Source organism: Ixodes scapularis, unplaced genomic scaffold (assembly GCF_016920785.2).
Source record: "Ixodes scapularis isolate PalLabHiFi unplaced genomic scaffold, ASM1692078v2 PGA_scaffold9__187_contigs__length_104089568, whole genome shotgun sequence".
Lineage (NCBI taxonomy): Eukaryota > Metazoa > Arthropoda > Arachnida > Ixodida > Ixodidae > Ixodes > Ixodes scapularis.
In genome coordinates, this window is record NW_024609884.1 from 89,997,051 (window position 1) to 90,123,281 (window position 126,231).

General features: G+C 44.0%; 2 protein-coding genes across 2 annotated transcripts; one reads left to right on the plus strand and one right to left on the minus strand.

Annotated features, from left to right (window-relative positions):
• Positions 1–3,093: 3,093 nt before the first annotated feature.
• Positions 3,094–93,490, minus strand: LOC8028606 (erythroid differentiation-related factor 1). The gene is made up of 21 exons (XM_029988443.3): positions 92,883–93,490; positions 83,074–83,279; positions 81,772–81,835; positions 81,518–81,643; positions 81,394–81,456; positions 81,211–81,290; positions 77,650–77,800; positions 77,440–77,573; positions 77,264–77,375; positions 63,989–64,136; positions 63,468–63,688; positions 59,386–59,682; positions 47,699–48,101; positions 41,952–42,170; positions 32,817–33,017; positions 31,086–31,306; positions 26,483–26,641; positions 26,245–26,394; positions 18,843–18,993; positions 9,839–10,091; positions 3,094–4,002 (listed from the first exon to the last, which is right to left on the minus strand). The coding sequence occupies exons 1-21, from the start codon at positions 92,952–92,954 to the stop codon at positions 3,870–3,872; spliced, it is 3,564 nt and encodes a 1,187-aa protein (XP_029844303.2). The 5' UTR covers positions 92,955–93,490; the 3' UTR covers positions 3,094–3,869.
• Positions 93,491–94,203: 713 nt separating this feature from the next.
• Positions 94,204–106,015, plus strand: LOC8028605 (protease-associated domain-containing protein 1). Its single transcript, XM_029988442.3, has 5 exons — positions 94,204–94,355; positions 94,642–94,766; positions 99,735–99,844; positions 104,336–104,503; positions 105,272–106,015. The coding sequence occupies exons 1-5, from the start codon at positions 94,247–94,249 to the stop codon at positions 105,390–105,392; spliced, it is 633 nt and encodes a 210-aa protein (XP_029844302.1). The 5' UTR covers positions 94,204–94,246; the 3' UTR covers positions 105,393–106,015.
• The last annotated feature ends 20,216 nt before the right edge of the window (positions 106,016–126,231 follow it).

Here is a 126,231-nt window from a genome sequence, read left to right on the forward strand (position 1 = left end):
ACTTGAATGCAGTCAAAGCCGCGACTTGCGACAACTGTTAAGTGTACGGAGCTGCGCCAGCTGCGCCGTTGCGAGCTCGAAAACTGTAAGCGCTCATCCCAGCGCGCCACTTAGAGGGCAGTTTCTACAGGAACCGTAATATATTTAAACAGAAAAAATAAAGGATAGCGTTTTTTTTTTTTTTTTTTCGATTTTGCCTGTTTTTTTTTTTTTTTTTTACGCTAAACTTCCATTATAAATATACGTACCTTCCGTCATACTTTCGTAGTGTTGTCTTTTCCCCAGAGCGCAATCGCTCTCGGGGACCGACAGTCACATTGGCCACTGTACGATAGGAGCTTACCGTTCAGACCAGCGTTCCAACATGACTATCCACACGTCGATCGACTGCACCTAATCCCTCAAGTGGTTTTAAACTCTTTAATGTAAAGCGGAATGTCATCCTGCGACACCCCGGCCCCTCCGATAACGGCCCGACCAGCGGCATCAATGCCCGACAGTTAACGTCATCTCATCTTGTGGTTACACCACTGATACGCGAACACACGGTCACATCGGCGATAATTCCAGTCTTCTGTTCACAACCCACAACACTGCCATCACGATGTCGCTGACACGAAGAAATACAGAACCACGTTGACGATGTTACTGACACGCAGAAGAATCACGTTGAACGCCGGTTGGCACTCGGCACGGGACAACGGAACCGAACTCAGCACGGGAGGCACCCAGGCAGCCGGCAGGAAAACCACTGATCTCCACTAGGGGGGGCTGGATGGCGCATTAAGCAAACAGGTATGAAGCCACCGGAAGTGAGATGCTTGTCCCGGAAGTGAGCCTTTGGCAGGCTTTGTAACCCTTCCGAGTGCTGGCAGTGCTGGCAGTGCTGGTTCGAAAAGCGTCGAGGGCGCTGGATTTTCGCTTGTTCCCTCAAGAGAGCCTGCTTGTTGCGCAGTAAGAGCGCATGCGGACCCGAGAAGTATCATGGGAAGCCATGCAATGTAAACATTTTGAGATTCTAGTTGATCAAATTGTGAATATGTCCCAAGTTCAAATGCCTGATTCTCGGGATTTAATCTAGAACGGGAGTATTAAAACCCAATCAAAGACACGAAAAAGCATGGTCCAAAATATCGACTGAATGCACTAGGAAGCCCAGCGCACGCCCGACTTCCGGGACAAGAACCGAACTTCCGGTGGCTTCACTTGCGCCGGGCTCCGAGAGCAGCTAAGCGCCATCCAGCCCCCTATAGTAGAGACCAGTGAGGAAAACCTGCCTTCCTTGGACGCAGTTCCCGCGATTTCCATAACGTCGAAAACGTCGAAACAGTTCCTCGTGGTTTCGCTGCTGTAGTTGGTTCCGCGCGTTCCGCGTGTGTCCCGCAAATTGGAGACGGCCGTCTTACCCAGTGTATGTAGCGCTGCTGGCACTGCTCCGGAACTTCGCTGTTTCTAGCGGCTTCGTTAGCTCGTTTGATAAAATTAGTGGTAAAAACGTCAATGCAACCGAAATGTTCTGCACGTTTAGACTAGAAGACGGAATTACAGGCGGCCTTCGCTGCCGCTGAAGCGCAATCAACTCAACATTAATTTATTAAACAACGTGCGCGATGTGCTCGAAAAACGAAACCGAAAGAAGATGGGTCGGGAGGGTGAAAGCTTTCTCCGGTCTGCCTGGAGGAGGAAAACGTCTGGGAGAATAATAAGGACTTTAATTTTCCTTTCATTGGTCTGGGTTTGTTTATGTGTGTTTTGGTAAACAAAAAAAAAAAAAAAAAAAAATAAATAAAAAAAAATAATAATAAACACTGTTTTGGGAATCGAACCGTTGACCACTTGGTCAGTAGCGCGATGTTCTACCCCTGCGCCAACTGAACAAGGAGGAACTCGCCCTCCTCCTTTCATCTGAACTGCCGTTCCTCCCTTCTCTGGGCAACTTGTCCGCAACAAGGAGGAACAGTCGCTTTTGCTACCTTTCTCCTCCCTTTTTTCTTAGAGTGCATCGCCAACCATGCCACGTGCCAGATACTTCGTTTTTTCTTTTTCGAGAACAGCTCCTTTTTGGCGCAGACAGGGCGCAAATTGTGCACAGATACAGCCTTTGGAGCAGCATGCAGCAAGTTGTTCGTTCTGGCGCAGTTTGGCACAAATGGCACAGCAGTTCCATCACTGGGTACAATGTGATGCGCACTAATAGATTTGATGACATCTTTTTAGCTCGGAGGAAAAAAAAACGGCAATTGTTTATTGGCGTTAAGAACTTCGCGCATTGCACAAAACTGAGCGCATAAATTGGTTTCTTGACTCATCATGCTGGGATTTATTACAGAGGTGCCTGAAGTTGGTGGAGGCTTCCGCTAAAATTGTGAAAAGCTTGTCCCACCCGAGTAAACTAAAAAAATGAAAAGCTGTTTTCCCTAGCACATGTAAACTGAAAAAAATATGTGCTACTGTGGCGCTTATTTGGGCCAAATGAAGTGAAGAATATGTAAGCGAATTCAATTTTCTTTCCATTTGACAAATTTTTCAGTGGTCGGCAGCATTAATGACACGCTTCCTGGCACCAGAAAGAGGGGAAAAGGCGTGTGAGAGCGTAGCTTCAACACAGTCTAGATAAGAAAGCCTAAGTGCTGAATTCTCCCGCGCCAGCGAGGCGACCGTAGGGCGCGAATTGAACAGGACTGCCGCGACAGAATTCGGCTGGGACTCGGGTTCTCTCCGATTGGACACGAGTTCCTGCTGAACGCTGACGCAGCAGCACTCGCATTCAATATGCGCCCAACAGTCACTTCTTCGAGTGACGCAGGCAAATTCATCACTTCGGCTTTCTAATCTAGGTAATGATACGATTCTTGCCACCAGAAAAAAGGGGGGAAAGGGCGTGTGAGAGCGTAGCTTCCACTGCGTTAATGATAAGCTTCTGGCCATAAGAAAAGCAGACTGACCCAATCCTCTCCCAACCTGCAAAGAAAAAAAACTAAGAGGAGGACAAAGTTCCACATGACCTCAGCTCAGAAGAGAGGACCAAACTCCTGGGGAAGAAGAGAGGTCCAGATATAAAGAGAAAAAAGAGGAAAATGGCAAAGCATCAAATGTATGTCAGTCCTTTCCGGTTTATTAATCTTTCAAAAATCAAATATAGTATAACAAAGGTAAATAAATAATCTACAGAAGCAAGCCCACAAGACATGCCTCATGCTTCACAAGCACATCTATATACAACTTTTGGCATACGAAGCAAAATTTAAAGCATTAAATTTCTTCAACTCCGTGTCCTACCCCACAGCTAATATAGATAGAAAATGGAAACAACAAAAAATGTTGACGCTGAACAGTTCTCAAAACATAAAATTGGTGCAAAAGAAAATGTTGTAGAGGCAGTTATGCCTTTTCCTGAAGTTCCTCAGTAGATGAAAAAAATATCCAGAGTTAATTGACAGGTACAAAATCACCCGACTAATTGTGTTTGCATGACCACAACAACCCATTTGAAATGTTACGCTGCTTGCTACAAAGCAAACTCAATCATGTGTTTACTACGAACCAAAGGTGAATTATGACCGCAAGAGGGACAAATAGAGCAATCCTCAACATACCACCGAACAGCTAACTTTAGGCAGTAGCTATGCGTTGCTCCAAACTTGCATGATAGCATTTTGTTCCCTAGGGACTGCTCAAATCAAACGAAAATTAAGAGATAAACACACATCACCATAAGAGAATAATACATTTTGAGTTATTGATACAACCTAGCAATTGTGAAGCAAAAATCTTTTCTCTCTACATGACACCGGCATGCGGCTTTCATTCGCTAATGAAAGTTCTTCAACTAGGGCGTTCCGCAGAGCCAGCACTGATCAAGGTTTGGGCTATGTCCCCCTATCCAGGGTGTCCTTGATCTCTGTCAGCAGCTTGTCCAAAAACAGCTCCACAGGTTCATCAGGCCTTCTTCGCAACGATGCTGAGTAGAGCTGCTTCCACAATGTAGTGGCACCTTCGTTTCTGAAATCGAGTTTTGTTTACAATTTATGATAATGTGACTGAAAAGATCTAAAGCAAAAAACAGAAGAGTAAAAAAGTTGTGCAAAAACTTTTCTCGGATAGCACAGTCCAACCCAGTTACAACGGACCCCTGCATCCCCTGACCAATGCTAAATATAACAAACAATAACAAACTGCAGGTGCTTCTTCTGGAGTGGCTTAATGATTTCGAGATACCCCTAATCATCTTTAATTACTTTATGAGCCTAGAAATTCAGTGGGCTATAACAGTGATCTATGAGCTAGGCCCGTCTATGGATGTGCAATTCAGTGAGCCTCGAACAATTCAGTGAGCTACGAGCCATGAGCAATTCAGTGAGCTATGAGCTATGAGCAATTCAGTGAGCTATGAGGTACGCCTGTCAATGGATGTGCAATTTATTCAGACTCCTCCAAAAGATGCAACAACCAATTTGTACTTCAAAAAGGTGCCTCGCCTGCAAAACAACTCATGCAGAGAGACCCTCTATAAGAGCTACCAACTCTGATTCAACACTTTTACAGAAATCTAATAAAACTAAATCTAAAAAAATGCTTATCATTTGCGAGGCTTTTTAGGAATTACTTTTTGAAAAAGCAAAATACATCATGTTTACTGTAGTATCAGCCTTTTTACAATATAGTAATGCCTACAGCAGCATTGCAAGCTTGCCAAAACAGTTTGACTTTCTGTTCAAAAAGTTCTAATAAATATGCAATGCCAATGCAGTACTTCCGAAAATCCCTGCACGCAACACTGCACCTGTTGCATTACAAGACCCGGTTGGCCATGAAATCACAACATCGAAATGTTGCGATTCCACCGCATAATCGCGAGGCAAAAATGATAATATTTCCAGACCTGCAGCTGCGAGCGGCGGCCATGAGAACCACACAGCATGACGTCGATGGGGGACTTGTAAAAAGATAGCAAGCTGTGCAAATACCTGCTCGATAAAAGGTAGTTTTTCTATAAATCTTATCATTCCAACGTAAATATAAATGCGTCAGAAACTTGGAATCATCAACAACTTTTATTATATGTAGTTCTAGTGGTGCCATCTATACGAGGTCAACGAAAACGCTACTGCGAACAGTTGCCAGAAGCAGGAGGGAGACCGGGGCAGAGCCGGACGTGGATGGCCGGACCCGGACGAGACTTTCCTTCTTTCTGCTGTTGATCGCGCTGCACAAGCACGTGGTCATGTGCTCGCAAGCAGGTGAGTTCTCGCTGCTCACTGACGACTCTAGAGAGCTTCACCGGAACCCCACGTGTCCCCCTTTCCCGTCACAGCGCACGTGACTCGGGAGATGGTGAAGGAGTTGAGGTGCCGAAAACCTCAATCTTTGTCAATTTTTAAAATAAAAACTAGGACATGCAGGCAAAAGCGGTTTTTTCTTCTTTACTTCAGAAAGGTCGAGACACCAACTTCCAAATTATTTAAGCAAAGCACTGAAATTGTTGCACAGCTCCTTTAAGATTGTTCATTACAACGAGATGCGACAAATCTGGAAATGACACATTGTGTTAATAATTATTTCTGACTGTACAAGCTTTTTTGTGCACTAATAAAGAAGGCATTTTTTAAAGTGTGCTGGTAGAATTTGTTTTTTTCATGTGTGGAATATGCACTAGGTGTGCACTATCTAAGGAAATACTTTTTCCGCTAAAATTCGAACCCACGGACTCTAGAGTTATTACAATGCACACTAGAGGTTCAGCCGGCACCGGTGTGCGGTTTGAAATTGAAGCATATAGCAACCAGTTTGAAATTGACTTCTAGTAATGCCTTTCTATGGGAATAGGTGGGTGCATTTTCTCTTTGCACTTGATTATAAGAGCAAATATTATGAAGAAGTTTTATGCAACAAATAGCTTAAAACGTTTCTCAGTCGAGTAGATAAAGATAATGGCCAGTTTTACAAAGTTTTTATTCTAAATTTGTGGCAATAAACAGTGTAAAAAAGGGTTTATACATGCATTTCCTGTGTGTACTCGGCATCAACCCTGTCTACACAGCGGAAGCGGTGCGCTGTGGACTGCGTATATGCGACATCTGCTGGCGGACCTTGGGCCCGAGATAGCGCGCCTCTGAGCATGCGCCACCATTGTGCAGCACTGGGCAGATGCCAACGTTTGTGCTGACGTGGCTATGCTCTTCGTGGGTGTAACCCCAAAGGGTATCTCGAAAATCAAGAGAGGCAGCAAGAACTACGCCGTAACGCAGGATGAGTCCGTGCAGAGCAGTGTTGCGGAATGGGCACCCCCATTCCATTCCAATTCCATTCCGGGGAATAAGAGTTTAAGATAGGAATAGGGACACTGGGCCCATTCCCACTCCTGGAATGGCTGAATCGTTCCATTCCATTACACTTAATTTCTAAACATGAAAATTGGCCCTTGACCGCCACATTCTGTTGCCAGCATAAGCAGCATAAAGCTGACATTAACAAACGCATTGAAAATTGCAAACAAATGCTAACTGCCTCAAAAAAGCACTGATTTTACTAAGCGGAGTGCTGGTGGCACAAAGTGTTTGTTTACATTGTACTGCAAACATCAAGAGAGCCCCTTGATATGTCGACGCTGGTTTAAGACATCGGTCTCGGAACCACGTGGCTGGCAACAAACAGCAAAACCTAAATCCACCCATTTTTTTTTTTTTTTGGAAACTTTTTTGCATTTGATTTTTAGAACATATGCAGCCAGCATGTTTGTTTGATAAGACCATAAAAATATGCAGTTTGTGCATAGCGCAGAAATAAGCTATATTACTGTATTCTTCAAATACCTGCTCAGAAATACGGCTAGTACGCTGTTGGAACGACTCCATGCACAGCAGCAAGAACACATCATCTGACAAAGTGCAACCTCTACGGCGCAGTACGAGGGACCATATAGACTATGTCACGAAACCTGTTTTAAAACGCACAAGTTCACGCTTGCTTTGCGAGTCTCGATATTTCTTATCATATTCAATTCAATCCTTTATGTGTTTTCCAGGCGATTAATAGAACGTCTGCTGGGCACAAATATATATTTGTTCATTGAGGTAGGCTGTTCACGTTGCGGCTATGGGTCGCACAGTCAGCGTCAACAAAGCTAGCTTCACACCAAGATACAATTAACAGGGTAAAACCGCACCGTTCGAATTGACGTCTCTCCTCAACACCACCGTCCAACTGACTTCTGACCGCCTCAAACAGCATCCAGGACAAGGAGCACGAATGCAGACTGGACAGCCGAGACGTGCGGAAGCCAAAACCTCAGTAGCAGCTAGCACCCAGCTCTCCTTCTCAGTGGCCCTCACAGCAGTGGTTGTGCCTCGACTGGCGCGGGACTGTCTTTCTGCAGGTCTAGTCAGTTCGGTCACACGACAAGAGCGGTGACGATATATCTACTTCACCTTACGATGGACCGCAACAGACAGCACGGGAGCCATTGAAGCCAATCCAGTGCATGTAGTCCCGCTCACGGTGCTGGATAGCCTGTGGCGACTCATAGCGTCCGCAGCGGTCCATCGCAAGGTAAACCAAAGTATGCAGAGGCTGAAGCCAAAGGACATGAGCAGGAATCCGCTAGCTTGCTTGTAACCCTAACCCACTTGAATGTAAAACATATAACACACAAAACAAGATCGGAACAAAGACCGAGTAAAAGGCGTAGTTACACGTAAAAATGCAGCATAAAAAACAAGTGTCGGAGCAAAGTGCAAGAGGAGTGAATAGGAGTGAATCTCGCTTTGTTTTAATGCCGAACCAAACCCACATTTCGCACTTCAAAGCAGTGTGCATGAATGAATGTGGAAGGCAATAGCATTGGCCACCTGCTAAACAATGCTCCTCCAACTATAAGAAAACAATAACTGATCATCTTTCGGCGGCACACGAGTCAATGATTTATCAGAGCTCTGCGAGTTATGAGCTGCCCCTGCTCCCAGATATCACTCTGTGCGTGCCTACGTTCTCCATGCCGACACAAAAAAACCCCCAAAAAACCAAGAAAAAATCAAGTTAAGAAGGAAAATGACGAGCGAGCCGTGCATGGCGGTTACTCTCTTTGCCGCTCCCTTCGTTTCTTTTGCTTGGTGCTTGGTTTCTAGTTTCGCTCTCGTGTAATGCCAGTGAAGCCCATCGCCTGCGGGTCCTGCGCGTCCATAAAATGCGCGTCCGCCACCGCCAACACCCCCCCCCCCTCCCCCTCCCCCTCTGCTCTTTGCATTGACGCTTGTTTTTTGTATTGCATTTTTTTGCCTATAAGTCTGTTAGGGCTCCACGTGGGCTAGCAGTTTCCTGCTCATTTTATTTCTGAGCAACTGACTCGCTGACTGGCTCAGTTTAGCTGACTATAAACTCTAAAAATGGGTTCATTCCATTCCCATTTTATTCCGGGCAAAAGGCATCTAATTCCATTACCATTCCATTCCCCTTAACGTTGCCGCCCATTCCATTCCCCCCATTCCATCCCGGGGTCGCGAAAATGTGGAATGATTCCAGAATCATTCCAACTCCAGAGTGGCAACTCTACTGGTGCAGAGTACCAAAATAAAGTGAAAGCCAAGTAATTAGTGCAATAGGTAATAAATTATACTCATGATGTAGAAAACCCGAGACTGGTAAAAGCAGAGAAACTTGGTCGAAGAAGAAAGACAGGGGAAAAGTATACGAGAAAATAGAAAAAGAAACATTATGGTCCACATACTTTTGCTGTCCGACATGTTTTTAACTGCTCGTAAAGTTGCAGAATGAAGGTCATTTTACTGACATAAATCTTGCAGATTATCTATTAGCGTTACTGGGATGTTGGCACACCTTGAACAAGCCCTGCCATCCTTTCAACTGTTATTCCTGTTTAGATGAGTCGTTTGTCTTTCCACACCATGCTGTGGAACATAGGACTGTCACTGAAATACTGCAGAGTTAATGCTCACTGATAAAAAAAAAATACTGGAACTAAAGCAAATACATTTTTATAATCTAATAAAGTTACCTACTATTCGCTACGACCCAAGTGACAAAGGTGATTCCTGTTTTTCTCCAGCAAAGAGTCATAATACACGCACATTTTCCCACAGGAATGCACAGGAGCACGTGCAAAAGTGGACTGGTTTCTGCCTGCTTCAATTTGAAACCAGAAGACCCGTAGACACTAGCACCAGCTGATCCTCTAGACTCCATACAGAAAACTCGGTAAATAAAATGCTAAAGCAGACCAAAAAAAAAAATTACAGGACACTCAAAACTGCCTATGTGTAGGAATGGCATTCCCACATGCACGCGCAGCGCATTTCTACAAGCAACGCGCCCCGCTGTCCGCGGTGCGACATGGCCGAAAGCAGAGCGCAGAACACGTCAGGAGTGGGAATTTCCCGCTCCCCCTTCCCCCACCCTCTGGGCCTCCCACCACGCCTGACACATGACCCGCGAGAGGGGGAGAGAGGGATGGCAAAGTGCGAGCCAACCTTTCCCTTTTACCGGCGGGCGGGCCGTAGTGCCATGAGGAGGGCTTCTCAGTGGGGTGGCGTTCCTTGGAACTATGACGCACGGCAGCCAATGGGAATTTATTCCTCAATACAGACAACGCCAGCTTCGCTCCATGGGACACGGGAATTGAGGTGCTTTTTTCTTAGGCCCCATTTTTTCGCGGCTCCAACGCTGATAACGCCGGTTCGCTCCATGAAACAGTTAATGCTTTTGCATTAAAAAAATTCTTACAATAAAGAGGCTTCGGTAGGGTGCTAAAGAATTGTAGAAGTGTTGGGTAAGTCCATGGAGACACTCAAAACTGAAAGAAATGTGAGGCAATGTCATCCCTCACCTGTGTTTGACAGAACTGTGGTGCAGCTTAAGTATGCTCTGCAGCGTCGCCTGGATCCGTTTCTCGAGCAGCATCAGCAGAGCCTTCCTGTCCTCCAGCTCATCGAGGTTCTCGGAATCACTGGCCTGACCGATCGACACAGCATCCAGCTTCTTTGCTTCAGGCCGCAGGCTGCCAATCATCTTGTGCGATGTAAGGAACAGCCGCAAGAGCGACTGCAGCCGACTGACCTTCGAGTTGAAACCCTGAAGACCTAGAAGATGTGACAACACAAGTTTACACATGCTTGCATGCTTGCACTTACACTAAAACCCTGTTGATATGTTTTAGAGGACTGCGATAAAGAAAAGTATAACATGGAAAGATGCAACAACTGTTAGTGGCATTGGGGACCTATAGACGAGACCGGAACACACTTTCACACAGCGAGCCCTTGTCGCACAGTACTTTCACAGCTGTGGAGAACTACAATATTTATTTAAATCGAGATGTACTTTTTTTCCCCCAAAACTCTTCTTTAACCCTTTGACGGTAGAGGTTTTTACCCAAAAATGTTTTGCAGCGGTCGGGTTTTGTTTGCAAAAAAAGCTCGAGCTATACCTAAGCACTTCTTATGAGTTGTGAATGCGAAAGCATGCAAGCCGCTCGTCCGCTCCCTTTTTCGTCTGCTGCATACTTTTCGTCGCCGGTCAGCGCGCGTGCTCCCCTGGTGACCTTGGACGCTGAGTGTTAACGGTGAGCTGATGGACACGCAGCGCCATGGGGTGAGCGGTCGTGGAAACTGACAAGACCAGTGGCCAATGGAAGCCCCGTCGACGCGCACCAGCCAATGGAACCGAAGGCGAAATCGCAGGAACTAGGTGCATTTTCAAGCTTCAAACTGATGACGCCGCCTCGCTCCATGGGACCCCAGTTAATGCTTTCGCATTAAAAATAGTATAAAGAAAGGGTCAATGAACAGCTTTTTTTCGTTATTTAGTGGAAGCACTGCATGCAGTGCTTCCAAGTTATTCAGGTTTAGAAGCATAAGATGGAAATATATTTAAGGCCGAAAGTTGTCACCTTTCTTCCATTCGATTTCATTTTGGCGTGTCCGTTAATGCGACATTCTGGTGGTTTCAGATTTCGAACCAGAGTTGCTTTACAGAGCTTCTTCATAGGATGGTAAGCCCTCATCTTCTTAATTTAATTCTGAGGAGCGTTAAAAGTCTAAGTCAAGGGCTGGCACTCCAATTGTTACATCCACCAGAGCAGCCGACATGCAGAACCACCATCTCATGCGTATCACATGTACAGAGCATCTAATTTTAAAACTATAAATAGCCCCAGCAAAGTAGAACACCGGGCAAATATACCGTAAAATACCGAGCATGGGCCCGTGTCACATTAAGGGCTCACCCCCTAGTTTTGAACAATTTCAAAAACAAACAGAGGACAACCGCCCACCCCTCATTTTAGGCAAATTTAAAAAAATATGCGAAGGACATGGTAAGCGCCCAGTCGCCGCGGACGGCCGTTATCTCCTAAAGTTGAAGCGACCAGCACTAGTTACGAGTCACGACAGTGCAGGCGAAGGGGGCGAAGGGCACCGCGGGAATCGGGTGAATGGCTCCGGCGCAACACGGCAACACTGGCGCCGCGGGAATCGAGGTCAAATGACAGAAATAACAAAAGATACAGGCGAGCTGGTGTACAAAGGAAGAGAGGCAAGGGCACGGTGGCAAGAGTGAAGCAGTGAAGATACACTGCGTTGGAAAGGAGGATCTAGCAAATGAAAAGCCGCACAGAGCTTAGCGTGAGTGCTGCACACGTGCCGTGTGCCATGTGCCTCTGCCCCTCCGCTTCCGCTTGTTGTTCAGTGGTTCGGTTAGTTCCGTGTTAATTGCGCTGCATTGCTTGCGTTCGCTCAGGTCGCTTGTTTGGATGATGCACTCGTATACAGTCGCTAGGAAAGTCAAAGTTGTTGAATGGCATAGGCACCACGCAAAGAATGTAAGCCGGACATCACGTGAATTCAAGATTGACCGTAAAAGAGTGCGCGAGTTGGACTCAAAATACGAGCTGCTCCTGCAACAGAACCACGGAAGATCACGGCTGAAACGCAGGCTAAGTGACAGGGCGCCAGTCTTCAGTGAAGAGGTTGATGATGCCTTATTTGAATTCTTGGAGGATAGACGCAGGGCTGGCCGCGCAGTCAGCAACCGGCTTTTAGACGAAGAAGCAAGAAAGATTGTGGACGGACTGAACCTGGGGAACTTCAAAGCGTCGTCGCAGTATGTGAAACGGTGGAAGAAACGGTTAGGTGTGTCCATGCGGGTGTGCACGAATGACAGCCAGAAGGCGCCATTAGTGCTTCTTTTCTTTCATTTCTCTCAATAAACTGTTCATATCCATGCTTCTTCAAGGTTTCTCTGCTTTTATACGTTTGCATGCTTGGCGAATGACGGCCCTTTTCCAAGTGCATCAAATGGCCGCCATTTTGAATTCGACGGTCGGGCCGAGCAAGGGCCCACCCGACTACGCGATCCTTCTGTGTTTTTGCTCTCGAACCTAACAAGCGCCCATCCCCGAGTTTTCCGCGATTATCCCATAATTTTGAGGGGGCGCTTGCTCGGTATTTTACGGTAATGTTCATAGTTTGCCAAAGACGTAACAAATAGCAACACCTCTCACATCGCAAACGGTTTCGCGTTTATGTGGGCACTTTCACGTGACCGTCAAAGGGTCAAAACTAGGGGCTTATCTATATTCGTATCCACAAAATGTAGACCTATAAGAGCAAGCAAAGTTTCCGAGTGCATTGAGTAACGCAGATACTCCCTCACATCAACCGCTGCTCTTAGCACGCCGGTGTGAAGCGGTGAAGCTTGAGACACGTGCCGGTACAAAATGGTATATATAAAGCTCGAGCAAGTGTAATGCACGTGATGCACGATTACAAACTTCTAAATCAGTGCAAAATTAACCTAGCAAAACCAAGAAAATTGAGCAGAACAGAAGAGCACACACACACTGGAGAAAGATGGCAAGATAAACGGGAGATTGAAAGCCTGAATTTAAGCCTAGTTCAAGGTCATGCCTACCCTGGCAAGAATGGCAAGTACAGTTTAGAGAGGCAGAGGTGAAAAGGAAAAAGGAGGAGTGAAGCAAAATGGAGAGTGTGGCTACGGCCTTATACACCGAGTTGGCCGTGTCAGCTGGCAATTTTTCAACTTCAGAACAAGCAGGGTTTGTACAGGCTTCAAAGGAAAGGATTTTTAAGGGCCTGTAAAGATATATTTATGGACCCCTTTAAATACTCTATGTACTACATAGAGTATTTACATTACATTACTACATAGAGTATTTACATCACTACCATAGAGTTACATTATAAATTTACTACATAGTATGTAGTAAATTTATAATGTAACTAATTTTTAAATAGATACTGCAACAATTTTTTATTGCACAATACCTAGGATAAGGCAGATTTGCCTAAGAGGTGCTAGTCAAGGGTTCAGTAGAGCTACTGCAGCTTCTCCTTGACCTCCTGGTCAGGGATGGAACTGGGCAAAGCATCTTTGGAGCAATCTTGGGAGCAGAAAAAACTGCAGTTTGGAGCAATCTTGGGAGCAGAAAAAACTGCAGTTTGGAGCAAACTTGGGAGCAGAAAAAACGGGAGTTTGGAGCAACCTTGGGAGCAGAAAAAACTGCAGTTTGGAGCAATCTTGGGAGCAGAAAAAACTGCAGTTTGGAGCAATCTTGGGAGCAGAAAAAACTGCAGTTTGGGGCAATCTTGGGAGCAGAAAAAACTGCAGTTTGGAGCAATCTCGGGAGCAGAGAAAACTGCAGTTTGGAGCAATTTCGGGAGCAGAAAAAACTGCAGTTTGGAGCAATCTTGGGAGCAGAAAAAACTGCAGTTTGGAGCAATCTCGGGAGCAGAGAAAACTGCAGTTTGGAGCAATTTCGGGAGCAGAAAAAACTGCAGCTTGGAGCAATCTTGGGAGCAGAAAAAACTGGAGTTTGGAGCAATCTTGGGAGCAGAAAAAACTGGAGTTTGGAGCAATCTTGGGAGCAGAAAAAACTGCAGTTTGGAGCAATCTTGGGAGCAGAAAAACTGCAGTTTGGAGCAATCTTGGGAGCAGAAAAAACTGCAGTTTGGAGCAATCTTGGGAGCAGAAAAAACTGCAGTTTGGAGCAATCTCGGGAGCAGAGAAAACTGCAGTTTGGAGCAATCTCGGGAGCAGAAAAAACTGCAGTTTGGAGCAATCTTGGGAGCAGAAAAAACTGGAGTTTGGAGCAATCTTGGGAGCAGAAAAAACTGGAGTTTGGAGCAATCTTGAGAGCAGAAAAAACTGCAGTTTGGAGCAATCTCGGGAGCAGAAAAAACTGCAGTTTGGAGCAATCTTGGGAGCAGAAAAAACTGCAGTTTGGAGCAATCTTGGGAGCAGAAAAAACTGCAGTTTGGAGCAATCTTAATTGGGAGCAGAAAAAACTGCAGTTTGGAGCAATCTTGGGAGCAGAAAAAACTGCAGTTTGGAGCAATCTTAATTGGGAGCAGAAAAAACTGCAGTTTCGAGCAATCTTGGGAGCAGAAAAAACTGCAGTTTGGAACAATCCTGGGAGCAGCATAAGAGTTTTAGGAATGCTAAAATAGAGGCCAAATGTCACTGGTTTTCAAAACTCAAAGAAATATGGCATGCAGATAACTCAGTGATGTGACTGGCCTAAGCCGTTTTGGAGCACCTTTCGGAGCAGCCAAAACAGAGTTTTGGAGCAGCAAAAGTGGCCTTTGGAGCAGCAACAACAGCGTGTTGGCGAGGAAAAAGTGGCTTTTGGAGCAGCCAAAACGCCTATTCGGAGCTGAAAAAGTGGTTTTTGGAGCAGATATTCTTATAAAAATAAAAATATTTGTTTTCAGTGCTGGACAAACGAAGGATACTTTGTTCACTGCAATCAACAAATTATGGTCAAGTTAGACCACCTGGGAGTCATTCAACATGTAACTGAAATGCCAGTGACATGACACATTTTGCAGTGCTTCAGTTAAATGATACATATATATGTACCTGTTATAGATAAATATGAACCGAACTGCACATATAAACCTTATTTGAAAATGACCAGCTTAGTAGTAAATATCACAGCATTAGGTTGGCCAGTTATATAATATATGGAAGCAGTCTTAGGCTGATGAAACACGTAACTACTGCAGTGCAATGCGAAATTGTACACAAGACAAAGGTGCATTATGACTAGCGGGTGCTTTCGTTTTTGCTTTTCGAAACTTTCTGCAAGGCTGCTGCAAGCCTTACTTTGCCTTCGGCTAGTCATGAATGTCCACTTGCAATGCCTCCAAAGAGACATTGAGACATCCCACAAGTGTACATACATTGCTGTAGGCGTCGCCGAGCAATTCCGAAAAACCGCTTGCCACCGTTTTAATGGATCCCAACGTGCCCGATTTTCGTCAAAAGTAAGGAAACGTAAAGCAATGGATTGCAAGCGTCCCGGCTGGTGCCTCTGTGGTGCATTCATGTTCGCATGCACATCAAGGCAACTTTGGCAGGCTTGCAGTTGCACGTGCTTCGTCGTGCTAGCGGAGATGGCTGTTCGATCGAAATGGAAACCATGCCACTCTGCTCGGTCGCCAACAGTAGGGTGCCTCAATGTCCTTCTGTTTAGGGTGATGCCACTCTTTGTAGTACCCGATGCCGACAGCACGTGCTCACAGGTAAAATACAAAGAAATCGACGAAAACAAAATGTCGCCATAGCACAGTTAGCGCTACAAATGCGTGCAGGGTCACGCTCTTTCACGTGCTTCTGAACAAAAAAGAAAAATAAAAGTGTGGGACAAAATGGCCAAATGTCTCCACCCTAAGCAAAGCACACATAAAGGCAACCTAGCCAACAGGTTCCCAAAATTGTATTCAAAATGTAACTATTCAGTCAAAAAACAGTCCAGCGGCACGTGTTGAAGAAAATTTAAAAAGCCGCAAGACGAGACCCACGAGACGGCAAGAGCGCAAAACGAGAGACAGCCGGAAAAACAAAGCAAGACCGGATGGACGATTGATGTAGGGTACATTCTGTTGGACGGCCGCATGCGCCACCTAGCTCACGCATGCTCAATTACGGCACTCAGTTTAGTTTCGGTTTTGAAAGGCGACCAAAATTAATTCTTTGGCGCAGGCTTGGCGCAGATTACCCATATTTTGGCAAAAAGTAGCAGGATGTAGCACGGTTGGGCCCTCGGCGCAGTTTGGCGCAATTGGGGCAGCAATCACATCACTGGATAGCTTCATGTGAATAGTAGTTTCAATTAACATTTTAATTGAAACATTTTTAAAGAAATTACATAAAAAATTACACGAAATATATAAAGCAAAACTGCATGAAAGTGTGACACGTGATGAAACCAACTTGCAAAAAGGTAAATATAAACAAAGAGGCAGAAATAGTTTTCAGCTCGTACCTCGCTCCGTCACACGCCTCACTGCTCACTTGCCTTTCTTATGTTCCCAACATTTCTGTGCGGGGTTTCAAGGTGGGCAAAAGCAGGCTGCGGGCTTGCAATGCATTTTTCCACAAAAGCATATTAGGGTGCGTTCATTGCTGTGTTTGTGTGTTATGCACGTGCAGTTTCTGGCTGGACGCAATTGCGAGCAAGCGCTGGCTGGACTGATTTTGCACGTGTGGACACTGGGTGGCGCATTAACTTAAATACATTTGAGTTTATCGGAACATGGCGGCGCTGTTTGCTCCACTATTCAGATGAAGTGACTCCAGGACTCCAGAAAAGCACACAGCAACAGCAGTTATTCTTCGTTTCAGCTTATGTCCAGACGCAGCTGATACTACAAGCGCCAGCATGTGGTCTTGAACAGCGCTCGCAGTGCACGAGCGCACAATCTTGGCAGGGATGCTGAAGGCCCGGAGCTCACGCTTGTAGCACTTAGGCGAAGGAGAGCGCAACAATGAATGGCTTCAAAGAGGTCTGGGGCCCTAAACTCGTCAAACACAAAGTCGGGGCCGAAGTTGACAAAGCGGACCGATTGGACAGTCACGATGATGACTTCGCGTTTTTGCCGCCGACGTCCAATCAGCGCGCTTTGCGAACTTTCGGCTCCGGTTTTGTGTTCGATGAGTTTAGGGCCCCTGGTAGCAGAAGCATTGCAATGAGGGATGCTGTAACAACTGTTATAAGCTGAAACGAAGTCTAACTATGGCAGCGACCACTGTGGCAGCGACTTGAGCTTGGGATTCGGATTCGGATCCACTGGCGTTCCCCTTCGGCCAGAAGTTCCGATGTCAAAGTCGCCAAGAGAAACTGTGAAACGGCTAATTTCGACGAGGATTGTTTATAATTTCAGTTTGGGTGCACCTTGGTGCAATTTCGTTCTTATTTATACTTTTGTATCAGTGTGGCGCATGAAAAGTCAATAGGCGCACAATGGCGCAATTGTCGCAGCAGTTCCATCTCTGCCTGGTTGATATTTAGAAGTTCTTAAATCTTGGTTTTCGCCGTTTTCCTTAGGCTGTTCGACTTGACAATGTAGGTGATGTCACCTGTTGCCTCTGCTTTCTCAGCGATGTGATTAGCTGAAGCTGTCAGATCAGCGACCATTGTGGCCAGGCACTTAAAGGGCATCCGCTAAATGTGTCTAAATGTGCCATATAAGAAAACTTCCTCGTTGGAATTTTAAAATTTAAGTTAACATACATGTAAAAATAATAATTATATTTTATTATTGTAACAAAAATTAATTATTGCCAAAACAAAAAACTTACTATATCATGGGGATATTTAAGACTTTTCAAGCACTGCTAAAAATGCCACGGCTTTCAAAGTCTAGAAAATGCTGTTTTCAAATTCCAGGGTTTTCATGGTTTTCAAGGACGTGTGCGAACCCTGACAAGGAAGCAAATGCAACAAATGGCAAATTGATACACTTGTCCTTGACCATCTGCAGCATAATCAAGGTTTTGCTGCAGCTAAATATGCAATGTCGGATGAGAGGCCAAATTAAAGCTTGTCCTTGACGTTTCGTGAAACATTGATAGTTCACAATTTAACTCCTTAGCCTTTTAATGCCCAGTATTGCTCAGGAGCAACAACTCAATAATAATTTAATTTCTCACACGCCATATGCACCTGAATAAATTCAGTGCCCTCTGCCGCAAGGGCGAGCATACCTGCACTTGGCAGTCAAGAATCAAATTGCAGCTTCAAAATGGATCATTTGTTCTTTAAAAACTGAAGTTCACAGTGGCCGCGAGGTATGATGGCATGCCCCACTAAAGTGCACCTGTGCCTTCTCCCAGGTAGTAACTGTTTTCTATCATTGGACATAAAATATTGCTGCAAATGCGTAATGTTGCTTACGAGCGACATTTCAAAAACATAATTACGAAAAAAGGTAATTTTTTTTAGACCAGATTTGTGTATTTTGTGTGTTCTCAAACCACGTCACGGTTTCTATATCTCCAGTATTTCAAGTGACGGGCATAAAGGGTTAAGGATTTGATGTAGACTCATATTTTAGCTTAGATGTAACTCCAACCAAGCTCACGTTTTATGCTATATACTGCAGACTTTGTCCAGTTCAAAGAGGTACAGTAACTCAGAAACCGCGCCACTGCACCAGATGACAAGGAGTGACTGCCATAGGCACCATACAATATAGCAAGAAGGGAAAACTTGTCCTATTCTTTCCTTTCCACTGGTGGCTGTCCCAGGTGGGAGGGAACCCCAGCATGAGAATTAATAAGAGTGCCAATCATGAGCACACACAAATGCATACAAATTTCTCCACTGCTTATGCCCATGCTGAGTTAGTCCCTTAGAGAAATTCAATGTCCCATGAGCCACTAAACGTGTACAGTCAAAAGCTTTTTTAGGTAAGTTACACTAGATGCAGACGTTATGCGGTAGGACAGTTTTTTTTAATTTTTTTTTATTAGAATATTTAAGTTTTAACGTCAACAAGCAAACAGAAAACTTAGAAGGCGATCAGTACCTGCAATTTGTAATTCCAGTAGCCCAGCGTGTTCCAGAAGTACACGCATAAACTCTGTCACATTTTCCATGTTTTCAAACAAGAACTGTGCTCGTTCATAGTAGTGCTCGGCCAGTGCTTTCTGCTGTTTCCGTCTGCTTTCTTCGGACATCTGCACCCATAAAGCACAAACAGTTGGACAAGACACTCTCAATACATGTCCTTGCAGTTCATCAAACCTAAAATAAACCACTTTAATTCCAATTCAAAGATTTAAAAAAAAAAAATTATAACATCAGCTAAGGGCATAATGAGAAACCTGAGACTAGGATGGAATGTTCAAAGTGAAAACAGACAAAGCAATCATTATGTTGTTTAAACCTTTCAATGATGACTTAAAAAAAGCTAAGAGGAATATTTAATCACTATTGAGGAAATATGAATTTCTTGCTGTATCTAGTTCAAAAAGTTGGGAGAAGTAACGGTGTCGACGTTGAGAGTTAAGTTGTTGAAGGATCATAAGGAGGAGCCTCCCCACAAGAGTTGTGATAAATGAAAATGGAGCTTGACAAAGGGTTTTTCCAGTGTTCTTTCAGAAATATTTCGCACGAGTAGAAATTGCTAGTTCTTTGTAACTAAAGAACTTGGAGCAGCTGATTAAGTTACTAGAGCCACATCACCGGAAATCGGAGCGTCCGCCCACGCCCGCGTCTGTCGTTAAAAAAATTGTAAAAAGACGCGAGACGAGACTTTCTAGACGACAAAAGCGCAAAACGAGAGACGACGGGAAAACCCATGCAAGACCGCATGGACTATTGATGCAAGGTACTTTGTGTCGGGCGGCCTGGCCGCTTATGCATGCTCAATTACGGTACTCAGTTCAGTTTCGGTTTTGAAAGGTGACCGAAATCGGTTTTTTGGCGCAGGCTTGGCGCAGATTACCCGTATTTTGGCAAAATGAAGCAGGATGTAGCAGGGTTCGCCCCTTGGCGCAGTTTGGCGCAATTGGCGCAGCAATCACATTACTGCTCTTACAGTCCGGCGCAGTGGCACCCCTCACCTGAAATGGTGTGTCCCCGGAATATCATAGCTAACCTCAACAATTTTAGTATACTATCTTCATTTTGGTGTGTGAAAGTAAAGTTATTTCTTTTACTCTAAGCATTAAATATACCGGAAAGTAAAACTTCACACTGCATCATCTTTTCTCGAATCACTAGTCTCTAATATGATACCTCTTTGTACGCTGTATGTAAAATGCTGTATATAGTTTCTCCTCACTTTTAGTGTGTGGCCGATTGCTCTAGTTGTCAGTGACCTCATCTGAATAAAAATATATGAAAGATGTGTGTTAGTTTCCTGAAACTGGAGCTCAGAGTCACTTCTCGTATGAGGCACTGCTAAGTGTAGCCTTTGAAAAAGGACCCTACTTTGGGGAGTTGTGTCTTCTTTCTCAATAAAATAATGCAACATGTCTTTAATAGAAATGAATGCCGAAATAGAGTACGACAGGGTACCCAAATTGAAAAAAAATCGAAGGTGTTTTTTTTTTATTTGCATCCGAATTTTTGTTGTTTGATTTTTTTCTTATGTTTGCCTAAATATGTCCCGACTATCGTATCACTCAGATACCTTATTTATTTTTTAAATAATAGCTATATATAAGTAAACTACTGCCTGCAAATTATATGATAATGATTGAATTATTTTATGAGATACAGGCCTCCACATTTTGCCATTTGTCATTCGAGCAGGCATGTTTGGCAATTTTTAGAAACATAAATAAAATTTAAATAAATATTATTACTTTATATTACAAGCAAGCTGTAGCCGTACATTGTTTTTAAAAAGTATCAGAATTATTCTAAATTTACCCCTTTAGTTATTCTCTTTCAAACATGCCCTCCTCCATCAGTACGCGTGAATGCAACTGTCCACCTCTTCATGCCTTACGATTTTTCCTGTCCCCAAATATTTTTTCTGGTCAAAACTAAGTATGGATTAGTTTATACCAGACACTAGACAATGGCATATAAAAACATCAGTTGATTTAAAAATGTCGACCAGCCACCCTTTGGTCATCTTATCTGAAATCACCCTGCTTCTGTCTCGCCGTAACTAACAAATCCTATTTCAGCCAAAGTCACCGTTGGCACTGCAATCATTAAAAATTTTGTGATTCGAAAAAATACCAAATTATGTCAAAATAGGGAGCGGGTTATCTTTCAGGGGATATTACCATAATATCTTTCAAGATATTATGGTAATATCAAATGTTGACTTAATTAAAAAAATATAGTACTTACTATAACGAGAACAAGAATTACCTAAAGCTTCTAAGACACTGCAGTTCTGGCTCAAAGTGAATCTAGAAGCTGCAAGAACCTATTTGCAATCAAAACCAATGACCTCTTCAATTGAGTACCAAGAGCATACTGTATCACTGTGGTTATCAGTGGGGCGATCACGTTAAATACTACATCACAAGGCCACTGAGTCTGGTAGCACTGTACCAGCATGATCAACAAAGGTGTTGCACAAGATTTAAAAAGGAGCTCTGCTATGCCTTTCATATTAAATTAACAGATTTTGATCTGTCACCTAACAAGACAATGTATTATAACGAAATTCCACGCCTAGCCATACACATAAAAAATGTCTAACTGCAGCATCCTACCAGCAACAAAAATATTTTATTATTTGAATGTTATCACAAAATATTTCGGTATGCCATCGATCATCTTCAAGTCGATGCAGTTTTTATCGATCTGTCAAATGCGTTCGATCGAGTACCCCATTGTAAATTAATGAATGTACTAAATGATCTTGGAGTTTACTCATAGGCTGGATTAGAGCATACCTCACATATTGGCAGCAGTTTGTAGATGCTAATGGCACTTTTTCAGACTTTTTACATATGCACTATGGAGTTTCACAAGGCTCTGTATTAGGACCTATGCTTTTTTAAATATATGTTAACAGTTTGTTTTGTATAGACAGAAACGAGCACATGAAAATCGCAATGTTTCCAGGTGATCATATAATTAATGCTTGTGCTCCAACCAGATAAACTGAAACAACAAACCATCTTGAATATCATCATGGTGTAATGAAAACATGATGATTAACACCAGAAAAACAATACATGCAATTTACAACAAAGAAAAAGATATGGTCTTTTGATAACAAGCTTGAGGGTATTAAGCTCGCCGAAGTTGATAACGTTGTAAATTGCATGTACTGTAAAATCCTTTATTTTTGTGGCCTCTATTTTTCGCAAATCGGTCACAGAGGACATTATAGTGGCCACTAAATTTCGTGAATTACAGACGCCTGCATTAAAAATCTTAAGGACCGAAATTTTCGTGTGCCCTTAAGTTCCACAAATTTTTCAATTCGCAAAAATTGCGAAAACTAAGGGCTCGCAAACATTCAGGGTTTTACAGTATTGTTTTTCTGTTGTTAATCATCACGTTTAGCCTATATGGGTGTGATTATCTCGAACAATCTTAAAGGGACACTGACAACTACTTATGCATGTCGATGTTTTTATTTGAACATGACCTATGAAAGCCCAACTATCCAGAACACAATTTGTGGCATGAAATTCGTTTTCTTTCCGCCCAAAACCGCCGGTCGAGAATGGGCCGGTTTCAGGCTGGCTCCCTCTCCTTTCCAAAGTCCTATGCCAGGGGTGGCCAAGCTGCGGCTCTTCGCATGTGAAAGTGCGGCTCGCGGCTGCCTCCCCTACCCCTAACCCCTCTCCACCTTCTCACCCCCCCCCCCCCCCCCCCCCCCCCGCACTTCCCTAAAAAGAGAAAGGGAACGCGTTTTAAAGTTTTTAATCGAAAGACAGGTTGCAGTCGGTTGGGTAGTCTTGTGCTACTGCCACTACTGCTACGTTACGTACAGCTGGACTGCTTTTGGCTCGGATAGATTTAAAGTAGTTTGAGTTTCGTTTATTGCTCTGGACAAAAGTTTGACCCGACCCCCCCCCCGCGGCTCTTGAAAGCTTTGTGGTTTTGTTAACGGCTCTTAGGCCGGGTCAGCCTGACCACCCCTGTCATATGCCGTTCAAACATATGTATACCAAATATATTCGAAGTCATGGGTCATCTAAGGCACACATTCAATATTAAAAAAAGAAAAGAAAGAAGACGCAAAAGATGGGGTATCTTTTGTGGCTCCAAAGCAGCTGCAAATACGTCGATAGAAAAAAAAAAGTTGCACAGATCACAGGAAGTGCATGTACAGGTCATTCTCAATTTGGCAACGTACTGCTGGCTGGACAACGCGATGATGGCGAACGGCAGACCAACATTGCGACGAACGTGGGACCGCTTTTTCTAAACTGTGGTTCATGGCACCGGCCAATCAAAATTTGGGGGTTTTTACGTGCCAAAACAACAACGGGCATCTGACAGGCGCCAGCGGAGGACTGAAGATTAATTTGGACCACCAGAGGATCTTTTGACGTGCAACCAAAAGCTCGGTTGCACGGCGCCTTCTCCGCAATAAGCCTCCGTCAGATTGCGGGCACCTCGGCCGGGATTTGAACCCGCCACGTGGGGATCCGTAGGCCGGCGCTCTCGCCTCGAAGCCACCGTCACCGGCCAATCAATCTTCAAGCACAGAACAACGAGGGGAAGGGAAATAAGTATGAAACAATCGCATGACAAATGGTTCAAGCAACGTCCTCGTTGTCGTCATCTACTTCACATGCCCGAGAAGCGGAGGAACGGAAAAAAACTGGGCAGGAAGCGATAGTCATGCGACTTCCGGCAACTCTCTCCTCCGAGCTTCCGTGCACATGTTTTGGTTTCGGCTTCGAGCAGCTGCGTTTTTTTACTTTATTAGAATATTTGTGACTTTTTTGTGACTCTTTAGCAAAACATTGATTGGGTTTCTGACACCATACTAAATCAACATAATTGTAAACCTGAGACTGGGGCAGAAAAGAGAACACAACAGAATAGGGTTGTGCGAATATTCGAAATTTCGAATAGTAGTTCCGAATAATACACTATTCGATATTCGCTTCGAAAAGAACTGCACTATTCGCGTTTTTCGAAGTGTTGATTATGGCGGGTTGGCCCCGTTGAGTGCGCTTCTTACCAAGCACCGGTGCGTTGCGGAGAAGCAAAACCCGCGGATGTGAGCTCCGCGGGTGTTGCTTCTCCGCATTACATTGGTGCTCGCTAAGAAGCGCACTTAACGGGGTAACCCGCCGCGATAAACAATATCGTAATTGCGTGCTCAAAAAAGCATACATTCAAAGCGGGATGGTGCACCCGTGCCGACTGTATTTGAAAATAAATGGAAACTTTGTGAATGTGTATATCTACATTGTAGTAAAAGTTTCAAAATTAAACTTTTATGGAAGAGTATACTATGTTAGATAGAGATGATTTTACAACCTGTGTTCATCATGCGCGACTCATTCTTTTTTAACTTGAGATTAAAGAAAAAATATTTTATATATCAAGATTCGTAAAGTCACTCAATTGCTATAGTTGGCCATCTATATAGGATTCGTTTTATGTCAAATCCGTCGTTTACTTGCCATCCCAAGACACCAGACCTTCTGAGATCACAGTTCATAAATATAGATAGATTAAGCTTAGCTTATGAATAAAAAAGTGGAATAACCTTTACAGGTTTAGCTGGGTTTTCGTCTAAGCATTATGCAATGGTAGTGAAAGGCGTTAAAAAACTATTCGATATTCGAATCGAAAATATTCGGCCAAAACCACTATTCGCTTCGAATTCGCTTCGGACTCAAAATCCACTATTCGCACAAGACTATAACAGAAGGTAGTAAAAGAGGAGGCAACGTCTCAAACTCAGCTGCAAAGTATATTTCATCCACGCTTTATATACCCCATCTCCAACGCCGTCTCTACAAAAAAAACAAAAAAAAAACACACACACATGACAAGAGGACAATGACACTTGGGTAAACCTTCTCTTATCTCCCTTGACCTCGGCTGTGAGACACTCACACAAAGGGTCTCACAGCCGAGGCCAAAACCTAGCCCTTAACAGCGGAGCTGTTAAGGGCTAGGTTCCCCAGGATCGTGTCCGGTATCAAAAGCATGTCGACACAAACCTACCTAGACAGCTACCGCCATCTATAAGCGACAGCGGCAAGCACACAATCACTCTGGTTGTCGCCGTCGCTCGTAGATGGCAGAAACCTTTCCAGCTATCATAGAAGAATGGATAGTTGGGCGCATTGGTGGGAATTCATCGTAGGAAACGGCGCAAAAAAAAGACGAGGACGAAGAAGAAACACGTGTGACGAGCATATAGCACTCATCACGTGTGTTTCTTTGTCCTCGTCTGTTTTGCGCGCTGTTTCCTATGCTCTTATCAGTTTTAGTTTGGACTCAGGATGGGTCGTCCGTGCGCCCTTTCGGGGAAAGAAGACTGGCTGCGGAAGGAGCGGCGACGTACGCAGCAGCGCGAATGGGTCCGCAACCGCCGCAAAGCCGCTGTCGCCTCGACTTCCACTGCGTCCAGCACTTCAGATTCCCTTGCCAAAGAAGAGCACATCGCTCGCCTGGAAAGCCGCCGCCGAGAACAGAACCAGCGATGCAAAGGGCGCCGGCGGGCAAACACCACGGACGACGATCTTGCCACGGAGGCCAAGCGCAAGCGCGAGGCCCGGCGGCGACAGGACGGCACTCCAGCTGAACAGTTCTTGGCTGCGACGGCGAGGTTCCGGAGGGAGTTCGTGGAGAACCCGTTTGGCGTCACGTGCGCCGTGTGCGACCGACTTTGGTTCGCCGGAGACGTATCCACGAATGGCGGTGATTCGGACAAGAAGAAGCGGGAAACGGGAGTGTGCACGTTGCAGCAGTGTATCGAGTACAGCTCCGCTGGTGTTCCTTCTTCACGAGAGTGAAAAGGCTGAACGTTTCTCTTTTGAAGCTAGACAGATTCGCCGGTACCGCGAACGACAGCTCTGAAGTAGAGGTCCCATGCCTGTTGTCTGCCGCCATCGCTTAGTCCGCTTTTTCCAGCCGTCTGGCCCGCTACTCCAGTGATATGACACCATGTTGGCTCTGTGCAACTCTTTTTTTTTTTTTTTCGATCAATGTATTTGCAGTTTTTTGGAAGCAACACAAAATGGGTTTCATACCTATATATTTTTTTTAAAATTGAGTGTGTGCCTTTGATGACCCACGACTTTGATTATATTTAGTGGTTGTGTCTGAACGGAACGTGACAACAAAGAGGGTGAGCGTGGCTCAAATTGGCCTTTGATCAACAATTTTCTGGAGAAAAAAAAATGTGAATTTTGAGCCGCAATTTTTGTTTTGGATAACTAGGCTCTCATATGTCATGTACAAATGAAAACCTTGGCGAGCTTAAATACTTTGTCGATTTAAGGACCTCAAAACAAGGCCTCGTTCCTCACCTGATTCCGGTAAGCATTGTGATGCAGGGATGCCAAGCGATGGTAGATGGTTGCTGCTCGGTACTGATAGAGTGGCTGCCTCGACAGTGATGTTTCCGAGCTGCACAAGTCAAGCGACTTTAGCATGAGCTTCACAACCTCTTTTTCAATCTGTTAGGAGAAAAAGGAAGCCCACAGTCTTTATTGGTTCTTAGCTAGCAGACCTTTTTCGAATTCTAGGTAACGTCGGAAGTCCTACCTCCTCCTGGGCATGCGTAGAAAGCGGTGCATAGTCCTGAAGCAACGTCCCCAGGGTGAACAGGGCAGAGGACAGCTCCCAGTTAACAGAGTCCCAGATATCTGGGTACAACTTCCTATCCCCCAGAACCCTGGAGGCCTTGTTGTAGTAGGAAATTGCCTGCACCATCATCAAAGAAGAAATATAAAGTCCCAGTAATGCACCTGGGCCCTCGGGAAGTAATGAATCAATAAATAAACAGGTCAACAGAGGTTTAGGGGGAACTTAATAACAAAAGCTTATTATAGTAAAAACTTGTTATTTGCACCTCATTCAATTTTTTTAAAAATCCGAATCAACATCTACGGTTTGACTAGGCTCCAGAGATCTACCGGGTGTCCCAAACAGTTTCCAGGCTCTTTTAATCGGCCGCGAAATTCGGTTTCTTAACCTATCGCGTTACGATTTTGTGCAGCGTTGCCCACAGATGGTGCATTTTTTTTTTGGCAAATTTTGAGAGTGAATTTACCTGAGGAAAAAGTAAAGAAAGAAAAAGGCTTAACTCCTATGGAAATGCAGCGAAGCAACCGGTCTTCCAACAATAGGGTGCCCTATGGTTTGAAAACTGGTGGCTTCGCTGCGTTTTCATAAAAGTTAGGCCTTTTTCTTTACTTTTTCCTCTCTCCTTCAAAATTTGACAAAAAAAAATTTACCATCTGTGGGCAACACTGCACAAAATCGTAGCGCGATAGGTTAAGAAACTGAATTTTGCGGTCGATTTAAGGAGCCTGGCCGCTATTTGGGACACCTGGTATATACAAAAAATTCTGTGCTTGTGAATCCGCTTCACCACCGATATTTCAAACTGTGCGCCATTTACCGTGACTACACCGGCCACGGCACTTCTCACTAGGTGGCTCCAATCACTGCCCGACTCAAAGTTCAGCTGTGATCATCCAGCCACCGATTCATAGTTTAGAGCTGCTCATTGTGCTTGCGCCTTTTTGTGCTTAAATCAGTTTATCTTCAACTATCCTCTGCTCCCCATGGTCTCCGGTTCGGCCTTCAAGTTCAAGGCTCCGAATTTATGTCACGGGCAGTCCCAGGTTCCGTGCCGCGCTACACTGCCATTTCACGATATCGACATTGGTTTAAGTACAGCACCAAAACCCTCAGGGAAAAACTAACACTTTTGCATGAAGAAGACACTGGTGTTTTTTTTACTCTCTGAAAATAATGCTTAACTGTAATGAATTACTTTTTGTGAACTGGTAATTTTAATTGCAACTGACTACATATTGAGCAAAGTAGTTGTAATTGTAATTAGATTACATTTCTAAGGTAATTTACCCAAGTATGAAAATGAGAATGTAAAGCAGATGTACCCAAGAAATATTTTTAAAAAACTTCCCAATACTTTACACCGATTTTGTTTTGCTGCAGATACACACCAAACCGCAGAGCACTAATCGATTCTGTGCATCTTTCTAAACTTAAAGCTTTGTCTCACTGAGGGGATGGGATGCCACGCAGCTGAACTACATTTGCCACCGACAAAGTAAAATATGTACCCGCAGACTTCACAAAAACAACTCAACTTGTAACGTGGGCAATGTATGGTATGGAACTTTAGCATTGAGTCATTGCCACTAGCATCAGCACCAGGTATGAGCTCTCTGCAGTGTGTAATTAGTAGCACCGTAAAATACCGAAGGAGTGCATACCACACTTTCACTGAAAATAGGGTTAAGCTAGACATGGGCCAGTCAAATCAGGTGCTTAACGTATAATTTGCAGAATTCCCAAGTTTGGGAAATGTTAATAGCGGGCTCCTGAACGAAGTGGGTGCTTCAGCAGTATTATACATTAGGTGTCAACGAAAGCGTCCTGGATTTTTCACACACCATGACCACATCACGTCAACCGATGTAAGCACGAGTGCTACTTTTTATTTATTTATTAAATTTTTATTTATCGCTTCGATAGGGAGGCTAAGGCAACTACAACCACGCAGTGTGGTCAAACATAAAATATAACGAGGAAATAACAAAAACATACCAACACACAAAAGTACCGGTCAATCAAACTGGCACTGCGCTTCGTGGAAGATCATAGTGTGTGGATGACAGATACAATCTCGTCTAGCTCGTGTCCTCAGTGTGAATGTACGGGGAAGTAAGTAGAATCTCGATGATACAATCACCGTTGACCTGAATACAAATTTCTTAAAAAACCCGATCAAAAACCCTTATTTGTAATGTGTCCCGTTTCGGGACAACGCGAATGCTTTCTTGGGCTGCGGTGGATGATACAAAGAAACTTAAAAGGTCATAAAAGCCACAGTGGACTGCACATTTCTTTTCAGAAAATGCGTGTTAAACAGCGACGCCGCCTGCAAGCAAAATGATATATGTTTGACCGCTACTTTCGATCACTTCGTAGTCCGAACTCTAAAGGTCCAAAGTTATAAGTTTGAGACGTCAAAATAAGGAGAAACAAATATTTTGACGGGGGACGTCAAAACCATTTTGAAAATATTTGACGTCATGAACGCGGATGTCAAAATTGTCACCATACTCCGTTTCACCTTGCGTCCGAGCGCAGGAGATGCTACGAGCCATCGAGCCATCGAAGCCAATCCGAGGCCGTGTGGGTGTCATGTGACTTTGGAGAGGGGACACGGCGACGCGCAGAAAGCGTATCACAGGCTACGTCCACAGAGCAGGATTGGCTAAGACAGATCGTAGCATCCGCTGCGTCTGGACGTAAGGTCAAACAGAGTACTATACCATTTTTTTTTCTCCTTGGCTCAGCTATGGGCATGCAGACCCAAGTATTCAGTAAACATCTTTTCTCTATGTTCAATGTGCATCAAGTACAAAACATTGACTGACCTCCAAAGAGCAAGAAAACTATGTTGCAAAATTTACATGGGACCATATTGTCCGGGTTTGTGCTTGGGACAATATTGTACGCGGCCAATTTGACCGGGACCATTTTGTCCGGATCTTGCGAATTCCAGGTTGAGTTAGAAGCGAGTGTGACACCAAGGTACTTTTATTCAAGATTGAAGAAAGAATAAACATGCGTGACGAGGATGATATGTGAAAGATACCCGGCATAGGAGAGTGTCTCCTATGCCGGCTTCGTCCTACATGTTTTCTTTCTTCAATCCCCGCACCAACACGCTTTTCATCCATTAGTATTTGTGTTCATTGACTGTTTTCAAAGGCATATTATTGATGGCATGGGGGAATGAAAGTGGTGTTTTCTTGTTGGTAACTGTCACGTGAACACACTTGAACCATTTTCCAATTCATACACCATGACAATAGTTCTAATAGGTACCAATGTATAGGTTAATGTGATCAGTAATAGACATGAAATCTGAACAGGATGCAGTCGTCCACAAAAAAACGTCACTGTACAGAAAGATGGCTTACTTCCAAGTTGGTGATGAAAACCAGAAACAAAAGGGCCCAATCACGGACCCTTGCGGTATGCTAGACAAAACGCATTAGAGAGTTTTAGGGAACCGTTTTTGCACATCCGATATGGTACGACGAGCCCTCCGGTGCGGACTGCCCATGCGCCACCACAGAAGACTCTCATACACACAGTGAATACCGCAGGGCCCATGGTACCGCATCGGATGTGCAAACACGGTTCCCTAAAACTCCCTATTCTTTAGTGACTCATGACCATTGACCCTTACGAACTGGGTGCGATTACTAAGATATGAGTGAAACCACAATACTATGTTGTCATTGTTAAGAACACATTTTAACTCGTACAAGAGGTTGGGGTGCAACATAATGTCAAACGCTTTTGGGAGATCTAGAAATATCACATCAGCTTGACCAGAATTATTGATTACTTTCGCCAGCGCATGAACAGTGTGAAGAAGCTGTGTGACTGTAGATAAGCCACTCCCTGAAACCGTGTTGCTCTCTGTGGAAGAAACTTTTTTTTTTTTTTTTTTTCCGAAAAGGTTTTAATGTGCTTACATAAGAAGTGCTCCGGTACTTTTTCGCTTGAGCAATACAATGAAATTGGCCTGTAATTCAGTACATTCGTATGCTACCGGATTTGCGAATCGGAGCAACTTTGGCATTCTTCCAGTCTCTGGCAACTATACCAGTAGCAAAAAATGACAAAAATTCGGAGCACCACTCAGCATATCTGTAGAGGAAGCTGTTTGGTATTTCGTGTGGCCAACCGGACTTCTTGGTACTATCGAGACGAAGAAAGTAATTAATGACACCCTCTTTAGACCCAGTAATATCTGGAATGTCAATATTGATATGTTTCATGCTATAACAATGACAACTGAGAGCCATCATCTGCTTACACGGACAAGAAAAAGTAATTAAAAACGTTTGCTGTATCTTTGCTATTTTTACTACTTGGTCGTTACGCCCGAGCGCCCTTACTGACATTTTTTCTTAGATGAGGCCAAAATTTCTGTGGGTTATCTTTCATAGAAGAGAGCATTATTACATTTAAAAAGCAAAACAACACACTTTTTATTAAGATATGCAAATGATTACGAAACACTCTAAGGGGAAATCTTAGTGCCAAAAACAAAAATATATATATACCAAGGAGAATGAATGGCACCCACCCTATTGTAGAGGGTTCGCTCCTGAGCCGTGAACTCCCCTCGCACTATTCCCTTCTGGCTAGCAGAAGCGGCGTGGGCACGCAGGCGCATGAGGCGCCCCAAGTTGGAATTAACGAGGGCCAGGTTCGCCACATCGTTCAGGGTGTCAAAAGCGTCCACTCCTTTCTCAAGGCACTCCTGACTCTTTGCCCACAGTTGCTCCATTTGCTCACTGGAATGTTCTGAAGCCACAAGTGTTTCATGCCATTCAGCTTTCATCACTTCTTTCAAGTCGAGATACGAGTATAAGAATCACAGGTGTGACATGAAGCATGGGACTACCAAAACATTCTCAAATATGTGCTCCAATGGTAGTACCACCGTGCAAGATTTTATGTATATATTTTTCTACCATCCATTAAAGAAAATACTACCACAGAGATGTGGCACAACTGAAACACATTCACTAGCAATGATGAAAAATATAAAACATCATCTAGGTATCTGCAAATGCTCAGAACTTTTTCAATATAAATTCAAATATTGGTGTACAGAACGTAAGGGACAAGTAAGCTGGTGTATATCAAACCTCATTCTCAGGTTTTTCACAAAAATGTAAAATATTGGTGTATTTGATTTCATGTTGGAATGAAAGTAGTATTAGAGAATATTAAATATTTTAGAATATGTGTGAATATTTTCAAAGATTCGTTGAGTGCACGTCCTCTACAGCCAAATTTATAGAGGGCATATTTTAAAGGCTTTAAAGATTTCTTTAAAGAAAGACATGAAATTTACCCCAACGCAGTTTGTGCAGGCGAGTTATACGGCCAGAGTGACATAATATAGGGGGATAATCGTCACGATAAGTCAGTTAATTAACTAAACTATGTTAATTATCATCGAAAACCACTAAATCAATTAACTTTAAAAGGTCTGGGACACGTGGGAAAGTTACTACTTGTGCAGCTGGAAGAAGGCTACAGGTGCGATAACATATCCGAGCGGTGTTTACGTCCTCTATAATTTGCGTCTTCTGACCGTCAGCCTTGTGCCTGCTGCACAAGTAGTAACCTTAGTGCATAGCTGCACTCCCCACACACTCTAGCCTTTCTAGAAATTACAGATTTAGTGGTTTATGATGACACTACCGTAAAATCCCGAGAGATGCCCCACCCCCGAAAGGTAGCCCACCGCTATTTTTGGCATGATTTTTTTTTTTTTTTAAACACCAAAAGGTAGCCCGCCCCTAGTAATTGTAGTGTTGGGATGAATGATGGCCTCGACTTCAAACATTGCTAGCTGGGAAGTATAGTCATCTTTGCTTCGTTGCCCCTCGTCACCATAACAAGCTTGCAAGGGACACATAACATAAAAATTGAATTTTTTAAACTTTTCTTGAATATACACCGAAAGTTAGCCCACTCCATATTTTCACCTGATCTGCTCTCGATTTTAGGTGGGCTATCTCTCGGGATTTTACGGTAAGTTTTCCCCTTAATATGTAACCGGATGTGTAGTTCTTATGTTTCTCCTTTCTCCCGATCAGTGAACCAATTGGTCCATCTTTCACTAAAGGCACGACGACGCACAAGAAGACAAAAAATAAAGAACTGAGTTTCACGACTAGGTGAGACGACGTTTAACCTGCACAGGAACTGATGGAACTCCAAGACAAACAATCCTATGTGCACCCTACTCCCGTGATAATGTTAATAGTTGGTGACACAACTGAGAATCGAATGAACTTACCCTGCTCATTGAAGATCCTAGCTGCTTGGTTCATGTAAAACACACCGAGTTCGTTGGAGATATTGCCCAGTCTGCGCGTTAATTGCTGGAACTCATTCAGCCTCTCGCTAGAGAGAATTTTCAGCGCACTGGCATAGCAACGTGCACTTAAAATCAGCGTTCTTTCTAGGTCCTGTGGGAATTCTCCAGCCAAGCAGTACTCTACAATTGAAAGAAAAGAGCCAGAGCACAACCAGGTGAGTTCAACAATGTACCACAAATTCATCGGTGTTTTCATCTCAAATCGTGCAAGAAAAAAAATTATGGGTCCTCAAAACGTTCTGGAAAAAATGTATGTCGGTGGAAAACGTGCTACTTGAACAAAACGGTAAATTATAACAACAGAATTTTTTTTGTTCTTGAGTTTTGGGCTTCGAAAGGGCAGAAGGTAGGTCTTACGATTTTTGCAGTTTTCACTGGTGACAGGTTTTGGAGCCTCGCAATGTTTAGATAATCTTTTTCACAACAAGGATAGCTATTTTACTCATTTAATACTTTATATAGAGTTCAATAGAAGTGTGTTTTTTTTATTTTCGAAAATAAAAATTCTTGAATCTTGCACTTTTGACAATAACGTGCCAAGTTTGAATCAAGCTAGCTTTCGATGTACAATTATTTAAGGAATAAATAAGAAACATTTCAAATGAAAGCTTGTATCTAAAACTATCTAAAAATTATATGAATTCAACTATAGTTTATTTAAAAGAAACAACACTGTAAACATGAAAAAAAAAAGCTAAAAGTTCAAAAATCAACGTCATTTTAGGAAAAATTGTTTTTTTTTTTTTTTCAAATTTTCATTTATATGAAAACCTTTCTATGCGCTCTTATAAATGCAACAAAATTTCTTTGAGAAATATGGTTTCGTCCTATTAAGCAGTGCGTTTGAAAAGAAGACATATTTGTACCTCCATTGTACGACGCATATCTCTGTCATTTCGTTTTTCACTTAAATATTAGTGGTTATTTTTGTAACACAATAGTTTTTATTGTTTCTCGAGTCCACACACAGTTTCGCAAAACTTATACATCTATAGGATTTATAGTATAATAATCCACACATTCAGTTTGCTTACTTAGTTAATTACAGAAATCGAAACTCTCTTAAATAATGTTTACGCATTGTCATATTAGATTAACAAATATATATACAGGAAGTTTAAAAGTTTTCTGTGAGTTAATAGAGCATTTGTGGGGAAAAACATTTCAAAGCTACAGCCCACCGAGCACATCAATAAGCGTGCATGAATTTTTTCTTTCTTCAAACTACTTCCTTTACATGATAGCTAAGCTAGGCTTGTTGAAACCTCCTAATCTCCGTCTTTGCAATTGGCACTTCTATGTTTGTGAAGCTAAACATACGTTCCAAATCTCGTAGAATGATACAAAATTAAACTATTAGTTCTGATAGTCTCGCTCCACTTCGGTGCTTGCTTTCACTTTTTTGCAATGTGTGCGTCTTCCCTAATAGTATCACCTGTTTTTTTTTTTTTTTTTTCTTGCTGAGATATAAGTATTTTTAAGGTTCTCGAAAGTTGCATTGGCTATTTTTCTTTGAAGGAGAGTGGGAATGAACGGGCAATCCATGGGCCGAGTGTGGCATAGACATGCCATCTTTTTTAACTCTAGGAATGTCGCATCCCCTTTTTTCATTAGCTGTTGTGATTATTTATTTAGTACAGACAGGGTCACATGAACATTAGAAACGACTGCCATATGACGATCCATGCACATGAAGAAAGGAAGAAGCTATAGACAATGTGCGATTACTAGGAGGCGCTACCAGAGCTAAAGCTCATGTGCCGCCGCCTTCGAGAGTGGCAGCCTTTCCCTTTCATTTTGCTCTGCTGGCAGGTTCTATGCTGTCCGAATATCTGGTATCTCATCTCAGTATGTTACACATTTAACCATAACCGAGAGAGGTTTTGGTTAACCACTCTTTGCCTGGCAGCAATATTAAACATGGGCAACCAAGAATTCAGCCTGGAAGATATGAAGAGACTTTGCCTGTGTGCTAACCCAGCTAAGGAGTGCGTTTTGCTGACCAGTAGGGAGTATCCAAAAAGGGATAGTTTAACCCTGGAATTGTTGCCAATGAAGGAAGATGAATAAATCGAAGTGGCTTTGAGGGAATCAAGCAAACTGCTAAAGGAACAAATGGGAATAACGCATTTTGCAATGAGCTCAGAAAGTGCGTAACAAAGTGCTTCCCCCATTAATTCATCCGACATGCTCAGTGGCTTGCTATAAGCTTAGAAAAGTCACATCTCAAGGCTCGTACCATCGTATTGCATTTCGATTTTGCGGAAAACTGGAGAGTAGTTCTTCCGCGAGCAGTACAATGCTTTCATTGGACAAACTAAATGGTGTCTATCTTCACCTGCGTCGCTACAACGGAACGCAAAATCTATGGCTTCGGAGTCGTCAGCAACGACATTGTGCGCAATACAGCACACACACTGTTTGCTCTGCACACAGTTGAAGAGGGGCTGGAAAAAAACATTCCAATATTTACAAAACTTGTCCACGTCTCAAAAATAAATTTTAACTGTACGAGATGGCGAAGAGACAAGAGGTGACCAAACTGATTTTTCAAGCTAAAAGACATGGAAAAAGTGTGTGTGATGACGTGGGGACAGTACCCAGGCACCAAGCCTCCTTGCACAACCTCAGGTCGTCAGAACTGGAAACCATTGAAAATGCTAATGATTTTTTTTGTGTAAAAGCCCCGAAAGTGCCTGGAATTGTACTCCTCAAAGGTGAAGCAGCATGCCTGGCCCAATACGGTGACACAGTAAAAAAAGACAAATTTTTTGAGTCTTGTGAAAAACATTCAATCCTGCCACTTGTGGATGAAGGCTCAAAATAGAGATGGGTCTTTCAGGGTTATGATAAAAAATAAAAAAGTGAATCCTCAAGAGTAATGTTAACCTCACTTAAAATCACTTTTTTTTTTTATCACCATAAACGTTACTGTGAGCCTATAACACTAAAAATGTGATGTCTTTTTATGCATTCCTCTTGTTTATCTGTCTGATTTGTTATTGCCTCAAATTAAAAGAATTAAACGAGCCTCCGCAGTATGTGTGAAAATGCGACTGCATGAAAGAAGTAAAATTTCGCACCCTGCCTGCTAGGTTTCTAAAAATTATTTATCTCGTCCCTTCATTGACTGACATAGAAGTTTGTAAAACTTGACTTCTATGCTTGTCAAATAAAAAAAAAGATGTTTCAATAAGTTTATTTATAAAAAAGTTGTCAATCTTGAGATTTTATAAGTGAACTGGACATGTACATGAACTTTTATTAAATTATAACATACCAGTCATGCCTCATTTTTACTAAACGGTACATGATGTATATCATAAATACTATAGTCACGTTACAACCATATATCTATATCAGTGTGTCGAACCGAAAAAAATACGGGTTCGGTTACGGTTCAGGTTCAGGTAAATTTATTTTGTTCCGGTTCAGTTCCGGTTCGATTAATTCGGTTCGCAAACCGGTTCGGGGCGCTGAACCGGTTCGTGAACCGGTTCGGAAATTATAAATGACAAATTGCAACATCAAAATAAATTACAAATAAAACATCTGAAATCAGCACATACGAAACGGGATACATCGTAGTGTAAGGCTCAGGGATTTCTACCAAGAATGGTTTCTTTATGTGCACTCAAAGGTACCTCACCGACATTTACGCATTTTCGGACTTCATCTAATTGGGTCCGACGCAGTAGCTGTAAAATCCGCGACCTCCTTACAAACCCACTTACAAGTAGAACTCGCTAACTATCCCGCCACCTCGGCGTGTAAGCAATTGAAGGAACAGTGGGGGGAAAATACAGCTTTCTTTATTTGAATTAGCCTTCGGTAACTCAAATTAGACCCTTAAAAAAGTTGTCGCTAATCAAGATACGGAATATGAAAAACACTTCACCAAACGCAACGCCAGAAGGACGTAGTAGAATGAATATTAAAATAGAAGAGTTCGCTGTCTCACAAATATGTTAGCTTCTAAGTGCCTATACGAAACCGGATGCATTATTATCAAACTCCACAGCCTTTTCTTTTCTCATTCCGATGGAAGCAAGCTTCAAGAACTCGCGCATTCTAGAAACGTGTTATGAAATGAACACACAGCAGCATTTAGGATTTACGAGATTGTAGGAAAATGAAATCCCGTGACGCGATTTTTTTTTTTTTGCACAGCCTTCCAATTTTTTTTTTTCCGTGCAAGCCGCGACCAGCGCATTACTGGTTCCTATGTCAAGATTCATGGATGCAGCGTTTATATTCCTAAGACTGAGTGGAGAAGAAAAATATGTAAGCGAGGTGTGTGTGAGTTGACGGCAGTTAAAAAACAAATGGCATTGATAGCACATTCATTGTCAACAGCGCGTGGTCGAACCGTTTTGACATGAGCCGGTAACCGTTATTTTTTTGTCCGGTTCAGTTCCGGTTCGGGTTCATCGCGATAACAATATAACGGTTCGGGTTCGGGTTCAGTTCCGGAAAAAATACCGGTTCGGTTCCGGTTTTCGGTTCGGTTCGACACCCTGATATATATATATATAATAATTATGTAAAAGATTTGGCAACAGCCCATATCCTTTCACCTTTAAATCGAAGTAAAAATGTCTTTTCAAATGCACTAGTTAATATGAAGAAACATATATACATGCAAATATAAAAAACATAGAAAGCTTCCAACAAAAAAAAAAATAAAAAAAAATGTATTTGTTTTTAAATGATATTGAATTTTTATTTTTAGCATTTCTTCTCAATTTTACAGTATTGTTTTTTCCATATAAACTATAGACCTTTGCAAAAAGAGCTCTCTGGCTGCCGCCATTTTCCGACTCGAGCGACCCCTATCAGCCAGAAATTTCTGCCGCCCGCCTAAGCCGTGGAAACCCGATCAGCGTGACTCCCCACTTGCATTGTGCCTTCGGAGTTTGCCGGCTTTTCTTGAAAGTTTTCACTTTATTTGCCTGTTCAGGATGCTCACTCTTTTTGTGTTTTTTTCCACTTTGACAACCATGGAATATCAGGGGCTCGTAGCCTGCTTCGCCTTCACAGGAAACAAATGAAGAGAGCGAATGTCAAGCAGCCCGCGACGTGGGCCGTTCGATGTTCTTCGAGGATTATTTTCAGTGAGATAATCTCCTGAAAGCCTTCCCGGCTATGTTCCCGGTCTTCGCGAACAATAGCTGATAGGATTGGGTTGGGAACGGAATAGACGCATTCCTTCAATTGCTGTGGTGCTGGGCAAAAAAAGCAGCTCTCTTCACAATGTGCCCCAAAACAAGCCGGATTCTGTCCGATCGTCGTGAAGTGACTGTCGTCAACACTGTATACAGGATATGCTGTGTTATTTGAGACCTTTCTCCGATCCTCTTCGAATAACGTGGCACAGTGGGGTAGGTAAAATATATGTTGTTTGATTGATGTGACTCGCTGAATTTCATGTTGTGAGCGAGGAATACCTAAGCATTTCGGCTATCCTGTGTGGTCTAATATTTTGGACAGTTAAGACCTTTGCAGATTGACACGGCTAAGTGTTTTGGTGCCGTAAAAAGATCAACATAAAATGAAACAAAAATTCAAGTTGCATTTGTTCTGTCGCACACAGACTCACCAAAAATAGCTTTCATTAGTTTGTTTTTCTTCCCAAGAATACTACTACAATGCTTTGTCAAAAACCTCGAGAAATTCTATTCGCCATAGAACACAAAAGAAATAAAACGCAGCAATTTAGCAGCCACCAGCGTCCGGAATTGCGCCTACGCAGGCTGCCACAGCCAACGGACGAGAAAATCCACAGCCCAGCGGAGTCGGGCAACACTGACAGACTCTCTCAAAACCACGGACGGGTGCTGTAAATCACTTCGTTCGAGACTGCCGCTGGAAAGGTCTATACCTAAATTAACAAGATCATAATTTTTACATTGGCTTAGATACAAGCTTTCATTTCACATACATTGAAAGCCAGCTCTTCAAACTTGGCCTATAATTGTCAAAGGCACAAAATTCAAAAATTTTTATTTTATAAAAAATAAAAAAAATAAAACACAAAGTTTTAAAGCAGTTAAAAATGTTATAATTGTTGTGAAAAGAATCATCTGAAAGTTTCGAGACTCCAAATGGTGTCACTCGTGAAAACTGCAAAAATGGCGAGAAGCACCTTATGGCCCTTTTGAAGTCCAAAACTCAAGAACAAAAAATTTTCCGTAGTTCTAATTTGCAGCCTTGTTCTAGTCACACATTTTCCACCAAAATTTATTTCTTTCAAAATTTTTTGAACGCATTATTTTTCTTGCACAATTTGAGATGAAATCACCCTCCTAGGCCACAATTCAGTGTCACCCTTCCACTTTAAACTCGAAAATAGAAGAACTTTTGTGTAAAAAAAGTCAATTATTCCACTCTTTACAAAGCACACAAAGAATCAATTGTTGCCATTAAGAAAGGAAACCAGCAAATGATGAGATAGACATCAGGCTGTGGTTAAAAATATTGTGATTTGATCTGAAATTTGGAGCATGTAAAAGTCAAGCGCCACCAGGAGGTGGAAGTTTCTTGCCACAAAATGAAGTGTTGTCATAACGGGAAATAAGGTGCCGAAGGCAAAAGGACAGGGCACCAGTTTTGTTTCTTGGGAGGTGGTTTCAAAAAGGCCACCGAGAAGAATAAATTAGGGCTGTGTGAAGGACCAGGTGAATGATTGTTCTCTTGTCTTTCTGCACGACTCAGTAGAAAAACTACGGTGAATTGCCACATTTTTTATATAGCTCCGATTGTTCCCTGTGGTTGCCGACAAAAGAAACTTGGATATGCAGTAACCACTTTGTAAAACTCAAAAAACAATAGCCAGGTCCACCCAGCCTACCTGCCAACATTGTTCCCGGATGTTTACAAAAGAAAATTTGTAAGCAGCGAAAGACACAAGAGGTCAAATGAAGCAGAGAATTGTAGTCCACACTGCTCACCAATCTGCATGCTAGTAAAAAAAAAAAAGCTCACTGGTGGTTGTACCTTAGTCTTTTTTTTTTAAATATTAAAAGGGTGCATGTAGTTAGCATACATCAGGCATGACTCCACTGCAAAGATATTTAATAATTATGTAGAGCCTTTCCACCTCACGTGAAGATGGAGGACCAGCGAAGCTGTTATCTTTAAGACATCTCGGACGATGCCTAGAGGATGACGTCTAGGACGACCTCAAGGACGTCTAGAGGACGACGTGTAGACAGACGTCTAGATGACCTCAAGGACGACGTCTAAAACGACCTCAACAACAACTTCGAGGCTGATGCCTAGGGCGACCTCAGGGACGACGCCTAAGGTGACCTCAGGGATGACGTCTAGGACGACCTCAGGAACGACATCTAGGACGACCTCAAGGACAACGTCTAGGACGACATCAAGGACAACCTCTAGGACGTCTGGGACGACCTCGAGGACGACCTCTAGGACGACCTCAAGGACAACCACAAGGACGACTTCTAGGATGACCTCAAGGACAACCACAAGGACGACCTCAAGGACGACTTCTAGGTCAGCCACAAGGATGACTTCTAGGACAACCTCGAAGATGACTTCTAGGAAAACCTCGATGACAACTCTAGGACAACGCCTAGAGAAATTCAGCCTTTCCACTCTGGTGAAAACCAGAGTGGAAAGGCTGGAAAGGTTGGCGCCATCTATGAGCGACGGCGGCAACCAGACAACCAACAAGCCGGTTGCCGCTGTCGCACATAGATGGCGGTAGCTGTCTGGAGTTTTGTGTCGACATTTGTTTGCCCGCAGACATGATACTGGGGAAACTAGCCCTTAACAGCTCCGCTGTAAAAATTATGATTAGTATTTAGACACTATAGAACATTTCAGGGTCACCAAATTTGTAAAGAATTTAAAATTAATGAATGAAATTGGAATTAACAACATTGTTTTGCAGAGGGAGAGAAGTAATATTGAAGTCCTATCCTTGTGCAGAGGTTCTAGATATATCAAGTATAACTCTACCAGGAGAGCAAAGAAAAAGAGCATTTCACATAAAAAATACCCATTTGTCGTCACCTGCAATATATTAAAATTAGAGTTTAGTGGTTTCTTAAGAAAATTAAAACAAAACGACACTGCTGGCAAAAATGAAACTCAATTGGTGACTTGTCATTTTACTTTAAAAGTATGAGAGGGTTACTGCTGCATGTACGTAATTTAAGATTTTACCGTTTTGGTGGCAGCAAGGCATCTGCGCAAGCTTGCGAAAAATTATGTTATTTTAGGAATTGAGCACATGACTGATTTCTGAAAGACACCTTGCAGTGTTGCAGTGTGTGGTAAAAGTTTTCTTTAATTCAACATGCTCAGAAGGGATGGGAAAAGATGAAGAATGGTCAAGCTCTCGTCTCACATTGTGGACAACTTGGCCAACTGCCAAGTCTGGCTGTGCAGGTCTCGCGATTAAGCTCATTCACAGAAACGCAAACAGCCTTGGCACGCTTACAGCAGTCGGTAACTTTGGCTTTGCAAGAGCACTTGCCGGAGTTCAAGGAGTGTGAGCAACTGCACAACTGGATGTGAAGATTTAGACAATCCTCATCTAGGTCTCAATTGCTCCAATTGCCAAGAGCAAGTGAAACAGCACAAAAAAGAGCATTTATCTTGAGGCAGATGCCATGGATGACGTGGTCTTGTGCTTGTGAGATGACATTTGCACTCAACAAATAATCTGGCTCGATAATCTCCTCCATCCCAATGACATGGCACACAAGCAACCTTCCTTTGCGGAGGTGCGCTTCCTTAAAAAATAACCAAGCTTTCAACGGGGAAACAGGAGCAAGAAAATTGCGACATACTGTTTGCCATTGCAACTCAATGCACGCCACATTAGGGCGATTTTGCACTGCTGCGCGGCACCCCTCCTGGTCCAGCCAAACAGGTCTCTAGACCCCAATTCGGTCAATGCAAAACAGACACCAATTTATCCGCTCGATTTGGAAACCAATAAACATACCCTAAAAAAGGAATCTCCACTGTAGCATGGGTCTACCAAAAATACCCGCTTTAGAGAAGAAAATTTGCGCTTACTCAGGTTGATCGGGGATCCTGAGATCTTCTCCAGGAATGCCAGCAGTTGCTGGTCGTGCTTGCTGGGAAGCTCAAAGTCCTCCCTGTGAACTTCCCGGCTGAAGCCACTGTCTCCGTGCACCAGCATCAGATAGACGTCCCCCGCCAGTCCCAGTAGATACACCAGGGACTCCAAAGGGCATTCCTTCCCAACCTTGGCAACCAAAAACCGTAGCTGCTCTGCAAAAAGGCACACCGAAAAAAAAAAAAAAAAGCTTTGACTATACAAGGTAAGAAATTGCAGCCCCAGCACTGGAACAGCAAAGCTCCAATGCAGTTCACACGATGCCCCGCCAATTTCCCAAACGTTTGCTTGCTAGGAGCCGGCAACAATAACGGACCATTCCGAAAATATGCAGTGCCTCCCATTGTCTTTTTGACGCGCTACGTCAATCCAATGTATGGCGCGTGAAGGATCACCCAAAATAGAAGGTACGGCTCATGTTCCTTTTGCACAGTGTTTCTGAACTACTCATGTTTCGGGGACCCCCTTGCGAAGGACAAAACTGAGTGACAGAAGGGTAAATGAAGCCCTACTCACTGATTGTGCATGGTTTGGTCTATTTGGCTTTGTGGGACAGCCAGCATCAACAAAAGAACAGTTTCAGTACTTGGCTTGAATGACAGTCTAAGGCTTTGGGGACCCCAAGAAGGCCTTCGAGGACTCCAAAGGGCAGACCCCCATTGCAGAAACACTGGTTGAGCATTTCGTGATTTCAGGACACAAACAAAGCAGGGCAATAACGAATCAAGGTGTGTATCGGGTTTGTGATGTGTTTGCTCTGATTACGCTGTGTTCTGAACTCACAGTGGTAAGAGAGAAGGAATTAAGCCTCCTACAGGGTGCACGGAGCATTGACCTCTACCCATACGTATACACTCAAACGGTCCCACAATTCCCTGCACGGTGCAATGTGGGAGTGACAAGAGGCCTTGTGGGGTTTTCCGGAAAGGCCTATTGTCTCTTATGCCTAAATCATGACACTTCTAAGAGTCTAAACCAAAAAAGTCTAGAAAGTGACAGTCTTCTTTCCCAAAACAATCATTTTCAGAGTATTTTGAGGTCGTCACCATTTAGTTCCCCTACATTAATTGCCCAGGAAATGATCTTACTTTCTATCAGAGACACATCAACATTGCTTAGTCATTCCATCGTTGCCAAAATAATGCGGCATCCAACCTGTGCTTTCGCTAGATACAAGGCAGAATGTCTGGAGAGTGCAATTGTGAAAAAGATTTTCTAAAAAGTAATTTCGTATTTCTACAACAATATTGTTCTAAAAAAAAATTTAACAGCTTTTCGGCTCTTTGTGCTTTTGACAGTCTTAATATTTATTATTACAAATATCAATAAAAAAGTGAAAGCCGTTTACAACTCCCTGTAACGCCAAATTAGAGCGCAGCTCTTGAGGAGGAGGAGGGAAGGGTACTGGGGGAGGGGTCAACTGACCGGAGGGGGGGGTCACGTGACCTTGGGGGTCACGTGACGATGACAATGCCGATGATGTCATCAGTGATGTCACTGATGACGTCATCAGTGATGTCACTGATGACGTCATCAGTGACGATGACAATGCGGACACCGATGACGTCATTAGTGACGTCACTGATGACGTCACCAGTGATGATGACGATGACGATGCAGATGTCGGTGACGTCATCTGTGATGATGACAGTGACGATGCGGATGCCGGTGACGACATCAGTGACGTCACTGATGACGTCATCAGTGATGATGATGATGACGATGCAGATGCCGGTGACGTCATGAATGATGTCACTGATGACGTTATCAGTGATGATGACGATGACGATGCGGATGCCGGTGACATCATCAGTGACATCACTGATGACGTCAGTGACGAGGACGTCATCGGGGGGGTCACGTGACCTCAGGGGAGTCACGTGACCTCAGGGGAGTCACGTGACCTCAGGGGAGTATGTGACCTCAGGGGAGTCACGTGACCTTGGGGAGGGGGTCACGTGACCTCGTGGGGGGGAGTCACGTAACCTCCGGGGGGTCACGTGATCTTGGGGGGATACGTCACTTTGGGGTGACCTTGGGAGGGGTCACGTGACCTTGGGGATCACATGACCTTGGGAGGGGTCACGTTACCTTGGGGGCTCACATGAACTGGGGGTCACGTGACCTTGGGGGTCATGTGACCTTGGCTTGACTTTGGTTACGCCGACGGCGACGCCGCTCAAGCCGGAAACGGGCGCCTAAGAGCTGCGCTCTAAAAAATTCCCCAGGTGCATTTTTTATGAAATTTCAGTAAGAAAAAACAAAGAATGAGCGTTTTCTTTGGTCCCATTATCAAACGACATATTGATTATTTTAGCTCAGGCAAGCCGCAGCTCCGCAGAAAGGCACGTTGCCCGTACCATGAAGGCTGCGGCGCCATGTCTAATGATGATTGACTAAAATTAAATTTGCACTCAAAGGGTGGAATGGGAGAAAAATTCATCCAGTGTCCAGATCTCTGCCTTTCATTTAGCAGTGGGGCAGCAAAAATAGTTCATAATATGTTAACTTCGCAGAAGAAATTAACTAAACTTTGTAGAAGTACTGTTTGAACACCAGTTGACCTAAATACAACATTTTGCAAAACAAAAACCTTTCTTGCAAAAAAAAAAAAATGATTCTCTAGGCTATGTTCCCTCTTAAAGGACACATGCAAAGGAAAAAAACATTTTTTTTAAACAGCTTAGATAGAAAAATGATGTCATAAAACAATTTTACAACAAAGAAAAAAAATTTTAAAGCTATATTTACGGCGCTATACGAATTTGTAGTTGGCGCCCACGAGTACCGCGGAAAAGTGGCCCTTATTTATCACGTGACTAGCCCTTATTTATCACGTCGTGCTTGCGCTCTTTTGGAAGCTTCCTACGGCCTCTAAAAGTAACTTATTCACCTTTGTTCGAAGTATAACAAAAAAAAACTAAGATTAATAAGTAACTTTTAGAGCCCAAGGGAAACTCCCGAAAAAGCGCAAGCAGACGTGATAGACCTGTGCGCCGAACAGATGATGGCAGCGGCGCCCCGAAGCAGACAAGCATGTGTGGCGGCGGCGACGGCGGCGCGGAGAAACGCATTGAAGCAAAGCCGCACAACGCTCTGCGTGCGGCGGCGGCGTGACTTCGCAGCGGCGGCGACGCAGCATGGCGGCGCATGGGCCTACCACGTCACCAGCGGCGGCTCACGCGGGCGCCAACTACAAATTTGTTTTGCGCCGTAAATATAGCTCTAAATTTTTTCTTTCTTTGTTGTAAATTCGTTTTATATTCTTTTTCCATCTAGCATGTTTAAAAAAAACGTTTTTTTCCTTTGCATTATTCTTTAAAGGCCGACGACCAGTTAGTGCTCTCCCTTTTTCCCTAGCTTCCTCTTGTCCCTCCTTTTACACTTTTCACAGTTGCCCGTTTCCTCCTCCCCTCGTCTCCTACCGCAGAGCTTTACCCCTGCTCCGCTAAGCCCGTGGCGGTTAAGCCATAGACTCCAACTAGAAAACAAAAGGGATTATGATACAAAAAAGCAACCCCAACATGATTTACAGACAGCCTTAAGCCCGTGAGTTACAATGCTGTTGGCGTCAGTGCAAGTTTTAGTCAGCTAGCCGTGCACTGGTATTTGTTGATATGTTCCCCTTCGATGTTTTCTTTTAGGGGCGAAGCTCCTTAGGGGCTAGCCATGTCCGTATGTCCGTCCGATGTCCGGCGTCGGGGGCTTGTGCTCCTGCTCGTGAGCTCACGCGCTCACGAGCACGTGAGCACGTGCTCCCGTGCTCGTGTAGGGCAAAAGGAAAACAACCGCATTTCCACGAGGTGAATGATGTTGATTGGAGCGAAGCTCTGGTGGTGCTTTTCTGCGTAGATGGTGAGCCGCAGCATGCCGAGCCTTTTGTTCGTTTTCATCCATGTCAGAAAGAGAATCTGTGGTATGGAACGTGGTTATATACGCATTTGAGCATTTGACCGCAGCGTGACATGGATGCAAACGAACGAAAGGCTCGGCATGCTGTGGCTCAGCGTCTACGCAGACAAGCACCACCAGAGCTTCGCCCCAATCAACATCATTCACTACGTGGAGATGCGGTTGTTTTCTTTTTTTCGGGGTGGGGAGGGGGAGCGGGAGGGGGGGGGGGGGGGGGGGCGTGTGGCTAAATAGGGCTGGATGCCATTCTCCGTTTTTTAGAGCTTCATTCCGCCTTATTAAGAAGATACCCACGATTTTGGAAAACATAGTCTGTGCTTGCTCAGCCCCACGTATACGCTGGTTTGCAAGTTGCGAGTATGAAAACACGTGATTGCATGTTCCAGCAAAATAAGCCATGGCCTCTTGAGAAAGGGAGTTAGATCCTGCATCCTAGATGCAGTGGCCTGTGAGTGATTGAGCTCCCCCACCATATCCTTTGCACATATTGTGGCTTATCTCCAGCTCAGCTTTCGCCCCTCTAACAAAGAAGCTTCTTCACTTTTCCTTGCTTGGGAGCCTCACATTTTCATACCAATGCATTTCGATCCAGGCTTCCGACAGGGGGCAGCAGTTATTTCAAAATATGTCAATTTACATTGATTAAAATTGCGCTAATCAAAAAAGCACCCAGCAAAGACGTACCGTGCAGTGCGAGAAACAAACCTGGATCTCGTTTCCTGGTCCTGAAAGGTTCCTTCGCTAATCTTCCGGCGCACAGACTGAGAGGTGTCCATTATGGGGGGCACCCTTTTTTCTGGCTCATTTTTATTCGTGCGCTCGAGCAATAAACCACCCCACCATCCGAACAGCACACGTGGACTCACGCCCCACTTTTTTAGTCACCTCTTTCCATCCTTTCCTTCCCTTGCTTTAAGAGATGAGAGGAAGAAATCCTTGCAGAATATTGGAATACTGGTCTTGGGGCTTTTTTTCTTATTTTTTTGACTGAACCCAATGAAACAACATAAGCTTGTTCAGACTTTTGTGCTGATTTCAAATATCTAGTTGTTTTTTTTTAATTGGTGTAAGTTTGTTTTTAGGAGAATTATAATTAACATACCTTTATTTCCAAAAACAAAAGTAAGAAAGCATTTTTAAAAACTCGAGGTTTAACATATGGTCAGATATTACAAATTATAGAGATTGCAATTTTAAGTACTTTTAGATTAAACCATTCTTAGTGACTTTAGATCACATTGAAGTTCAGTGTTAAATGTGTGGCTACCAAGCAGTAAAACAATACGTAGTTCAGTTTAATATGTTCCAACATCTATATTGAAAAATATGCTCACACATTGTATGCTTTGAGCATTTAGCTATATGTTGCTAAGAAAGTTATATTTCCATCTGCCCTAGATGCTGAGATATCCCTCCTAAAACATTTGCAAGGGGTAATTTTTTTTTTTTTTTTTTCTAGAGAGTTGTTTTAATTTTAACTTCAGTGCAATATCAGCTTGCATAGATATTATAAAGTGAGAATATGGCTGAAATATTGTTCTTCAAGATAAGAAATTGGCACATCAGAAGAAATATAGCTGTAAATTTCGAAATCATAATTTTCCAAAAAAACGTTTTCATGGCTTTTCTTTTTTTTTAGCTCCAAAACCCCATGTATCCCCTTAAACACAGAACAAGTAAGTCGTAAATCCAATGCTGCCCATTTATGTTGTGCTTTCTGAGCACCTCCTCTTTTTATCACCCCATTCTTGCTGAGACGGAAACAGCTCACCGTGGCAGTGAAGGCCGTAGCGAATCCAGCGGAGGGCGCGACCATAGCGGTTCGCACAGCACGCAATCTCGGCCATGGTGCAGTAAGTCCTCGCAGCCTTTTGCAGCAAGAACTGCAGGCAGTGGTCTTGCCACGAAGGATCCCTCAGATTGGTCAAAGACTTGGCCACTTCGATCCGACTGTTGAGGAGCTCGGGTGGGGGTGCTTCCTCCTTGGCCACCTCGTCTTGCAGGGGAGGCGCCTCGGCTCCAAGGGGAAAGTATCGAAGAGGAATGGGCACGTACGGCTCCGCAATGTTCACATTCTCCGGCTCCGCCTCCAACTTCTCAGAGGCTGGCTTGTCTTGAGCAAAAGTTCCACCTTCGGGCCTGTCTCGTTCATCTGACAGGATGAGTGCCATCCCCTGGGGAGGGAAAGATACGACAGGATTCCAGCTAGGGCTGTGCGAATGTTCGAGATTTCGAATATGAATCTAATATTTTTTTTAAGCGATTCGTATTCAATTCGAGAGTTCCATATTCGGAAATTTCCGAACATTCAGTTATGACCGAATAATTCGGCAATGTAAGAATATTCGAGCAAATAGCGAATAATCCGCAAACGCGACATGCCCTGATCATTCAGAGCTTCCTTAAAATTTGTGTTTAGTCGCCTAAAATACCGGGTCTTGTAGCCATTTTTTATAAACCCTTGCTGTTTTATGTTACCTATACGTAGAAGTACTGTGTTTGCTCGATCTAACACACCCCCAAAACTAACGCACAGGCAGATTTAGCTCCCAGGTATTCTAAAATAAATTGCTGCCGATATTCTACCGTGCAGGTAAAATCAAGGCGGAACAGATACCTCATAGAACAGATTTTATGAAACGCATGCCAACACAAAAATAAATGGCGTGCACTAGTTGCCGTTGTCGAAGTTCGGCGATGGTTCTTCGCTTTGCTTTCGTTAAAGCATTTTAGGTGCTGCGCTTCTACGAGTGCGCAACCTCCGCCCCTGGGAGGGTCGTCTTCCAAAGCACCAGCAACACTTTGTGAGCTCGTTGGGTTTCTGGGATTGCTAGACCACGCAGTGCTACTCCGTTGTCATCTTTTACCGCCAGCGTGATGGCCTTTTGTTTAAATAAAGCCTCCTAGTACAGTTTCTTCTGTTTTTCCATCTTAACGGAAAACACGAGACCATAGACTCAAGAGAATTCGTGTGATACGGTTACTAAAATGTCAAATGTAAACAAACGGTCACGATGGAAACAGGGTTAGTCACCTTATCCGAGTATTGTGATTTTCATTTGAGTTTCGGTGTTTGGTTTCGATTGTAATGCGAATGTATTTTTGGGCACCGTATTTGGCAAAAAAAAGTATGCGTTATTTGTGCAAACAGGTATGTATTAGCTCACGACAAAGGAGCAGTTTTGGTTTTCATTTTGCCAAGCCTGCATTGTAAGTCACTTTTCTAGCAACCTTATCATTTCTGCTGCAGGAGCGAGGGTATTTTCTGCTGCGGGAGAAGTTGTCACTGCAAAAAGGTAGCACTTATCTACTAAACATCTGGAACAACTAACTTCCTTAGATGATAATTTGCAATAACTGCATTGCAGCTGATATCTAACCTGCAAGCTAGTCAAGGGCAATTTCAATTATGTATTATCTTCAAAAAGGTCACTATTTTGAGCTGTTTGTGTGACAACATTAGAGGTTGCATTTTTACACGCCATCTATACTTGCAGTTCTGTACTCCTAATACTGTCAATTTGTTTAACTTATCAGTTGCACCTTCTGCCTGCTTTCATGTACAGTTGACAGGTGATAACTAGTCAAGGTACAATAGCTGTGTTACCAATGCAGAGCACAAGTTTGTCTGCTTCTTTTGCAGGGGTTGTAGTTACGTCACAACGCCGAGCTTCAATTGGCTCCGATTGAAGTATAGTGGGTAGACCTCTAGGCAGCTTGCTCTGAGGCACTATCCTTTAATCAGAGCCCATCAGAGCTCGGCGTTCTCAGGTCACCACGACCCCTGCAGAGGAAGCACACAAACTTGCGCTCCGCATTGCACTGTTTATATGCTGCCTAGTCGGGAAGCTTCATTTACTTGAATTTGTTATAATTTTCCGTTTGAAAGTATTTACTTTTTTTTGTTTGTTATTTCTTAATGGTACACACATATTCGAAACATTATAAATATCCGAAGCTATTTTTTTTCGAATATTCATAATCGATTCGCATTCGAAAATTTAAATATTTTCACATCCCTAATTCTAGCACCACCTGGTCGTTCAGTTTATTCTAAGTAGCAGCAGGTGACAGAAATATATGTTTAATTCCCTCGGCAGTTGATTAGATGGCATTTAGATGGCAGCAAAACATTTTGTCCGAATATTTCGTCGTTCATGGTACAAGAAAAGTCAGGACTACAGCAGTCCCTCGTTAAAACGTAATCACTCCGTTCAAATTACAGTCGACTCTCAATAATTCAAAATCTCTTAATTCAAACTTGCGGATAATTCAAACTAACATGCAGGTTCCATCCTGTGCGTCTCCATGGGAAGAAACTCCTGGTAATTCAAACATTGCTTTCTTCAAACTAATTTTTGGCCCCCTCGAGTTTGAATTAACGTGATTCGATTGTATTGCTTTATTCAAAGTTCAAAGTGGTCCCCCGCCCAAAATGCGTCCATTTTGAGCCAGATACTTCAACGTCTATCGGCAGCTGATAACGGTTATGACAAAGGCTGAAGCCCTCCCATTCCCCCCTTTTCTTGTTGATGCACCTATGTGGCCAAGGAGCAGTGTCCACATTCCGATGCTACACGCGGCGCCTGGGGCTCAAACGACCCGACTCCCGTCGGAATCGGGTCAAAGAAGCAAAGGATCCTGAAAGGGGCACTGACACCCCAAAGGTCGCCTTTTTTTTTTTTCTTGTTGTCTAAAACGATTCAAGTTGTAGTCATGGACACACACAAAAAAAATACCACAACACGAAAAAAAATTTCCCTAGGCTATTTTTGGAGTTTTCTCCCCCTTCTCACCTCCTCGCTTCTTTTTATGTGTGAAATAATCCATTATGAAATTTAGAAGCTTTGTAAGTGACATTTCTATCATATTTAATAACGGCATTCGTAAAACAGGTTTTTTAACGCAATTGCGAAAGCACTACTGCCCTTCTTTTTGAAATACCGAAAATCGGAATCCGGACTGATGTCGCCTCCCCTGGCTTTTATCCTCCCTCAGAAATCTAAGGCAGCAGCATAAAATAAGCTGATCTCGCCTTTATGGACAACTAAATGAATAACAAAAATAATGCATGTGGAACTTTTTTTTTTTTTTTTTTTTAAATATATTGAACTCACAAAAAAGGCATTTCGAATGGCTGACAAATATTTCTTTAAATTTTCATAATTACAAATATTGCAACAAAACCTAGGTAGTTTATTCTACAGATCCCAAAGCATATGCATGCCAAATTTGGTTGTGATAGGACAAAATTAAGCACAATATTCTTATGCACAAACTATAAAGATACCCAAAAATTACAAAAAAAATTTTTTTTTATTATTTTATGCAAGAAAATTAAAATATTGAAGCATGAGAGAAGTTCAAGACGACTAAGACAATATCTTAAAATAAATACGATGGCAAGCAACAGCACAATTTGAATGACCGAGTGCACGGAGATGGTTCAAATGCGTGACTTTCTGGGTCACCGAGAGTAATACTTGAAATGCGTATCTAATTTTTCACATAAAAGGTGCAGGTTCAAAGATAACACAGCACCCTAAGACCCCAAACTCCATAAAAGTAAAATCTGCTGTTTTTAATTTGCAAACTCATTAAACCTAGAAAAAAAAAATTTTTTTTCTTTTCCTACTTGTTTAGGAGAGGCATGTCTCAAAATAAATGTTTGCCAAAAAAACATTTTTCTGCTTAATATTTATGTTACAATATGAATTTTTCGATTTGCGGGCGAAAGCAAAACAGCACCCCTATGGGATGATGATAGCGTTTGTACCTAATTTTATGCGCTCTTAGTTTGCTGAACCTCAGAGCGCACACTACACTCCGTTCACCCTTAAGATGTGACTAGGAGCTCTGCCTTCAGCGCAAGCTTTCTGCCCTTGCTAACATGAGTGTGAACGCGCATTCACGCACAACCAAAGCACTGCGGAAGCCAGCGAGCTCGCACTGAAGGTGGAGCTTCTAGTCTCAGCTTGAAGGAGCCCTGCAATCCGACTTAAGCATCTACCTTTCTTGCCGTTTCCACACCCCTTGTGGTTTGGGCAACCCAGCGGGCACGGAGATAGTCACTAAATATCAGAGCGTCATATTTCAACCGGACGACACGGAAACCTCCTCCTCCTACGTGAATGCACCGTGATGCAGAACGCAAACGGCATATGACGAATTTGTGACGTCGTCAGTCCCGCTCAGCTCCTGCCTTATGACTGATCAGAGCAGCTAAAAGCTTTTGTTTTCTTTTTTTAGTCGAAATACAAAATATAAGTGCACGAACCGTTTCAATTATTTATGAAGGTAGTTTTTGTTCAGTATTTTAAATGAGAAAAGAAACAAATGCAATTTCGAAAGTATGGAAACAAGAAACAACGCGCGGCGACCCGTCAACATACCCGCCACCAAGCTGTGGAAGAGGTGGCGCAGGCCAGCGCAAGCACCCCCGCAGATCCTGGCATACGACGCACGATACCAGCGGCACACTTTGCAAGAAGCGAAAAGTATAAATTTGTCTCCTGTGATCTTGCACAACAGGAGAACCACTCGGAACTTGCCTAGAACTTGAGCGTTCTCGAGTTGGAGCCGAGAGGCTTCGCCAGCGCGCTCCGGACGCTTACAAGGAGTGTCCTCGTACAGTACTACCTCCAGCTCCGCACTTCTATCGAGGATTCGGAGATACAACTCCTACAGACCCGGAAAATTCATGCCTGCATGCCCGATGGAGGGCTGAAGCAAGCCACGAGCCTTTGATGCGCATGCCGCTGCAGGGGAAGCGGCCATCGGCGTAAGCCGCAGCCGGTTGGCCAGTCATTTCGCTTCTACTATTGGCCACCCAAGCAAGGACCAGGGACGTCACGAAGGAGGTTATATTGCTCGTTTTTGTAATTCGCCTATAACTTTTAAAATAAAGCAAATTTTGAGAAAAGTTTTTTTTAAGTTACTACATTCGGTGAGCTCAGGTTCGGTGCAAATTAAAAACCAGTCGAGTGTTGTTTTAGGGCCCCTCTAAGGGTGAACAGAATATGGTTGTACAAATGCTATCACCATCATCCCACAGGGGCACAATTTCTGTTTCGCCCACAAATCGAAAGATTCTTATTGCAGCATAAATATTGGGCAGAAAAAAACTTTTCTCAACGAACATTTATTTTGAGACATGCCTGTCCTAACAAAATAGGAAAAAAAATTTTTTCTTTTTTATAATACGATAGCATTAATGTGTTTGTGCCGCAGAGAAGCCGGCGTCGGCAGGACGGTAAAATCCCGATTGGTCGATTGGGTCACGACGCCACAGCCACACCACCTTGCATGGGAATTTCAAACAATCCCCGACGCTCACATGAAACGTGACGTCACGCGTGGAATGGAAGTGATTAGAACATGACATGCGATGCGAATTAAAGGTCGCTGCATGTCTCAAATAATTTCACTTTATAATGTAATTCACCGACTTAAAGAAAAAACTCAAAGAAATTTAGGCGGGGGCAGGATTCTAACCGACGACCCTTTGGTTGCGAGCCAGACAAGCTACCGACAAGGCCATGCAGACACGCTTGCACGGCTTGGTAACGAGCGGGGGTTTATATATTTAGCTATCGCATTCCACTCTTAAAGGCGGAGCTTAAGCGTCCTCCCTATAATTTTTCCTAGGTTCCGAGTGGCTTTAAATACGTAGATAGGGCACGTATGTCGCAAAATAAACCCCTCCCTCATAAAAAAAGAAATATTAGCGCAATATTGACGTTGGTGGATGCAGCAGAACAGGCGTCTGCCTTCGTCCACCACCGTTGCTGTCGCACTGCCAGGGGGGTCGTGGCCGGCGACAGCACGACACTTGTGGGACGTCATCGGGCGGAACTCGAGGGACCACTCTTTCGGACGTGGTCAACAGACCAGTCAGAACCGCGTCAGGCCCCATAGTACCGGTATGTGTGAAAGGCGAGTTCGTAGCGGGTTCCCGCAGGTTTGTTACACCCAGACACGCGAATCCGTTGCATCCGCAACCTGCGGCATCAGTTCCTGGTTCACGTGGGTGCCCCAATGTTTATCGCTACATTTTTGTATCAACTTTTTTGTCGTTGCATCATCGAAGGTCTCCCACCCCATATTGTCCACCAATGATCTCTTCATTTTGGGGGGGCATTCTTACGGAGTTTTATGGTAAAAGTATATTTTTTCACATAGTACTCGTTCTATCCAGGCACTTTAAAAAGCAATTTTGTGGGGAGCTGAGTATTTCTCCAAGAGTTGTGCAAGCTTCATAAAGAGCTGTCCACACGGGACACAGCATTCGCTCGACGGAAGCAGAGGTTTTTCTTTGGGACGTTGCTTCCTTGGACAAAGCCTCGGGGCGTGCTCATAACGTAGGGCAGGACGTAGCCACTTCTACTGCTGGCTCCTGTTGTCAGTCCTCAACCTCCCGAAATCAAGAAAGGGGAGGAGGAGAGCCATGCCCTTTCACGCGAGGCAGCGTGGTTTATGTCCTGGCTGAAAACTTGCATGTGCACTGAAACATTCTCCTTTTATAAACAAGCACATTTTTTTGTTGTGCACGGCACAAGCCGTGTACTCTCTCGACAGTCCTTTAGTCATCAGAGGCACAGCAATGCCAAATTTGCAGTTGCGGGATTCTCCCATGGTAACACACACCAAGACATTGACTTCTTAGGCACTTCTATATAACATTAGAAAAATTTGTGCACTTAGATCAATCTAGTTTTCTTGACACGGTGATGGCCAAAGTGTGCAAGAGAGTATAACAAACTATTCTGCAGATAAACAAATCAAACTAATAAAAAAAATAAAGAACCAAAACAATTTAAGAGAACAAGCCGACAGTCAGCTGACCCCAGCCTCTCCCCTAAAAAGAAAAAAACAAACAAAAAGCTGTTTGCTCACAGTCGTGTGCAATGCTACCTGATAAAACAACACAGCTGAGAACTTCTCTTTTAACGAGGCATTCCTCGTCCTCTTTTGCACGTTGCAGGGTCATCATTAGCCAAGGTTGCACGGAAAAGCGAAGTCTATGTTTCGTCGGCCAGTCTGCTAATCTTTCTGGAAGACCACACACACACCACTCCAGCCATGCCCAGCAGCCCAGTATGCCACGCGGCACTGGCACAGCGGTCCAGGTTTATTATTGCTTCCAATTAGACTTGAGGTACGCAAAGGATGAGTGCATCATAGTGGAACCCCGATTATACGACCTTCACGGGATCACGTGAAAACCTCGCATAATCCTCGAGTCGTATAATTTTAACAACCCGAAAAATCATTACAACTTTGGTGCTCGCTCCCGCAGAGCATAAATATGCACAACTTCCCAAATAACTTCTGTGCTTCAGCAGGGCCAGAAAAGGGATAAAGTCCCCAAATAAATAAAGACAAAATCAAAGGGTGGTGCGGTAAATGCGGTGAACATTTTATTTCCACCTTACCCCCTTTTCAAAAAAAAGTGATTGATGATTTCTCTTTGAGGGCCGCTACCTCTAGAAGCAAGCTAGCAACGCCATCGTGGGCGTACGCAGACCGTCAAATGCCATCAAAATGTGACATTTCCTCAAATATCGGCACATGCAGCTTGGCGCCTGCGAGACCGCCACCTTTGCCTCAAGTATCGGCATCGTGTAGTTCCCTTTTTGAACTCTTCTGAGTGGTGCTGCGTCGCAGACATCGACGGTGTCGTCAGCATCCAACGTGATCCACAAATCGCGACAAGTCCTAAACCCCGCCGGCACTGTGGCGATCGTGATGGCACCTCTTCGCTCTCCGCATCAGTGGTGTTCATTTGCGGCATATGCCAGCGTGTGCTGTGGTTGCAGTTGCGTTGACGTGGGCCCGGCACATCGCTCTTCAAGAGCACGTGAACTGCGGAGGACGTGGAAATCATAAACACAATACGCTGAAACCTGCCGCCTTTTTAGAAGCCTGTTGCGATCACAGCCAACAACACCTGGCAGCATGCCAGCATGAGTGGAGCCTGAGGGCGAAGGAAAGCGTGATTGAAGGGAGGAGAAGGGGTGGTAAACAACCAAAAGCAACACTGCCGGCAAAGCAGATTGACTGAAGAGAAGAAGAACGCAAGGAACGTCCTCCCGGAAAAGGAGGGAGAAGACGACCACCAGCGATGGGCACAGTTCCATTGCTTCATTCCGTTTTTCCCCGCGAAGCAACGCACCACATTTACGGTATCGTTCGTGGTATTGTGCGTGATGCGTGTATTCGCCCGTCGTGAAATCCAAACTTCTGATACATTGTTCCTGTGGGGAGTTCGCTGGGCCCGCACCAAATCGTCGTGAAATGGTGAGACATCGCATAAATTGGGGATGCATAATCGCGGTTTTACTGTACTTCTATTCAGTATGCCTTTAGTGCCAAAAAAAACTTTTGGATGAGCCTTATCTCCGAGTTCTCCATGGCTGCAAATGCGTGCGACGAACTACGGCAGACCCCTGCTTCACACAACTTAGTTCCTGTGGTGCCACCAGAGGGTGTCACTGACAGGATACAAATGACAGAAATGGGACTACCTATCTATTTTCTAGTGTCCCTGATGGGGCCTTCACTAAGTGCATCTGCTCCAAGAACATGAAACTGCAGAACATTGCTAAAGATAAATAAATAATGCCAAAATCACTGCTGTTGCTACACTGATTCTGGCTGAAATGCATTAGCATTTAATGCAGGGGTTCCAACTCAGCGGAGGATGGGAATAGACCTTATTCATTATTAGCACCATCTCTCGTCTCCCGCGCAAACTATCGAGCCTGCGTGCCATCTTTGAGGCTTCTCCTCCATCCCAACTGTCTGCATAGCGTTCTCCGCGCTAGTTCTTACGATCTTGTCCTCCGGTATGTGGTGGAGGCGTAAGGTACTTTGAAATGAATTGTATTAGCAAGCATGCTTCAGAAAGATACATTGGTTCCGTTCAGAATAACTGAAACGACACCAAGACTCTAGTCACCGAAAAAACTGTTTGCCTCACACAGCTTGACAAGCAATGTAAGAAGTAGCCCCATAGAAGAATCATGAGCTGCAGATGTCTCGGTGTTTTAATGTGAAAGCATTAACTGTCTCATGGAGTGAACCGACGTCATCAGCTTTGAAATCATGCAAAACGACACCTAAATGAAACCACGCGCAAGGCTAGCTAAAGGCACCTTTTACACTTCGGTCCCATTGGCTGGCGCGCGTTGACGAGGCCCTCATTGGCCGCTGCGCGTCGGTTTGTGCAGTGTCATCCTGACTGTGTTATCACACTGTTGTGTTATCACTGATCACCGCGTTCGCTTGCCTCTTATGGGTTGTACGGCGCATGGCAATATATACGGTGCATGGAATAAACCAAGGGGATTGTTCTGCTGGGAACTACGTTGCTGTCTGTTCCTTCCTCGCGCTGCAAGGCACACAACAGTTTGAACGATCGCTCACCCGATGGTGCTGCGTGTCCGCAAGGCAGCGGCTCCACCGTTCCACGCCCAAGGTCAGCGCGTTGTACGCCGCAGATTAAAGAAGAGAGCGAAGAGCGGCGTGCGTGCTTTCGCATTTACAACTCATAAGAAGTGCTTAGGTGTACCGGACGCTTAATACGATAATAAGGAGCTTCATATATCGAAAGCATTTGACAAAGCCCGCTGAAGAGGCAGGTTGCGCGGGTCCTGCCATTGCGCCACTCGGATAGTCCCAATAAAGCGCTACAATTATTCCAAAATTCGCTGTAAAACCTTCAGATTGAAAAGCAAAACAAACGAAATTCACATATTTTCTTCAGATGGCTTCATGGTTTTCCACTGATTGCACAACGAGACACAGCAGTAGTGCGGCATCACTTTCCCTTAGCAGTGCACCTCATACATGGGTCGCCATGTTTGAGGCTACGCAAGAAGGTTGGCGCAACGTCCGGCAGATGGTGCGCAAATCAGAATAGTGTCAATTCCAACCTTGCAGCGGTCTGCATACCATTGTCTTCGAACAGCCAGTCTGTTCTCCCGGCCGTCGATGGTTTCGGATGCAGCCACCACAGCTTCCCTCGATTGCCCGCCTACGGTTCACATACCGTTCGCCCTGTGTTCGGGATATGTAGATCTCACACTGAAGTACAACGGAGCAGATAGAAAGCTTCTTGAACCTTCGGACATTGTGTGTGCTGCTTAGATACGAGTAGTTGCATTCATTTTATAATGCAAGCCCAGTTTCAAAGTGGCCGTGAGCTAGCAGACGACACGGCAACCACAACGACCAAACCCCCCGCGCGCGTGCGCCTCCGAGTGATTTGGGAGATGCACAACGGCGCATGCGCGGCACCACCGGTGCAGGCGCAGTGAGCCGCACCTTATATTGTTTTGCTTGCCGTGCCCCCAGCAAGAGCGAGGAAAAGTGGACGTAACGAGTGAACGAACGGAGCGAAAGAGCATGGTGGGAACGGCGCCGCGGCCTCACGAAACCAGTCCAGTCCGAACCATGACCGTCCAAATCAAAGACAGCTGCATTCTTTTATGAGCAAGCACTTAAAAAAAGCTAAAAGGGGCACTGACACATCAAAATCATATTTTTTTTATTATCCGAAACGATTGAAAACGATGCCGGGACATTACCCTCAAAATTCGAAACTCGGGAATTCAGTTTTTGTGAATTAAAAAAACAACTTCCAAATGCCGAATTTGAAGTTCCTGCGCACTCCGCGCCAGTGCAGTGAGTCAAATTTTGCGGTCTCCTGCGAGTCGACTTTCTTTCGGACCTCCACTCAACGCTACAAAGCAAAGCACCGTTGCCACTGCGACCCGAAGCGAGGAGGAGGTGAGGAGACGGGATAGAAGGGCGCCGGCGCGGGAAAGAACCCGGTTTCTTCCCCGACTCGCCGATCATCCTCTGCTCGAGCGCCGCCAAGTTTTCCGAGGGAGGATAAATCAGGGAAGCGACATCACACCAGACTCAGATTGTTGGTATTTCAAAAAGAGGGGCCATAGTGCGTTCGCAATTGGGTTAAAAAACATGTTTTATGATAGCCGTTATTAAAAGTTATAGAAATGTCGCCTACAGAGCTTCTAAATTTCCTGATTTTTGACGTCACCGATCAAAAGAAGCAAGGAGGTGAGCAGCGGGGGAGAAAAGTGGCAAAAATAAAAAGGGTCGCGCGCACGCGAGAAAATTTTTTTTCACAATTTTTTTTTTTTACATGTTTATGACTACAATTTGCATCGTTCTAGACAATTAAAAAAATACGACCTTTGGGGTGTCAGTGCAACAGAAAGGCAACCTCTGCTATTCCAAAGTTGCCAATGACCATAATTACAAAGCATCCTGCTCTGTCCTTGAACGCAAACAAAAATAAGAAGCTCCAAGCAGCACAAGCTCGTCAAGTTTGTTTAAAAAAAAAGTATCCCCAATTTTTCTGTAAAAGTACCGGGGCAAGAATTTCGAAGCAAGCTGAGAGAGCTCGAGTGAAAAAGACAGTGGCCATACCTGGAGCACGTGCAAGAGGGCAAGCCGACACCGCTCCTCCCAGTTGGTGCGGTAGGGCAGCACTGCCTTTTCGGCGTCGCTGCGCCCTTCCGACCGGATCCGCTCTGCCACGCACAGGGCTCCCACCGAGACTGACGGGTTCTCCAAGTTCTTGGAGGCCTCCTCTTCCTCCGAGTCCTGCCAGGGGCCCTCGTCGCTGTGCTCGCTGTTCTCGGGGCTCTCGGCCCGAACTGAGCCGGGGTCCAAGTCGCTCGGTACAAAGAGGTCCGACAGCAGTGAGTGGACCGACGACACAATCTGCACGACAAATGGGTTTTCGTACTAAAAATCTGTGCCACACATTTTTTTTTTTTTTTTTTTAGTATGTTCGCAGGGTGGAATTAAACCCAATTGTGGTTCCTTCGGATATCTAGGTTACAAGTTTTTGCACGTTTCCATTAGCAACGTTTCCAGGGACTCTGTACACCACGGTATTCCTTCAGGCAACGGGACTCAGAATAATATTTCATTTTTAAGACAATGATAGCGTCTCCTGCCGCGGCAGTTAATTTGAACATTCAGAGTGAAGGCCCCCCAAGATCTTCTCCATTCATCTCTTACGCGTGGGCATGCACGCCGAATTTAACAGCAGTCGAACATAGTCAAGCGGTGCTGTGGGGATGGGCCCTTAAGCTTGTCTGTTCCTGCATTTTGCACCTGCAGTTCCTGTGAGGTTGTTTCACTTTGCAAAATAAGTGACATTCTTTGCAAGAAACGAAAGTATGCAGGCGAGATGGTTAGGAAACATCATAATCTAAACCTTGAGATATCGAGAAATATAATAAGGGACTAGACAACTTGCCCATTATTTTATTTCCCCATGCCTCAGGGTTTACATTATGATGTGACATTACTTGCTGGCTTTTCCTTCTCGAGATGAGCTTGCATTCCTAGTGGAATTGAAAATGAAATTAGCAACCAACCTTAAAAGAATTGCAACTACAATTGAAGTGCAGAACGCGACACACAAAAGAGGCTTTTTTATTTATTCATTTATATACCTTAAGGACCCCAGTAGGGGGTATTACATAAGGGGTGGGATACAATAAACATCAACAAAAGGGTACAAATGTCACAAAAGCAAATTATGCATATAAAATAAAACAAAATCGTCAAGACAATTAGTATGCAAACAAAACAAAAAAAAATACCTAGAACGCGATTGCACGTATTAATCCTTTAAATTCTAATGAGTCATGAGTAGTTACAATGTTCTGGGAGAGCCCGTTCCAATCAGAGGCTGTACGTGAAAAAAATGAGTTCTGAAATGTGGTGGTTCTTGCCTTTGGACGCTGTACATCAAGATTCTGACCCGTGCGACGGTTGCGGCGTACAGAAAGAACGATGTATGATAATTGGAGGCACGGGCTGTAAAAAAAATTGTGAAAAAGAGATAACCTAGCTAAACGGCGGCGTTCAGAGAGGAGGGGGAGATTGGCACGGGTTCGAAGAGATGCGACGCTAGTAAAAGAAGAATAATCTGAGTAAATAAAACGTAATGCTCGACGCTGAACTGATTCGATGCTATTGATGAGGTAGGCTTGGTGCGGATCCCAGATAGCAGATGCGTATTCCAGTTTAGGGCGGATAAGGGATGAGTAGGCAAGTTGTTTTATGTGAGGAGGGGCCAGTTTCAAATTGCGCCTCAAAAAACCTAGAGAGCGATTAGCAGAAGATATGGTGTGACTGATATGAGTAGCCCAGGAAAGATTGGATGTAAGATGAACTCCGAGATACTTGTAAGAATTAGTTTTTTCCAAAGGAACGCTGTTAAGGGAGTAGGGAAAGATTGAGGGTTTAGAGCGACGTGTAAACGACACAAGCTTGCACTTATTGACGTTGAGACACATCTGCCATGTATTGCACCATGCTTGGATGCGGTTGAGGTCATCTTGGATGAGTTCGTGATCTGATGGGTTAGTCATTTGGCGATAGATGACACAGTCGTCAGCGAAAAGACGAACATGCGATGTTATTGATATAGGCATGTCATTAATGTAAATTAAAAATAGAAGGGGTCCGAGGACCGATCCTTGAGGAACACCGGAAATGACTGGAGCAAAAGAAGATGATGACTGGTTAGCGGTAACAAGTTGCTGTCTGTTAGTTAAAAAGTTAAAGATCCAGTTCAGAATCGAGGAATCTACGTTGAGTTTAGAAAGCTTGTATATGAGTCGTCTATGAGGAATTTTATCAAACGCTTTGGCAAAGTCCAGGAAGATAGCGTCAGTCTGAATGTTTGAATCAAGGTTAACATGTATGTCATGAGTAAACGATGGAAGTTGAGTTTCACATGAAAAATCTTTTCGAAAGCCGTGCTGGGATGGGTTGATGAAACAGTTGTCTGACAGAAATTGAATGATGTTAGTGTAGATGATATGCTCCATTAGTTTGCATGATACGCTTGTTAGGGAGATGGGTCGATAGTTAAATGGGGAGTATTTGTCACCATTTTTGAAAATCGGGACAATCTTTGCCACTTTCCAGTCATCAGGCAGAAGACTACTAGAAAGAGATTGCGAAAATATTTTAGCTAATATCACGCTCACCAAGTCTTTCGTGTTTTTTAGAATTTTTGGATTTACGTTATCCATGCCTCCTGATGAAGAGATTTTAAGGTTGTCAATGAGTTTAGCGATGCCTGCGGGTTCAAACACAATACCTGACATGGGTGTAGGAATAGCGGCTTAATAATACTCCGAGTGAAGCGGCAATTCTTGATGCAATTATCTTGGCCATTACAGGTACACACAGTTGTTTCATTGCATTTTTATGCAAAACTGTGATTTGTAATGCTTTCATATTGCCCAGCTCGAATTCACAGACTATTTGGACAAACGACACGGGTTTGCAGGTACCATGTTTAGTACTCAGTTTGTATCAACACTCATTCCAACTGGCCATTCAGAAAAGAAGTTACTGGTGGAATTGTGTAAATATTCAAACAGTTCTTTCAAATAATACACTATTCGATATTTGCTTCAAGATGAACTGTGACATTCATATTTTTTTTTAAGTGTTGGTCGCGGCAAGTTAATCGTGTTGAGCACGCTTCTTACCGAGCACCAGAGCATTGCGGAGAAGCAACACCTGCAGAGTTCGGTTTTGACAGTGTTGTTTCTCCTTAGTGCACCGATACTCAATAACAAGTACACTCAACAAGGCTAACCCACAGCAATCAACATTTCAAAAAGTACATATATCGGAGTGGCGTGCTAAGGAGAAAAGCACTTTCAAAGAGGAATGGTGCATGTGCACGTCTGATGTATTTAAAAAGAAATGGGAACTTTGTGAATGTAGATATCTATATTGCAGTAAAATTTTCAAAAGTAAACTGTGGCTTCTACGCAAGAGAATATGGTAGGCAAAGATGCCTTTTTTTTTTCAAACTTTAGAATGAAGAAAAGGTGTCAGCATATAGCAAGTAAATTTGTAAATCTAAATTGGGTGTAGCTGGGCATTCCTATAGGCTTAATTTTATGTCAAATGCATCGTTTACCTGCTATCCCTATGTAGTCATTGGTCTTTCTGAGGCCACAGTCCACAAATATAGTTATATTAAAATTAGCTTAGCTTAGAAGGTTGGGAACAGCCTTCATAAGTTCAGCTGGGTTGTCGTTTAAACATGCTGCAGTAGTGAAAGGCTTTAAGAAACTATTCAATATTCAATGACAAAATATTTGGCCAAAACCACTATTCGCTTCTAACTTAAAACCACTATTCGCATACGCCTAGAGTTCAGCGATATATTAAGGCACCGATAAGGTCTCACCCAAAAATGTGGCGTGTACAGGGATACCGAGCACGATGTTCTCAAGCTCAGAATCCTAGCACTGACCCTATTTTCTAAGCCCCAATATATTGGTGTCTTACGATTTCACTGCTTTCCTTTCATAAATAGCAATGATTGGGGCTTCCCATGTTCTCTGCATAGAAGTCGACATGTGGGGTGTTAACAAAAGCATCAACCAACATTAAGCTAAACTCGTCACATAGGCGTGGCGTCGAAACAAGCCAGTGAACGTTCGAAGAGTGATACCTACATGTGGGTGTTTGCTTGAGTCCAGAAGTTGTAGAGAGTTCTTGAGCAGGCGGTAAATGGTGCCCTGCTTGTGTTTGCAGTCCGGGCTCTCTTTCATGTTGGCAGCCACTCGAAAGAGAAGCACAGCCACGGGCAGTGTAAACGGGTTTTGCTGCTTGTCATCCACCAGTTCTGAGCAGAGTACAGTCAGGTCGTATAGCTTCACCACGTCATCATTCTTCCCTGCCGAAAGATCAGAGCGAGATTTCCAAGTTCAAAACTGTGCTTACCAAAAAAACAGCCTGTAAAACCAGCATTTGAAGACAAAAACGAAAAGGGACTTCCTGTATGTTGTTAATGGGATTACTCCAAAACAGATATTTATTTATGTTATTTGCAGATGAAAAATTAGGCAAGTCAACCTCACCACAGCGGTCGAAGGAACCGTGATTGCGCGGTTCAGTCAACCAGTCAACCACATGCCCCCTGCACCAGATTCAGCTGAGTACAGACTCAGCTGATAAAAGCAAAGAAAAAACTAACCTTTGAAAAGCCAGTAGGTGTGTCCACTTTTTGCGGCATTCACCTTCAGGAACGAGAGTATGTTCTGCGCAATATCTTTGACGACTCTCGGTGAAAAGTGTGAGTCTTTCAAGTGAGGGATTTCCTCAGTCTTCAGCAATTCGTATTTCTGCAGTAAAAAAAGGAAAAATTTGTCCAAGCTATTCAGTGACAGAAAATTATGTGCTTACATCAAGAACATTGTCAAAATGATTCATGTAAGCAACATTTTCTAGTGAGTTGATAATGCTATGCAGAAGTGTCTTTACCGCATAAAAAAACAGACAAAGTGCAACTGTTTCCTTTAGCAGCCCTTAGAAAGTCGAGTATTCAGGAGTCAAATTAACAACAAGAAACACTAAACTTTTACAATAAGCTAACTATACAAATTTTAGATAAGCACAATCCTGCTCACGTTTAACCGGACCCCATATATGAAGAGTGCTTTTTTTTTTTAGGCTTTACAGACTATTTATAAAAAAAAAGCCGTTAAAGCTACACAAATGCGGTCTGTGCTGATCGAGTTATACAGCCAGGGGAACATAATATGAGGGGCTAACTGTCACAGTAAGTCGGTTAATTAAATGAAACTTTTTCATTAACTTTTTAATCAGTGAGGCAAAGCATATGGTTCCAATTACAAACTTGCCGAGTGTCATTGAAAACTACTGAATTAGTCAATTTTATAAAGATTTGAAGCACATCGGAAGCCCGGTGGTACATTAAAGTTACAACTTGTGCTAAAGGCACAAAGCTGAGGGCACGACAATGCATCCGCACGGTTTTTCCGTCTATCATCATCTGCGTTTTCATACCACCAGCTTTGCTACTGTTGCACTGAGTAGTAACTTTAGCACACTACTGTGCTTCCTAACTGCTTCAAATTTTTCTAGAGTTTACTTATTTAGTGGTTTTCAATGATGGTCAGCAAGTTTCTAATAAGATCCATATCTTACGTTCACTAGTGTAATATCTAGAGAGACAGCCCACCTAAAATCGAGAGCGAATCGGGCGAAAACAGGGAGTGGGCTAAGTTTCGGTGTATAACCAAGAAAAGTTGGAAACAATAACTTGTAGCAAAAGAATGTAAAGGTGTGTTTATGCTTCGTTCAATCGCCCTCAAAACCTTTAAATGAGCAGTCATTATCATTGTCAAACAAAATGTCAATCACTTATTCACGTAGGTCCTGTGACCTTTCTGTTTAAAGACTACTGTTCTTCTCAGTCAGCATTTATCGCATTCCGAACTGTCCTTGTTTCCACCATGTTCACCACTGACTTGGGAATTGCAGTTACTAGAAGTAAGCTATCTTCCGGTGTTTTGAAAAAAAAAAAAAAAATTATTGTGCCAAAAGTGGTCCCCCTCCATTACCGTAATTTCCCCATCTCTCAGGATACTACAGTAATTAAAAAGTTAATAAACATATGTTAATTAGCCTCCTATATTATGTTCCTGTGGTCGTATAAGTCCACTGCACCAACCACATTAGTGTAGTTTTCACTGCTTATTTAAGACAAATCTGTAAAGACTAAAACACCCTGTATACACATAGAGTATTACATGGCAGCTACCAGGGATGGGCAAAATACATGCAAATATGTATCGAAATACAAATACAAAATACTTCGTCAAAAATGTATTTAATTACAAATCTAATTACATTTCCACAAAGAAGCATTTAAGCACAAGATACAAATACAACCAAATGCATTTGATCTCCTCCAAATACTTTTCCAAATACATTCCTCAAAATTCGCGTCAGCGACTTCAGGGCACCTACAACGGGTTTCTGGGTATCTCATTTTAATTTTGCATCGCACACTCGGGAGTTAGTGTGCGAGGCTCTAGTAACGTAATAGAAATATAATCACAAAAAAAATGTAATCAGCTTGGACGTAATAGGTGAAAAAAGTAAAGAGCTTCAAGCAACTTTTTTTGTCGATTACATTTTGGTAAAGACCAACAAAGAACCGAGACGACCAAGACAAGCAGCACTATACTCCGTGACAACTTTTCTTGGCAATACAGTGGAAGGTACAGGCCTGCATTCCCTCACCCATTTTGAGTGTGTGCGGGCTCTCCTCCTCTTCCCGGAAATGGAAAGAGGAGGAGAGCCCGCGCACAGCTTTGCTGCGCTCAAAATGAAAGAGGGAACGCGTGCCTGTACCTTCCACTGCATTGCCAAGAAAAGTTGTCGAGGAGTATAGCTAGAGAAATTTTTATTGTTGCAACTCGCACCAGTTACGGAAATCTGGACGACCCGCGCATCTAGAATGTTCCAGGCAAAAATATGGGTGGAAATCAGGCTGGAAAGCATCACAAGTCGTCACGGGCACTTATTTTACCAGTTTGCCTGTGAATGTCGATTTCGTCACTATTCTTGCCCACTATTCACTATTCAAGCACAAACGTTTGGCGACTTTCTGATTACAGTGCTAGTCCATAGCACCGTAATCAGAAAGTCACCAAACGTTTGTGCTTGATTGAGAAACACTGCATTCCGTGCAGAACGTAGTTTTCTTCCTGCTCTGGACAGTGACAATAAATTTGAGAGATGTATTTTCGCCCAGAAAATTGTATTTAATTACATTTGTATTTGAAATACCCTCGTTTTGGTATTTAAATACACACGTCAAATACATTACCGAATTTGTAATTAAATATGAATGCAAAATACACAAGTATTTAAAATATGTATTTCAAATACTTGTATCTGAAATACTGCCCATTCCTGGCAGCTACTGTAAAATACCGGGGCAGCGCCCACCCCACTTTCACTGAAAACTGAGTTCATCTAGACATGGGCACTTGTCCGGTCAAATCGGGCACTTAATGTATAGTTTGCAGAATTCCCAAGTGTGCGAAATGTTAACAGTGGGTGCTACAACCATGTGGGCACTTCCGTGGTATTTTACGGTATGTTGCCATTGAGTAAAGAAGTATCAAAGGTGGTCCCACTACGGCGTTCAACCCAAAAAAGCAATACCATAGCTGCACAAGGTATGCACAAGAGACTGGCAGCATGAATCACAATTGCCAGTTTTTTTTACCTTTCTCGCGCAGCCCAAAGACTGTCTACCCTCAAACCTACTACAGACAAAAAACACCTTTAGTATAACAAAGTCCGCGGGATCGGAGAAATTTTCCGTAGTAGAGATAACTTCATTGTAGTAGTTGAGCGCGAAAAATCGATAACACGAAACTGAATTAATGCTAGTGCAAACTGACGTACAGTCGCCGGCCATATGAGCTCCCCCGGCCGAACGCCAACCGGATCGGCGAAAATCCCGCACGCGGCACGTCGAGCGTTGCCGCGTTTTGGGAACCGGGCTATTGGAACCAAACCATTCCGTTATCAAAGGGGTGGACGCAGGACGCATACCTTTTATCGGGATTCCAGCCTTTCAAAGTGTGAATAAAAAAAAAAAAGGCCGGTTAGAATTGTCGTTTTCGGGTGTTGGCCCAAACTGTTCGGAGATTATGTTATAACTGCAGATAAACTGGAGCTTGCTTTAGGCGTGGATAAAGCAGCAGTATTCGATTGATGCTTACAAATGTAAAAACCCTATGTTTGATATGATATGAGGCATGACAACAATGATCCCTCGGCAAGCGAGAAGTGGCCGAACAGGAAGCCACCTGCAAAGTCATTGTGTAGAGAATTACCCTTGGCGAAGCAACACGCTACTGAACGCAGAACAATGGAATCTCCTCGATAAAACGCGTTCATGAAAAGCGCCTAAATCTTTATTCTGCTTCGACACAAAAATTTTATTTTTGTTATCTATAGCATATCCTTATAAATTAAATAAATCATTTCAAAATTGCTTGCCATTGTCTAGTCCATGTTTAAGAAAGATTGTAAGAAAGGGGGGCTCTTGTGCGTAGGATTACTGTTTGGGTAGGAACTATTTAAAATGACAAACCGGTTTTGCAAATAAAAAAAGTACCATATCACACGTCAGAGATATTATGCAGTGAAGAATTTCGATAAGCCGTTTGCGTTTACCTACAACCGGAAGCGGGATTGTAATTGGCCGCGCTTCAGATTCAGATTTCAAAACGCGAATTGCTATCAAACTTCCTACGTCCACCCCTTTGATAACAAAATGGTTTGGTCCCAAAAGCCCGGCTCCCAGAACGCGGCAACGCTCGACGCGCCGCATGCGGGATTTACGCTGCTCCGGTCGGCGTTCGGCCGGGGGAGCTCATATGGCCGGCGACTGTACCTGCGCGACATTCGCGGCATTTTAGGAAACACTATAGCACCAAATATATTCCGAGCGACATCAGAAACGAGGTGTTGTACTTTGACAATTGACTTGTCAAAAGGGGGAAAGGTTGGCCGAGTCTGCTAGAGCAAAGCTCGCGCTATGGAATCCAGGCACCTTGGGCTCGATTACCACTTCTTTGTTGTTTCTAAAATGAAAATTGTACCATTGCACGTTCGTGTACTCAGCCCTGCGTGATACAATTTAAAGACACAAGCTAGTGGTCGTACCACCAGTACTGTCACTGGCCAAGTTTATCATCTACAGCCGAGACACCAGGCACTCTTTGCTACAGACTAGTTTTCCGTTGTCCAAACTTCCACAAAACAAACCTAATTGACTTACCAAAATATGAATCGCGAAAATCCCTAAACCACAGACATCGACCCCAGATCACACAGCGAATGAGGCGTTCGCCGCCACGTGTCATTCAGAGGAGGCTCTCGTAGCAGCTCAGCGGGCGCGGCGCCACTACTAGCAACACGGCAGAATCGGCCAAGCACTTGGCACGTGATAGCTGCAGTGCGCGGCGCAGCGAGTGGCGAGGATGGGGAGAGGCCCACAACGGAGCTAACTGAGCCCCTTTTCCCATCTGTCCAGCACAAAGAGGGACGCGCATTTTTTTTGTGCGATTTTGCTTAGATTTTGGCATCATAGGTAGAGCCACAAATCTTGTTTCCTTGACTGCATGTTATCGCTTCAAGGTGGAACCATTTGGGGCTCGGATCGAGCAGGATTGGGAATCTTGGATCCTGACGAAGATCGGCGCAACAGTTGAAAAAATGCCAAGACAGCACAAAAAAGTTGCTACTGCCCATGAAAGTATTTTTTTCATTTTCTTATGTACTTTTGTTCGTGCAGGCCCTTTCAAAAGTGCTGACTTGCAAGCAAAATAAAAAAACAAGAGTGCGCATTGCCCGAATAGACTGTTGAAAGAAAAAGCTCATTTTGGAGCTGAGTGGCACGTACTCAACCAATGCCATGAGCAAAACAAAAGCATGCACAAGCACGAGTAGCGCGAGGCGGAGGGGGCGCCGCATCTGCCGCGCCACTTCCGTTGCCGCGCCGTGCATTCTTGCTTTCGATTCCAAATAATTTGTTACTAGTTGTGCAACCTTGTGCCTGTATAGATGGCGCTATGCGACTACGTTGCTGTGTACAGTACCATAGTCACAGACTTTCTATGCAGCAACATAGTCACGTCACATAATCTAGACACAAGGTTGCACACTAAGAAATTATTTGGACCCAAAACCAAAATATGCAGCGCGGCGACGGCGGAGGGGCGTGGTGCAGAGACAGTGCAACTGTATTTTGGTTCTCTACGTGCTTCACTTGAGAGAGACAATTTAAGTAAAATCTATTATCTTTCACCCACAAAATATGTAATACTGGTCATTTTTGCTTTCGGAGGCCGCGCAATTGCTTTTTACGAAACCAAAATGAATGACTGACATCGCTTTAGTGGAACGAAACATGATCACAGCCGAAATATTGCATCCAAGTGAAGTCGCGAACTCCACTAAAACCGATTTTAAAGATGCGACCAGCTGCTTTTCAGCAAGTGGCAAGCGGGTAAGCTTTTGTCAAGCAACATTGAGCAACACATACCAAGCAACATTGAGCAACACATACCCCGTGACGTCACGTCGCAGTGATGCTGCGGTTGATTCTGCACGTTGTATCGAGTATCGCAGCACCACGGTGATGTCGCATCACGGCAGTACAGCTGATGATCAGTGTTGCCATCCCTCTCTAGCAGATAGTTTCGGTTTTGCCCTAAATGCCCAAAACCAAACTTTGAACTGCGATATTTATAAAACTACATGCAATATTGAGAAACAAATTCCACCTCGTAATTCAGGGACCCCGACTGAGCTGAAGATAGTCGTGAACCCCAAATTTAAAAAAATTAACCGGAGTTTCCCTTGAAACCCTTGAAGGACATATGCGAAGGGAAAAAACTTTTTTTTTAAACAGGCTATGGATGAAAAAAGAATATTATAAAGTGAATTTACAATGAAGAAAAAAAAATTAGAGCTATATTTACAGCGTAAAACAAATTTGTAGTTGGCGCCTTCGGGAGCTGCCACTGGTCACGTGGTAGGCCTGTGCGCCACCGCGCTGCGCCGCCGCCGCCGCAAAGCCCCACTGCCATCGCACGCAGAGCGTTGTGCGACGCGGCTTCAACGCGTTTCTCCACGCCGCCGTCACCGTCGCCGCTGCCGCACAAGTTCGTCTGCTTCGAGCGCCGCCGCCATCGTCTGACCGGCGCACAGCTCTATCACGTGTGCTTGCACTTTTTCGGGAGTTTCCTTTGGGCTCTAAAAGTTACTTATTCATCTTAGTTTTTTTGCTATACTTCAAACAAAGACGAATAAGTTACTTTTGAAGCCAAAGGAAGCTTCCAAAAGAGCGCAAGCACCACGTGACAAATAAGGGCCAGTCACGTGATATATAAGGGCCACTTTTCAGCGGCACCCCCGGGCCCCAACTACAAATTTGTATAGCGCCGTAAATATAGCTCTAAACATTTTTTTTTTTCGTTGTAAAATCGCTTTATGACATCCTTTTTCCATCTAAGCTGTTTAAAAAAAAATGTTTTTTTTCTTTGCATGTGTCCTTTAAGGAGGGATGCTGAACCGAAACTTGGATTTCACAAAATATGTCTGCAAAAGCGTTGAACGCGACGCTATGTACTCCAAAACAACACTCATGCACTGATATCCGAAACGGACAGCCGTATTTTTGGAAAAGAAGGGCGCGATCAATCCAGGAATGTGACGTCTGGATTCTCTTCTAACAGTGGAGAATGAGGAGAAGTGACGTCGCTTCTCTCCCCCTCGCTTCGGTTCACATGCTCTAGAGGACGAAGCGAAGAGGAAAGGGAATGAGAATTGCGACGTCACACGTTTCGTCAGCCTCGTCAGGCGTGTTCAATCGCGCACTTCTTTCCTGAAAATACGGCCATCCGTTAGAAATATCGCTGTATGAGTGTTGTTTTTGGGTTTTGCAGCGTCCTGCCTATCACTCAAGCCTTGTTTTGCGAGCTCGAAACTTCAGTTGAGCATCCTTTTAAGTGCATTGGATGAGCTGAGCTCGTCGGCGGCTTTCTGGTTAAAAATGCCACGGACCAGCTTAGCTCATCCAGTGGTTTTTCCGGTAGCCCTCAATTCCACGGACAAGCGTAGCTCGTCTGAGTGGTCTGCAATGCTGATCATAGATGTCAACCCTGGCGGCTTTACCCGTTGTGTGCCAAGGTGCTACAATAACAGCACCAGACGAGAAAACATAGGATCTTCACCTATGTTTCCTATGTTTTCAGACAAGAAAACATAGGAAACATAGGAAAGAAAGCAGCCATCGAAAAGAGTGTCTAAAAAAGGTAGAGAGAGCAGGAAAAGAGCGGCAGGAAAAATGTTTGTTTCGAGATTTCCTTAATAATATATATTCCACCCCATTGCACGCTAACTAAAGAGTGTGAGCTTACAGGGCACAAGACATAGTAGGGCGTTCTGAAGCGTTCCATACGTTGGAATCTCCCTGAGCACTCGCTCAGTAGCAATATATATCCATTGGTCTATCACAATCTGGACCTCTGCACTGCCTTGCAGTGGCCGTTTTTAACACAAATATCGCTCGATGTATTTTGGTGGTTACAACTGTTATTGCAACTACATGTTTCGAGCACAACTGTGCTTCGAAAGATCAGGACAATCACTAAAGAGAGAGCAGCGATTCTCGGTATGTATAACTTGAAATGCAACAACGTTTTCTAAATCAGTCTTATTTTTTTTTTTTCTAGCAAAACGTGAAAACACCGCACAATGCAATTTCGAAGTACAACACTTACAGCCAAAAAAGTAGCAAACGAACCTGACCCACATTGTGGTGGGCTATTACGCCACAACCTGATTTTGGCTGGCGTTACTGATCCATTCTGTATTAACACTAATCGAGACAGCAGAAAAAAGGATTCACCGTCGGGCAACTCCTACTGTTCGGAGTTTGCGCAAATAAAATAAAACTGCACAGAAACTGTACACAAAAGCTCATCTCTACCCGAAGTTTTCAGGTATCTTGCATGGTTGGTACATTTTGACAAATGAGAGTTGTTACGGCATGTCAGGCATGGTCTTTTGGTAGATCGTTTCGTCTTTGTGTGAAGGCTTCTCCCCGCAGTTCATCTGTACCCTGTCGCCAAGTCTGTCAACCAGATTCAAACGAGTTTTTGAAAACTATCGCTCCCCGAGAATGTCTACTTAGCTCGTCTTACTTCATTGGCAATTAAAAGTTATGACTAAGCCTCAGCATTACAAAGCTCAGTATTCCACAGACACATTTGACGTTGTTCCACGGTGCTGAACCGAGCCGATGGTCCCTCGAATTTTGTGCTCTTTTCATATTGAGGTATATGTTCACTTGTTTCCAAGTTCATTGAGACGTCTGAACAGCCGGAGAGCTCGAGAGTAGTGGCATCATTGTTCTTCCCGCAGTCGCAGTGGAACCACCGCGTGACCGCAGTGGGTTCACGAGCGAAGACGAAGCCGACGACAACGAAGCAGACGACAAAGCGATTCTAAAGCGATAAGACGACTGGAACCGTTTTTCTGCGCTTGATGACAAACTAAGGCATCACCAACGACACAATCTTATGAAGTACAGACATGCAGGAGAACCCAAGCTAATACCAGGGCTTCCCAAACAAACTGTGATGTACGCCCACATCAGCCCTATTCAGCCGGCAAGCCGGAGAGCGATGACTACAAGTAGCATAGCGGTGGCAATACTTCCGGAATGCGTGCGCCTGCGCAGTTCGCTTGGTGGCATCAGTCTATTTGCACAAGCCTACCATAATGAACCGGCCGTGTAGTGGGGCTTGATTTATTATATTTTCAGTATTAATAAAATAAAAACAAGTTTTGGTGTAACGTTGGTGCAAATTCTTCACATTTTGGCAAAATAATATTTGTTTTGTGAACACAAAATTGTTTCTCGAAATTTTCAGTATTGTGCCGATATTCAGATTTGAAAATAGTAGCTTTGAATACCGTAATACACTATTTGATATTCACTTCGAGATGAGCTGTGATATTCATATTTTCTGAACCACCAGTGCACTGCCGAGAAGCCACACCCACAAAGGCAAGCTCTGCAGGTATTGCTTCTCCATAGTGCACCGCCGCTCGCTAAGAAGCGTGCTCAACAAGGCTAACCCGCCGCAATCAAACACATCGTAAGTACAAATACTATCGCAGTTGTGTGCTTAGGAGAAAAGTACACTTTCAAAGTGGGATAGTGCACACACGCACCTGGTATATTTAGAAAGAAACGGAAACTTTGCATAATATCTACATTTTAAAATTAGACAAAGGAGGAGGATTTGGAGTTGCTTCTAGGACTACATACTTCAAAAAAGCAAGGGAGGCCATTGATAAAACCTTCAATGTATTGGTAGGGTTCAAGACTAAACCAGTAAAAGCCAAGGCCTCTCAATTATGTCACAATCTGGAATTTACATAATTACGGGAACAAATTTCCACCTCCAAAGAAAAACATTTAACCATGTTCTTCACAGCTAAGACACACAAAGAGGCCTGTCCTCTCCGTGTGGTAGTGACAGAAACGAGATCATGGCAGGGGGCCCTCTCACATTCTCATTACATCAATTATAGAATCTCTATCGTGATGACCTTGTACCGAATTCTGAGGCAGTAATTAAGTACATAAAGTATGATGCCTCAACGATAAAATTTGGAGTATCCCTTGATGTGAAAGATCTCTTTTATTTAATTCCACACGCCAAATTACTTTCAGCAGTAGACATCACGGGTGAATCATAACGGACCAAGGCACATCACAGCTGGCATACAATGTAAGAACTTTAGAGAAAAGTCAGTTGATAGCATAAAGGGTGCATTAAGCCTCCTCCCCTCACAATTACTTGGGTTACCAAAAGGGGCTCCTCGCAATCCAAGAGCATTTAGAATTCTATGCCCCACACATACCCACCAAAAAAGCAGAACCCACAGAAATCTTTTCATTAAAACATGCTCTTGACACACTGCACTCCCGAAGAAATTTAAACTTGTCTCTATCATTTTGGTGAATCCGAAGATCACGAGTGTATGTGGTGAGCGGCGCATCGAAAACCACCCAAAGCCAGGGGCGGATCAAGAGCTCCGTGTTGGAGGGGAGGGGAGGGGGGGGGGGGGGGATTTGTAAGGATGCTATTCTCCCACTCTTTTGTGTGCACCAGGGGGTCCACCCATGTCAAATTGCCCTCCGAGAATGGGGGAGGGGGGGGGTCGACTTGGTTTGGGGGGGGGGGGGGGGGGGGCTGCCCCCGTCGCTTCCCCTTGGATCCGCCACTGCCCAAAGCTCCTTGCAACTAAGTGTAGCAAATCATAACGCACGCATAATACATGCATGAGACATTCTGTACTCCCCAGGTTTATCAAAATAATCGAGGCAAGTTTCATTTATTTTAATTTAAATTGAAGATTAAAGGATAGTTGCAAATAGCAAGATTTATAAATCCTCTCAATTAGGTATACACTCCGTGCGACGCGACTGGCGCGCCGCCGCGCGGCCGGTACCGAAGGTGGGCAGTGAGTACCCCAGAGAAAACGAAACCGAAACCACGCCGCGTACGTTGGTACGCGTTGAAGTCGGAGTGGTGCTGTTGCGCTGGGTTCACAGCTTAATGACGCAGCCTGTGCTGCGTCATTAAGTACTTCAATAGTTATGCGTCGTATCTCGTGGAGACAAAGTTTCACAGTTTTTCACCTTGCCGATGTTTTGTGGGACAGCGACAACGATGGAGCCGTGCCATACGACGCGAGAAATTTGGTGTCCCGATCATGTCTGCCACTGTGTCGACACGGCTGACATATATAATCTACACTGCCGCTTTGCGCTCTGCGTTTGTTTTCGTACCAGTAACGCCTACATGTGTCAGCGCCGATGGGACGAACTGAAATGCCATCCCACACTCGTGGGTATGCAGTGCCAATTTCGTTGGAGGAATGCCCTCCAAAGAAGTTTCGTCCCCATCGTACGAGTCGATGATAATTCCGGACAAATATGGCACGCAATCTGTACTTCATGAAGAAAGATTCGAACGATAAAAAAAGTGACAAATATAAATCTAAAGAAAACAACCATGAAACTCGGAATCACTGGAGAATCGGCGTTTGAGTATGGAAGTTTATGTGGTGTGCTTTCTTTCTTGATCAGCCTCCTTTTGGATGTGGAAACACTGACACCCGGAGTTCTGTAGACAACAATTTTTTTTCTCGGCTTTAGAGCCACCTACCGCAAAGTGGTTCGAACTGGAAGTACCGTCCACTGGTCCCTTCCTACCTGTAAAGTGTGCACCTCCCACGACGAGTGGTATTTTCTGACAACATTTGACGGTCAAAGCCAGTTCCCATTTATATACGCCGCCCAAACTAAATTTCCACCTGGTTTCGCTATGCCAACTATTTTTGTTATAATAAGTGTTGTGCCAAGTGACGGTCATGTCAAAGTACCCGTGGGCCGAAAATCAGCACCTCGCACAACAGGTTATTACACAACAGCTGACCGCAAAAGTCCTTGGCGGCCAAACCGTGTGTTGGCCGACAACTTTGTTTTCTCGGCTTTGGAACCACCTTTCGTAAAGTTGTTTCAATGGGAAGTACAGTCCACTAGTCCCTTCCTACCTCTAAAGTCTCCACCTCCCCCGACCAGTGGTATTCTCTTGACAGCCTTTTCATGGTCAAAACCGGTTCCCATTGAGTTACGCCGCCCAAACCAAATTTTCACCTGGTTTCCCTATGCCACCTTTTTCTTGTATAATAAGTGCTGTGTCATGTTACTGTCAAGTCCAAGCACCTGTGTGCCCAAATCTGCACTTTGCACAGCCCGCTATAACACAACATTTTGGGTCTAATATTGGATATACCGTACAGCTTTATTTCTTTATTCGTTAGAAACAACTTTCACACCTGCCGTCTTAATGAAACTTGGCACACTTCGTGCAGAAACTTAGTGTACATCTCACTCGCCTCCAACATCATCGTTCCAGCAGTCCTACGTTTACAGCGACGAGCGAAATAAATTTCCCACTCAAAGCAATTATGGTAGTCCGTCTTGCTTTTCAGAAAATTGCTCCAACTCCTTTTTTGGCCGCAACTAGAGGAATTCCCCCGAATAACGACTAAAACTCAATATATAAGAAGAGGAGAACAGCTAAATGCCCTTCTTAGGTCTGCCCCAGCATTCATGCAACGTCACCCTCAACGTATCGGCTCAAAAAGCAAAAGTTTCGTCCGTGCGCGCTTCCGCCGCCACAGCTTGGCATGCGAAAAGGCGCCGCAGGCTGCTGAACGCGCCTCACAGTCGAACGCCAGCTCCTCCGCTAGCGGCGCTGCGCGCGTTTTTCAAAGCGCCCCCTATAGTTCCCGCACGGAGCGTATAGTAGCTGGGCATCTGTATAGGTTTCATTTTATGTCAAATCCATCATTTACTCGCCATCCCAATGTAGGCATTGGAGTTTCTGAGGTCACAGTCAATAAATATAGCTAGATAAAAATTAGCTTATGAATGGACAAATGGAAGCATGGGAACAGCCTTCCCGAGTTCAGCTGGATTTTCGTTTAAACATGGTGCAACCATAGTGAAAGGCTTGGAGAAACTATTCAATATTTGATTCAGACATGTTTAGCCTAAGCCATTATTGACTTTGCATTCTCTCCAAACTCAAAATCTATTATTTGCACATGACTAAAAATTTTGAAAAGCATCAAATGCAAGCTATGTAAAAAAAAAGAAAAAACTTTCTGGGCATGAGTTAATTGCATTTATACTTTAATAGCATTATAGGGCATTATATGAATATACACCGAGCAATACAGTAAATTGTGCTGTATTGACACTGTCGTCCAGTCTACGCGCATGAATACAACTTTCTCAGAACCCATTTGAGGAACATGGGCTTACCTGGACGATACCGTTCAAGTGGTAGCACATGACCACCTCAGGCACATTACACATCAGATTGTCCAGCCAGTAATCCAAGCCAGTGAGGATGTTGATTGGCTTTTGCATGTCCCTAGAAATGAAAGGTAAACTCGCATGAGCATGAATCCCGCAGGCGCACCCAAATGCCGGTTTACCTTAATTTTAAGCTGACCGCCGGTCGAGTGCCACCTCCAAAGATGGGCATGTTGGAGCCAATGAGCATGCGGATGTCTTCGAAGGTCCACAGGAGATTGCGCAGATGCTCGCTGCTTCCATCCAGTGCGGCATTCTGAATCGAGAATGCAGATTTGCTTACAAACATCTTTTCTGCACATATGGACGCACACAACGGTGAGCGTGCTTACTTCAACTGCATCCTGCCCTTCGGGAAGCATTACAGTCCGGTTTTCGTCCCGTGGTGCACTGTTTCCGTCAGTGCCGTTCCCTTCGTGACTTGCTTCGGAGCCTTCGGGAGCAATGTCAAGCTTCTGCACGGCACTCGGTTCTTGTTCCAAGCTTTACGAGGCCAAAACGAGAGTCAGGAAAGAAAATGCAAATGGGTCATTCAGGCACTTGTCTGTACTGTTCTATCACTGCTTCCCACAGCCAGGTTCACCATGGCGTAAATGTCTCCAAGTGGTTTTAACCAACAAAAAACCCCTATCAAATGAAATGATGCTATCTGCAGAATGCAATTCAGAGCAATTTCTGGAACACTTGAGCGTGGGTTTCGTAGCCATTTCCTAAATGCCTAATGTAAATTATGAAGCCCCTTAAAGCCCCCATTTATAAATTTTCGAGCACCTTATTATAAAACCTAAGGTACTCCGGAATATCCAAATTTAGTTAGGAGAATTTGAAGGTTGGTGCTAGGACATATCATACCCCATAACACAAAGTGTGCAAAGATCCAAAATGTCAAATATCAATAGCAGAATTTGATATAGTATGAGAAAGAAAGCAAGAATAAATACATTTCTAGGGAGTTTGGCAGCCTCAGACCTTTAAAAAAATTGCCTTCTGCACGCTGCCATCTTTGTCTGCTGGGCTGTGGAACATCTTCCGAGCATGCGCTGCTGCTCTGTTGTGCGATACATCAGGCGCTGCACATGCGTCCACAACTCAGTGACTCAGCATTTTTTGCCCGGGTGATAGCGATGGAAAGGCCTATAGGAAGCATTCACAGGACTGTGATTCAGTGCAGCCCTCCTGTCCACCACCACTCTGGGCATACTGCTTAGGAGTGTTCGGAGACATTTCTACACGCTGTTCATGCTATATGCTCTTCCTACCAGTCAGTTTCTTCTTCTCATGCTTTAGTCAAGGTGAGCATTTTGCCCATAATCATTCAGTATGTTTTAATGTGCATACATGCGCTTTTGAGGATGTGCTACCTCAAGAAACTTAAAGTAGTTAAGATTGTTACTTCGTGGCCAGCACCATGTTGATTATCGTAGCGCCTCCTGGCATGCATTTTGTTCTGCGGCCATCCTGGGTTGGGGCGAAAGCTGACCTCGGGGAGCTGCTTTAGGTTCTGCAGATGGTTAGAGGAACCTGTGCTTGGGTCGTCGCTGGTGCTCGACTCGACTCCCCACCCCCAGCTCTCGTGGCCCGCCGCGACACCCCCCTGAGTGCTGCACCCGAGGCGGTCCGCCGCCCCCCCCCCCCCCCCCACCCCCCGCCGCCCCCGCCCGCCCGCCCGCCGCCCGCTGCCGCTCCCCCCCCCCCCCCTTGTGACACCACTGCGCTGGTGCATCTTATGTGTTATCGTGTGCCGCGGTTTGAGTGCTCAAACACCTTTTATCAATGTTTATGGTAACAGGCACTGTAAAGATTTCTTATTGGGACTATGGCCTCTGCCACAGTGTTAATGGTAGGATCAGCAGTGGCAGCAGACAAAAAGCACTTATTACACACTTCACTCAAGTTTTTGTGGTTGCAGATGCAGACGCAGGTGCATCAAAAATGTGTTTGTTCCGCGTGTGCCACGAGAAAATATATTCTGCGTAACAGATGGACGCCGCAAATATACCATTAAATGTCGCGCCACAGCGCTCCACGCCTTCCTGTGCCACGGCGGCTCTTCCGAATCGGAATATTACTACCACTATCACACTGAAGGGAACGAATAAAGACAGCTCAAGTTTGCTCACGCATACAATGGCTGACAATTTTAGCTCTTATGTTTATAAACAATTTATTCAAAGATTGTGTATTGATGAGTGCGTCGTTTGTCAACAAGGGAAAACAAGTGCTTCAAAGTGGACCTGCTGCGAATATGAGTCGATCAGTGGCTCAGTTGTCTGAAGGAATCTGTGCATAAGCTTTCTTTGGTAATGAAATTTTGGGTTCATGTTCTAATTGCAGGTCATTTGGGGGAAATTAACATCTTAACAGCTTTACTACATAGATGCTGTATACTTATTCACATAACAAATTGACTCCATTTGTATAATGAAGGTCAACTTAATTTGCCGGTTCTCTGCAATCCTGCAGGTAATTGCGATCCAGAAAAACCAATGACACTAACTTTCATACAAATTCCACCTGTGCCCAGTGGTGTGAATAATCCTTCAGCTACTGAGTGATGTATAATTATCAGGTAGTATCAAAATTTCCGCAGTCAATATATAAACATCAGTGTCCACTAATGCACAGACCTTTACCTTGCAAATTGTGCAAAGGACAAATTCCTGAATTGCCAAGGGGCGCACTCAATACCTTAATTTTGCTAATTCTAAAAAATTGACGGCTTCAATCGTGTCTTTTAAATTACTTCGAAGAAAGCCGGCCAAACTTCCACTAAAGAGTCATAAGTCAAACATATGTATTGAATTGCCATGGATAGTCAGGGGATACAGAATGTAGACCGTATTTTGAGTCACGCTGAATGATCAGTTATGAGCTTTCCAGAGCTCTGGAGTTGCGCTAAATTTGGCCAGTCCAGTCCTCCGGTAAACTACACATTGTGTGGGTGTGCAGGAGACAAAAAAGAAAAATGGTTTTGCTTAGTGCAGCTGCAGGGTAGAACTCAAGTGTGCATTCCATTGAAAGAATGTTGCAATCACACTCAATATGATAGCGATGGGCAAAAGACTTGGATTACTAATGCAACTTGCTGACCCAGGAGTTTTTGATTATGTAAAAGGCTATAAAGCCTAAACACTTGGCAGCTGCACTCGCCTTGACGACTCCTAAACATGAGAAAGTATTCTTTCGGGCTTTCGGATGTTATTCATACAATACATATTCGAAAAATGGTGCCTCAGTGACTGGGTACTCACTGACATATAGAATCTAAAAAAGAAGCAAAAACAAAATACAAAAAACTTTGGGAAAAGAAAACAAGAGAACGCAAAATCTCGAGCAACACACGCATTCAGCGAGTTTATTTGGGTCTTTCTCCTGTTTGCCCCAACCCAGCGAGGAGGAAAGCGTGCGACAGCTCTCTCCCTACTTCTCTCTCGACCTCTTTCCATAAAACAATCTATATCGGGCTAGATACACTCACACCGAGTACTGGCAAATCGTGCACAAAGAGCAACAATGTGCAAAATGTAGTTAAAAAGCTTGTATCATTAATGACCTTATACATGAAACACTATCTGGCTAGCCATACACACATTGTTGCATCCATCCTGACTTGCATGGAAAGTCTGTTAGGGCATTTCTTGCTCGTCCATTGTCCTGGCTTTAAATTTAATTGCCGAGAGTGCAGGGGTGCATTCTCCCATCATACAGCATGGCACAAATGAGAGCCCTCTAGGGTTATTGAAACAGTGTGTTTCCATTGTGACTAAGTCTGAGTGTTGTGTTACACTTTTTCAGCGTTGCCCAGCATTGTGTTTGTAACACTTTGCTCGAGGTTTAAATTTTTTGTGAATAAGAGAACAAACATGATGACTTAATAGAAAAAGTCACAACACCTGTAATACAGGAACTTGGAGAACATGTTCTTGTTCTGTAGGATGTCCCGACGCTTATTCTTACGCAGTGCCACTTTTTCCTGTGACAGACAATTTCAGACACCAGTTGTAAGTCCAACTCCAGTGACAAGAAGAGAACAATGGGTATTAAAGGGAATCCCTTAAGTGATGTGGCAAACATACCTTCTCTTGGAGGGACGCGAGAACAGTGTCATAAAAGAAATTTCGCAACCACTCCCATTGCTTCTGCATGCAAAAAGAATGACAGTCAATGAGCATAACATAACAACACTGTCACAAGCCTTGCCTGAGATTCTCGGAGGAGATGCCGATGAACATCAAACTCGTCCAAAAGAAGAGTCTTTCCAACTCTGTGTACCATCATGCTAATATGTGAATTACTATAAGGCATTTTCAACAGCTTCTTAATATTCTGGAAAAAAAAAAAGAGACAAAAAAATTGAGAGGGGGGTTCACAGGCAAAGAAAAAACACCTTGAATGTTCAACTCTACTAGCCTATGCAACAACATTTGGAAGAGGAAACCAATGTGGTACAGTACCTCTGCGTCAGATATGACATCAACCTCCCCAATGTATTCTGTGAAATTGTTGGCCATGTGGAAACTGCAAAAAAGGCGGAGAAGACTAAGATAAAGGCAGTTACCCAGACAAATTATGCAAGCACTTCTGTGAAGAATTTGACAGCAGTTGCCAATACCAAACCTCAACTTCTTTTGCCACGCTGTCAAGGCTAGCATGTTTCTGCAGTGCTCCTACGCTGTCAAAGCTACTTGCGTGAGCACGTGGCACCATTCAATGTCTCCTTCGCATAAGAGTGTGTGCATGAGAGGCACATGCTCTCACAGCTATGCAGGGTTGCACCACTGTGAAAGCTGTGCTTGCCCTGACAGCGTAGCGCAAAAGGCTGATGCCACGTATATAGTAATGTTGCCAATACAGGTATTTAAAAGGGCGACACTTCGCAAGCACTTTGTGCGGCAGGGGCATACTCGTAGTAAAGGAACAAATAGGTGTATGCCTACTGAAAGACATTGCAATATCCAGGGTGTTTGATTGTAATTCAAAAAGATTTTTATTAAAGAATCCGTGAAAGGTACACTAATGCGGTCTGTGCAGGTGAGTTATATGACCAGGGGGGCATAATATAAGGGGCTAATCACCACAATAAGTCGAATAAGTAACTAAAATTGGTTCAATACCTTTTTATTTGGTGAAAATAAACATATGGTTTTAGATGACACTCAGCAGGTTTCTGATTAGAACCATATGTTTATTTTCACTAATTAAAAATTAATTGAACAAATTTTAGTTACTTATTCGACTTTTCACGACGATTCTTCCCTTATATTATGTCCCCCTGGCCACAGAACTCACCTGCACAGACCGCATTAGAGTAACGTTCACACTTTTTTTTTTTTTTTAACAAATCTGACTGAATATAATTTAAACACCCTGCACATGCCTGACCCATGCAACATGCTTCTTGAGAACATACTGTACTCATGAAGAAACATGTTCTCAAACAATGCAGCACTTGAAAACAATTCAAGTTACACTAAGCACCAGCAAGTTGTCATTAGCCTTGGAGAATTTCCTGTACCAATTATGGACACCAGGCACACCCAACAGTCGACCGACTAATAAAAATAATATCTGGCATCCATTCAGTCATATACTTGGGTAAATGATAGAAACTGGAAACCCACTGGAAGAAAATATGGAGTGATCCAAAGGAGGCTTCAAAGCTGCAGTAGCTGTCAAGAAATCTACTGGAACAAATGCATCGGGTGACAAGAGGGGCACGTCAAAGACAGTGCTGCTAAATGAAAGATGGGCATTACCTGGAAAATATGGTAGAGCTGCTCTGTGGATATGTCCATTGTGCTCGAAGCCCGTGCCAGCTGATATCGCCTCTGAGCCAGTTGGAAGGCGGTTTGTTGAGGTTTGTGTTACTGCTCAGCTCCAAGTAGCGTATGGCCGGTTCACACAAGGGGTGCTTGAGGACAGCCGACGACTTGACCGGAGAAAGCACCTGAAGAGCGATGTCCTGCAGACAGGATGTCCTAGCTTAGCACCACCCTATTTCTGTCAATTGTGTTGACGGCCAATTGTAACCCTCCAAGACATTATTATTCCATTCTTTGCTACCACTTGGCTAGATGAATACATGGCTTGCAAGTGACATCATTTCATCACGCTGTGTTTGCTTTTCCTTATAATGTTTCAAAATTTAGAAATTGGAGATGAGTGAAGTGAGGACACCATCGTAAAAGGCACCAACCAGTGTTGGGTAAAGTACAAAGTAGCAGCAAGAAGATTTAGAATAGCAACACAGGCTTTACATTTTGGGAAGAGGCTTCCAGTCTTCGAGCGTGAGAAAACTAAGCTGCTAGTTAAAATGGGTGACACGCCTATAACAAAAACAACACCTGGATAAAAGACACACGAAGGATACAAACACAACTGTGGCAATGGCAAAAGAAAAGTTAGAAATGGTAAATAGGAAACATGTTTCTGACTGTATTTAAAAAATGACTAAAAACATGGGGGTAGCCAACAGGGTTGAGACATGTGGTAGAAAGAGGGGGCCACAAAAAAACCATGATACGTGAACACACACGAGTGGTAAGGTATTCAACTGGCATGCACCGTGCCCGTGAGACGCTTTCTCCTGCCTGTGCCTTCCGTCTTCCAGATCTCCCGGCTACTCTGGCCTTCACGGGTTTATGTGGCACAACCAGAAAGTAAGCACTATTCGTGCCCAAGTTCCAAAAGAATATTAACTTCCGAGTCGCACATGTGCACTTGTGCTTCTGCCTTCTTTAGTCACACTCCGACACCATTTTGTGAGACTGATTATTGTTGTGTTCTGCATCAATCCTGTCTAAGTTAATAGAATGACCCAGTGACTCCAGTCTGTGATAAAGAGTTCTGAATGCGAAAAACGTCAAAACATGCAATCGCGAAAAATCAGTCGAGAAATTTGTGAAATTTATAGACTAAATGCAGTGCGCGAAGAAATGGTGCGAGAATTATTACGAATGTTAAATGACAGGCGACAGAACGTTCATAATGCACTGCAGAGCAGTATGCCGTCTCTGGTCACAGAAAATATGGAGCAGGAAGTGTAAAACCAATTTCTGGAGGACCGACATTTCTGATTGTGCAACACATGTCCCTGAAGTTTCGAAGTCATTACGTCACAAAATCATTGCAAAATGTTCAGGCAGTACAAATTGTTTCAAGGCAGATGCCAACAATGTTGCCTCAGGTAACAGACTTCTAGGAGGTTATAGAAAGACTTTTGCCAGAAAATAACAAAATGCCTTTAAGAGACCATGCAATGATATTGGGTAGGAATGTGTCTCACTTTACACAACCTTACTGCCACTAGCAGGACGCAAGTATACTCGCACGCAACGCCACTGACCAGGAAGCTCATTTGTCGCCGCGTAATTTCTTTAAGAATAAAAGTGGACGTTTTTCTCCAATTTGTCATTCACCAAAACTTCATTTCATTTATTCAACCCTTAAAGGCCCAATGGGCATTACATAAGGGGGGCAAGGAATATAAAATAGAAAATACAGGACACTACACGAACCGAAACAAACATCAATTATACATTTGTACACGCCATTAAAAATAGAAGACAAAATCCACACACAAAAAAATGAGGTCAAAAATCACCAACATATCATCTATGTAAGCACTCGCTAAAAAAAATAAAAGTAGCCAACCATAAAAACAATGTGGAAATTGCCTCACGGAACAGGCCAGTGTCACTAATGTCGACTATGGTGTTGGGAAGGTCGTTCCAATGGCAGATGCCTCGCGGGACAGCGGAGTTAATAAACGCATTAGTTTTACCGGTTAGGTGCGTGAAACTTTTGCTGTTAGTGGTTCGATGGGAAGGTCTGTTAGGAGGCTCAAGAAAATATATATTAGTATCATGATAGTAGAGCTTATGGATGAGGCACAGAAGAGCAATTTTACGGCGGTTTTCGAGTAGAGGGAGAGAACACTGACTTTTTAGAGTAGAAACACTTACATTATAGAAATAACTCGATGTTATAAAAAGTGCCGCTCAGTTTTGGATGCCTTCGATACGTTTGGTTAAGTAGACTTGATGAGGGTTCCAGATTGGTGAAGCATAATCAAGTTTTGGGCGAACGCAAGTTTCGTAGGCTAGCTTACAGAGTTGAGGATGTGCTGCCTTGAGGTTACGCTTAATGTATCCGAGGGTTCGAGAAGCATCTGCAATTACGTTGTTAACGTGGGTGATCCATGAAAGGTTAGAAGTGAGGTGAATTCCCAGATATTTGTAAGAAGAAGCAACGCTAACAGGCGTGTTACCAAGAGAATAGGGGAATAAGAAAGGATTTTTTTGCGAGTAAAACCAAGTAATTTACATTTTAACGTGTTTAGGGGCATTAGCCATTTGTCACAACAATTAAGAATGTTGTCAAGATCTCGCTGAAGGATTAGATGGTCATATGGATGATTAATTTTTCGGTATAGTTAGGGTGACCAGACATCCCGTTTTGGCCGGGACAGTCTCGTTTTTGAGGTCCGCTTCTGCCGTCTTGTCCTTTTGTCCCAATAAAGAACCACGTCCCGTTTTCCCAGGAGTGCACAGTTTCAAAATTGGCACCAAGTGAGTTGAAGCAAAATGAAACTATGCCTACTTATTACAAGTATATTTTACAAAAATAACCGTAGGTACTTTAAATTATTTACCCAGAGAGTAAAATTTAGAACTGTTCTTGCCCACAAACACTTTTTCTCTCACGAAGACGCGTAAGTAGAAATATGTTTCTGAGTTACTGGATATAGCATGCATGTAGAATCTCGGTTGGCAGCGTTACACTATTTTTCGGAAATGGCAAAGAAATGCACTTGCCCCCCCCCCCCCCCCTCCTTCCCGCTGAGATGCCCCGTTTTCTAACTTGAGGAATGTGGTCACCCTAGGTATAGTACACAGTCATCTGTAGACAATTGTATGTTAGAGGAAAGCGAATTAGGAAGGTTGTTAATATAGATAAGAAACAGAAGAAGCCCTACGACGATGCCTTGAGGGACTCCCGAAGTTACATTAGAAATGTCAGATTGAAAATCCCCATAGACAGTAAACTGGGAACGGAGCGAGAGACAGTTTCGAATCCACGAGAGAGTTAGAAAATCAAGATTAAGCGAGATTTTAGATGTTAAATGACAATGAGGTACGCGATCAAATGCTTTAAAGAAATCAAGAAATACAGCATCGGTTTGAGTGTTAGTGTTCATATTAACATGAAGGTCATGAGTGAATTCGAGAAGTTGCCTATCACACGAGAAGCCCTTTCGGAAACCATACTGATATTCATAAAAGAAATTGTTAGATTCAAGATGTGATGCAACATGAGAGAATATTACATGTTCCAACAACTTACACACTACACTAGTTAGTGATATGGGACGGTAGTTTTCCGCTGAATGACAATCTCCGCTTTTGAAGATCGGAACGACCCTCCCGATTTACCACTCATGCGGGATGCAGCCGGCGGATAATGACTGTTGAAATAATAAAATGCAGATTTCACTTGCAACTTCCTTCGTATTTTTTAAGATCTTTGAATTAATTGTGTCAATGCCAGCCGAGGTGGAAATTTTAAGTTTATCTATTAAGTCTACAATCCCTTGATGACGAAGTTGTGGGGATCACATCGTTAATTTCCATCCCCAGGATTTCGTCAGAAATTGCGATCTCTGCGTAGACAATATTTTAATGTGGCTAATACAGTGGACACGAGCACCGCACACGAACATTTGATTTGGGCTCGTGACAATCAATGCCTCGACATGCATTGGGGTTGTGGCTCATGCCCAATTGTTGCAATGACGGGAACAGCCGAACCTCCGCAATGTGTGAAACTTGGCGCACGCCCTGCGCCTGTGCCGACCCCGCACGTGGCTATGATGGACATTGGAGGCATATAATCGACTCCAGGTCACGTGGCCGCTCGTTCTGGCTGCGAGTTGAGGGGCGAACGCGGCTCGTTTCTCTCCCATTTTTACTACAACTGCCATTGCGTAACGAAAAAAAGTAATGCGTTTCATAGGTAATGAATGTCAAGAAATAATCCTAAGCGGTGTTTACTGAACTACAAAAATTGTTGCACCACCCCTTTAACATCAAAGCATGATTACATCAAAAGAAAGATTAAGGTATGCAGAATTCACAAACAATGTTGCATCACTCCCTCATTTTCAAACAAAACTTGCTTTCTGAATGTGCCACATTTTTATGTCACTAAAAATTTCCTTACAATGTTGCTTCAGTAGTGGGGAGCCTTTTAGCTTTTCTTGAGAACATAGGATTTTTAAGAGCATACATCAATCGTAATCACCTTTTACTTTCCACAAGGTTGTATTTTAAATGTCCGTAGTTTGGCGCATATGGCCATCGTAGCTTTCGTGGCGCAAAAGGCAAACAACAACAGTTGTAGGGAGGAGGTGAGAGGAATCTTTTCATTTTACTATTTTTGCTTTTTAAATGAATGCCACAACTACATTTGTGTTACTGTTAGCGTCTTTCCAGTTTTACCCCATTTTATTTTTTGTTGTATATGTGTTACTCGCATGAATGTATTTTCTTTTTCTCTTTTATACTATTTCACCACCAAGAGGACTTCGCAAATCCCCTTTTTTCACAGAAGTCTCCTGCCAAAACGTTTGATAATTGAAGCCTCTGCTGCTCTTTTGTCTCTTTCTTGTTGAAAAATAATTATGAGAATATTAATTCCAAGTAAAGAAAGTACACTGGGTGCAATGTACCGGGTGTTTTTGAGAAAAAAGGACAGCTTTTTCGCAGGAAGCTGGAACTCGGTGAGAATGTGACGCTAGCGGTTCAAAATCTAGAATGCGCAAGTTTAAAAACATGACATTACCTGGATCAATAGATGAAAGAGAAAGACGGATTTACCCTATTGAGCCTATTGAGTCAACGTCCACCACTTTCTCATTCTTTACAACCGCTAGCGTCACATTCTCACAAAGTTTCAGCTTCCTGCAATGCATATAGTTTCTTTACGCAGACCGAAAAGCACGGTTTTTTTTTCTGAAAAATGCCGGGTACTTTAGGTAAAGTACAATGAGCATAATGGTCTTTCAAAGTAAGGTACAGGTATGTTTTCAACAGAATTTTTACCGAACTCTTTTGTTATCCCAAAACTACTAAAACGGTTTTTAAACTGGTATATATATATTGTACTATATGCCCAGTCAATAATAAAGACAAGTCATACATGAATACCATCATCAAACTCACGTTTGATCACACTGACTAACCTTGCTGCAACATAAAAAAAAATACCGTGATGGTGTAATACAAAGTCACTAGCGAGAAGCAACTGGTCAAGAAACTGTTACTGCAAAAGCGAGCTGATAATACCCCACCATCCAGAGGAACTCACGCCACTACAACATGCATGCAGTTCTTGCTTTGGCATCTTAACTCTTTCCTGACTATGCCCATCGGCCAGCGATCACCAACAATCAATGGTTTCCAAGTGCCGTCAAGAAAACATTTAGAGCTGAGAATTATGTTCCACAATCTCGTGGATACCTGAAGAGCTCTAGCTTCAGTTTTAACGTAGGTTTAAGCTTTATCATAAGCTGGAGGATGTCCAAAATAGTTGTGGGAACGGGGATGCACTGGTCTAACATGGCTAACTGCTTGCATCCCTCTTTGTAACAAAGATGGCATTATTTACAAAATTCAACTGCACTGTGGCATATTTTTCAGACCACAAGCGCTCTGGGGACACTTCAAATGATGTTATAGGCGTTGCTTAACAGATGGTTGTCGGTAAGCATCACCATAATTTCCCAGGCTGCCCTGAGCCGGCTTGCACGTTTTATGTTCCCAACAAGGCGCACAAAAATTCAGAATTTGAGGGAACGGCAATCGAGGCTATGGCAAAACGAAGGTCGAACACAAGGAAAGCATTCTGCTGGGGATGTGAGATATGCTATCCGTGTTTCACCAATATAAGCACTCCTTTGTTGAAAAGCACACATGCTACGGAGGCTAACTCTCTGACGAACCGAAAATAGACAATGTCAGTTAAAGTATCTAAGTTTCAGAAGTAATAGCCGTGGGTGCAGGGCACATTTTCTATGTTCAGAATTTTTTTTATTTGTTGTTTAATTTCACATAGCTGTAGAAGTTTTGGCGTATGTACGCCTTCCACACACACTGTATTTTGAAGAAATAAAATTTGAAAATCCTTTTCCCCATATTATATTAACCTGTTTCTTCTAAAAGAACTTAATTGGCCACATTTTGATGTGTCATGTTGCTCCATACGCAAATTAGTTAGGGAAATAAAAGTGTTTCCACGGATCCTTTGAAAATTGCTACTTTTCCCATGGTCAGGAAAGAGTTACTTAAAAAAAAATGATGAAGTTCATTTTGGCATGTTTGGCATGCTCAAGCATTTTTTTATAGTGTTTGCAATAAAGCAAGGACCACCTTGTTTAACATGGTAAACCAAAAATTAGCTGAATTTGCAAAGAAAAGATAGTGTGTGTGGTCCTATTTTGACTGGAACACGAGTTGGTATTTTCACTTTTGAATGCTTCCTCACCCTTCATTCATTCATTCATTTAGTTTCAGTGTTGACAAACAGCTTGACGCATCCGTAGTGGTGCATTTCCAACTCGTCTTGAACTAATGCAAAAACATTATAAACATGAAGACAAAAAAATGAAAGCCGTTTACAACTCCCTGTAACGCTGAATTAGAGCGCAGCTCTTGAGGAGGAGGAGGGAAGGGTACTGAGGGTCACGTGTTCTCGGGGGGGGGGGGGGGGGTTACATGACCTGGGGCAGGGGTCACGTGAGGTTGGAGGGTCACGTGACCCCCCCCCCCGAGGTTACGTGACCTGGGGGGTGCCGCGTGACCTCGGGGGGGGTCACGTGACCCCCCAGAGAAATTTTTCCACTAGGCTTAGCGGGGAAACTTTACCTCTAGATTTAGCGGGGAAATTTACCCATAATGCACCGCGCGGTTACGCCGACGGTGACGCTGACGCCGCTCAAGCCGGAAACGGACGCCTAAGAGCTGTGGCATTAATGCGCTGTTGAAACAGTGGCATTAATACGCTGTTGAAAGCTACACATAAAAAATATTAGGTTTCTATGACATGTGTAGCCACTGAACAGGCTTTGACTTCTTGACCTTGCTGGAAACAGATAGTTTCTGCTATCTGAATCAATTCAAGGCATTTCTTTTGGGCACAAACACAAAGGGCATTATTGAGATGACACCAAAGAGTCTCTCCCTGTGACGAAAGCAAGCCAACAGCTTAAATAAAGTTAATTCTACTGTGGATTTCAACACGAAAAGCATTTTTGACCAGTGAGCAGGGACGCTAATTTATAATTTGCTATCTGCTTGGTGAAGTCTAAACTTTAATAAAATGAGAAATTAAATATTTATTAACTTTTTGCCAACTTAAAGTTGTCAGAAAGATTAAAAAGAAAAGGAGTTGGTATGTAGATGTCAAAAACGACAGAGCACTCCCAGCATGCCTGAAAGACAATTTTTCGAGCCATATTTGGAGGCTCGCTTCTGTAGAAAGAGCCTAATCCCCCGCTCACTAAAGAGTTTCATGCAGATTAAACATGGACAGTGATTTAAACATAGTTATTTCCTCACACTGCCAGGAATCGGCCACCTGTGGTCAGTGCACTAGTGTGCAATGGCCCGAGTGAAAGGTAGTGAAAGTTTGAAATGCTGCGGAAAAGTGTTCCCGAGCACAAAGGAAGTCACGTGCCATCAGTTCTCCCCCAAGTATAAACACACCCAGTTCTTGCGAGTTGATGAAGCATCATTCTACAGTACAAATTTTCCAGATAGATTTTAAGACGGCATATTTTGGAGAGAGGCAGCATACTTTCCAAGGAAAGTGCCAGAAAAAATGGTCTAGGACAGATTTGCCTGCTTCTGAAGTGCAAGTCGTCACTTTTAAAGGGACACTGACTTCTCCCAAAAATGTTTTCTTTTTTAATTTTTTCCCATGCGATCCATTATGGTGTCAGAAAACCACCCAATCAATATTTTGCAAAATCATCACATATATTTTTAATAAAGTCAAGAAACGGAACTACTCGAAATTGAAACCAGATTAGGGAAGAAGAAATATAGAGCAGGAGAAAGTTACCAAAAGTCACGTGACTGTGCAACTTTTTTTTTTTTCAATTAACTAATTTGCAGCTTTTTAGAAGCTACAAAAAATGTGTATCATGTCTTGTCTGTTTTTAGTATTGAGAGTGTGCTTTCAATGACCCACTACTTTGATTATCATTGGTGGTTCTGTCTAAACCATGCAAAACGGCACCTGACAACAGAGAACGAGGAGGAGACAACCGGCCAGTTCTTGAACGGCGATTTTCAGGTGGAAAGAAAACGAATTTCGAGCCGCCAAGTGTGTTCTGGATAGATGGGCTCTTATATGTCATGTACAAATAAGAACCTTGGCGAGCATAAATACCCTGTCAGTGTCCCTTAAAGGGATACTGACCCGAAATCTGGATTCCACAAAACATGGCAGCAGAAGCATGCAACGGGATGCTAGGAACACCAAAACATCACTCATACAGCGGTACCTCGAACGGATGACCATATTTTTCTAAAAGAAGGAGGCGCATTTGACAGGTATGTTGACGTCTTGTTTAGTCAAGAAATCACTTCACCCCGCCTCGAGGGGGCGAAGTGAAGAGAGGGGGAAATGAGATATGTTCACGTCACGCACCTGGTCGACCTTGTTCAATCTCGACTTCTTTTTAAAAAATACGGCCGCCCATTGGAGATGTTGCCTTGCAGGTGGTGTTGTCGAGATTGTAGCGTCCCGCCTACCGCTCCTGCATTGTTTTCTGAAGTCCAAATTTCGGTTCACGATCCCTTAAGCACAAAATACTATGTCCAGTGCATCCAAACACTGGCGCCAAACACATAAGCAGTGAATTCCGGAATAAGTTTTCATTCCTGCATAACTGTCGTTCAGTTATGTGGTTGCATACTGGCTATAGTTATGTTCTGAGCTCAAAGTGTTGCTGTGAAAGTACCCAAGTGTTCGGTAGGAGGTAAAGGATGCAGCGAACAGATTGGTCCATCGCCAAGAGATTGGAGAGGATTGAAAGAACAGTCCTTCTTATGTCATATTGTCAAAGTGAGCAAGTCCAATGCTTGAAGCCATCCCAACTACAACTTGCTTACAAAGAGGGACCGTCCGTAACAGATGTGGGTTGTTGGTGACAAAGACGAGTTGGTCAAGGATCAGTTTGATTCTAAAAATGAAGGTTACTGAAGTACTCGAATATCTGTTGTAAAGAAATATTGTAAACATTGTGTCCTGAGACAAGCAGGCACTAACAGTGTAATCATTTGGATGCTTTAAGGTATCCGTTGATGGTTGCGCATAAAGCGTTTTGTGAGGAATAAAAAAAAAATTCTCCATTTTTATTGTTTGTTCTTTGTGGCTTAGCGTCGGCTGAGAGTATCATGGTCCAAATGAAAGGGCGTTTTACACTGCGAGGCGATAACCAACAGTGGGAATGGACGAGCAAATAACGCTGGCGCATAAATCGGCGGCATGAGTTGCTTACGTCTCCGGTCATGTCTTTCACGTCGTCGTCTTCTTTGCGAGAGGCACGCGAAGCAGTCTCTTCAGATGACATCGCGTAAAGGAGTCCGAAAAACTTCACGAACGTCCTACATACTTGTAAGGCCTGTCTTTTTCTTCAGAGAATAGCATTTCGGAACAGCATTTCGACACTTGCCGGAGCTCAAATGTTCTACGACGGGCCGGCACTGTCGGCGTTGGGTAGACCCGTTGGTCGCAGACCCGACTGGACCCGACGCGCCGCAGCGCCGCCGCTTGTTTTGCTTTCGTCGCTCTGCTCCTTGCTCTGCTGGCTCTGCTCTGGCTCCGAAGGCTGACTCATCTCCTCGCAGCAGCAAAACCAAGACAGATATCCGGAACACAGAACAACTTTTGATTTAACAAAAAAAAGCAAAGCTCTTGTCAAGTTTTGGGAGGCGAAGTGAAGCGGTGAAACTCTGAGTGAAACCAGTAAACGTTTTGTTGCAAGTTGAAAGTCTACCTTGTCTGTTTTTCATGTCCCTTTTTCGTTTTCGTAAACCAACAGGAACCTAAGAACCTTCGTCGAATCTCTCAGAAACCGATAATCAACCCTCTCCTTTCAAACCAGGCTTCCACTACTTCCACGCTTGCATGTGTTTTTACTATCGTGACTTTAAAGCTTAACCGCACTAAAGTCACTGGACTTTAGGGCATCGAATTATGCTTTAGGAACCCTTGAAATACTATTTATATAAAAATAATAAGAGATAATTAGTGCAAAATAAATTGAGAAATATTGAGTTTTTTTAATCTAAGTATATTTATAATATTTTTTTTTTTTTACAGCAGTTACTCTAAATGCGTAATTCAACCATTCTGTGCCTTGGATAAAAGTGGCTGTATCCGCTTGATGTGCCATATGATTATGGTGCCTGGAGCGCGTCTTCGACTGGTGTGTTTAGCGTCCTATCCCGCCAATGCATCAAAAGTGGTCCCGATGTGGCAACAAACGACGCGAGTGTCATGCTGTTGCCTGTCGCGATCCTGGCGGTTGGCCGTAGAAATGCTGGCAAAAAGCACGAGCGAACGCGAGTGTCGCTGTCGTCACGGTGTCCCGTTAGGCGTCCCAACTTCCGGCTGCACTAGCTTCCGTGAACTGTCACAGTGGAAAGCGACCTGCAGCAGAACAGGCGTCTGCTACATACACCATAACTGTTGAGACGCCACCAGGGTCGCGACCGGCGACAGCATGACACTTCTATGACGTCATCAGGCGGAAATCGAGGGACCACTTTTTTGGCCGCGGTAAACACACCAGTCAAAGACGCGATCCAGGCACCATAATATGATGGATGTTGAGTTTTTGCGGTGTATGTTTCGGTGGGGATGCGAAAAGAACACGTGTTTTTGAAAAGCACGTCCTGCGTTTTCAGCGTAACTGTCTTGCTCGCCTATGTGTACATCCTCCTGGACTTTACTTTGTTGACAGTACCTGGTACGCAAACAACTTGCTATCCGTACGATCGTTGCGGCTGGTTTATCATATTTGCGTCGGTTGCGTCCAAAACAACCAAAACGACAGCAACGACCGGAACCGCGACTCAGGATCGCTTCACGAAGTTTTTTGCGTTGCTTGGCACGTTGTGTGGCCAACAGTTCTCACCTAGACTTTGTCGTTGCTGTCGTTTCAGTCACTCTGAATGGAAGCAACGCAACTGTCTTAACAGGCTTTAATGATCTGCGTCCCGATTACTTCAAATTGATTTCTTTTCCCTATGCAGTGTCGGCAGAGACTTCAGAGTCCACCAAGTATCTGAAAGATGACATCTTCTTCGAAATAGTCGAGCCAGAGAGTCTTCGATATACGTTCCGACTGAGGCCAGCCCACGAGTTCGGATCGTCGTTCGTGAGTGTCCATCGTGTCACACGTAGCACTCTTGCCACGAACGCTTGCGCGTTCCATTAAAAGGAGCTGTTGGGCTAGTTGGTTTTGCATATTTACAATGTAGCGCAAAGACAACACTCTGTCTCCTTCCTGTGTTGTCTTTGCGCTACATATGCGTTCCAAGTCTGATTAATCCGGGAATTGTCTAATTAAGCATTCGCTTGTTTGGGGTACGCAGCAGGACTGTTGCGTACTCCGTAGTGGGTAATGCGGACGTTCCTGATCACAGTGCATTGTGTGCGTTGCATTTTAATCTTGGAAGCGATCTTACTGTCCCCAATCATTTGAGGACACGCTTCTCCAAACGGTGCACGGACTTCATTGCGCAATGTTCGGCGACACAGGGCGAGTGTAGTACCTTCTACCTGCTGTACAAGGGATGGTTGTGCTGGTGGTGTGAGATCAGTTAGAGTTGACTGTGTCCCTCTATTTGACGTACTTGCCAAGTGCTTCGACGGTGAGGCAGGTTTCTCGATGCTGGCTTTCTTAGCTTCAGTGATGCCTTGTAAAACTCGCAGAAGGCCTTGAAAGGGTCAGCCAACATAGCCGGAGCCACTGCTTGTATTTGTCTGCCTCCATGCAGCAGTCACAAAACCGTTGCCTATAAGGTTTTCTTTTGTCTGCCATCTCCAGTCTTATTACAACTGAAAATAACTAAGAGTATGGCTCGTAATTTACAGGAAGCGTTTGCGCGACATTTTCCTAACAGAAGTGACAGGTGTGCCAGTGTGCTCCGGGAACCGTTTTCCGACATTCAAATGTTGGTCGCCGACAAGGTGGAATGGCCATTGGTGTGTAGCAATGAAGAGGAGGTCGGGGCCCGTAGAACGTAGAAGAATGAGTGAGAGGGAGACGAGAGAGGCACCCACATTGCCGCGCCAGTCTTGTGACGCTATCAAAACGAGCAAAACCAATGAACTGCTCAACCTTTTCCATCTTCATCGCCGCTGCTCACCACCACAGCACCACCTGATCAAAGCGCCACCGTTCTTGCCCGTTGCGACTGCTCTTAGAACTTATATCGCGGAGGTGCATCGCAGTAGGTGGAAGGGTTGGCGCTTGTATCAACTGGTGAAAAGGTTGGGGAGGAAAGGAAGCTAACTCATGAAGCAGTTTGTCCTCTACTGTCCCAACTGTGGTGATGAGGCGGCACTTGCCAATGGTAGAAAAATTACCCAAGTAATAAGCTAAACTTCTCAAATGTAAGTAGATTTAGAGCTAGATTTCTAGAAAAAAACAAAAAAACAAGCCAATTTAGCTACTCATAGCTAAACAACTTTTTTTTGTAGCTAGACGCCCCCGAAAGTAGCTAAACCTAGCTACAAAGTAGCTAAATTGGCAACTCTGCGACTAGACACTATCGCCACTGTGTGGCTCTTAGCAGAAGCATCTCGCATCGGCCATGGCCGAGTTGGTGTAGAAATTCTATGTAATAGCCAAGCTTAGTTTCTAATCAATGTCTGTTGACCTGAGCACAGTGCTATACGAAACGTTTGGGGCTATAGTTGTCAAAACCTGGAAATTGAGAACACAGGTGCACTCCATGCACTGTGAAAGTTGCCCTGATCTTCTCGATAGCAGTACGTCCAGGGGTTTCCCCAGGAATTGAATTGAAATTAGGGTGTGTCTAAATTTTTAGCACGGGGGGGGGGGCATGGAATTGAGAATAGAGGAGTCGTTGCATATTAAGGGGGCGCCTTCAGGAAAACAAGGGGGGGGGGGGGGGGGGTGTAGGGAAATCACTGAGTATGTCTACTCAATCTGCCAGCGAGCAAAGAGCAATTTGATAGTAAGGGGAGCGAAAAATACTTCTCACGTAAATTTCATCTATCACTGGCATTGGTGAATGTCGTGCCGTAAAGATCTACAGACCGTCAAACACACAAGCGCTTCGTAGATGCATACTCCAGCGCAGATAAACGAGAAACATGGCAGTAAGTTGCCTTCATTGCTTCTTGCAACTGCGGGGGACACAATTGAACTCGAGCTCCGAGCAACACTTGCAGGTCAAATTACGTGAAAACGCTCAATGTGGGTACCCGCCTTTGGCCCACGTTCTGTCCTTTAGAATTGAAAAACTCGAAAACTAAAAATATGAGGCAAAAACGATTTTCATTTTCATCCTATTGTTGGTGACAGGTTAAGAGTTATGTAGTAGCTCCTCCCACCTCCTTCCACTTCAGCAGAGACGACCTCCTCTTCAGTGTTCACTCTGCTGAAGTGGAAAGAGGTGGGAGGAGCTTCCACTTCTTTCTTGACCGGTCACCGACTAAGTAAAGAATTCGCCCAGCATATATATTTGTTTCAAAAGCTTTTGAGACATGACCCCTTTTTCCTGCACGACTTGAAATGAAATTGCCCTGGTCTAATATCTTGAGGCTTGAAGAATGCAATTTGTTTTAGCAGTGTCGCCATAGTACATATAATTTCCATTGAGCGAGCGCTTTTATTAGTAGCAGCGAGCAATGCTTGTTTGTCTCTGGAGCCGCAGGACAGCACAAAAGCATTTTGAGGAGCCAATTTCTTATTTGTGGAACTAGTTTGCTCAGGGATTGATCAGTGTAGAGTTATGCAAGTAGCAGTCTCGAATCAAACAGAAAAGTCATTCATAGCCTTGACAGTGTGTGGATGGCCTTCAGCATCTCTTCTCCCATACCATTGCATTGTTAAAGCCAGGTGGCTTTGGTCTGTTTGACTGTGACTTGAATTTGCTTACCTATGAGCAAAATAAATCCTGCAAACTGATATGATGAGGACTGGACTTGTAAAGTTGGGGGAAGGGAGGGGAGGGGGGGGGGTGGCAGCAGCAGATGGGAGTTGGGAATTCAGCTCAACTCAAATTTTCTAATTAAAATCTCCCCCCCCCCCCCACACACAAACACACACAAAAAAAGAAGAAACATCCATTGGCACTGGCATTAGAACAGCAGAGGGCTAGAGGCAGACATTGTTTTCTAATGGGGTGTGGCCACACAACTCTCTCCCTTCCCCCTCTCCACTGCCACTTTCTTTTACCCCTTACTCTTCCAAACACTTCCAACCCACCTCCCCTTTACGTTTTAAGGCTAAATAACCTTGCAGTAAAGCCAACTTTCAAAACTACCCTTTGGTCGATTCGAGTGCATGTATGTTGTGTTTAAGCACTTGTACAGAAAATACAAAAAGAAAATGGGGAACTTTTATTATGCACACAACACATTAACGTAATGGGAACAATATAGGAAAAAAAGAAATAAATGAGAAAAAAAAGGCCTCTTTTAATAACATGGACTCAAATTATGGCTAAATTTACTTTTTGATGAAATCTAAAAATGCATATAAACTATTTTGTGAAAATGATTTAAACTAAAGTGGTACCAGTCGATAGCACATGTATAGGCCTACAGTCATATATTATCTGATAAGCTAAATGTATAATGAATCCTAAGATATAAGGCTCCAAATATGTCACCAAAACGTCAAAGATGCAATGTTTGGCATTTTTATTTCTGGCATAAAATAAGCCAAAGCGGTTTAGTTCAAAGGAAAAAAATAGGACATGCGTCATACCTATAGATTTTATCTCTCTGCATCGCCACAGGCAGCGTTGCCCTTAGGCTATGCTTTCTAGTGACTGACTGTGACAATCGACTTTCTCATGCTGCTCGCACCTGTTGATGGGCATGGCCAATATTGGTTTTATGCTACCATACAGTGCTGCTCTTCCAGAGAAATTCTTGGCATCGGGGCAACTGATGATCCAGTTACGAAAGCTGCACTTTTATTGTGATTCCCCTACGTCATTTGACCAGTATCCTCCTAATTTCATTTAGAAAGGAGCGTTACTCTGAAATAATTCACTGGCACTGTGGTCTATGCGTTATCAGTGTGACCATTATGCTCGATAAAAGACAACCTTTATCTATTAAAACAAGAAACATGTAGCCAGATCATAATGCAGCGTCCAACTAGAATCCTTGAACATTTCCTTGGTACTGTCATTCTCATGCGATTCCCACCAGTCCTTTGTTTATTAAGAGCAGTGATTCAAAAGCATCCACGAAATGAACAAGTGTGACCAGGGGCAGAGATAATGTCACGGTGCGAAACACCCGTAATAACCTCGTTGGAGCAGTACCACCACCAACTTTCGCCGGGAGGTTCTGCAGGCTCCAGATGACGTTTTGTTGTTTGTTTCTTTTAACCATGCCTGCACAGTCTCAAACAATATAAAAGACACATTTGACAAGGGAGTTTTAGGTGGCTGTTGCTTGATTCGCTTTGGCCACATTGATTGTAGTGAAAAAAATGAACAAACTCTTGTTCTCTTACCTCTCTAAAAGTTAAGAACCTCTGGCCAAAGCGTGCTTAGCACCATTATATAAACTGCCCAGGCGAAATGGGTCTTTCATATTGCAGGACACTGTACCTATTTTTTGCATGACCTTTCTTTAGCACTTCCTCATGTTGCTTCAAAGCATATTTTTTTTCTTTTTCTGTATACTGGTATATTATTTAATGCTGCACTAATATTTAGAACTCTAGAAATTGCAGTAAACACTAGTTAACAATTCTGAATTTTAAGAATATTAATAAGTGGGCAGTCCATTGACAACCTTAATGCGATCTGCAGGAAACATAAATACAAGCATATCATATTTATGGAACACTAGTGTCCTGCCCTGACTATACTAATTACAGAATATTTGGTTCGTCCACCGTGTTTAAAAAATGTTGGTAAAAATTTGTGCTTGACCGAAATCGTTTCTTTACCGAGCACTGAATTAGTGGACACGGCTGTAGTATACGTTAACTCGGGACATTTACTCCGTTTTGGATGTTGGAGCAGCAATGCACCTTCGGTAGAGGTTTGTGAGTCGAGGGGCATTTGGTAAATCTCCGTACCAGTGTGTCTTGACTAATCTTGATGTCATCCTACTTTAATTCTAGGTATCGCAGCTGTCCAATGTAGGCCTTGTAATATCAGAGCCATCCCAGGGATGCAGTAGTGCCATCAACAAACTCGAGCTGAGGCACAATGTAGTGCTCATTGCAAGAGGGTAAGTCGTTTGGGAAATGGATAGTTTTACCACACTCAGTAACCTTGTATGTACTCCAGCACAGCTGGGCATGCACTGCAAAGTTTTCTCATCTTGCTTGGTGCCTCTTAGTTAATATTATCGTGGGGATGATGAGTGCACTACAAACAAGCTGATAGTTTAAGAGGTAAAGCGGTGTGGGCGAAGCTTAAAGGGGCACTGACACATCAACTTCATATTTTTTTTATTATATGAAACAATTGAAAACGATGCCGGGACATTACCCTCAAAATTCGAAACTTGGAAATTCAGTATTTCTGAATTTAAAAAAACAATTTCCAAATGCCGAATTTGAAGTTCCCGCATGATCCGCGCCAGTGCAGTGAGTCAAATTTTGCGGTCTCCTGCGACTCTACTTTCTTTGGGACCTCCGCCGTTGCCACGGCGACCCGAAGCGAGGAGGAGGTGACCGGCGCCGGCACGGGAAAAAAAACGGTTTCTTCCCCGACTCGCCAATAAGCCTCTGCTCGAGCGCCGCCAAGTTTTCCGAAGGAGGATACAAATCCAGGAAGCGGCATCACACCGAAATCTGATTTTTGGTATTTCAAAAAGAGGGGCGGTAGTGCTTTCGCAATCGCGTTAAAAAACATGTTTTACGATTGCCGTTATTAAATGGTATAGAAATGTCGCCTACAAAGCTTCTAAATTTCCTGATTTTTGATGCACCGATCAAAAGAAGCAAGGAGGTGAGCGCGGGAAATATAAATGCCAAAAATTAAAAAGGCGCGTGCAAAGAAAATTTTTTTCGCGATGCGTTTTTTTTTTTGCATGTCTATGACTATAACTTGCATTGTTTTAGACAATAAAAAAATAATACGACCTTTGGGGTGTCGGTGCCCCTTTAAGATTCTGCTGATGGATGATTTGTACTATTGACCAGTGCCTACTGTAATATACCGAGGGAATGGCCATCCCACTTTCACTAAAAACTGGGTTAATCTAGACGTAGGTGCTTGTCCGGTCAAATCAGGTGCTTAATATGTGATACGCAGAATTCGCAAGTTTGGGAAATGTTAATAGTGGGCGCTTGGGGGGTACGAAGTGGGCGCTTCCATAGTATTTTACAGTACATGTGCATTAGTCCATATTTTGACGCATTTTGGAATGCTGTAAAAGGGGAAATTTGTTATGCCGGAATATGCGTGGCATTCGTGTGGGCCAAAACAATAAATGTAAGATAATCATAACAAATTTGAATTCTACGGCAGTTAATGCCTGCCTACCCTGTTTTCTCCGGCGCAAATACTACTCTCAAAAGGTGCCAACTGTGGCTATGAACTAGACACAACTCGTGGCACAATCCTATGTAAAGATAATTGTTTGCTGCTGTTTTCAGTAATGTACAATTAATTCTGGCAGCAATTGTGTTTTGTTTATAGTTCATAAGGGCCCATTACAGGCAGATATTGGCGAAAGTTGAGCAGTGCGGGGATGTGATTGCTGTGCTGCTCACCCTGCTACATCCTGCTATGTTTCACCGAAAAGTAGCAGATTTGCAACAGTATCACGCCAGAACATAAATTTTTCTCGGTACTGGAACAAATAGCTTACACCAGGCTTGTATGAGTTCTTAAAACTTTCCGTTACCACATTGAATTATATGCTGTTTGACTTCATCTTTGTGTCGAACATTGAGAGTACTGGGAAGTTCTGCAACTTTTCTCATTGCTCGTGGTCTATTTGGGCAGGCTAGCTGGCTCCGTTGAGTGTCCTTCTTACCGTTCACTGGTGCAGTGTGGAGGAGTGACACCCATGAGCTAAGCATCCTGTGCATCTCGCTTTGCCCATCGCATTTGCGTGCTTAGGGAAAAAGCAGTCCTTCAGAGCAGAATTGGAATTGGATGTTAGATTCAAAGTTATGTACTGTCAATAAAGCTTGCAATTAAAACTAAGTCAGGTCTAGCAGTGGAATAATGGCAGGTAACCTTCACAAGTTCATCTGGATATTTTTTTTAAAGAAGCATGAAAATCTATATGTAAAGTGGCATTGATGTACATAATTAAATCCCACAAGCTCTTTTTTATTTGAATCAAGAATCGCACAGTTTTATTGCCACCTCCAGAACTTGGACAGAACCATAAAATCTTGATCTCAATATTATTCTATCTCAACATTGTTCCAGTAAAATATTATTTGGTTTACCATTAGTTTCGTATGTAAAATAACCATTTGCAGATGCTTTGATAAAGGGTGTGCGAATATTCAAGTTTTGAGTTTGAATCGAATAGTGATTACCGAAATTATTCTGTTTGCTTTTTTAGATTCCTAGAATTTGAGTATCTGAATAATTTGAGACATTGAAAGCTGCTGCACAAATCCCAGGTTTATTTGAGAACACTGTCTATATTGTGACATAATCCTTGCAAGTTTGTGCTGGATCTAAGTGAAGCCTGCATTGAGAAGTTTAGACTAACTAACCGTTTTGATAAAAAGTGGTTCTTTCTTGCATTCCTCGAACGAAGCAGTCTCGCTCGAGCTTCTTCGACATTGTCGTGTTGGCTGTGAAAGAAGGAGCGAGGACTGGAGGTGCTACGAGGGAGGAGGCAGAGGAAGGATAGAATAAAGGTGTATGTCACTGACTGTGACAAGGCTAATCTTCTGTCGGTTCATTTACTTACAATACAATATCATCAGATGGAGTTATTTACATTTTCTTACATCACCATCAGATGGAGCTAGTGGAGGAGAGCAAAGACCTTACAGCGTTTTTAATGCACAAAGGACTTTACCACTACAAGAGGGGTTGCTTTGGCCTAGCTTTGGCAGCAGCAGCCTTTCAAAAGATGCTGTCAACAGTGCTGAAGGGACGCCAAGGCACAGTCCGCTACCTTGATGATATTCTCGTCGCATGGGTATCACAAAAAAGTCAGTGATGAGAACTTGAAGCGAGTCCTATCACTTTTAGAAAAAAAGTAACTTGAGACTCAACAGACAAAAATGCACCTTTTCGGTCACGGAGTTGGGATACCTTAAACATCAATTATCCAAAGAAGGTATCAAACCAGTGGAAGGAACACTGGACGCTATCAGCAAGGCACCATCCCCTACAGATGCCAAGTCCCTACAGGCCTTCCTTGTACTGGTGTCTTTCGTTTCACACTATGACACAGTGGTTGATCTGCTCCGTGCCTTGCTGCTCAAAGGTGTTACTTTTTCGTGGGCTGCTGAGCAAGCACATGCATTCAAAGAGGTCAAGAACCTGACCAAGAACTGTACTAATCTAGCCATTTTCGATGCTGCACTCCAAACGATTGTAACAACAGATGCCTCCAGCTGTAGACTGGGAGCTGCCCTACAACAGAAGGTGTCAGAACGGTGGCGTTCACTTCAAGGACATTGTCTGGGCTGGAGCAAGGATACTCACTCGGAGAGCGAGAAGTGTTGGCTTGGGGGGGCCTTTGGGGTTGTAAATGGTGGACAACATTCCTGCTCGGAAGACACTTTATACTACATACGGATCACCAGGCCCCTGTAACATTACTTTCAACACAAGGATCCGGCAGGCAACCCATGCGCATCGCCCTTCTGGTTCGCAAGGCTACTACAGTTCAACTACGAAGTGCAGTACCAGCGGGGCGAACAGAATGTGATTGCGGATGCACTTTCAAGACTTCCAGTTGACACCAAACATGACGAGTCCAGCGATGCCGAGGACACCGAAATAATATGTGCTGTTCAAGCACACCTGCGAAGCATCACCTTGAATGATCTGCAGAAGGAAATGTTGCAAGGTGCAACACTGGAAAAGGTTGCTTATAGTATCAGTTCTTAAAAACGTTTTGAGTTGCAAGGAGAACCTACCTTGCTTCCCTTCTTTAAACTTTGCATAGGACTTTTAGTTGCTCAAGGCCTGGTTTTACGTAACCATAAGATCATACCACCGACCACACTTCATTGTCGGATCATGGACATAGCTCACGAATCTCATCCTGGGATTGTACAAACAAAACAGACCGGAAGATCACTATTGGTGGCCAAGAATGGATGCTAAGGTCAAAGACTACATCACTAGCTGCATGGTCTGCCAGTAACATGACAAGACTGCAAGAACAGCACCTGCTCCAATGCAACCAGTGCCTTACCCAACGGGAGCATGGAAGCAGATTGGAATCGACTTCATCGGGCCGTTTACAAATTTCCACAGTTACTGCAGACATGCCATCACCACTGTCGCTTAAGTTCAGCGAGTGGCCAGATGTTTAATTTTGCTTACACCCAATGACAGATTCTGTGTTAAGCTTCCTGCAGGGAATCTTTGGCAAGGAAGGTTACCCAGAAGTAGTACTAGTGTCCGACCATTGTTCACAGTTCATGTCTCTACAGCTCAAAAACTTTCTACAAGACAGAGGTATCATACACCTGAAGTCCTCTAGCAATTTCTGACTACTCTAGGTTCCATAAGTGATGAAGCAGTGGTTCCTTATGTTTGAATCCTCTGCATTGTGTTCCAGCGGATGCTCGTTCCTAAGCAAGTGCATCCATGCCTTAAGGGAAGGTGCACTGGCTGTCATCATTATGGACGACAACGCCAACAATGACGACCAGTACATTGACATGATGGACGACAGCACCCACAGAAACTGCAGTATCCCTGCCACCTTCCTGCTTGGAAGGGATGGGTTGGTCATGCTTTAGTCACTTTCTGAAGACGAGGATGGAGAAAAGTTTAAGAAATCAGATTAATTTTATTTGAATCACTTTTCTCAAAATAGTCACTGAAAATTTAGACAATGCATCCAAGCACATAAAACAATATGGAATGAATAATTCACTGTAAATTAAATTATGTCATAAAGTGCAATAATTTTAGAACTCTTCAATCTTGAGATGAACCATGCCATACTTATTGTTGGAACAAGGGCTGCTGAATATTTTTTATTTTGTGAACATTGTTTGCCATAATACGATGAGGATTGAAGCAATAAGTGCTGCATGTGTCATAAAGTAGTGATAGCACCAAACTATTGACATACTGATGCCACTGAGTTGCCCTATGTATTATTTCTTAGAAGCTTCCAGCAGAGTTATTTTTTGTCGGCTTCGTGCACATGGTACCTCTGGTCATTGTGTCAGCAACCGCCTGCAGACTAAGAACGAGCGGTCTGCCGCGCTGAAAGTGCATCACCCTAATACAAATCCATCTTTCTTAATGATTATGTATGCACTTGTAAAAATCAAATTATAGATACTGAGGCAGTACAAAACAAATTTTTGAGATTATCTTGTTTTGGAATGGTTCAACTTAAATCATTGTAAAATCAGTGCTTTAAAATTGTGATTTAAGTGAAAATTTAAGTTGGGATTGAAATTATCGTGATTTTTCTTTTTTCCACCCATGCAAAGGCATTTTTTCTCCCTTTTGTGTGAAACCAACTTCTCTTTTTCAGGTACATGATACGAAGAGGCCTTCAAACCCACGGTTTACAAAGAGCGATAATTAACATTCCTATCAATGTCAGCCAGATTCCAGTTCAAAAGCTGAAGAGGCCACCCTGGGTGGTCTGGTGACATAGTATGCGAGTACTGTGAACAATTTGATACCTTTGCGGGTGTTAGTGACTTTTCCTATAGCTAACTCCTTCTTTTTGGTCTGAGGAAGGGAGAGCTTCTTTCAGCATATTATTTCTCCGTACACCATTTTAGGTGTTTGCTTTTACTGAAAGGGTGATAGATTACACCTGATGTGGTGTTAGCTGTATAGGACCAGCCATTTACACCTCTAAAGGTTTAGAATACCTTAGCAGGACATCCTATGCTCTGTTTCACCTTATAATGCACTACAACAGATGCTACGAGTCGCCTAATTCCTTCTGTAGCTCAGAGCGGGTCATGTGACCTTCCGGTTGGGCAGAGCGAAGCTCGGAGCATGAAGCCACGTGGCATGTGTGGAGCTCTGGACTGGCTACCTTGGCTCATGGTGTTTGTTGCAAACATTGGTGAAGCGGAGTATAGCAAGCCTTCATGCTAATGCGCTGAACCTGCACAGATCACTTCAATAGTTGGCTCTCTACTTTGTGTTAAGTTTTGCTGTGAGCTTGGAATGATTTGCTAGAGGAGGGAAAGGACCTCATGAAAGTGGATGTTGATATGAATGCTTAAAATAAACCAAATGGGGCATGTTGTAAGTTTCACTGGTTTCTTTGCCACGTCATTTAGACCCTTTCGGTGAAAATCCCACTGGGTCATACTTGAGTTTCCCACATGGTGACCGCCAGTTCGGCCACTTTACAGACAATAGTCCCCTTTGACATAAGTTGCTAAGGGTCATTCGACGCCAAACGATCCTGGTCTAAATTCGACCCACACGGATTCGGTTTAAAAAAAAAAAAAATGTATGTGTTATTGGGATGTAAAAGTACCTTTCCAGAATATTTTTTGCTATAACCCTTTTTTTTTTTTCTTTAACGACACTTTGAATTTTGTGATAAAGAGGCCCGAAGGGGTAAAATTGAAAATTTCGTCTCAATAGGTTTCGTCACGCATTGCTGAGCATTTTTATGGGTGCAGATGCGTTAAAAATGTCCAAAAAAGCTTCTATTCACCTTTTCAAAATATCCTGCCATCATGTTAATAGTAAGGGAAATAAGGTACATAAAAATATATATAGGCAAGACTGTTTCCTAAAATAAATGGACAATATTGAACATTTAGCAAAATTCTTAGTTTTCATAGAAATAAAACTCATAAATGTGGTCGGTCTAAAATATATGCACTTGATGTTTATGGATAGTTAAGCCCGAACCACATAGGGCGTATTTGCGACGTATTTGTGGGCGTTTTGGCGGGCGTAATCCCGACGTACAGCGGGCGTCGGGACGAGCGCTTCCTCGATCGGCGTAAATACGCGCGTATTCGGCGATCCGACCAAGACAGATCTCGGCGCATCGGCGTATTTCGGCGTGGCGTATCCGGAAGCGCGCGCGGTGCCGGCCAATCAGCTCCCGAGTTGACAGCCAGAAGTTGCGCGAGAATCGGCTTGCCTAGCTATGCGGCCGGCTGTCTGGCTTGGCTCGGCCGCCGAAATGGGAGCTCACTTGTCGCGTTCGCCGGTTTATCGGCGATAAACAACTGAGAAAGAAGAAAATACTATCGATGTTGGGGGCGATGTGAAAAGAATCACAAAAGGAAGGGTTATGAGTAGGGGTGTCGCGAACCGGCCGCGGTTCGAGTTCGACCAGGTTCGACTTTTTCGAACTTTTAGTGGAAAGTTCCACGAACCTTCTATTGAGGTTCAACTCGTGTGCGCATGCGCGACAGGCTGGCCAGTTGGCTTCGGATTGGATGATAATGGCTAAGAGATGAATTAATTGCAGCGCTGATTGGCTATTTCAGTTAATACAGTACTAAAATTAAGTTATTAACTTCTTCAGTGATTAGAATTAGTTTCTTTTAATTGCAACTGTTCACAATATAAAATAACCCTTTGCATAAAATATTTTTTTTTCCAAACCTAGACATGCTTGTATCAAGGTCTGGCCACACTGTCCACAAAGTCGAACCGGTCGAATCTGGTGAAAAGGTCGAAGGTTCGTCGAACCGGTTCAACCCAGTCGAACCCCGAAAGTTCGACCAAAAAATCTGGTTCGACAAAAGTTCGCGACACCCCTAGTTATGACTCATGAGCAAAGATCGCGGCCGTCCTCCTGCCGGGATAAAGTGAACTAGAGGAGGGGTAGTGAGGTCAGAGCGCGCTGACGGCGGCCGCACTTCGTGTCGACGGCTCGAGAGGGCGCCGCGAATGCATAGGCTGGATGAAGCGGGTGGCCAGGGCGGCTCGCATCGCATTTGCTGCGCGACTAAATACTCTTTGTTGGAGCTTTTCGGCTCAAAATGTTTGCCGTTTTAGGTCCGAACCCCATAAAAGAAATACGCGACACAAAATTGACGCAATTCGTCTGGCCGTGTTCGCTTTAATGCGCGGGGTACGAAGCAGAAATGCGCGACGTGGAAGGCGAACACCGCCAGTTCAATTTCCTGGGTGGCGTTTCAAAACCAACTTGTTCGTGCAATTTTTATTTATTTATTATTTTTTTATGGCGGGTAGGTTTGTTAGGAGTCTCTCATTAGAAACAGGGTGAAGCTATTTAATGGTCAAGAAGTCTTTCACTCGCGCGCATAAATGGCTAGTTGTAATTTTGAATTTGGAATACATTTTAGCGCTCAAAAAACAGGGACAAAGAGGCGAGAAACATACAGCACAGTGCGCACTGTGCTGTATGTTTCTCGCCTCTTTGTCCCTGTTTTTTGAGCGCTAAAATGTATTCCAAATTCCAAAACCAACTAGCCCAGCAATCGACTCTACTGTAATTTTGAGACAGGAGCATAATGATGTTTCCTAGACATTTAAACAATCACAGCTCAAGCCTCAAGAATGGCATGAAATCGTTTTAACAGGGCATTCCTTTTATATCTAGTATTGAAATCGTGCATACCTTCCCCAAGGTTTAACCTCCTTTATTGATTCCCCATTATGTGTCTCGTTAAGCCAACTTCAAAGAAACCTGTTGGGTAAATACTGCTGGACAAAAAGAACTCGTGGGACGGCAAACCCTGTTATTTATACATGAATACACTTTTTATTAGTTCTCAACAAAAACACATGTAATACTGTAAACGACGTATTTTTCGCATGCTCAATATTTCGCGATTTAGGTCGAAGCTAATGTTTCGAAATAATTCACGGGTTCTAATTTTTGCAACGCGGTGGTATCTCACTATAGGCTCCAATGTGTTTACATTTTACCGGAATTATTCGCGGGACCCATTTTTCGTCGGCATGGCACCTCCACAGAGACGATAGGAGTCGACGTCTCGGAGAAGAACCTCCGCTTCCTCGGAGCAGACGACGCGTCCTCCTTCAGCCATGCTGCCACGAAGATGAACAGTGTATACAACACCAGGCATGCTGTCTCGTGAAAAAATCACTACTCTCTGGGATAAAACTTCATTGTCACACATTTTAAGTTTACAATACACGAAACCATTGAGGCTCGGAACTCGGTGACGGCTCCAGTACTCGCAGGGGACACGCAGCGTGGAGCATTTTTCAAGCATACAGGCTTCATCAAATGCCCCGACATTGGCTGCAGCCGGTGTGGTGATGCCAGTGCTGCTGCAGGCAGTTGGAAAGGCAGTGTGTGGCCTTTTTTTACCGTGAACTGCTGAAGCATCGGCGTTTTTTCGCTTTCTCGTGGGCCTTGGCTGCGACGCTTTCTTTGATCGGTAGCTCGGAGCATTCGGAAGCAACGTCGGCACAACGCCCGGCAAGAGCTGCGGCTTTCCACGCGGAATGCGCACCTCTTCATCCTTTATAATGTGAACGAAGTCTCGCGTTATAAACGATGGCTCGAAATGAAGCTCACACACCGAACACGTTTCGTCCAGGAGCTTATCCTGGCGATGCAAGTTCCGTTCCCAAACTTTTCTTTGCTCTTCCTCCTAAGGCACTGAGAACAGCGACGGCTGCTCACCTTTCTGCCACTGATAGCCCCTCTGGCACCCCGGAGCGAAGCAGTGGCGTTGCCGACGTCGATTTGGCATGGCACTTCAGTGGCCATAAACGACAGCACACACGGGTTACACGGGGTAAAGAGCGGTTCAGAATGGGGGCCACTTCGAGCTGCAAAAAACGCAAGCTAACTCTCCTTGCCCAGGGCCTTTGCAATGCTCGGAAGCGGTCGGATCCTACAGCCACTACGTCCGCAGCGCCACCGCGTACATCCGGGTCCTTTCCACGCGCGCCGTTTCACAGCAATGCATGGCGCGCCTCGGCGCCTGATCTCACTACCCCTCCTCTAGTTCACTTTAGCCGGGATAAGGCAACCGACAATGCAGTTGGATGGATGGATAAATTCGGTGAGCCCTTTGGATCGGGCGGTAGCTTACGCCACTTAGCCATTTTGTTTTACCATTTAAAGGGATTGTCCGGTCAAATTTTGTATTCGAGAAAACAATTGAATATGATTGTTATTGCCTCGAGAAGCATCGTACGTGCAATATCCGAATTTTATATGCCCATCTGCGTGAGTAATTGAATTTATACTGCTCATATCGCATTCTAGCGTAAACGCTGCTTTCGTTGGCAACATTGAAGCTCTGACGTCACAAAACACAAAGCGAGCATTTTTGTCTCGTTGTTTGCCTGCGAGTGAACGCTTCAGCGTGCTTCGTTTTTGTTGTTGTGCTCGACTTGTTTCGTGGTTGGGTGAGATTTTTGTTGCGCGGTTGGGTGCCACAACCACCGGGCAGCACATGCGAGCCAAGACATGACGTTCCACACTTTTCCGCGAGACGTGCAGTGACGAGCAAAGTGGATCGTCGTCGTGCGTAGGGACTGGGTTCCCGTCCAGATCGAGATCCTGCTTATGCAGCAATCATCTCACAGAAGAAAGCTACGAGCTGAGCTCTCAGCGGACAGAAGGCTTGTAAGCAGAGGTGTGATGCTGTGCCAACGATATTAAACTACGTCCACCCACTCCTCGCCCAACTCGAATCAGTCAATTTAGGTCTGTTCGATTCGCCTGAACTGGCTGAACTAGTTCGGCAGTGCAGGAACTGGTGCATTCGATTCAACCGTAAGTTGCACGACCGCTGCACTGGCGCGTTCGATTTATTCCAGTTCTGAACGAGTTCAGACCCAGTTCCTCAAAATCTTGCACCGGCTCCGGATTCTGTTCAGCGTCCGTGCAGAAGCAGACGGCGATAGCAGAACTGCTCGTCCGTTTCTGCTCGCGGTGCCATTTTTCGCAGCGCTTGCTCAAATGTCTGCGATGTTTAACAATAACGCCGGAACGGAGGTTGCATTTCCTCTCCTTTATGATAATAACGTACCCGCGGTGGACGCGGAATCGAGATCCTAACCGAGGGTGGGAATTTGCTTGATTATGATATTCTAAAAGCGTTTTAGGCACCTGCTCGCGTAGGTTTGGCTCCCTGTGGTGAGTGTTGAAATATTGGCTCACGTAAATTGTTTCTTTTTGATGCTATGTGGGGATCCACAGTGTTGATATTCTTACTCACAGACACGGGAAAGGTATTGCCCTCTTGATAGTCTCCGCCTTCAGTTGCTCTTGGATGCATATTGACGACTCCGATACATTGCAGAGGTCTGGGATTTAGTGCGTTGGCACTCGCATGTCCCCGTAGCTGAGCATAATACTGCATGCTTTGTCCGCTGGTATCTGTGGACGCCCACTAACGGGCCTGAGAAAAACACCGAGAATCGGCATATTTTTTTTTTTTTGCCGATTCTCGCTTCAACTTGACGCCAAAGTTTCGGTCGATAATTGTCTTGGCCAAGACGCTATCGTCAGGCCTTCGTCTTCGAGGTGACCGGTATACCGACCGCGCGCTGCCGCCAGTGACTCCCGACGCAAAATCATCCTGATGCCGCGAACCTATCGTCGAAATGCAAAGATTCCCTTTGAGGGGCATTTGCCGCTACCTTCTTGACTTGTAACCGACTATAGTTCAGAACTTCCTGGCCGAATCGAACAGACCTTGATTATGCAGCGAAACCGAAACCAAGGCTTGGCCATCTTGAAATGGTACCAGAAGTGGTATTTAGCACGCGTGCAGCCCGATATCTGTTTGACCCGCGTGTGAAAATGGAGTGTAGCTACGATTCACCAGCTCGTCCAAGTCAAGTGACGAGTCCGACATGTATTTGAACGGTTCGCCGTTTGCCTTCGACCCGCGGACGTCGCCTCTGAGGGAATGACCCGCAGCCTCATCACCGATCCAGTGGATTTGCCGAAATGTGTACCCAGATACCGCTTCGTGTACCTAAGTGCCGCTTCAGAGGCGAAATCTGCATCCTTTGCTTTGCAAGCGCCCCTAGTTCGATCGGCGTCCGTCGCAGTTGTGTTTGCGCGAAACGGCATACGTTTGCTCGAAGCTTATGGCTCTCTGCGAGTAATATCCTGCTAAAAGGCGTGACTCTTTTTGCACGTGCTTGGGAACTGCATTAAAAGAACCGTATTTCAGTAGGGTAGGCCTAGGAGACTATATAATTCGAAACAAAATACAATACATCCATCGATCAACGCTTGTTATCCCGACCATCCTAACCATGCGACAAACCTTTGTGTTTTGTGACGTCACGCAGCACCTACGGATGTCAGCCATTGACAATGGCGAAATTCGGGGTGCAGTTTCGTACATAGGATCATGAAAGGTTTAATTAATAACGGGAGATCATATATCAAAATAAAAATGACGTTTGTCTATATGAAGGCTCCCTCGACGTAACGAGCGCAAGAACTCAAGTACTTCCGGTTTCGACCGGACAATCCCTTTAAGCTTAGAATATTTAAATGTGAAAACTATATTCACTCCGCACTGAAAAGAAAGTGAGGCTATGAGACCCCCTTGCCTATAGTGAATAAGAAAATACCTAGTTTTCTCTCGCTTTCTGCCACCATTCACTTAATCTTTGTTTGGTAATCTCTACTGTCTTGAAATCCACTTTTCCTTCGCTGTCTCTAAAACCCAACGACTTTATTAAATCTGTATTGTCTTCGGTAGGCACAGGGTGAAGCCCTTTACAGTAGAGTATCAAGTGCTCAGTCTCGTCCTCCTCTCCACAAGCAGCGCACACTGTATCCATTTCCTGGTACTTCGCTCTGTATGTTCTGGTTCGCAAAACACCTGTCCTTGACTCAAACAACTATGAGCTTCCCCTAGAATTGTCATAAATGCTTTCTTTGGCAATAACTGTTTTTGTTTAATAGCTTTCCAGAGCCGTCTTGTCAGCATTCCCTCTAGCCACTGATCTCTTTCTGTGGCCTTAACTTTCTTCTTAACTGAGACCAGCTCTTCCGTAACTCCACTATAGCCTAAAAACTTTCCTCTTAATTTCCTAGTGCGCTGTCTCCACTTTGTGTCTATACTCATGTATAAATAGCTGAAAACGTTCCGTGCACATTGCTCCCCATCCATTTGCTTCAACCGATCTTCAAATTCTATCTTGCTCACAGCTTCCCTGCCGTTAAAGGGATGATAATCCGTAATTTGGATTTAAAAAAAAAAAATAAAAAATGCTGGAGATGTAGGCGGGACGCTAAAATCCCTACAACACTACTAGTAAGGCGATATCTCAAATGGGCGGCCGTATTTTTGGAAAAAGAAGTCGACATTGAACCAGGCCGACGAGGCGCGAGACGTCAAGATACCTAGTTTCCTCCTCTCTTCGCTTCGCTCCCTCAAGGCCGCGAGGCGGAGAAAACGCGAGGCCGTTCCTTCTCCTTCTCGGAAAAAACATGACGTCAGCATTCCTGCCACATGCGCCTCTTTTTTTATTTTTTTTTAAAAATATGGTCATCCGTTCGAGATATCGCTGTATGAGTGATGTTTTGGTGTTTGTAGCATCCCGTTGCACGCTTTTACCGCGTGTTTTGGGGAATCCAGATTTCGGTTCAGCATCCCTTTAAATGACGCCCATCCCATGTCTCCATGTACTCCCTGGTTTGGCGTTTTGCAATGTGCCCCCAAAGCCAGCCTACCTACTTCACGCTGTTTTATTTCTAGTTTTGCATGCACATCGGATTTCATGCATAGCACTGCGTTTCCAAAAGTCAAGCCAGGCACCGTGACCCCTTTCCAAATCTCTCTCACCACCTCATACCTGTTGTAATTCCAAAGTGCTCTATTCCCCCCCCCCCCCCCCCCCCCACCCCCCACCCACCCAATCGGGCCGGTTGTTGCTTCACTGTGACGTCGAGAATCGGGCTATCAGGTGTTCAAGCGAGAAGCCCGTCGGCCCGTTACGGCACTCGTAAGAAACACCTGATCGCCCGATTCTCGACGTCACAGTGAAGCAACAATCGGCCCGATTGTTCCTACCGTATTTCCCTATGTGGCTGTCTAAGCGACTCGTAATACCATTTGTATAGATGAGTTATTTTGCCGAGTATTCTGCAAAACGAGTTCGTCAGACCAGTTTCCAAGCCTGCACATATATTTTCCTTCACTTCAACAGTTTCAGTAAAATTCACTTACTTGATGCGTCGCACTGCAGTAATCCATTCTGTCGCCGTGTCGCTTCCCAAGATCTCGAATGGAAGCGGGGGAGCGGTAAAGTTTGATGCTTCAGTCACCTTTGCGACTGTGGCTGTCTTTCACGCAGCAGTAGCGACGTTTATATCTTAGGGGAACTCTAGGAGGGGGTAGGCGAGATGTCACAGGAACCCGGTGAGGTCATAGAGACATGAAGTTGGGACTTTTACGTAAAACGGTTCCGAGAAAAGCTCACGCCGTTCAGAAATGCCACGTTCACACGTGGTTTCTGAATGCACCCGCCCGCAGTCCTCGCGATCCGCGTCGTCCTGGCCTACCCACTAATGCCGTCGTTCACCAAACGCCGAGGAGACGTCGACGAAAAGCGTCGTGTGTGGTTTGGCGACCTTCCCCTCTTCCCTTCTGTTAAAAAAGCGCTCGCCAAATCCCGTGATTACGCCCGCTGAAACGCGTGTAAATTTGTCGAGAATACGCCCTATGTGGGTCGGCCTTTATTGCCACATAACAAACGAACATAGTTAAAAAAAAGTATTTTTTTAAGAGCAAAAAATAATTTTGAGTTTGGTTCATTGCCAGTGTTCAAAATATTGCAAACTCAATGTTTAAAGCAAAATGTGTTCGGTCTAAAAAAGTAAAACAAACGAGCAAAGTTCGAATTTTTTTTTTTTTATAATTAGGTAATTTTTTTTTTGTAATTTTGGCCCAATGCAACTTTATTGCGCCTATGCTTCGTTTCACCTTAAAGGGACACTGGCAGGGTACTTATCATATTGCACAAAACCCCGAGACTGGTGGGGGGGGGGGGGAGGGAGGGAGGGAGGGAGGGAGGGAGGGAGGGAGGGAGGGAGGGAGGGAGGGAGGGAGGGAGGGAGGGAAGGAAGGACAACACAAAGTCTCAAAGTATTTATGCTTGCGAATGTTTTTATTTGTACATGACATATAAGAGCTCAATTACCCAGAACACAATTTGCGGCTCGAATTGCGTTTCCTTTCCGCCCGAAAACCGCCGGTCGAGAACTGGCCGGTGTGAGTCGCGCTCAATCTCTTTTCCGTGGCCACGTGCCAATTTCTCTTGTTTAGTCACAACCACCATTGATACAGGGGCGGATCCAGAACTCCGGTTTGAGGATTCTGAGTCAAGAGGTCCAACGAGTCAAAAGATCCAACGTGTCAAAATATCCATTATTGGACCTTCTGACGCGTTGGACCTTTTGACTCGTTGGACCTCTTGACTCGCCGTGGATCTTTTGACTCGATGGATCTCTTGACTCGTTGGACCTCTTGACCCACCTTGGATCTCTTGACTCGTGTTTGGCGAGTCAAAAGATCCAACGAGTCAAAAGATCCATTATTGGACCTTTTGACTCGTTGGACCTCTTGACTCCCTGCCCGATCACCGGGAAAGGGGAGGAAGGATTTGAAGAAAAGCAGGAAAGAAAGAAAAGCAAAACTGCAATGAATGACGACTTTCGATTGGCAAAGAGGGGCGTGATGGTCACTGCACTGCAGCGGGGTCGGATCCCGCGACTAACAACAAAGCAACAAAAAAGAGGGAGATAAGAGAAGAGGATACAGTGGCCTCGGGGATGAAAAGTTTCGGGATCCTGAATGGCTGGCTGTGTCACGGCGTTGTGCATTTTCCATTTCAATCGGCTGGTGGCCAACGCCATTTATTCGTGCGGTATGCTTGACTAACTCAGGAATTTCCCGAGAGTTATGCACGCTACACGGTCGTATGGACGCGGATTTTTTCTCGGATTTAGAAATCAACGAAGTGTTAATCGGTGACTGAATTACGAGGCACGTATAGACCAACACGCGGTGCTGACGTCCCGCCCCTGCGGTGGTGCTGCTATCGGTATTGCACACACCCACAAACGGTCCACTTGACTCGCTTCCTGCGCACGTGCAGTACCCACATCTCGTGTAGAAACTGCGCCTTTCCCCACAGCTCGTGAGGGCTTGTATGGAAACAGCGCGTTGGTCTTATACGCAGCATGAGCTCAACTGGGAGGAAGAGTTATGTGAATCATTTGGACAGCATAATGTTTGGCAGCCATTCAGAGGGTCAACATGTAGCAGTATCTTGCCGGTCAGTGCAGCATGGCTGCTGACTGGCACCACACTGTACGGAGAACCAGCATCGGCGTGCGATCGTAGAACCACTACGGCGTGGTGCACCTAAAGACCCCAGGCTATACTCCTTTTCACCTAAGGATTCACCACAGCCTTGCTAGAAGCCGAGAGCGTCATGGGACATCTCGCTCCGCGCGACGACTTGAACACCCTTGTATTCGAGACATTTTAGAGTAGAAGAAAAACCCTAGTACCCCTTGTCTTGCTGTGCATGCACGCGCTTCACTGGTTCGTGTCCAGGTTGAGAAGCATTGATCAAAAGAAATTCACACTTTCATTCGTCTTTCGATGTATCGCGGTAGTACGTGTATATATATATATTATTTTATTTTTTGGTTTGCATAAACACGTAAATCATATATTACTTCTTCTTTTCATATACGGCACCTATAGTCAATTTTGTCCGTGCAAACTGAATTATTTTATTCGCACGTAATAAAGCCCAGGAAAAAACAACATTGTGCCTTATATTTTCGGGACATATTTGGAACCTTGCATCCCATGATCCATTACTGCAACCGCTTATCAAATGCTAATTTAAATTTCGATATATCTTATATCGAACCTGAAAGTTCATTAGAAGGGAAAAGTATACCATAATATCAACCCGCCTTAAAAAAAAAAAAAAAAAAAAACATATATACATTTTTTAAATTATTACTTTAAATTATTTTTCGTCATATTGCCTTCCCATTGGCCAAGTTCGATATCTTACCTGCACGAAAAGAACCGGTGAATTATCGGGAGTTACTTTCTTCGAAGTGGCCATCTAAGGTCACTTTGAAGAGATGTTTCTCTTCGAAGTAGAAAAATCTAACAATTTTTCTACTTTTGCTTAATACTACTTAGAATCGCTCCCTAAGGTTAATAACTGAATAAACTTGCCTTAGTAGTTTTTCCTAGGCAATGGCAGTCGCCAATAAAATTCGAGAAATATGAACATCGTTTATCCCCTCAACTCGGAGCCACAAAAAGTGGCCAGGTGGCATGATGCCTATCCTATTGGGGAGGAGATCGAACAGTCACACCACTAGCGGCATGCTGCAGCTGTGTGGACAACAAACCTGATTTTATTGTTTGTTGTTGATCAGAGAAATGGAGGATGACGATTCGAAGGCCGCTCCTCGTGCGTCCAAAGCACTGGTCAAAGCGAAGCGCTCGTGCCCAGACCATGCTATAGGCGAAGTTCAATTTCTTTGTTTTGGTGTGTTAGTAAACAACGCGCTGTGGGGACAACAAGCTCGATAAAGCGCCCCCTATAGTTCGATCTCCTGCCCAAAACCTTCAACGTTAATCATGCCCACGTGCTGGGGTTGACAAAGTAGAAAACGCGTGCTGAGCTCCGGGCATTGTTGGAGTTAGGCTATTCTCATCACCGCAGTGGTTGGACACGAGCCACTACCCGAGTGTCCGCCGAGGCATTCATTGTTACGAGCTGAAGTCGAGTGCTCACGCAGTTCTCGTGCCCAATCCATGCATAAGCAGGGCTCGAGTGTCGTCAGTCAAGTGGTTTCGATTCCACGATCACGTCATCCAGCTTTGCAAAGGCAAGACTGAAAGAAGTAGTGCCCTTTTATCTTCGCAATTTTAAAATTTCCCCACGACAAAGAAGTTTCTGAATCAGTGGCGGTTTGTGCGAGCATACTTGTGCCAGGCTGGGACCAGTATACGAACCGGCAAGGTCAGGAACGTTCCAACACGATAACGTTTCGTGACCCCTTCAAAGGGGCCGTGGAATGATTTTAATGTTCAAAGAATCTGGTGCGTGTCACTTTCGCTCAACTTTCGGTTAATAAAAAAAAAAAAAAAAAAAAAAAAAAAACGGAAAGAAAGAAAGCACGTTTTGAGTTTTCTAAATGTCGCGAGTGTGCGGAGAAATCGCGAAGAGGAGAGGGTACTATTCTCCATCCTGCAGCCGCTTGTGCCGGCCGAGAAAACTACGCGCGTGACCTGAACTGGTTGAAAGTGTATTGAGTTAGCAAGCTCAGTAAGTGTCTGCTCGATTTGAGGCTAATTTTTTCAAATGTTGTCGTGAAAACGTGGAGAGGCGTCAAAAGCCTGATAGTCTTGATTTTTTTTACGCAAAGTTTTATGGCGGGGTGATTTCAGATAAGATCGACCAAAGGATGGCTAGTCGACATTTTCAAATCAACTGATGTTTTTATATGTTATTGTCTAGTGTCTGGTATGAACGAATCCAAACTTAGTTTTGACTAGAAAAAATACTTGGGGACAGGAAAAATCGTAAGGCATGAGGTGGTGGACAGTTGCATTAACGCGATCTGATGGAGGGGGCCCGTTTGAGAGTGAATAACTAAAGCGATAACATTAGGAGAACTCTAATACGTTTTAGGCGCAAACTATGGGTACAGCTTGCTTGTAATATAAAGTAATCATATTTATTTAAAATTTATTTATTTTTCTAAAAATTGACAAACATGCCTGCTCGAACGACAAATGGCAAATTTTGGAGGTCTGTATCTCATGAAATAATTTAATCATTATGATATAATTTGCAGATATTATTCTACTAATATATAGCTAATATTTAAAAAATAACTAAGGTATCTGTGTGATACAATAGTTAGGATATATTTAGTCAAACATGAAAAAAAAATCAAACAGAAAAATTCCGATGCGAATAAAAAAAAACACCACCCTCGATTTTTTTAAAATTTAGGTAACCTGTTATACTCTATTTCGGCATTCATTTCCATTAAAAACATGTTGCATCATTTTATTGAGAAAGAAGATACAACTCCCCAAAGTAGGGTCCTTTTTCAAAGCCTACACTTAGCAGTGTTTTATACAAGAACTGACTCTGAGTTCCAGTTTCATGAAACCAACACACATCTTTTATATATTTTTATTCAGATGAGGCCAATGATAACTAAAGAAATCGTTCACACACTTAAATTAAGGAGAAACTACTGTGTACAAAGAGGTATCATATTACGGACTAGTGATCCGAGAAAAGATCATGCAGCCATCGGCCACTAGGAACTTTGTTTACTTTATTCTCCTGCGACACTATATGCTATTCCCTCTTCCGCTCTACCTTCATCTCTCTCTCTCTCTCTCTCATATATATCCCTGATATATATCCAGAACAAAAACATGTTCAAGCATTCCCTTTCTGCGTGGTAGTGTTCTGTGGCTAGCAAAAATCATTTCCTCGCTAAGCTCACGATTATGGCAAAATAGTTGCCGGAAACCGCAGACGACACTCGTCGCTAGTTCTGGCAAAACGGCCGATACAATCTTTTTTTCGCATTTCCCCGCTCGCTGTCAAGGACAAGGGGGTTCGCTTCAACCAGCAAAACATGGCCGCCGACGCCTGTTTACTGAGCAGTCATGCCTGTCGCCATCTCACTCGCTGGCGTCACGGGCGATAATATCAGGCACAAAGGGGCACACCAAGCGGCAGCATTATCCCCAAATACTCGAGCCTCGCGTAAATACATAGAGTGTAAACGCTGTCGCCATGTTATCGTAGTAAGACCGCCCCCCCCCCCCCTCCCCCAACGGGGGACTGCAGTACGCGACGGCGTACTAACACAACGGCGACGATATCGACATCGCGGGCTCCGAATTTTCCCATAGTTCTACTCCACGGGCATTTCTCGAAACGCTTGATATTGTGTACGCCCGCCTGGAAGGATTTCAGGCGCGTAGTTAAGATAAGGCGGTTCTCCGCGGCAAAAGAAAGCAATTTCACAAAAGCTTAAAAGCGGCGGCGACGCGTGTGCGGTGAACGCTTGTAGTTTTGGTGTAGACAGGGTGTGTGTGTTCTCGTTGTTGACACCAGCCGGCGATAAGGCACTGCAGGCGGTAGCTCAGTACAGCAAGGGCTAATCCGAGTGACCATCAACGTAACCCCACCGCCAACCCCTCGCGAACCGGTCGCCGACATGGCTCAGGCTGTGTCATGAACCACGTGGTAGAAGCTCGGGTGCTTTCATATCAGCGCGTGGAGGGACGACAGTGCGATTCCGGAAAGTCTTTTTCGAAGGCCGCTGACCACAATTTTTTGTCTGGAGACTTTCCCTCTTTCTTCCTTTGACGTGGATCAAGCTTTGCCGACAGCCTCAGTTGTGACCTCTCTTTTCAAATGTACGTTTGCAGTGAGTGAGCTCCTCAGCCTCGGACTTGTCACTTGTGCACCCAGTAGTTCTTTCACTTGGCAATTATATGCCATCAGTTGGGGTTTAATTTCTATTATTTATGTATACATTATGAAGACGTCCTGGAGCTCCGAACGAGTGTTTTGTGCAGATTACTTTTGCAAACACAAAAAGACTATACCAAATCAGCGGAATTTTCGAAGTGTTGGCGAGTTGGACCTAAACTCGTTGAAGCAAATTCTTCCGCCTGACTGTTCCACCAAAGTGAGTGCGACGGACTACCTGTGCTACTATTGCTTCATGCACATCACTAAGGAGATCTCGATGCGAAGCTCAGAGCAGTGCCCTGACATATTTGTGCCAGCTGAAGAAGCAATTGAAGATCTAAATCGCAGCATACTACCTACAGATGTGTCGCCGCTGAGACAACCAAGCGTCGTAAGAAGTCGGGACAGGCCTGCCTATGTCAAGAGAAAGCAGACAGAACTGGAGCAGGTTGCTGTCAAGAATATACGCTCAAGGCTACGTATTGCGTACGACAGGGACGCACCATCGGGGTCGTCCGAACCAACATGCTCCACATGCACTGAGTGGGTGGACAACTTTCGGCAGGCCTTTGAAACCGCCACCTCTCTCCGGGAACGTTGTCAACTGCTTACACTCCTGCCGTCAACACTGACGAAGAGTGAGGTTCAAAAGATGATTCCACAGGCCTCAATGTACCTCATCAGTAAATCCCGAAAACTCAAGGAAAAGCATGGCGTGTGGTATGAGCCGGATCCTTACACGAGGTGCAAGGTGAGCCCTGAGAACCTGTCTGCTGCCCTAGAGTACTTCACGAAAGACGAGCTACAATGTTCGCGCCAAAGTCCCAACCAGAAGGACGTCATCTCTGTCATGCTCAACGGAGAGAAAACGTTCGTGCCAAAGCGCTTCATGACACGCTCAATACGAGAGGCCTTCCGTATATACAAAAACAAGCATCCCGATTCCGGCGTTGGGCTAACGAAATTTTATTCGTTGCGCCCTAGATGGGTCCAATGTATTCCACACCAGGAAGTGTGCGTTTGTGTGCGCTGCGCCAATTATTATCTTTGTATTGCCGCTCTAGAGAACGTTACAGGCTCAACATTCAACACTGGTGAAATGAACTCGGCATTTCTGTGCGACCCAGCAACAGAACTGTGCCTTCAAGGAGACTGTGATCACTGCCCAAAAGGCCAGTTTCTTACACTCCAGGAACTTGATATCCCGGAGGATGAAGAGATTGTGCTTGCAACATGGGAGTCCGGCGACCTTGTGAAAAAAAACTTTGGAACCTGAGACTTTCCTAAAAGTCATCCAAGTGACGGTTGGAAGTTGGGTACTTCACAACCATATCCGGCAAACGATCTACGATGAAAAACAGTGCATGCAACGCGGGAGCATTGTCTTTCATTTTGACTTTGCTGGAAACTGGACCATCGTGCTTCCTGACGAAGTGCAAGCATATCACTGAAAAAAAAAAAACAAGTTTCGATATTTACATGTGTAGTGACGACAAGAAAATCTACAAACAGCTTTGCCATCATCAGTGAGGACCTGTGTCACGACGCCGCTCACGCTTGCTTGGCTCTAGAAAAAGTGAAGGAGTGGGTTGAAGACAACGTTGCGGTATACTCGTACGTGACGTACGTAAGTGACGGCGCCGCCAGTCATTTCAAGAATCGCTACCAGCTTCACCAATTTGCAAAGGACGATTGCCCACAAGCCCAGTGGTTATTTTCTGCATCTGGACATGGGAAAAACGGATGTGACGGAGTTGGCGGACTCGTGAAGCACCAGGCCACGCTGAACAACCTGAGAGAACGTTCAGTAAGCGCAATTCAGACGGCCAGGACAATGGTGAGCGTTCTATCAAAGAAACTGAAAGGCGTGCATCTTGTATATCTGGACGAAAATGAGGTTGTTCGGTATCGTGAACAAAAAAAAAGAAGAGTGGCTGACGGTGCGCGCCTTCCCTGGCATTCAGTCTTGGCACGCGTGGCGGCTCAGCAAGTCATCAACAGAAGGGACCTGTGACGTATATGTAGCACGGACAGTCGGATCTGCTTGGAAGCAACTTTATTAAATGGGTACAGCGAGGAAAACCTTAGCGTAAAGTGCCGAATTTGATTTCTCAAGGACTGCTCATTCTGAATGCAGGGACATCTTATTTATCACATTTTTCTTCACGGGGTATTCAACCTACTGTTTTTGTTGGTGGTTACTAATAATTTTTATCTGATCACTATAAAAAAAATCCCAAAATGTTATCCTCGAGCAGGATAAAATATATCGGCTTGCCACGATTCATTCATACACCGAGAGCATCGAAGCTGCTCCAGTTAGGCACTATGGCATCCGTCACCTGAAATTGTTTGTAATCGTAAATACACAGCCAACCTAAATGTCTTACTTTATATCTTTGTTTTTGTGTGTGTAAGTAAAGTTATTTATTTTACTCTAGATGTAAAATATACCGGAAGGTACAACTTCACACTGCATCATCTTTTCTCAAATCATTAGTCTCTAATATGATACCACTTTGTACGCTTATGTAAAATGCTGTATATAGTTTCTCCTCCCTTTTACTGTGTAACCGATCGCTCTTTTTATCAATGACCTCATCTGAATAAATGTATATAAAAGATTTGTGCAAGTTTCATGAAACTGGAGCTCAGAGTCACTTCTTGTATAGGACACTGCTAAGTGTAGGCTTTGAAAAAGGACCCTACTTTGGGGAGTTGTTTCTTCTTTCACAGTGCAATGATGCAACATGTTTTTCATAGAAATGAGTGCCGAAATAGAGTATAACAGGGTACCCAAATTTAAAAGAAATCGAAGGTGGTGTTTTTTTTTTTATTTGCATTGGAATTTTTCTTTGTTTGCTTTTTTCCCATGTTTGCCTAAATATATTGTAACTATTGTGTCACTCAGATACCTTATTTATTTTTTCAATAATAGCCATATATTAGTAAAATAATGTCTGCAAGTTATGTAATAATGATTAAATTATTTCATGAGATACAGATTTCCAAAGTTTGCCATTTGTCGTTCGAGCAGGCATGTTTGGCAATTTTTAGAAAACTAAATAAATTTTTAATAAATATTATTACTTTATATTACAAGCAAGTTGTACCTATAGTTTGTTTGTAAAAAGTTTTAAAATTCTCCTAATTTTATTGTTTTAATTATTCACTTTCAAACTTGCCCCCTCCATCAGTGCGCGTTATTGCAACTGTCCACCTCTCCCTGCCTTACGATTTTTCTTGTCTCCAAATTTTTTTTTTGGTCAAAACTAAGTGTGGATTCGTTTATACCAGACACTAGACAATGTCATATAAAAACATCAGTTGATTTAAAAATGTCGACCAGCCACCCTTTGGTCGATCTTATCTGAAATCACCCTGGCGTCATCTACCCGAAGCGAAGAAAAGCGCTCCCTCGCTGGTTCCCATAGCCAGCGACACGAAACTGGATGTCTCCGTGGGTGCCCCCCTTGAGTCGGTTTTTCGGCCGCAAACCGTATTTGAGCGGCGCATCAAACTTAAATCTGTTTTGCTTTTTTTTTTTTTTTTTTTTTTAATTTAAAACTAAGGCGCCAAGTCAAAAATCGTTTACGGATCTTTATTGTGCAACGGTTTTTCAAAGATGTGCCGCTGTGCCACCTGCGGGGCGGCGGAGCAAACCTCACCGGAGAAAAGCTCACCGGAGATAAGCTCACTGGAGAAAAGCTCATCGGAGAAATGCTCATCGTAGAAAAACTCACCGCCAAACTGTCCGTTGCTGAGAAAAGCTCACCTGCGAATCTAAGAATCGAGTGTTGACTCAAGTGAAATACGCTCACTAAACTGAAGTATGCTGTGATGGCTTATGCGCATGCGGTCATTCTGCCCTTCACTATAGTCGGTTACAAGTCAAGAAGGTAGGAGAAGCTCCTCCCACAAGTGTGATGCGCCCGTTTCAAATCTCTCCGCAGTCGAAAGAAGAGTTCACTGGAAACGCTCCTTGTTCCGCTTCAATGGATTCCCACTTGTCTCCGATCCCACTTTTTAAGAAAGCGACCTTTGTATTCATCGGAGAGGGAACCGAGCCCCTGAAAGCAGCCTTTGTATCCATCGGGGGGAAGCTAATCCCCGAAAGTCGTATTTGTTTCCGTCGGTGGGGGAGAACTCTAATCTCCCTCTCGTGGCTTCCACAATGCTAAGTCAAAGTCGAAAGATAAAGCAAATATGTACAGAAATGCAAGACCCTCCTCGCGCGTTGGCCGCGACGTCACGGAAACGGTGGGACGCTATTGGATGCGGAGGTGGCGGAGGGATATCCGATTCCCTTTGAGGGGCATTTGCCGCTACCTTCTTAACCTGTAACTGACTATAGCAGAATACATTTTTTAAATATTTTAACATCGTGTAACACGTTAGACGTTGCCCGACGAAAATAAAATAATTAATTCCGATAGAAGGCTAATTTTCAAAAAAAAAAAAAAAATAACAAGAAATGTTGATAGAACGCTAATTGAAAAAAAAAGGTCGTATTTCCTCTATCCTGGCTACATCAGAATTAAATATGGTGACACACAAAGACGCTGTTGCATAACACGCAATCACGAAAAATATATTTGAGGTTTGTGTTTATTCAGTGTCAGGTCGGTTTGCTTTTGAGGAGCGGCGACACTGGTTTACGTTGTAGACGAAAAATTTTGACGATGCGGTACCACTACAAGCCTGTGCCCTTTAACGTGCTCACGCAGTAGCCGTACATGACTGCACGCACGCCACTAAAAATATGTAGTATATTTATGATAATGTCTGATTCATCAAGTGGATATTTTTTCTTGCACCACCATGAAATGCGGTGCGCATTTCATGCACCACAATTCGAAATTATAAAAAAATATTATCAACCACGTTTAGACTACGTTCTACTCAAGCTACAGTGCAGCCGACGCTACGAGCTGACAGGACCCTGCAATGACTTTTTGACTGGTTTTTAATTTGCACTGAACCTGAGCGTACTGAACGTAGTAACTCAATCCAACTTTTCTTTTCTCAAATTTCACTTTATTTTAAAAGTTATAGGCAAATTAGAATTACAAAAACAAGCAAAAAATAACCTCCTTCATGACGTCGTAGGTCCTGGCTTGAGTGGCCTTGAACTAGAGGAGAAGTAGTGAGCTCATCAAGCGCACACGGCTGCCGCACTCCGTGTCGACGGCTCGAGAGGGCGCCACTAAAGCATGGTCTGGCTAGGCTGTATGAAGCGGGCGGCCAGGGCAGCTCGCATTGGATTTGCAGCGCGACTGAACACTAATTCGGCATAACATTTCATTGGCCACAAACGACAGCAAACACGGGGTAACGATCAGTTCAGAACGGGAGCCACTTCGCGCTGACGCACCGTCAAATGACCAAATCGCCAGCAGGGCCCGCGCGGAAGGCCTTCGGAACGCTCGGAACCGGTCGGATTCTTGAGCCGGTATACGACCACAGCGTCGCCGCGTACATCCGGGACCTTTCTACGCTCCTCGTTTGTCGTAGCCTCATCCCACTAGCCTTTTCTAGTATGCGGCGTTTTTTTCCGCCGCTTGGTGGCGGGTATGTCGACGGATCATTTCTTGTTTCCGTACTTTCTAGACTGCAATTGTTTCTTTTCTGACCTAAAATAGTGAACAAAAACTACTTTCATACATAACTGAAACGGTTCGCGACACTTATATTTTGTATCTCGACTAAAAAAAAAAAAAAAAACTCTTAGCGGCTTTGACCAGTGGCAAGCCCAGGACCAAAGACGTCACATTTTGCGCGCTTTCGGTACCGCGGGTCGCCCTTGTCGGCGGAGGAGGTTTCCGCGTCGTCCGGTTAAAATATGACGCACTGATATTTAGTTACTCTCTCCCTGCCCGCTGGCTTGCCCGAACCCCAAGAGATTTGGAAACCGCAAAAAAGGTAGACGCTTAAATATGATTGCAGGGCCCCTTTAAATATGATTGCAGGGCCCCTTTAAGCAATGGTGAAAACAGGTTCATGGCGTGCGTCGACTTTTTTGTG

What these genes read in the sequence shown, in the direction of transcription:
- LOC8028605 (XM_029988442.3), top strand. Translation starts at nt 94,247, where the DNA reads ATGCGAAAAGAACACGTGTTTTTGAAAAGCACGTCCTGCGTTTTCAGC. An exon ending in GTAGTGCTCATTGCAAGAGG is followed by an intron (nt 99,845 to 104,335) that starts GTAAGTCGTTTG and finishes ATTGTGTTCCAG; the next exon opens with CGGATGCTCGTTCCTAAGCA. An exon ending in TTCCTGCTTGGAAGGGATGG is followed by an intron (nt 104,504 to 105,271) that starts GTTGGTCATGCT and finishes TCTCTTTTTCAG; the next exon opens with GTACATGATACGAAGAGGCC.
- LOC8028606 (XM_029988443.3), bottom strand. Translation starts at nt 92,954, where the DNA reads ATGTCATCTGAAGAGACTGCTTCGCGTGCCTCTCGCAAAGAAGACGAC. An exon ending in AGCTCTACCATATTTTCCAG is followed by an intron (nt 81,836 to 83,073) that starts GTAATGCCCATC and finishes CCTTTTTTGCAG; the next exon opens with TTTCCACATGGCCAACAATT. An exon ending in GCGGTCAGCTTAAAATTAAG is followed by an intron (nt 77,376 to 77,439) that starts GTAAACCGGCAT and finishes TTTCATTTCTAG; the next exon opens with GGACATGCAAAAGCCAATCA.